At 42.0% G+C, this 119,115-nt stretch overlaps 8 protein-coding genes across 10 annotated transcripts in view; 6 read left to right on the top strand and 2 right to left on the bottom strand.

Annotated features, from left to right (window-relative positions):
* Window positions 1-2,150: 2,150 nt before the first annotated feature.
* On the top strand, window positions 2,151-13,242 carry LOC143328437 (high-affinity choline transporter 1-like). The gene is made up of 8 exons (XM_076743570.1): window positions 2,151-2,334; window positions 3,925-4,041; window positions 7,163-7,318; window positions 7,529-7,677; window positions 7,788-7,931; window positions 8,305-8,458; window positions 12,241-12,458; window positions 12,682-13,242. The coding sequence occupies exons 1-8, from the start codon at window positions 2,151-2,153 to the stop codon at window positions 13,240-13,242; spliced, it is 1,683 nt and encodes a 560-aa protein (XP_076599685.1).
* A 4,808-nt stretch (window positions 13,243-18,050) lies between these two features.
* Window positions 18,051-35,918, top strand: LOC143328399 (high-affinity choline transporter 1-like). Its single transcript, XM_076743514.1, has 8 exons — window positions 18,051-18,234; window positions 29,418-29,534; window positions 31,288-31,443; window positions 31,654-31,802; window positions 31,913-32,056; window positions 32,415-32,568; window positions 34,915-35,132; window positions 35,358-35,918. Exons 1-8 carry the CDS (start codon window positions 18,051-18,053, stop codon window positions 35,916-35,918), a joined length of 1,683 nt encoding a protein of 560 aa, XP_076599629.1.
* A 3,136-nt stretch (window positions 35,919-39,054) lies between these two features.
* On the top strand, window positions 39,055-47,867 carry LOC143328580 (high-affinity choline transporter 1-like). The gene is made up of 8 exons (XM_076743789.1): window positions 39,055-39,238; window positions 39,761-39,877; window positions 40,633-40,788; window positions 43,326-43,474; window positions 43,598-43,741; window positions 44,092-44,245; window positions 46,864-47,081; window positions 47,307-47,867. Exons 1-8 carry the CDS (start codon window positions 39,055-39,057, stop codon window positions 47,865-47,867), a joined length of 1,683 nt encoding a protein of 560 aa, XP_076599904.1.
* A 3,425-nt stretch (window positions 47,868-51,292) lies between these two features.
* LOC143328462 (high-affinity choline transporter 1-like) lies at window positions 51,293-60,730 on the top strand. The gene is made up of 8 exons (XM_076743610.1): window positions 51,293-51,476; window positions 52,034-52,150; window positions 53,716-53,871; window positions 54,082-54,230; window positions 54,341-54,484; window positions 54,840-54,993; window positions 59,728-59,945; window positions 60,170-60,730. Exons 1-8 carry the CDS (start codon window positions 51,293-51,295, stop codon window positions 60,728-60,730), a joined length of 1,683 nt encoding a protein of 560 aa, XP_076599725.1.
* Window positions 60,731-67,830: 7,100 nt separating this feature from the next.
* Window positions 67,831-75,375, top strand: LOC143328452 (high-affinity choline transporter 1-like). Its single transcript, XM_076743598.1, has 8 exons — window positions 67,831-68,014; window positions 69,918-70,034; window positions 71,675-71,830; window positions 72,054-72,202; window positions 72,290-72,433; window positions 72,775-72,928; window positions 74,395-74,612; window positions 74,815-75,375. Exons 1-8 carry the CDS (start codon window positions 67,831-67,833, stop codon window positions 75,373-75,375), a joined length of 1,683 nt encoding a protein of 560 aa, XP_076599713.1.
* Window positions 75,376-78,430: 3,055 nt separating this feature from the next.
* LOC143328678 (high-affinity choline transporter 1-like) lies at window positions 78,431-92,942 on the bottom strand. 2 transcript variants are annotated; one of them, XM_076743955.1, is made up of 9 exons: window positions 92,753-92,942; window positions 87,180-87,370; window positions 83,676-83,792; window positions 83,435-83,590; window positions 82,710-82,858; window positions 82,316-82,459; window positions 82,060-82,213; window positions 79,925-80,142; window positions 78,431-79,599 (listed from the first exon to the last, which is right to left on the bottom strand). In XM_076743955.1, exons 2-9 carry the CDS (start codon window positions 87,361-87,363, stop codon window positions 79,054-79,056), a joined length of 1,668 nt encoding a protein of 555 aa, XP_076600070.1. In that variant the 5' UTR covers window positions 87,364-87,370; window positions 92,753-92,942; the 3' UTR covers window positions 78,431-79,053. The 2 variants fall into 2 exon arrangements, with proteins under 2 accessions (XP_076600070.1, XP_076600071.1); XM_076743956.1 differs by lacking the exon at window positions 83,676-83,792.
* Window positions 92,943-101,665: 8,723 nt separating this feature from the next.
* On the top strand, window positions 101,666-109,805 carry LOC143327797 (high-affinity choline transporter 1-like). 2 transcript variants are annotated; one of them, XM_076742284.1, is made up of 8 exons: window positions 101,666-101,905; window positions 105,455-105,571; window positions 107,166-107,321; window positions 107,485-107,633; window positions 107,744-107,887; window positions 108,227-108,380; window positions 108,751-108,968; window positions 109,169-109,805. In XM_076742284.1, exons 1-8 carry the CDS (start codon window positions 101,722-101,724, stop codon window positions 109,727-109,729), a joined length of 1,683 nt encoding a protein of 560 aa, XP_076598399.1. In that variant the 5' UTR covers window positions 101,666-101,721; the 3' UTR covers window positions 109,730-109,805. The 2 variants fall into 2 exon arrangements, with proteins under 2 accessions (XP_076598399.1, XP_076598400.1); XM_076742285.1 differs by lacking the exon at window positions 101,666-101,905 and adding an exon at window positions 103,787-104,126.
* A 6,387-nt stretch (window positions 109,806-116,192) lies between these two features.
* The window catches only part of LOC143328291 (ankyrin repeat domain-containing protein 1-like), a 5,864-nt gene continuing 2,941 nt past the window's right edge, over window positions 116,193-119,115 (bottom strand). Inside the window, exons 5-9 of the mRNA XM_076743362.1 lie at window positions 119,038-119,115; window positions 118,856-118,954; window positions 118,549-118,647; window positions 118,277-118,375; window positions 116,193-117,425 (exon numbers count right to left, since the gene is read on the bottom strand). The exon at window positions 119,038-119,115 is cut by the window's right edge and continues 21 nt beyond it. Coding sequence (XP_076599477.1) covers window positions 117,333-117,425; window positions 118,277-118,375; window positions 118,549-118,647; window positions 118,856-118,954; window positions 119,038-119,115 — 468 coding nt within the window. The 3' untranslated portion in view covers window positions 116,193-117,332. The remainder of the gene's footprint in view (window positions 117,426-118,276; window positions 118,376-118,548; window positions 118,648-118,855; window positions 118,955-119,037) is intronic.

Here is a 119,115-nt window from a genome sequence, read left to right as displayed (position 1 = left end):
AAGGGCTCAAATGTAGACGAATTGGTAAATTGAAAGCCCAGCTCAGCTCCCTCTTCACCACAGTGATGCACACTCAACCATATTCCTGCTGATGAGGACACCTATAAATGTCTCTGGTAAAGTGGCAGACAAGTGTTGTCAATGCTCCATTTTATCCATAAAGACCCTGAGATACATGAACTCCTTCACTTGGAGCAACAACTGACTCCCAACCATGGCCTGAGAACAGGAGGTGCCGACTCTCATCCTGACTGCTTCACAGTCGACTGTAAACTGCTCCAGTGCACAATGAAGGTCACAATCTTCCAAAGCCTACAGAACTACATCATCTGTAACTGGTCCCAGTGGACCTCAGGACATGTTGGACTGCTGACTCCTTCAAATTCTGCTCACTTCCATTTTAATGACAGCAGTGTTACCTCCTTCAGCTTTAGTGCCACCCCCCTTTTTTTCCCCCACCTGCAACATCTTCTGCTTCTTCATCACTGTGACAGAATAAGACTGAACATACACATTAAAGTGGTCATAAAACAAAACGGCAAATGCTTCCATAATGACCAACTATGCCCAATTTTGTCCTCATCAACCACAATAAAGCTTTTAGTTCAGCAGGGCAGACTCTTATTCTCAGTTTATTTTAACCATTTTGAAACAGATATTCTGTATTAGCCCGTTCAACCAGGCAGGTGCTTGCTGTGACATGGTTTGAACTGCTTTCTGTCGCCACTGGGAAGATATTTAGCCAAAATAAAACCGGAAATCAAAGACAGGACATTTTACAGACCTTGAGGCAACATTTCAGATGAGAGTAACAGAATATAAAAACAATGGAAAGTTTCTCCTCTCTTTCCTGCTTGTCTTCCTCTCACATGCTCCCTTTTCTTCTTCTCATATCTTTCACTGGGCTGTTCAAGCTTTGAGTGGAAAGGTACAGAGCAGTGGATGGTCGACTCTGTTTTCAGAAATGATCCTTGGGTGCTAGACACTACATTTCACAGATAAAACAATGTGATGATGCAGACACCTTCTGACCTTTAAACAGAGCAACTTTTGGAGCAGTAGACAGGATTAACCTCATCAGCTGTTAGTTTTACTGACTTTATCAGATGTTCTTCTTATTTTGGATTCATACGTTGGTGGCTGTTCTGTGTGAATAGTGTGAAATACGAATTTATGTATAGAAAATGGGAATACAACATTCTGGATATATCTCTTCATTCTGGTTCTTGTCGGAGCCTGACGAATGGAAAATTGCAGAAGGAAAATAAATTAGACATTGTGATGACCCATGTTTTACCAGTCCTGGCTGACATGAAGACATGTTGATTGACAGTGACAGTGAGTGATGAACATACAAATTAAAAACTCTGCATCTTTGGTCGATAAATGGCCATTCAGTGGATGTTCTGGTGTCAGAAGTTGGTATCAGATCCTGATTACTAGCGAGGGGTCAGTGGGGACAGGTGAGAGGGGTGAGGGGGGTGTGAATAGCGAGTACTAACAAAAATTCTGCACCTACTGGCAATGAGGAGGGCCGGAAATACCTGCAGCCAAGGATTCCTGAATATAGATCTCCACCACATCTCTTCCTGGGCGTGACCGGTGATAGAGACTCTTCCTTCCTTCTGTCTGACAAAATCTTCATTGTTAACTATGCAACTGTAAAGAGCTTGAATTTCACACTCTTATGACATGACTGAAATTAAAGCTGCAGTAGGCAACAATTGTTGGATTTCTGTACATTAAAGCATTTGGTCTCGATCTGCTCTCCATGGAAAGTGTCATGAGACAACCTTTGTTGTGATGTGGTGTTATTTAAATACATTGAACTGAACTGAAATGAATTTTATGTCAAATTCAAGCTTAATTGCCTTAAAGCTGAAATTATATTGTTTCTCCTGGGGCCAGTTTTTAAAAACCAACAAAACATTAGACAACATAAAAATGCAGGATGGTTTCTGTTTGCTTGTCAAGTCACTGAACCTGAAACCAGCTATTTTCACCAGAGGGCATCAACGTATCATCAAAGTGGAGGAGGATTTTCTTTCCTGTCTGTCTGGAATTCCACGTCCCTTTCAAAAACACTCAGCCAGTTAGTCGTTTTGTCAGTCCGACATCAGCAAGAGGAGAAGCCAGTCCACTAGTCCATCATGGCCGTCAACATCCCAGGAGTGATCGTCATGGTGTTTTTCTACCTGCTGATCCTCGGGACCGGCATCTGGGCTTCTTTCAAGTCCAAAAGGGAACAGAAGAAAAGTGCAGCCACTGGAATGGACATGGCCCTGCTGGGAAACCGCAGCATTAGCTGGGTGGTGGGAGTCTTCACAATGACAGGTGAGGAGAGCGCAGCTGACAAAACTAGGATGGAAACTGTATCACTGGGAACTCCAAATAGTCAAGATTGTATCATTGGGAAGTGATATGATTTGGATGAAATTACTGAGCAGAATTCTTACTCAAACGGCCCACAAAAGCATCATGAAATATAGGCTATGAAATATTGCCATTACAATTACAATTAGTCATTTGGCAGATGCTTTTATCCAAAGCGGCGTACATATGAATTCACACACCGATAGCGCAGCATTGGGGGCAGTTTTCTGGGGTTCAAGAATACTTCAGCATGCAGACTGCCGAGACCAGGGATCAAACTAACATTTGACTTTAATGAGTGGTTGTAGAGTATTATGAGGAATGTGCAAACAAGATATAGCTGATGTTGTTTAGTGTACTTAAGAAGAGTTAAAAAACATAAAAAAATATAGAAAAAGAAATATTCAGTGGTTTTATTTTCATCCTCATGGATCATATTTACTATTATTATCAAGGGGTTTTTATTGTATGTCTTCTATGTGAAGCACTTGATGCATGTGTTTTCCTTGTTGAAAGTCACTTTATGCTCTTTTTAACTTTATGTTGTTGCTAATATTCAGTGGGTTGACATTTCTATCTCATGTTTTTCATTCAGCTTTAAAATGAACATGGTGTGTGTTGTTAACCCTCACAGCACAGATAATACCTACAGTGAGGTTAAACCCAGTGGAAGATGTTCAGGGGTAGGCTGACAGTGGCTTATTTCAGCTAATCAAGACTTGTGGTGAATCTGCATCCATCTGGAAACTGGGAGACTCTGTTACGCTTGTTTGCTTTGGTGTTCACCCATTAAGTGTCAAATTCTTGACTGCCGTCGTACATTTAATGCATCTATTTCAAAAACCTTTTTACAAAGAGTTGTCAAATTTTGTATCATAATCAAGTCTGGACAGCCAACTGGGCAACGTGGCCAACTGTCAAAGACCCTCAAGAGACCTAAGACCCCAGGTTTACTGACAGGAGACAGTTTATCATTATTTCATCCACTGCAAATTTTGTCCAAGCCCAATGTTTTAACTCATGCAGTGACCTCTCTTCTGGGTGTTACATCACACAGATCACTTCACATGCGTGAAACAAAATCGAGAACCATTTTTGTTTGGTTTTACGAACAGAATTTTCTAACGTGATAGTGTGGCATGATCATGACATCATGAGACGATCTTTGTGAAAGTTTATTAATGATGATGAATAATCACCCAAGCTTTTGTCTTCTGTCCAAATATCTGCTGTTTGTCTACTCAATGGCTTGCTCTGTGTTAATCCATCCTGTAGCTAAGGTGCTAAGGTAGCCTAAGGTGGAACGGTGGCAACACTGTCGCCTCACAGCAAGAAAGTCGCGGTTTCAATTCTCGCTGCCGGCACCGGGGGTGTGTCCTCCACCATGCTTTCGGTGCTCGAGGAAAAAAGGGCCTTTATATACCCCCACTAAAAACATGCAAGAAGATCACCACCTGACCAATGGTCACAACGTGTGCAGTGTTCCGCATGTGTGCATGATGTGTGACAATAAAAGGGAATGTCTCCCCCTGATTCTTCTTCTACTTCTAGCTACGTGGGTCGGAGGAGGCTTCATTGTTGGCACAGTTGAGATAGTGTACACGCCTTCCATGGGACTAATCTGGACAATCGTGATGTTGATGGCATACAGCTCATCTTTTATTATCAGTAAGAGTTTCAAATTACATCTGAGAGGATACTGTATGTCTGCATATGTAATAAAAATATATAGCCTGATAATCTCAAACAACATGAATTACTGCACATTAGAAAGGATTAATAATGACCTGAGCTACCACATAACTTGACATACATGAAAAAAAAAAAAATCACATTAACGTTGACGTGACGTGTTCCTGACTCAACAGTTCGCCAATTGTATTCACCTGTTTAAACAGTGAAGATGCTTATTTGCAGAATATAATTAACCACTGTTGCTCAAAGGCTGAAGAGCTCCAATATGGCCTCTATACCAAAAAGAAAGTGAATCTTCACACCTTTGATCCAGATTTTAACCTAAAAACATCATGCACTTTGCATTTGTAAAGGGATGCAAATGAGTGGAAGTGAGGCAATTTTTTCACAGATAAAGGGAAGATATCTGCAACTTAGCTGTGTCCAGTAAACGTCAGCAAATTATTATTGCGACACATACTGAGCTCCGAAATTGATTGCATGTATCTGTTCTCACTATGGAGGATGAAATGTGCCACTTTCATAGCTGATTCTGTACAGCAAGAGGGACAGGACACAAATGTAGACAGAGGAGGCAGCAGGATGATTTCAGTGATTTAATGATGGTCTTGCTCACCCACAGGTATGGGTTGGCAGACAGGCAGGTACTGTCGGTCCAAATTGACAAGGGATGAACAAAATGGGCTTAAAATGGGTTATTTGTATGCTGTTGTTGGCAGCGGCAGTATGGGCAGTTCCTCCGTTACAGGTGGCCGTTGCTCCACCATAGCTTCCACTAGCCTCCTGACGCCACTCAGCCGGCAGCATGAACGGAGGGAGGGGTGGTTCGCAGCGTGTGTGAGTAGTGATTGACAGATGTTAGACACGCCCTCAGACGCTCCTCTGGCTCTGATTGGTTGTTTTGTGTCAGGCGTGGAGGATTCTTGCAAATCACAGTAGGAGCTGTAGGTGGGACCAATGGAGCCGGTTTTTTTTGTTTTTTTTTCACAGATTACATGTCTCATGTACTGCTGTCTGGTCATAGGGACCGTTTTAGCAAACATGACAAAAAATTACTTCTATACAAGTTACATACTGCGGCTTTAAAGCATCAATAATAACATCGGCTGTTATAAAACACCCGATGAAGACAGTCAAGAAAAACAAGACACATCTCACACATAGAAATGAAAGAGCAGGGGGAGTAAATAGTCAGTCAGAATACGCGTCGGGCCGAAGAAGAAGAGTATTGCTTTTATAAAATGGTTACCAATAATGGCGATATGAAAGAGTCATACACAATAATTTCCGTGTAGTTTTTAATTAAACAGAAATACATATTATCTCATAAAATAGCCCCGCTGTGAAAAAAATAGTCCCACCTCTCCGTACGTTAGCTCTGCATGTCGTCTATTCGTCGGCTTTTTTTCGGGAGAAAGTCACTGCTCAATCAGCTGCACCATTGTTAACCCTATCTGGAGGTGAAAGTTAACCTTAAACATGTGAATTCAACTCATTTAGTCTATTTGTTAACGTTGTCAAAACACCGCAGCTACTTTTTGCTACCTGCTGTAACAGTTTGTTGTCATGGAAACATTGTTGCTTCTCTGACAATCAGCCCCGTAACGTAAACATGCGAGGCCCCCTCAGTTAACTATGAGTGATGGTCCGGAAGAATCCACCCCAAACCTCAATGAATGAGAGTTGTTTTTTAATAGTTTTAGCTTTGAGTGATCACTGATTTTATTAAGCGACTATATGTGACATCGTGGCAGACACCTGGAGACGCAATATCATGACTTTAAAAGCAACAAATTACTTGCCTTAACGAGTTTTGTTAGTACATAATGTGAAGAATTGTAAAATATCATTTCCATGAGGCTGTTCAATCAGACAGTGACAGATCACCCTACAGAGCCCTGAGTGTCATAGTCGCTGTCAAGGTGCTGATCCTGTGACTGACCGTGAACATGTTTGAATGTTAACGCCTTAAAAAAACAGACTTCAAACCGGATACTTTTTGCTGCGTACTGTAACGGTTGTTGTCATGGAAACAATGTTGCTTCCCTGAAGCGCAGTGATATGCTGTGATAAGGCTTTTTAGAATAGTAGCTGTGGTATACCCTCATTATATCACAGTTAACAGCCAATCAGATTGCCGGATTTCACCTTTCCGTTTTATAATTTGAATTAGAATAAGTTCTATTTCAAACCAAACATCTTATAAGTAAGGGATAATGTCCGACGAGGTGTCCATTATCAGAAATGAATGGATGACGCGGAGGCGTGAACGCGAACCATTCATTTCTGATAATGGACACCTCGAAGGGCATTATCCCGCTTATACCATGGTCACTTACGAAAGAAATAAATATTAAATCAATTATTAATACGTTAATGTTGTTTTTATCGTTAAAATCGTAAGTTTTTCCACAAGAAGCGGCTGAGTGGACTATTTAATATCGCTCCTTGTGACGCGTTGCCAAGGTAACCGGCTCTGGCCACAGAACCTGCAGCTCGGTCAGCCGCAGCAGTTATATTAGGCCTAATCAGAGGAGGGAAGTGAGATCATTTCAGAGGGCAAGTGCACCTCTTACCACTTGTGTGTGTCCAGAGGATGATGCAAAATTTTGTTTCAAAGAATCAAAGTCCACAGATAGTTTCCTAAATCGTTTTTATTGCAAGAAATATTATCCACCATTCACTCTGATCATTAAATGTGTAGTATGTTCTGAGTTTCTGTTGCCACGGTTACCAACTAGCGTTTGAGCCAGCGCAATAATTTAGAACAATCAGGCTATTTGACTGGAACTTTTTTATAGGTGTCCTACAACACTTTTTAACGGACACCCTGCAGCCAATCAGAATCGAATATTCACCCAGACCATGGTGTGGAAGTATTATACACATTATACACAGGAGGACTGTAAGAAATATTGTCTTGTAAGGAATGGCTCAATTTCAGAGGAGTTATTTCAGAAAACATAGGAACAAATGTTACTGGGACCACTACAGGAAATTACAGATGTGCATTTAACATTCAGTAATGAACATTATAGATATAACTGCTGATCTGTTGAATCTGTGTTTAATACCTATTCTTTTTTAAATCAAGCTGGCTTGGTGTTTGTTAAGCCATTGAGAGAAAGAAACTGTGTGACGATGATGGACCCTTACCATATCAAGTACGGAAAAGTACTAACAACTGGACTGAGCCTGGTTTCACTGATTACGGATGTGGTCTGGGTGCCCTCAACACTACTTAGTTTAGGTACAGTACATACAAATGCACTTTATATACATTTATTGTATACATGTAACTGTTTTTACACTTCCTCCATCAGTTCATAACAATTAATGTAGACATGGATGTAAATTCCTGCCTTCACAGCATCGACATTACTGACTATAATGAATATGAACTGATAATATTAACACAAAGACTGGTCACAAAATGTCTCTGATTGAATGTGTTTGACAGGAGGAACCATGAGTGTGGTCCTGGATTTGCCCTTTGCTGTGTGCACGTGGATCTCTGCTGCGGTCGCCATTATCTACACGCTGCTGGGAGGCCTCTACTCTGTGGCCTACACAGATATTATACAGCTTGTCCTCATATTTGTCAGCTTGGTGAGTTTGGCTTTTTGTTTGAAAGAACTTACACAAGGCACCAAAATCTCCAAAGGATGCTTTTTAAAGATGTGTGTGTTCATCATTTACATTTTTATTTGTCTCTGCAGTGGCTCTGTGTTCCCTTTGTTATGATGAGTCCTTCCACCATGGACATTAGCCAGACACTGATGAACAACACCTTACACGCTCCCTGGATTGGTGAACCAGAGCTGAAAAAGACCTGGATCATGATTGATAACTTCTTATTCTTCGTAAGGAAGCAACAGTACAGCCTACATCAAACACAGTTCAGTCTGGTTTTGATGGATATCTTCAGAGTGATGATAAAAAACATAAAGATTTAAATAGTAGACTGTTTTTCATTGTAACTAAACAACTAAAGAAGAACTAAAAAGTGGCTGTAATTAGAGACTATTATCTGAAACAGCATGTCTGTACATGTCAAGATTAACTATCCAATGACTGGAATTGTAAAGTCGAATAGATGATCTCTTTCATTTGAATGAATGCTTCAGTGATAATAATAATTTTTATAATTTTTTTTAATAATAATTTTGCCACATTTAACTGATGTGGACGGCACATTCATTATTAAATTAATCAACTGTCTGTTTTCCGCTTCAGGCTCTGGGATCTCTGGGATACCAGTGTCTCCATCAGAGGACCTTGTCGGCTTCTTCCACAAAAACAGCCAAGCTCACATGCTTTGCTGCAGCTTTCACCTATCTTATATTTGGGATACCTGTTATACTGCTCGGGGCAGCATCTGCATCCACAGGTATTAACAGCTTCTACATACTCTCGAGCATCAGCAAACCAGTAATTAACATATCAATAATTGGCAAGTATAAAAAATTAAGAAATGCCCCAGATTAATTGTTTTTTGTGGTAATTTAATAACACCAAGTTCAGCTGCTTAAACCTTAACATGTGGATAAAATGACATAAAACCTAGTCACATGGAGATTAATGCAAATTAATTGACCAATATTGAAGACTTCCAAATGATGAAATATCACATATGGAGTTCTGTAGTTCACCAAAAATCAAGTGAATAGATTTCCTGTTTTGGATTCTTCAAAGTAGCCACCTTTTGTCTTCATCACAGCTTTTCACACTATTGGCGTTATCTTAACAAGCTTCGAGGTCCTCCTCTGGGATGCTTTTCCAACAGTCTTGAAGGTGCTCCCACATATCCTGAGTTCTTTTGGCTGCTTTTCCTTCACTCTGTAATCGACCTCTTTCGATACCATCTCAACTGGTTTTGGGTCAGGTGATTGTGGAGACCAGGTCATCAGACACTGCACTCCATCACTCTCCTTATTGAATAAGTAGCCCTTTCATCGGTCTGGGTCATTGTCATGCTGAAAAACAGACGATGAGCCCACACAGCATGAAACAGATGGAATGACATTTTGCTGCAGAATGAGACAATGTTGGGGCAGCAGAGCCGGAGCCAAACGAAGGGCAAAAGCACGGAGATACAGACCGTTCGTTCCGGTGATCTTCACGGGGAACATGAGGTCCTTAGCAAATAAGACGGACGAGCTTATCACAGTGGTCAGAACTCAGTGGGAATACCGACAGTGCAGCCTAATGGCCTTCACGGAGTCGTGGTTGGACTGGAGCGTAGAGGTGCTTCAGCTGTGCGCAGGTGGACAGAGACGTGGTTCAGAGTGGACAGAAGACGAGAGAAGGGATTTCCCTGTTTGTGAATGAGAAGTGGTGTAATCCCGGACATGTTACCGTGAAGGAATGTTTCTGTAGCCCTGACATTGAGCCGCTAGCGGTGAGGATGCGGCCTTATTATTTGCCTCGGGAGTTCATGTCTGCCATCGTGGTCACTGTTTACATCCCTCCGAAGGCTGACAGGGACGAAGCACGTGACGTCATCCACTCCACCGTAGCGGAGCTACAAACGCAGCAACCAACAGCGTGGTGTTATTAACACCTCGGTGTGTCCCTCTTGTCCAGAGGCAGCCTGTCTCCACGAGAACAGTGAGGAGGTGGATTCAGGAGGCTAATGAGTCACTGCAGGACTGCTCTGAGACAACAGACTGGAGTGTGTTGTGTGAACCACATGGGGAGGACATCAACAGTCTGGCAGAGTGTATCACAGAGTACATCAAATTCTCTGAGCAGACCATACTGCAAACCTGGACTGTACATTGCTTTCCCAACAAAAAGCCCTGGATCAACAGTGAGCTGAAAAGTCTGCTGAAGAAGAAGACACAAGCTTTCAGGTCAGGGGACAAAAAAGAACTGAGGAGTGTCCAACATGAGCTGAGGGAGAAGCTGAGGCAGAGCAGAGATGCCTACAGGAGGAAGCTAGAGGCCAAACTCCAGCAGAACAGAGTGAAGGATGTGTGGACAGGAATAAAGGAGATCACAGGGCTCAAGGCAAAAGACAGACCAGCAGCCGGCAGCCTTGAAAGGGCCACTGAGTTAAACCACTTTTTCAACAGGTTTCACTCACATCCAGGAGCGGCCCTACATTCCCCCACCCCTTCACACCTCCCCACTGACCACAATGGCCTCCACCTCCTTCCCTTGGACTCAACTCCCACATCCCCCACCGTCCTTGACAGCACCCCCTCCACTAGCACTATCCCCTGCCTGACTGCAGGCCTGATGAGAAGACAGCTGGAGATGCTGCACCTGGGTAAGGCTACTGGCCCTGACGGCATTAGTTCCAGAGTCCTGAGGACTTGTACCAGCCAGCTGTCTGTGATCCTAGGACACCTCTTCAACCTGAGCCTGAGCCTGCAGAGAGTCCCGGTGCTGTGGAAGACATCCTGTGTGGTTCCTGTCCCAAAGAAGAAATCTCCATCTGACCCCAAAAACGACTGACCTGTTGCCCTTACATCACTCATGATGAAGGTGCTGGAGAGGCTGGTCCTGGCCCACTTGCAACTGCAGGTGAAATCATCACTGGATCCTCTACAGTTCGCCTACCAACCCCCATCTGGGTGTGGACACCATCGTACACCTGCTACAGTGTCCTCACTCCCACCTGGATTGTAGCGGCAGCACTGTGAGGATCACTTTCTTTGATTTCTCCAGTGCATTTAATACACGCCCACAATCTCCTGGATTACTGACTACCTGAAGACAGACCGCAGTTTGTCCGACTGGGCAACGTTCTGTCTGAGACCATAAAAAATAGTACAGGAGAACCACAGGGGACTGTTCTGTCTCCTTTTCTCTTCACCTTTTACACCTCAGATTTTCAGTACAACTCTTCATCGTGCCACCTACAGAAGTTTTGATGACTCAGCGGTGGTGGGGTGTGTAAAGGATGGACGAGAGGAGGAATACAGAGCAGTGGTGGATGATTTTGTGGAATGGTTTGGTAGGAATCACCTGCTGCTTGGACTGCACCTCGACAACAGACTGAACTGGTCTGAACGTGTGCAGCAAGATGTCGGAGATCTTTTACCAGTCTGTTGTTGCCAGTGGACTCTTCTTTGCTGCAGTGTGCTGGGAGAGCAGCATCAGAGCCGGCAACACCAGCAGCACCAGCAACAAACTGATCAGGAAGGCCGGCTCCATTATTGGCTGCGATCTAGACACTTTTGAGAGGGTGGTGGAGAGGAGGACATTGGACAGACTGTTATCCATCATGGGTAACCCTGAACATTCTCTTCACCACCTCGTGGACAGACAGCGGAGCTCCTTCTCCAATAGACTGCTCCAGCTCTGCTGTCACAAGGACCGCTTCAGGAAATCATTCCTGCCATGAGCCATCACACTGTCTAATACCAACTTAAACAGTTACTCCACCAACCTCACAAACCCCAGTATTTTATATTTGACATATTATCTGCACTACTGCAATATTGCTCATACAGTCCATGGTTTACATTTATTTTTAATCTGAAATTGCACTTTTTTTTTTTTTTTTACTATAAATACTTGTTTATATACTTAGTTATATTGTATTTTTATTACATCATTACATTATTTCTGAAACTGGAAACTCTAGCAAACTTGTCTCATGCAGCAGCGGGAATTCATGGCTGTTCTTATGAGAGCCAGTTTCCTCAGAGTGTTTGATGGGGTTTTTTTTGCATTTAAAGATGCTGTTCTTGAAATTTTGCTGACTCACTGACCTATGTATCTTAAAGTATTGATGGACTGTCCTTTGTCTTTACTTAGTTGGCTCCTTCTTGCCAAAAAATGGATTAAGATACGAGTCGGTTCTGACTATTTACTGTGTACCAACACTACACTGGCACAACACAACTGATAGTCTCAAATGCAGCTTTGTTTACAGTTAATTACACGTTCTTGCAATGTTTTGATGTCTTATCTTAATCTACAATGTGGTAAATAGTACAAATATAGAAAAATTGTTTGGGAACGGGAAGGTGTGTCCAAACTTTTGACCAATAGTGTTAGGCCTTAGCAAAACATCAACTCGGCCCACTGTGCTCCTTATATCTTATCACGCAGTGCTTAGTTCACACCTTAGTATTTACAGTAGGCCCATCTTAAAATCAGTCAGACAGATAATGGGAACATTTTTCAGTCTTTCCTTCTTCTGTGTCCATGCCTCAGACTGGAACCAGACTACTTATGGTTCTCCATCTCCATATGAACGTGGGGAAGCAGCTTTCGTTCTGCCCATCGCCCTGCAGCACCTCACCCCACCCTTCATCTCCATTATTGGTATTGGATGTGTGGCTGCTGCCTCGATGTCATCAGCTGATTCTGGTTTGCTTTCTGCAGCTTCTGTCTTCACTGCTAACATCTACAAGAGCATCCTGAGACCTCAGGTGAGAGAATGTACTTGTTAGTCAAACTACTGTTTGCTATTGTGAAGGTGTGGTGTTTATTTTGAAAGAAAGGCAATGGAGTGCAGGAAAGTATCAATGGTATAAAGTGACATGATGGAGAAACAAAGTAGGAAGAAGTGAAGAAGATTAGAGAGAGGTATCTGAAAGCAGGATAGTCTCAGTCTGTTAAACTGTTCTTCATCGTCTCTTACATCTTCTTCAGGCATCAGACAGAGAGAGTCAGTGGGTGATCCGTGCTTCTGTGGTGGTCGTGGGCTTGGTTGCTACATCACTGACCAGCATGAAGAACAGCATCATACTGTTCTGGTTCCTTGGTGGTGAAATGGCCTACGTCATCCTCTTCCCTCAACTCGTCTGTGTCCTCTTCTTCAACATCTCCAATGGTTACGGGGCTCTTATGGGCTGCCTGGTGGGAGTTGTTTTAAGACTGCTGAGTGGAGAGCCATCTCTAGGGATAGAACCAGTCATACACTTCCCAGGATGCACTCTTGAGGACGGGGTTTATGTCCAGTACTCTCCAGTTAAGACCATCTCCATGCTGTCTACCATTGCTGTCATCTTGTCGTTCTCCTACCTGGCTTCTGTGCTCTTCAACAAAGGCATGCTTCCTGAGAAGTGGGATGTATTCAAAGTGAAAGCCCACCAATCACCACAACCACTGACACCAGCAGATGCTGCCACAGGACAGAATGAGAATGAGACCTTGAACAGAAACGACGCTGAGATCGAGGCATCAGAGCCAATGATCAGCACAAAATGTTAGTGTTCCTGTGTGAACAGTAGTATCTGTTGTCTCAAAATAAAATATAGATCAGTAAATATTAGTGCATAGCTCAAAGTTCAACACACAAATTTCTATATCCAAAACATAAATGTATTATGTTTATAATATAAATGCATAATATGTTTAATTCATCAAAGTTGCTCTCACAGCACATTCATACGGATTCAGATTTTCTCTCTCCGATTGGCTTCTCTATTGTGTGATTCATTGTACATGCACATTAATAATTCTCAGTTCTGAAAAGGTCTCAAAAACACTAAATACACAAGATACAAAACACAAATGCACAATACAACAATACAGTAAAAGTATTGTTTGACATTTGTTTGCATTCAGGTTTCCTGTTTTTATCATTGTGGTTTTGCGAGGTAATTCTTTTTTTTGTATTGGTTTTTTTGGTTGCAGTACTACACTTGACCAATGTGACAATGTTGGTATTACAAATTAAAAGTTAAGAATATGTTCCCAATTCAGTGTGTTGTGAATCATTGTTAGTTATGTTCGTTGTTATGGTGTGTTATCAGAAAACAACAGAGGATTTTAACCTTGACATTCATAACATATCTTATTATCTAAAGAGGGATTTTGAACCAAAAGTGTGGTCACTGATATTTATTCATTGTTTTATTCAAACCATAGGTTTCTATGCCCATCATGAGAGCAGAAAGCTCAAAGTGAAACTGTCGGCTTTGACTTACCTATTGTCATATCATTTTTGAAATCACAACGTACACTTTGAGATTTGTGGGATTTGAATAGGCAACTGAAGCCAACCAGCCCTCGATTTATCCACCCACCCATCCATCCGTTTGTTCTTCCATCCCTTGTTCCATTCATCCATTCACCCATTCATTGATGTGGCAGAAGACCAAGCAAGTTAGTCCAGTCATTCCTCTCTCCCTTAAATTTTTTCTGGGTCTTGTTGGGGGAGTGTGATGCACTTATCTCTCAAGTGTGTTCTCGGTCTACCCTAGGGCTTCTTAAAAGCTGAAAGTAGCCCAGGAGGAATCCTGATCAGCTGCCCAAACCACCTCACACCTCAACTGACTCCTTTCAATATGAAGGAACAGTAGCTCTACTCTGAGCTCCCTCTGGAGGTCTGAGTTCCTTCATTTATCTCCAGAGCTGAGCCAAGCCATCCCATGGAGAAAAGTCTGTTCAGACTCTTGTAACTGACTCATTCTTTCCGTCACTATTCAAAGCTCGTGCCCACAGGTAAGGGCTGAATTGTAAACGAATTGGTAAATTGAAAAAATGTCTGTGGTAAAGGGGCAGACAAGAGTTGTCAACGCTCCATTTTATCCAAAAAGACCCTGAGATACATGAACTCCTTCACTTGGAGCAACAACTGACTCCCAACCATGGCCTGAGAACAGGAGGTGCCGACTCTCATCCTGACTGCTTCACAGTCGACTGTAAACTGCTCCTGTACATGATCTGACAAAGCAACAGAATCACATCATCTGCAACTGGTCCCAATGGACCTCAGGGCATGTTGGACTGCTGACTCCTTCAAGAAGACTGAGATACCATCATTCAACCAGGCAGGTGCTTGCTGTGATATGGTTTGCTTTGGTTTCTGTCTCCATTGAAAAGATAGTTGTCCAATATAAATGGGGATTTCAAAAAGAGAGAGGACATTTTACAGACCATGAGGCAACATTTAGCATGAGAGTAACAGAATATAAAAACAATGGAAAGTTTCTCCTCTCTTTCCTGCTTGTCTTCCTCTCACATGCTCCCTTTTCTTCTTCTCATATCTTTCACTGGGCTGTTCAAGCTTTGAGTGGAAAGGTACAGAGCGATGGATGGTCGACTGTTTTCAGAAATGATTCTTGGGTGCTAGACACTACATTTCACAGATAAAACAATGTGATGATGCAGACACCTTCTGACCTTTAAACAGAGCAACTTTTGGAGCAGTAGACAGGATTAACCTCATCAGCTGTGAGTTCTTATTTTGGATTCATATGTTGGTTGCTGTTCTGTGTGAATAGTGTGAACTATGAATTTGTGCATATAAAGTGGAATTACAACATTCTGGATATATCTCGACATTCTTGGTTCTCATCGGAGCCTGACAGATGGAAAGTTACGGAAGGAAAAGAAATGTGGACACTGTCAAGTAAAGACAACACACTGTGCCTTAAACTGAGAGAAGACTGGAGTTAGACATTGTGATGATGTTAAGTATAGAGTTTTTGATTTGGACCCAAGGTGGCAGAAACTGAGCACAGAACTAAGGGAGCCATTTTAATAAAACGGTTTATTTCCAACAACAGACAATACTGATACAGGAGTATAAATAACTCCAAAAGAAAAGCAAAGTCTCAAAACACAAAACAGTCCTACTCTGTGGCAAGCAGGTAGGATAAAATACAAAACTAGGAACAAACAGGCAACTAGGAACTAGACTAGGAAAGAACACTCTGGAGACAAAAGGCTGGAGAGTCTAGCATAAAGCTGAGAGCAATCTGGCAACGAGACCTCTCCGCCATGCCACTGAAGTGGAGAGGGATGATCAGTAGAACAGTTTCAGGTGCGCCGTCTGCCCTTCTGAACAGCCTGGCCACACCTCCACTGTCAGACTGAAGGGGGAAACTCAAAAGCAAAATTAGTCAAATCCAAAAAACAGAAACACAAAACAAAGTAACAAACTGCGCTACTTAAGAGGTGACCCATGTTTTACCAGTCCTGTCTCATTGATGTTGAGGACAATGTGAAAATTTCAGTACAAAAACAATTTTAATCCAAGGAGGAAAGGAGCTCTGTGGTTCTAATGGAATGTTTCTGCCACATTTGTGCTACACACATGCAAAGCACACTTGATTTGAAACTTGATTAAAAAGACACACAATTGTTGTTTATTTAGCCCAAAGAAAATCAAATTAAAGCTGCAGTAGGCTACAATTATTGGATTTCTGTATGTTGAAGCATTTGGTCTCGATCTGCTCTACATGGAAAGTGTCTTGAGATAACCTCTGTTGTGATGTGGTGTTATTTAAATACACTGAACTGAATTTTATGGTTAAATTCAAGCTTATTTGTCATAAAGCTGAAATTATATTGTTTCTCCTGGGACCTGTTTTTAAAAACCAACAAAACAGACAGCATAAAAAAATGCTCAAAAGGCAGGATGGTTTCTGTTTGTGTGGCGAGTGGAACTACTTGGCAGCCTAATGATGTGACAATGCCACCTGGGGGAATTTCGCCCCCAGGAAATGATTAGACTCAACGCTCTGAACACAAGGACCCACAGATTCAACTAAACAATGACAGACTGATCCACAATATACAAAAGTTTATTAAATGATTATGTTCTTTTTTTAAAATGAGTCATAAAAGGACAAGCGACCTTAATTAAATGTCTGTGTGAGTTACCTAGAGGCATGTGGAGCCTACCAGGACACACCAAACCAAAAAGGGGGCGGGCCAGGGTCCAAAACAAAACGAAATCCACACCACACGTGAGGTAAAAGAAATCAAGGAAAAAACGGCACACAAAAGGATGAGTGAAGGGACACCACCACCAGGAGGTCGGCCCACCACCGGCTCACAGCCCACCGCTCCTCCCCAGGAAGACACTCAGTTCATACAAAAGAAAATACACAAAATACGAAACAATATAATAAAAGGAAAATAAAATCAGAACTACATTCAGATAAAATAAAACGGAAAACCAAACTGTCAAAAAAAAAAAACTACAAAGGAAACACTTACATTAATAGTATAAACCGGCAAAATATAGCAATGAACAGTGCGCAATTTTCACAGGAGTAAATGTCAATTTTAGTCAGCTTGATCAATAAAATCCGACGCTCGGCTCCAGGCACCCCAATGCCACAGAAACGGAATAGTCCGGCCACAGGGTCACAGGAAGTTTAGTGTAGATAAAATTCAGTAGGAGACAGAACAGCAGCGCACACCAGAGGCTGATGACCACCCACCCACACACACACACACACACCCACCCACACACACACACACACACACACACACACACACACACACACACAAACACACTTTGGCCCAACATCCTACGAAGTAAAATATAAAAACAATATTATTTACAATTTGGGGAAAAGTACGGAAATAAACCGCGGTGTCACCGCAGGTATACGTACCGCAAAGCGAGCACGGATTCCACCCAGCGTGGATGAGAAGAGGGAAGACCCACGGCCGCTGCCCACGTTCCCAGCTCAACACAGGGTTTTGGTGAAGCGCAGGCTTGGAGCGAGCCCTGCCACCATATGGCTCAGCATTCAAAGCCGCCGGAGAAAGTCAGCGCTACAGAGCGAGGAAACCAGCAGGTAAAGCAACAATAACGCATAACCTGAAGCACCAACAAATAGCACAAGTGCCCACCTTGTGCTACAGGGAGATCAGCACACATGTCACACGCCAAACCGCCGCACACTAGATATCAGGACACCAGGCTCTGGAGGAGGTCGAGGAGAGTGCTCAGAGCAGCAGCACTCCACCTGAATATAAGAGTGACAGCGCCGCCCCGCAATCAAAGCGCAGCGGGATGATTGAACACAGCCCGCAGACAACTAAGCAGGCTGGAGGAGGGGAGAGTGAAACTCAACCTGTCACATTTGCTTGTCAAGTCACTGAACGTGAAAGCAGATATTTTCACCGGAGGGCATCAACGTATCATCAAAGCGGGGGAGGTTTTTCTTTTCTGTCTGTCTGGAATTCCACAGCTCTTTTCAAAAACACTCAGCCAGTTAGTCGTTTAATCAGTTCGACATCAGCAAGAGGAGAAGCCAGTCCACTAGTCCATCATGGCCGTCAACATCCCAGGAGTGATCGTCATGGTGCTTTTCTACCTGCTGGTCCTCGGGACCGGCATCTGGGCTTCTTTCAAGTCCAAAAGGGAACAGAAGAAAAGTGCAGCCACTGGAATGGATATGGCCATACTGGGAAACCGCAGCATTAGCTGGGTGGTGGGAGTCTTCACAATGACAGGTGAGGAGAGCGCAGCTGGTGCACGTGTGTTCCTTGTTGAAACTCACTTTACGCTCTTTTTAACTTTGTGTTGTTGCTAATATGGGTCAATGGCGTGACGCTTACTTTTTTGTGTCCATGTCATTTGCTTACATTTAAAAAGGTTAAAATGTTAAAATAAACTTACATATTGCTTGCATACATGCCTTTTTTTGAAGACCTAGTGTAAAATATATGGTTTTAATATATTTTGAGAGAATATTTGGAGGATAATGGCAAAAATGTCATGTGGTGTAACCCTAGAAACTTGGTACCAAATTGTTTAACTTGCTTAAAAAGGTTAAAATTTTCAAAAAAGCATGCTATCAACAAGTTTGGCATAATCTTACATTAGATTTATTTAATAGTACATAAAAGTAATAAAACACAGTTGTTCAGAATATTATATTTTATTTGGGGAATTTTGTCCGTCAAGTCAAAATCCTGAAGTGTCAAGGTGGTGTAACCAGCATTCAAGGAGCTATTTTGGTAATATGATGCAAGAAGACATGCGACAAGAAATGACATCACAGAGAAGGACCCCTGATGAGATTAACGGCCATGTGCCAAGGTTAGTAACTCTCTTTCAAACTTGAGATAATCTTACATTTTCGGGGTACGGTCAGGTCTGCTTACGTTTACATGTGAAATGGTACGACCCCAGGAAAACATTCATTCATCTTCATAATTATAAAAATGAGTATTTACTTAAAAAATGACGTTTGAAATATTCACACAAAGGCCGTGTGTGTACATATGTGTCCATGATAATGTCTGTCAAATCTGATTTTAAATTGAAATGTCAAATGGTGTAACCGGTTACCGGTTTCCCCCCAACAGATGCCACTTTGAAAAGACGTGAAAGGTACTTTTCTCTCTCTCTCTCTCTCACACACACACACACACACACACACAGTTACGTACCCATGCTCTCTCTCTCTCTCTCTCTCTCTCTCTCTCTCTCTCACACACACACACACACAGTTACATACTCATGCTCTCTCTCTCTCTCTCACACACACACACACACACACACAGTTACATACTCATGCTCTCTCTCTCTCTCTCACACACACACACACACACACACAGTTACGTACCCATGCTCTCTCTCTCTCTCTCTCTCTCTCTCTCACACACACACACACACAGTTACGTACTCATGCTCTCTCTCTCTCTCTCTCTCTCTCTCACACACACACAGTTACGTACCCATGCTCTCTCTCTCTCTCTCTCTCTCTCTCTCACACACACACAGTTACGTACTCATGCTCTCTCTCTCTCACACACACACACACACACAGTTACGTACTCATGCTCTCTCTCTCTCTCTCTCTCTCTCACACACACACACACAGTTACGTACTCATGCTCTCTCTCTCTCACACACACACACACACACACAGTTATGTACTCATGCTCTCTCTCTCTCTCTCTCTCTCTCACACACACACACACAGTTACGTACTCATGCTCTCTCTCTCTCTCTCTCTCTCTCTCTCTCTCACACACACACACAGTTACGTACTCATGCTCTCTCTCTCTCTCTCTCTCTCTCTCACACACACACACAGTTACGTACTCATGCTCTCTCTCTCTCTCTCTCACACACACACACACAGTTACGTACTCATGCTCTCTCTCTCTCTCTCTCTCTCTCTCTCACACACACACACAGTTACGTACTCATGCTCTCTCTCTCTCTCTCTCACACACACACACACAGTTACGTACTCATGCTCTCTCTCTCTCTCTCACACACACACACACACACAGAGTTACGTACTCATGCTCTCTCTCTCTCTCTCTCTCTCTCTCTCACACACACACACAGTTACGTACTCATGCTCTCTCTCTCTCTCTCACACACACACACACACACAGAGTTACGTACTCATGCTCTCTCTCTCTCTCTCTCTCTCTCACACACACACACACACACACAGTTACGTACTCATGCTCTCTCTCTCTCTCTCTCTCTCTCACACACACACACACAGTTACGTACTCATGCTCTCTCTCTCTCTCTCTCTCTCACACACACACAGTTACGTACTCATGCTCTCTCTCTCTCTCTCTCTCTCTCTCACACACACACACAGTTACGTACTCATGCTCTCTCTCTCTCTCTCTCTCTCTCTCTCACACACACACAGTTACGTACTCATGCTCTCTCTCTCTCTCTCTCTCTCACACACACACAGTTACGTACTCATGCTCTCTCTCTCTCTCTCTCTCACACACACACACACACAGTTACGTACTCATGCTCTCTCTCTCTCTCTCTCACACACACACAGTTACGTACTCATGCTCTCTCTCTCTCTCTCTCTCTCTCACACACACACACAGTTACGTACTCATGCTCTCTCTCTCTCTCTCTCTCTCACACACACACAGTTACGTACTCATGCTCTCTCTCTCTCTCTCTCTCTCACACACACACACACAGTTACGTACTCATGCTCTCTCTCTCTCTCTCACACACACACACACACACACAGAGTTACGTACTCATGCTCTCTCTCTCTCTCTCTCTCTCTCTCTCACACACACACACACACAGTTACGTACTCATGCTCTCTCTCTCTCTCTCTCTCTCTCTCTCTCTCACACACACACAGTTACGTACTCATGCTCTCTCTCTCTCTCTCTCTCTCTCTCACACACACACAGTTACGTACTCATGCTCTCTCTCTCTCACACACACACACACACACACACACAGTTACGTACTCATGCTCTCTCTCTCTCTCTCTCTCTCTCACACACACACACACAGTTACGTACTCATGCTCTCTCTCTCTCTCACACACACACACACAGTTACGTACTCATGCTCTCTCTCTCTCACACACACACACACACACACAGTTACGTACTCATGCTCTCTCTCTCTCACACACACACACACACACACAGTTACGTACTCATGCTCTCTCTCTCTCTCTCTCTCTCTCACACACACACACACAGTTACGTACTCATGCTCTCTCTCTCTCTCACACACACACACACAGTTACGTACTCATGCTCTCTCTCTCTCTCACACACACACACACAGTTACGTACTCATGCTCTCTCTCTCTCTCACACACACACACACACACAGTTACGTACTCATGCTCTCTCTCTCTCACACACACACACACACACACAGTTACGTACTCATGCTCTCTCTCTCTCTCTCTCTCTCTCTCTCTCTCTCACACACACACAGTTACGTACTCATGCTCTCTCTCTCTCTCTCACACACACACAGTTACGTACTCATGCTCTCTCTCTCTCTCTCACACACACACAGTTACGTACTCATGCTCTCTCTCTCTCTCTCACACACACACAGTTACGTACTCATGCTCTCTCTCTCTCTCTCTCTCTCACACACACACACAGTTACGTACTCATGCTCTCTCTCTCTCTCTCTCTCTCACACACACACACAGTTACGTACTCATGCTCTCTCTCTCTCTCTCTCACACACACACAGTTACGTACTCATGCTCTCTCTCTCTCTCTCACACACACACAGTTACGTACTCATGCTCTCTCTCTCTCTCTCTCTCTCACACACACACACAGTTACGTACTCATGCTCTCTCTCTCTCTCTCTCTCTCTCTCACACACACACAGTTACGTACTCATGCTCTCTCTCTCTCTCTCTCTCTCACACACACACACACACACAGTTACGTACTCATGCTCTCTCTCTCTCTCTCACACACACACACACAGTTACGTACTCATGCTCTCTCTCTCTCTCTCACACACACACACACAGAGTTACGTACTCATGCTCTCTCTCTCTCTCTCACACACACACACAGTTACGTACTCATGCTCTCTCTCTCTCTCTCACACACACACACACAGTTATGTACTCATGCTCTCTCTCTCTCTCTCTCTCTCTCTCTCACACACACACACACACACAGTTACGTACTCATGCTCTCTCTCTCTCACACACACACACACACACAGTTATGTACTCATGCTCTCTCTCTCTCTCTCTCTCTCTCTCACACACACACAGTTACGTACTCATGCTCTCTCTCTCTCTCTCACACACACACACACACACAGAGTTACGTACTCATGCTCTCTCTCTCTCTCTCTCTCTCTCTCTCTCTCACACACACACACACACACAGTTATGTACTCATGCTCTCTCTCTCTCTCTCTCTCTCTCTCTCTCACACACACACAGTTACGTACTCATGCTCTCTCTCTCTCTCTCTCTCTCACACACACACACACACAGTTACGTACTCATGCTCTCTCTCTCTCTCTCTCTCTCTCTCACACACACACACACACAGTTATGTACTCATGCTCTCTCTCTCTCTCTCTCTCTCTCTCTCACACACACACACACACACAGTTATGTACTCATGCTCTCTCTCTCTCTCTCTCTCTCTCTCTCTCTCTCTCTCTGAGTGTGTGCTGGGAGTGACAGGGTGAGTGTGTCGGAGAGCGTTTGTTGAGTGTGTAAGTGTTTCAAACCTTTTTTTGCTCTTTTTCTTGCACTGGGTGTTGGTAAATGTGTTTTTGAACAGTTTCTCTGTGATCACACTTTGTTTCATCGTTGGTTTTAGTGTGTTTTCGTGCTTTGTGTGGCGGCGGCTGCGCGGCCTGCCATTCATTCATGGCTGCTGCGCGTGGTGTCTCCGGTTTGGAGAAACTCACCCGCAGACATGCCATCAAACTCTCTCCACCTTTTGGTGTGTCGATGGAGGACTGCGGCCTGGCTGTGGGTGAAGTTGTGGGTTGTGGAAGCGTTAAATCAGCTTCCAGGATGAAAAGTGCTGCGGTGATTTTCCTGGACAGCACTGAAAGAGCCAGTCAGCTGGTAGAGAGCGGGGTGGTGATTCAGGGGACGTTAACGCCGGTGTTTTCCCTTGTTAGTCCGGTAAAGAAGGTGATTGTGTCTAACGTGCCCCCTTTTCTAAAAAACGAGCTGTTGGAAAACGAGCTAGCTGAGGAAGAGGTGAGGGGTCAGACAAAGGAAGAGGTCACCTCTCAGACTGAACAGGCGGAGCCCAGAATTCAGACTCTGGTGAAGGAGCTGGCTGGACAGACTGCCACCAGGGTGGCTGAGTCAGTGTTGGATGAGGTAGAGGACGGTGTGATGGAGGACGACAGGGTGATGGTGGAGGACAGGGTGATGGAGGAGGACAGGGTGATGGAGGAGGATTTTTTAAAAGTAGCAACAAAAAGGAAAACTCCAGAAACCAAAGCCACCAGTGAAAAGGTACCAAAAGTGTCAAAGAAAGACCCACAGTGCTCCTCCTGTCAGTCAGAGGAACACACACAGGACACACAGGACACACACAGCTCACACACGGACACACAGGACACACAACGCACACACAGCTCACAGGTGAACACAGAGGACAGTGAATCGGACACAGAGAACATGCAGGCAGAAACACACACCGGTTATTCTTTCTCAAGAATTCAAGCTTTTCTGAGGAACACGAAGGGGCTGAGAGCTGTGAAGGTGGAGGAACACTTTCCAGACCTTCAGTTATTCCATGAATCCATCAGGTTCTTCTTGAGGAAGTCAGGAGGGCTCGGGCAGCCTTCCTTCACTGACCCAGAGACTTACCGGCTGAAAAAACTGTTGGTTGAAGTGCGGACACAGATAGAGAAAGATGACTAAGATGAAGATGTTCTCCCTCTTCTTCTATTTGTTGCCCTTTGTCTTATTGTTGTTTACATGCAGCCTAATCATGTGTGAGATGAAGATTGGCTCTTTAAACATTAACGGTGCGAGAGAAGACACAAAGAGAGCTGCTCTCTTCTCTCTTCTTCAGTCTAAAGGACTAAATGTGGTTCTCCTTCAGGAGACCCACAGCACTCCTGATAAGGAGGCGGACTGGAGGGAGTGGAGGGGGGAGCTCATCCTCAGCCACAAGACTAGTAACAGTGGAGGTGTTGGGATCCTCTTTTCTAAAGACTTTCTACCTGTTTCCTGCTCTGTGGAAGAGATCGTTCCCGGCCGGATGCTAAAAGTCTGTGCTGTCTTTGAGAGTGTGAGGATGGTTTTTATAAATGTCTACGCTCCAACCGTTGGCTTAGACAGACTGGTTTTTTTAGATGTTTTAAAGACTGTTCTTACCAACTGCAGCAGTGAGGAGTACCTGTTCCTGGGAGGTGATTTTAACTGCACAGAGAACCCTCAGCTAGACAGGAACCATCAAGAACCTCACGCTGCTTCCAGACGGGCTCTGATGAAACTCGTTGAAACATTTGATCTCTGTGACGTGTGGAGACGTTTCCATCCTGCTCAGAGACAGTTCACCTGGGCTCACAGCAGAGATAACTGGATGTCTCTGAATGTACTGTTTTAACCATCACTTCAGCCCGGTGGGTTTATCTGACCACTCTCTGGTGCACTGTGTGCTGTCTGTCAGAGACGTTAAATGTAAGAGCGCGTACTGGCACTTTAACACCAGTCTGCTAGCGGACAACAGGTTTCAAAAGGCCTTTGAATCCTTTTGGAGTAATTTCAGACAAACACAGTCTGATTTTAGCTCTTTGCAACAGTGGTGGGACGTGGACAAAGCTCAGATCAAGCAGCTTTGTCTGCAGTGCACTCTCAATGTCACAAAGGACATGGCCCGGTCTATGAGAGATCTGGAGAGAGAAGTAGTGGAGCTTCAACATCTAGCAGACTCCACAGGAGATTGAGAACATTTTCAAGTTCTCAAAGATAAAAAATCAGCTCTGTCTGACCTGCTGGGTATCTCTGCTCAGAGCACTTTGGTCCACTCACGTTTCAGGCACATTGTTGAGATGGACGCTCCCTCTCGTTTCTTCTTCGGTCTAGAGCGTAAGAATGGACAGAAGAGGCTGATGCACTCTCTGCGGTCTGACACTGGACCCTGCTGAGATCCGTCAGCACGCTGCAGATTTCTACAAAGGACTTTATAAGGCCGAGCTCCAGGAGGAGCCTCAGGTGACCACGGCCTTCTTCGAGGGTCTGCCTCAGGTCTGTGAAGAGGACAGTGTTGAGCTGGAGGCTCCAGTGTCTGCTCGGGAGCTGCAGGAGGCCCTGCAGAGCCTACAGAACGGGAAGGCTCCAGGGATAGACGGCCTAGCCTCTGATTTTTAAAAGGCTTTCTGGCCAGTGCTGGGAGATCTGTTGGTTGTCCTCAGAGACAGTCTGCGTAAGGGGCAACTGCCTCTGAGCTGCAGGAGGGCTGTTCTCACCCTGCTCCCAAAGAAGGGAGACCTGTAGGACATTAAGAACTGGAGGCCCGTGTCCTTATTCTGTTCAGACTATAAGCTGCTGTCAAAGGTGTTGGCCAAAAGGCTGAAAAAAGTGATGGAGCAGGTCATTCACAGGGATCACACGTACTGCGTACCCAGCAGGTTGATAACTGACAACATCGCTTTAATTCGTGACATTTTGGACCTCTCTGGTTCATTGGGCTGTGAGCTTGGTCTGATTTCTCTGGACCAAGAAAAGGCTTTTGACCAGGTTGAACACCAGTACTTGTGGCGGACGCTGCAAGCTTTTGGGTTGAGCTCTGGTCTTATAGCCAAGATCAGGGTCCTGTACTGTGACATTGAGAGTGTACTGAAAGTTAATGGTGCTTTAAGTGCTGAGGGGCGTCAGACAGGGGTGCACTCTCTCAGGCATGTTGTACTCTCTGGCCATCGAGCCCCTTTTACACCGTCTGAGATCAAAGCTGTCTGGTTTTTCTTTTCCAGGTCTTACAAAACCATTAATGTTGTCTGCATATGCTGATGATGTCATCGTTTCTGTCAAAAAACAGGAAGACATTAATAGGTTGCATCGAACCGTCATGGACTTTGGAAAAATCTCCTCAGCTAAAGTCAACTGGCTGAAGAGCGAGGTTTTAGCTGTGGGTGGTGGGCTGAGCAGGAAGTTGGTGTTACCAAGAGGCCTGGTTTGGAAGAGAGGAGGACTGAAGTATCTGGGAGTTCATCTCGGAGATGAATCCTCTCTTTCCAAAAACTGGGAGAATGTACTGGAAAAGGTCCAGGCCAAGCTGGACAAATGGAAATGGATTCTGCCAAAAATGTCTTTTAAAGGTTGTGTGCTTGTGATTAATTACCTTGCGTCTTCCATGTTGTGGCATCTTCTGGCGTGTGTGGATACCCCCCCGAACTTGCTGTCCAAGGTGCAGGCGGACATTGTGGACTTTTTCTGGGACTGTCTCCACTGGATCCCGCAGCGCGTCCTCTTCCTGCCGAAGGACGAGGGAGGGCACAGGCTGGTGCACCTGGCGAGCAGAGGAGCTGCTTTCAGGCTCCAGTTCATCCAGAGACTGCTGTCCGAACCGGCAGACCTGGTCTGGAGACCTGTGTCTCGAGCCCCAGAGTCGCTGTTCTTAATGGATACGAGTGGAGTTAGGCTGGACAATCTGCCGCCTTTCTACCGTGGACTTTTTAAAGTGTGGAGTCTGTTTAAAAAAGAGAGACAGACTCACGGTGACTCTCTCTTTTGGCTTCTGAAGGAGCCGGTGGTCTACGGGACTCGGCTCAGGTGTGCAGCAGGACCGTCCCTGCTTCGGAGCCTGTGTGAGGCCAAGATTGTCACACTGGGCCGGGTGATGGACTTGTGCGGCCCCTCTCTGGACAATGCTGCAGGTCTGGCCTCCTGTATTGAGGTCAGGTCTACCAGAGTCATCAGCCACCTGTTGGGAGGCTGGAAACGGCAGCTGACAGACTCAGAGAGGTCTTTAGCTGCTGCACACGGTGCAGGGCTGAAAGCAGCCGACGACTCAGATCCCTTCCCCGATGTAAAAATGACTCCTGTGTTTGAATGTGCTAATGACTTCATGTTGAAGGTGAACAGTGAGTACACACTGAGGAACTTAACAGGTAAAGTTATGTACTGTTTACTGGTTAAAGTGCTGAACCAGCGTAAACTGGCGGGGCGAGTGGACACTCCTTGGAGAGCTCGGCTGGCCCTCACACAGGCTCAGAGGCCTGAGTGGAGAACACTGTACAAAGCTCCTTTAACCAGGAGGGTGGGAGACTTACAGTGGAGGCTTCTGCACGCTGTGCTTCCTGTGAACGCCTTCGTGTCAGTCATCAATCCAGATGTTGGGCCTGATTGTCCTTTCTGTGCTCAGAGAGAAACTGTTTTTCATTGCTTCCTCGAGTGTGCACGTCTCTCTGCTCTGTTTCACCTGCTGAGCGTGTTCTTCTCCAAGTTTCATGAGGTTTTCTCACACCAAACATTCATTCTGTGTCACAAGTACAACAAGAAAAATAAATCTAAAGGTCAGCGGTTAAACTTCCTTATAGGTCAGGCCAAAATGGCCATTTACATCAGCAGGAGAAACAGAATGGAGAGTTCTGTGGACACTGATGTCAGGCTGATCTTCTGTCGGATGTTGAAAACCCGACTGAGGACGGATTTTAATTTCTACAGTCTAACATAGAACTTGGATGAGTTTGAAGGCACGTGGTGTCTGGACGATGTGCTGTGTTCAGTGGAAGAGAATACGCTGCTCTTTGGACATCTACTGAGTTAAAGATGTCTTAATATTTATGTTGTAAGGTGGAGGGGTTTTTTTTGGTTGTTGGTCTGTTTTTGAGCACTTGACTGTTAATACTAGTTGGTTTTTTTTTTGACCGGTGAGCAAATAAAAGTGGTTTGAAAAATCAAAAACCTCTCTCTCTCTCTCTCACACACACACACACACACACACGCACAGTTATGTACTCATGCACTCTCTCTCTCTCTCTCTCTCTCTCTCACACACACACACACACACACACACACATGTTTTTGTTTCTTAAACTGTTTTTCTACACTGAAAAAAATAAAGTTCGATTAAGCTTGAATTCATTTGACTGTCATTCTTGATTTTCAGTGTCAATTTTTTCAAGAAACAGTGACCTTTGACCATAAAAGCAACATAGTCAGGTGGTATAACTGGTTAGTGTCAATTGGCGTAACCAGTATTTTTCATTAAAATATTATAATATACAGAAAAATTAATGTGGAATATAAAGTAACCCTCTATTGCAGTGCAATAAGATGTTTTTAAACATTTTTTACATAATTTGTCAAAGATTATTTAGAAGACAAAGGATGATTACAGTATATGTCCCACTTGATGTATTTAAAAAAGCCTAAAATTTAAATTTGGAGGTAAACCTTATAAAATCTATCTTCATGTGATATTTTAAAATCAGGTAATTATTTTTATGGCTGCATTTATATGCATTCTAGGTGGATTAAACATTTAAAATGTATCATTCTTTTTCAGTCACACCATTTCACATTTTCAGGCACATTCCGTGTGATCTTTGTAAAAAAATGGTACAAATGTGATTTCAAATGACATGAAAACAACATGAACATTTTGACAGACCTGATGAATGCTTTTAAAACAGAATTTTAAAAAGTTTTTGAATTTCTCATCTTGCCAACCCTTATTTGTCACTGACCCATATTCAATGGGTTGACATTTCTATCTTATGTTTTTCATTCAGCTTTAAAATGAACATGGTGTGTGTTGTTAACCCTCACAGCACAGATAATACCTACAGTGAGGTTAAACCCAGTGGAAGATGTTCAGGGGTAGGCTGACAGTGGCTTATTTCAGCTAATCAAGACTTGTGGTGAATCTGCATCCATCTGGAAACTGGGAGACTCTGTTACGCTTGTTTGCTTTGGTGTTCACCCATTAAGTGTCAAATTCTTGACTGCCGTCGTACATTTAATGCATCTATTTCAAAAACCTTTTTACAAAGAGTTGTCAAATTTTGTATCATAATCAAGTCTGGACAGCCAACTGGGCAGTGTGGCCAACTGTCACAGACCCTCAAGAGACCTAAGACCCCAGGTTTACTGACAGGAGACAGTTTGTCATTATTTCATCCACTGCAAATTTTGTCCAAGCCCAATGTTTTAACTCATGCAGTGACCTCTCTTCTGGGTGTTACATCACACAGATCACTTCACATGCGTGAAACAAAATCAAGAACCATTTTTGTTTGGTTTTACTAACAGAACTTTTTTAATAGTGATAGTGTGGCATGATCATGACATCATGAGACGATCTTTGTGAAAGTTTATTAATGATGATGAATTATCACCCAAGCTTTTGTCTTCTGTCCAAATATCTGCTGTTTGTCCACTCAACGACTTGCTGTGTGTTAATCCATCCTGTAGCTACGTGGGTCGGAGGAGGCTTCATTGTTGGCACAGTTGAGATGGTGTACACGCCCTCCATGGGACTAATCTGGACAATCATGATGTTCATGGCATACAGCTCATCTTTTATCATCGGTAAGATCTTCAAATTACATCTGAGAGGATACTGTATGTCTGCATGTGTAACAAAAAAATATAGCCTGATAATCTCAAACAACATGAATTACTGCACATTAGAAAGGATTAATAATGACCTGAACTACCTCATAACTGAACATTAATGAAAAAAAACAAAAAAAATCACATTAACGTTGACGTGACGTGTTCCTGACTCAACAGTTCGCCAATTGTATTCACCTGTTTAAACAGTGAAGATGCTTATTTGCAGAATATAATTAACCACTGTTGCTCAAAGGCTGAAGAGCTCCACTATGGCAGCTATACCAAAAAGAAAGAGAATCTTCACACCTTTGATCCAGATTTTAACCTAAAAACATCATGCACTTTGCATTTGTAAAGGGATGCAAATGAGTGGAAGTGAGGCAATTTTTTCACAGATAAAGGGAAGATATCTGCAACTTAGCTGTGTCCAGTAAACATCAGCAAATTATTATTGCGACACATACTGAGCTCCGAAATTGATTGCATGTTTCTGTTATCACTATGGAGGATGAAATGTGCCACTTTCATAGCTGATTCTGTACAGCAAGAGGGACAGGACACAAACGTAGACAGAGGAGGCAGCAGGATGATTTCAGTGATTTAATGATGGTCTTGCTCACCCACAGGTATGGGTTGGCAGACAGGCAGGTACTGTTGGTCCAAACTGACAAGGGATGAACAAAATGGGCCAGTGAAATACCTGGAAGACTGGTGAGGAAAGTTGGAACAGATGAGAAGGTGGGCAGGGGAGGTCAGGTAACTGCAGGGCTGATGAGAGAAGTGGAAACAGGTGGGTAGATGGGTGGGGCATTCAGGTGAAAGGAGGGAAAGTCCGGGGGCATCTCAGTGATTGAATAGCAGAGAATGAGATAAATTGGAATTGGCAGCTGTAATTTCACAATTGAAAAAAAAAAAAAAAGAAGAAGAATTTTTGGCAGAAACTGGACACAAGAAACCAAGAGATTGTCACGTCAAATGGATGCGAACACATCAATGAATGAAATATCCAAAAATGAAAGAAGTGGAGAAGATGGTTATGCACTGGAACAATCCAGCACAGAGCAGAGCAGGAGAAAAAACAGCTCCCCACGTCCCGAGAAAGATGAGAACTTTTAAATCACCACAAATAACAACGGCTGTTATAAAACACCCGATGACGACAGTCATGGAAAAACAAGACACATCTCACACATAGAAATGAAAGAGCAGGGGGATTAAATAGTCAGTTAGAATATTTTGTTAGAATACTTTTGGTTGGGCAGGGCCTTTCTGTGTGAAGTTTGCATGTTCTTCCTGTGCATGCGTGGGTTCTCTCCGGGCACTCCGGCTTCCTCCCACAGACCAAAAACATGCTCATTAGGTTAACTGGTGACTCTAAATTGTCCATAGGTGTGAGTGTGAATGGTTGTTTGTCTGTATATGTTGCCCTGCAATCGGCTGGCAACCGGTTCAGGGTGTACCCCGCCTCTCGCCCGTTGACAGCTGGGATAGGCTCCAGCCCCCCGCAACCCTGAAAGGGATAGTCGGTATGGAGGATGGATGAATGAAGTTCTATCTCAACCCAAACATCTTATAATAAGCGTGGAAGGATTATATACAAAGGAGCGTAAGAAATAGTGTCTTGGAAAGAACAGCTCAATTTCTTTACGAGCTATTTCAGAAAACATAGGAACAATAGTTAGTGTTTGTGTCATTGTTTTTAATCGCTATTCTTTTTTAAATCAAGCTGGCTTGGTGTTTGTTAAGCCATTGAGAGAAAGAAACTGTGTGACGATGCTGGACCCTTTCCATATCAAGTACGGAAAAGTACTAACAGCTGGACTGAGCCTGGTTTCACTGATTATGGATGTGGTCTGGGTGCCCACAACACTACTTGGTTTAGGTACAGTACATACAAATGCACTTTATATACATTTATTGTATACATGTAACTGTATTTACACTTCCTCTATCAGTTCATAACAATTAATGTATACATGGATGTAAATTCCTGCCTTCACAGCATCGACATTACTGACTATAATGAATATGAACTGATAATATTAACACAACGACTGGTCACAAAATGTCTCTGATTGAATGTGTTTGACAGGAGGAACCATGAGTGTGGTCCTGGATTTGCCCTTTGCTGTGTGCACGTGGATCTCTGCTGCGGTCGCCATTATCTACACGCTGCTGGGAGGCCTCTACTCTGTGGCCTACACAGATATTATACAGCTTGTCCTCATATTCGTCAGCTTGGTGAGTTTGGCTTTTTGTTTGAAAGAACTGACACAAGGCACCAAAATCTCCAAAGGATGCTTTTTAAAGTTGTGTGTGTTCATCATTTACCTTTTCATTTGTCTCTGCAGTGGCTCTGTGTTCCCTTTGTTATGATGAATCCTTCCACCATGGACATTAGCCAGACACTGATGAACAACACCTTACACGCTCCCTGGATTGGTGAACCAGAGCTGAAAAAGACCTGGATCATGATTGATAACTTCTTATTCTTCGTAAGGAAGCAACAATACAGCCTACATCAAACACAGTTCAGTCTGGTTTTGATGGACATCTTCAGAGTGATGATAAAAAACATAAAGATTTAAATAGTAGACTGTTTTTCATTGTAACTTAAGAATCAGAGTGGCTGTAATTAAAGACTATTTACAGCATGTCTGTAAATGTCAAGGTCAACTATCCGATGGAGGAGGAAACATGAGTTCCTTACATGTATTGTAAAGTTGAATAGACGATCTCTTTCATTTGAATGAATGCTTCAGTGATAATGGCAGGCGGACGTTTTGCCACATTTACCTGATGTGGACGCCACATTCGTTATTAAATTAATCAACTGTCTGTTTTCCACTTCAGACTCTGGGATCTCTGGGATTCGAGTGTCTCCATCAGAGGACCTTGTCGGCTTCTTCCACAAAAACAGCCAAGCTCACATGCTTTGTTGCAGCTTTCACCTTTCTTATATTTGGGATACCTCTTACACTGCTCGGGGCATCCACTGCATCCACAGGTATTAACAGCTTCTACATACTCTCATGCATCAGCAAACCAGTAATTAACAAATCAACAATTGGTAAGTATAATAAAACATTAAGAAATGCCCCAGATTAATTGTTATTTGTAGTAATTCAATAACATCAAGTTCAGCTGCTTAAACCTTAACATGCGGATAAAATGGTTAGAAACACCCACATCGACATAAAACCTGGTCACATGGAGATTAATGCAAATTAATTGACCAACATTGAAGACATCCAAATGATGAAATAACACATATGGAGTTCTGTAGTTCACCAAAAAAAAGTGTAATCAAGGGAATAGATTTTCTATTTTGGATTCTTCAAAGTAGCCATCTTTTGTCTTCATCACAGCTTTTCACACTATTGGCGTTATCTTAACAAGCTTCATGAGGTCCTCCTCTGGAATGCTTTTCCAACAATCTTGAAGGTGTTTCCACATATCCTGAGTACTTTTGGTTGCTTTTCCTTCACTCTGTAATCGAATTCATCCCATACCATCTCAACTGGTTTTGGGTCAGGTGATTGTGGAGTCCAGGTCATCCAACACTGCACTCCATCACTGTCCTTCTTGAACAGGTAGCCCTTTCATAGCCTGGAGGACTGTTCTGGGTAATTGTTCTGCTGAAAAACAGATGATGAGCCCACACAGCATGAAACAGATGGGATGACATTTTGCAAAATGCTGTGGCAGTCGGGCTGGTTAAGTGTGCCTTGAATTCTAAAGTTTGGTTTCATGAGCAATGTGTCCCCACACCATCACACTTACTACTCCATGCTTGGAGGACATGCGGTTATCATCCATTCACCTTTTCATTGCCCAAGTAGTTCTCTTGTTATTGGTCTCCCTCTGTCATGGCTTCGTTGCAGCAATTTGATCGTGAAGACAGTCCCCTTCAGACAGTTGATGTTGAGATGTGTCTGCTTCTTGAACTCAGTGAAGCATTTATGTGCACACTCAACTGAGGTGCCATTCATTGACAATTTCTGAAACTGGAAACTCAAACAAACTTCTCTCATGCAACAGATGGAACTCATGGCAGTTCTTATGAGAGCCAGTTTCCTCAGAGCGTTTGATGTTTTATTTTCCACTATCCTTCCTCTTTACTTAGTTGGCGGCTTCTTGCCAAAAAATGGTTTAAGACACGAATCAGTTCTGACTATTTAATGTGTACCAACACTACACTGGCACAACACAACTGATAGTCTCAAATGCATTAAGAAGAAAATAAATTCCATTCATGAACCTGAGACAAATCACACCTATGAACTGAAAATCATTCCAGAGAATGACCTCATGAAGTTGGACTGCCAATCATGTGCAAGCTGTCGTCAAAGCAAAAGGTGGTTCCAAAGTTTTCAGAATATAAAGCATATTTAGCTTTGTTTGCACTTAACTACTTACACCATAATCCCATATGTTCTTGTCATGTTTTGATGTCTAATCTTAATCTACAATGTGGAGAATAGTGCAAATAAAGAAAGATTATTCGGGAACAGGAAGGTGTGTCCAAACTTTTGACTTTTTGAATACTGTTTAACTCTAAATGTTGAAAGCAATGGATTTTGTTGTATTTGCATAAGGCTAACAGAGAATTTATAGTATCTAAATGGTCAAAATCAGCAGCACCATATAAGATAATATCATCTGCATAAAGGTCAACCTGATGCATGACAGTTGAAACACTATGCTAAATGTAAATAGAGGAGGGCCCAAAATCAATCTCTGTGGCCATAATTATGTGTGTGAGTCCCGACCCTAATGTGCTGCTTCCTGTCTATTGACTAGCAGGCAGTCCTCCCTCAGATAATAATAATGCCAAGAGTCTGCAGCCATATGAGACATTCCGTACATAGACACGGCGCTGCTTATCGACAAATAAGAGTTATGAGTTCACATTGACAATAATGACATGCTGATGTTTAGCATGTAATGTAATGTAATGTTTCCTACATTCAACACCTTAGTGTTAGCATGTTAACATTTCACCACACCACTTTTCTTTTGACAAATGGATCAAAGTGTTTGTGTTGTGTTGATGTTTGCTTCACTCATTGATCAATTTTTCACGCTCTTCAGCACAATATTCTTGGATTCCATGTATAAGAATGGAGACCCACTTATCCAGGGTAGCTTATACATTAATGGCAATCGTGTGAAAGGCAATTTGAATGATAGACCTTTGTAAAAACAACTACTTGGACCATTGTGCACCTTACATCTTATCACACAGTGCTCAGTTCAGACCTTAGTATTTACAGTAGGCCCATCTTAAAATCAGTCAGACAGATAATGGGAGCATTTTTCAGTCTTTCTTTCTTCTGTGTCCATGCCTCAGACTGGAACCAGACTACATATGGTTCTCCATCTCCATATGAACGTGGGGAAGCAGCGATCGTTCTGCCCATCACACTGCAGCACCTCACCCCACCCTTCATCTCCATTATTGGCATTGGATGTGTGGCTGCCGCTGTGATGTCATCAGCTGACTCTGCTTTGCTTTCTGCAGCTTCTGTCTTCACTGCTAACATCTACAAGAGCATCCTGAGACCTCAGGTGAGAGAATGTACTTGTTAGTCAAACTACTGTTTGCGATTGTGAAGGTGTGATGTTTATTTTGAAAGAAAGGCAATGGAGTGCAGGAAAGTATCAATGATATAAAGTGACATGATGGAGAAACAAAGTAGGAAGAACCGTGAAGAAGATTAGAGAGAGGTATCTGAAAGCAGGATAGTCTCAGTCTGTTGAACTGTTCTTCTTCCTCTCTTATCTCTTCTTCAGGCATCAGACAGAGAGAGTCAGTGGGTGATCCGTGCTTCTGTGGTGGTCGCGGGCTTGGTTGGTACATCACTGACCAGCATGAAAAACAGCATCATACTGTTCTGGTTCCTTAGTGGTGAAATGGCCTACATCATCGTCTTCCCTCAACTCGTCTGTGTCCTCTTCTTCAACATCTCCAATGGTTATGGGGCTATTATGGGCTGCCTGGTGGGAGTTGTTTTAAGACTGCTCAGTGGAGACCCATCTCTAGGGTTAGCACCAGTCATACACTTCCCAGGATGCACTCTTGAGGACGGGGTTTATGTTCAGTACTCTCCAGTTAAGACCATCTCCATGCTGTCTGCCATTGCTGCCATCTTGTTGTTCTCCTACCTGGCTTCTGTGCTCTTCAACAAAGGCATTCTTCCTGAGAAGTGGGATGTGTTCAAAGTGAAAGCCCACCAATCACCACAACCACTGACACCAACAGATGCTGCCACAGGACAGAATGAGAATGAGACACTGAACAGAAACGACGCTGAGATGGAGGCATCAGAGCCAATGATCAGCACAAAATGTTAGTGTTCCTGTGTGTACAGTAGTATCTGTTGTCTCAAATAAAATATAGACCAGTAAATATTAGTGCATAGCTCAAAGTTCAACACACAAATTTCTATATTCAAAACATAAATGTATTATGTGTCAATACATAAATGTATAATATGTTTAATTCATCAAAGTTGCTCTCACAGCACATTCATACGGATTCAGATTTTTCTCTCTCCGATTGGCTTCTTTATTGTGTGATTCATTGTACCTGGACAATAATTACTCTCAGTTCTGAAAAGGTCTCAAAAACACAAAATACACAAGATACAACACAAATGCACAATACAACAATACAGTAAAAGTAATGCTTGACTTTTGTTTGCATTCAGGTTTCCTGTTTTTATCATTGTGGTTTTGCGAGGTTTAGGGTAGGGTTAGGTAGGTAATTCTTTTTTTTGTATTGGTTTTTTTGGTTGCAGTACTGCACTTGACCAATGTGACAATGTCGGTATTACAAATTAAAAGTTAAGAATATGTTCCCAATTCAGTGTGTTGTGAATCAATGTTAGTTGTTTGGTGTGATATCATAAAAAATATTCAAGTTTTAACCGTTACATTCATAACATATGTTATTATCTGAAGGGGGATTTTGAACCAAAAGTGTGGTCATTGATATTTATTCATTGTTTTATTCAAACCATAGGATTCTGTGCCCATAGTGAGAGCAGAAAGCTCAAAGTGAAACTGCCGGCTTTGACTGACCTATTATCATATCATTTTTTAAATCATAACGTACACTTAGAGATTTGTGGGATTTGAATAGGCAATTGAAGCCAACCAGCCCTCGATTTATCCATCCACCCACCCATCCATCCATCCATTCATCCATTTGTTCTTCCATCCATCATTACATTCATCCATCCACCCATCCATCTAATAGTCCAGTCATAGCCAAAGCTGAATGATGTCACCCAGGAGGAATCCTGATCAGCTGCCCACCTCATACCTCAACTGACTCGATTCAATGTGAAGGAACAGTAGCTCTACTCTGAGCTCCCTCTGGATGTCTGATTTCTTTCATCAATCTCTGGAGCTGAGCCAAGTCATCCTATGGAGAAAACTAATTTCAGACTCTTGTATCTGAGACTTTGTCATTCTTTTGGTCACAGGTAAGGGTTCAAACGTTGGTCTGATTGGTAAATTGAAAGCCCAGCTCCCTCTGAGCTCAGCTCTCTCTTCACCACAGTGATAGTCACACAAACATATTACTGCTGAAGACACGTCTACTGAAGAGATAAATCAATGCTGTCAATACTCTGTTATATCCAAAAGACTCTGAGGTACATGAACTCCTTCACCTGGAGCCAGAACTTACTCCCAACCATGGCCTGAGAAGTGGAGGTGCGGACTCTCATCCTGACTGCTTCACAGTCGGCTGTAAACTGCTCCTGTACATGATCTGACAAAGCAACAGAATCACATCATCTGCAACTGGTCCCAATGGACCTCAGGGCATGTTGGACTGCTGACTCCTTCAAGAAGACTGAGATACCATCATTCAACCAGGCAGGTGCTTGCTGTGATATGGTTTGCTTTGGTTTCTGTCTCCATTGAAAAGATAGTTGTCCAATATAAATGGGGATTTCAAAAAGAGAGAGGACATTTTACAGACCATGAGGCAACATTTAGCATGAGAGTAACAGAATATAAAAACAATGGAAAGTTTCTCCTCTCTTTCCTGCTTGTCTTCCTCTCACATGCTCCCTTTTCTTCTTCTCATATCTTTCACTGGGCTGTTCAAGCTTTGAGTGGAAAGGTACAGAGCGGTGGATGGTCGACTGTTTTCAGAAATGATCCTTGGGTGCTAGACACTACATTTCACAGATAAAACAATGTGATGATGCAGACACCTTCTGACCTTTAAACAGAGCAACTTTTGGAGCAGTAGACAGGATTAACCTCACCAGCTGTGAGTTCTTCTTATTTTGGATTCATATGTTGGTTGCTGTTCTGTGTGAATAGTGTGAACTATGAATTTGTGCATGTACAATGGAATTACAACATTCTGGATATATCTCGACATTCTTGGTTCTCATCGGAGCCTGACAGATGGAAAGTTACAGAAGGAAAAGAAATGTGGACACTGTCAAGTAAAGACAACACACTGTGCCTTAAACTGAGAGAAGACTGGAGTTAGACATTGTGATGATGTTAAGTATAGAGTTTTTGATTTGGACCCAAGGTGGCAGAAACTGAGCACAGAACTAAGGGAGCCATTTTAATAAAACGGTTTATTTCCAACAACAGACAATACTGATACAGGAGTATAAATAACTCCAAAAGAAAAACAAAGTCTCAAAACACAAAAAAGCCCTACTCTGTGGCAAGCAGGTAGGATAAAATACAAAACTAGGAACAAACAGGCAACTAGGAACTAGACTAGGAACAAACACTCTGGAGACAAAAGGCTGGAGAGTCTAGCATAAAGCTGAGAGCAATCTGGCAACGAGACCTCTCCGCCATGCCACTGAAATGGAGAGGGATGATCAGTAGAACAGTTTCAGGTGCGCCGTCTGCCCTTCTGAACAGCCTGGCCACACCTCCACTGTCAGACTGAAGGGGGAAACTCAAAAGCAAAATTAGTCAAAGCCAAAAAACAGAGAAACACAAAACAAAGTAACAAACTGCGCTATTTAAGAGGTGACCCATGTTTTACCAGTCCTGTCTCATTGATGTTGAGGACAATGTGAAAATTTCAGTACAAAAACAATTTTGTACAATGGAAAGTGTCATGACACGAACTTTGTTGTGATGTGGTGTTATTTAAATACATTGAACTGAACTGAAGTGAATTTTATGGTTAAATTCGAGCTTTTTTGTCATAAAGCTGAAATTATATTGTTTCTCCTGGGGCCAGTTTTTAAAAAGCAACAAAACATTAGACAACATAAAAAATGCTCAAAATGCAGGATGGTTTCTGTTTGCTTGTCAAGTCACTGAACCTGAAATCAGCTATTTTCACCAGAGGGCATCAACGTATCTTCACAGTGGAGGAGGTTTTTCTTTCCTGTCTGTCTGGAATTCCACGTCCCTTTCAAAAACACTCAGCCAGTTAGTCGTTTAGTCAGTCCGACATCAGCAAGAGGAGAAGCCAGTCCACTAGTCCATCATGGCCGTCAACATCCCAGGAGTGATCGTCATGGTGCTTTTCTACCTGCTGGTCCTCGGGACCGGCATCTGGGCGTCTTTCAAGTCCAAAAGGGAACAGAAGAAAAGTGCAGCCACTGGAATGGATATGGCCCTGCTGGGAAACCGCAGCATTAACTGGGTGGTGGGAGTCTTCACAATGACAGGTGAGGAGAGCGCAGCTGACAAAACTAGGATGGAAACTGTATTACTGGGGACTCCAAATAGTCACGATTGTATCATTGGGAAGTGATATGATTTGGACGAAAACACTGCACAGAATTCTTACTCAAACAGCCCACAAAAGCCTCATGAAATATATGCTGTGAAATATTGGAGTTTAATCACTGGTTGTCGTATTGTGAGGAATAGAGTAGAGTCAAGTATAGAGTTGATGTTTAGTGTTCTTAAGTAGAGAACACAGAAATTGCAGAAACAGAAATACTCAGTGGTTTTATTTTCTTGGGGGATGCATTGTCCTCATTTTCATCCTCACTGATAATTTTTACTTTTATTATTTGGACAACAGAATTTTCTAAACTGACACCAAGGTATGATTGTGACATCATGAGCTGGTCCTCATGAAAGTTTATTAATGATGATGAATTATCACCCAAGCTTTTGTCTTCTGTCCAAATATCTGCTGTCTGTCCACTCAATGACTTGCTGTGTGTTAATCCATCCTGTAGCTACGTGGGTCGGAGGAGCCTTCATTGTTGGCACAGTTGAGATGGTGTACACGCCCTCCATGGGACTAACCTGGACAATCATGATGTTGATGGCATTCAGCTTGTCTTATATTATCAGTAAGAGTTTCAAATTACATCTGAGAGGATACTGTATGTCTGCATGTGTAACAAAAAAACATGAATTACTGCACATTAGAAAGGATTAACAATGGCCTGAGCTACCTCATAACTTGACAGAAATTAAAAAAAAACAATAAATCTCATTAACGTTGACATGAAGTGCTCCAAGTCACCAGTTCACCAATTTAATTCACCTGTTTAAACAGTGAAGCTGCTCATTTGCAGAATATAAGCGGCTGTTGCTCAAAGGCTGAAGAGCTTCAATATGGCTGCTATATCAAAAAAAAAAAAAAAAAAAAGAATCTTCACACCTTTGATCCAGATTTTAACCTCTAACAATCCACTTTGAATTTTTAAAGTGACCTAAGCGAGTGGAAGTGAAGGAATGTTTTAACGAGAAGTCATCTGAAACTTAGCTGTGTCGAGCAAACATCAGCAAATTATTATTGCTGCACATACTGACCCACAAAATTGTCTGCATATCTGTTATGTTACCAACAAACATGGGAGTCAAATTGTACTGTGGAGGATGAAGTATGACACTTTCACACATGGTGATGTAGCGCAAGAGGGATCAGACCCAAATACAGACATATATATTAATATATAATAATTCATATCACTTTCTACAATTTTACAGGTTAAAAGGCTTTAACAAAATGGATTTAAAAATTAAACTCATTACTGGGAGTATTCTTTTCAATTTCACTTGAATATTTTTCTAATTGTGATATGTCCTTTTTTCAATCAAGTTGGATTGGTTTTTGCCAAGCCAATGAGAGAGAAGAACTATGTGACGATGATGGACCCTTTCCATATCAAGTATGGAAAAGTTCTATCAGCTGGACTGAGCCTGGCTTCAGTTATTAATGATGTGATCACAGCAGCCGCAACACTACTTGGTTTAGGTACAGTATGTGAATTTTATCTACATACACTTCATATGCATATATTTGCTACTGTCTGTTTACCAGAGGTGGGCTGTGCATTTCACACATAGGCCTTCAGTGGTGTCCTTCCTGAATTAATCCACCTCTTAATACCATCATTATGACACCCTGGCCATAGAAAGCATCAATATTATACAGAAACACAGTATAACAGGGCCTTGCATCACAGACGGGTATCTAATGTCCCGAGAATGAATGTCATTACGAAAGCAAGAAACCCAATTAAAACAATTTAACAAGTCTCCTTCCGCTGTAGCCACAGCTGCGCCACATACATCATGTCCAGTAGAAGCATCAATGTTAACCTAATAAAATGACCAACATTTCAAAAAATGTCAATAAAATTCATTATACTCACCAACACTTTTCATTAACTCCATCCTCCCTTCTTTCCTCAAGAAGAGTTCAGTTACTCTTTCTGACCATCCTGATGGTCCTGATGGACCTGACTGGTTGAAGCAACAGTTTCATTGGCGTTTATTTGAAGCTACAGGCACTGTTGATTCTGAAGGCCTCAGCAGATTTTTTTGACCCTGGCCAAAAATGATGGCTGAAATATGATTGGATAAAAGCTCTAGCATCACTACTGGAAGCAGCGCAACCAAAAGAAAAGCTATGAAATGAAGAGAAAAGACTATTTGAAAGAATTTCATATGTAGCGCTTTCTTTACATCAGCTATATGAGATACAGCGCCCTGGGTTCTTTGACTTTAAATTAACTGTAAAATGATTTCTCATTTTGCTCCCTTAAGTTTATATGACCTGTACTAAAACCTACCTGAACCACCTTTCCCTGTACCTGAAATGAAATAACAATACCACAGTGTAGTGATAGAATTTTAACCTTGTCACACTGTAACTTGTGTTTTTTAACAGTCCTTATTTATGAAATTAACTGAGAGAAAATATGAATTTTGTTAATTATTTATTAACAAAAATAATCCTATTTAGAACCCATTAAATGAAATAAGATGAAAACCACAAATGTTGCACTCTTTTAAGGTATTAATTAAAGTAAAAAGTCTCAGAAGGAAAATACCAGTAGCCTTTAAGACCTGAAAGTGGGCAACATTATGATACAGAAAAAAATCTTACTTATATAGGCAATAAAAAAACCTTTAACTATACCATCTGAACAGATATAAAACACTTGCTATTAACACAGTTAAGTCCTGATGTTCACTTCCTCAATAAATCAAATTTTCACTATTTACACTCTATGTGGGCCCAAAGTAAATAACACACACACAACATACAAAAGCCGGCAATAAATATAAACAAAAACGCAGTTGCAGGCCTGAATGAAGTTCAAGTGCGCTAAAGGAACGTTGGCGGCACGGGTATATGTCGCACTCACCTGTGGCAAACAATCAGCTCAACTATCTCCTTACTGTAGCTGTGGATGATGAAGAATGAAGGTCTTGACTCAGCAGCACTGAAGGAACCTCCACACTCCGTCTGGACAGGGCAAGAAAAACGTCCACACCTCGTCTCAGCGGTGGCCATGACGAAAGTCCAAGGGCGATGAAGGAGGGAAATGGCAGGTCTCCCTCTAGCCCATGGGGCGACTATGCTAGTCGTCTCCCGCGGTGCATTATCAGGTGCTCCGAGCTAGAACAACAGTGCATACTTCAAGCACTAATACAACCTTAGCAAGCAGTCTATGCTGCCTTCTTGGCCAGGTCACTCTTGTAAAAGAGATTTTACTGTCAATGAGACTTTTACCTGGTTAAATAAAGGATATATAAGCAGGCTAACCAATAGTAGCTTACTGGGTTACAGTTAGCTCTCGACACAGTGAATAAACACAGCCAGTAGCGGTGAAACACTTTCTTCACCCAAAAGAGTCAGGCTACTGCTTAGTTTTCTATTGCTCAGTTTTAGCTCAAATCGCTGACGGCAAGTCGCCACGCTAGAAAATAAAAATCATACACACTGCTGTGTGGGGACGGCAGACAGCTCGGTCTTCATGCTCTCTCTCTCTACTTTCACCTTGTCCCACCTCCTGGCACAAACATGACGTCTCTCTACACTGACCCATTAGAGGCAGGCAACAAATAACTCACACTAAAAAACATGACAGTGTGTCATGCCTCGTGTTGAGGGATGTACATTTCAGACAAACTATGTCTTAAAGTGACATAGCCTATTTGTGATGAAACTGTAAAGTTTCTTCTTTTGACTCTATTTGTCAACAGTAGTATTTCATTAATATCAACTCTGTTATTTATCCCAGGGTTACACATACATATTCCTGGAGAAAACATATCAAACATAAGTCAGTGATTCTGATAGTGTTTAGGCCAGCAGAGAGGGCCTTTATGGCCCTGACGACACACCGCTGGTCTTCACACTTCATTTTTCTCTTCAGAACAACAAATGTATACATGGATGTAAATTCCGACACTGTGTCAATGTGACTTAACAACAATTAATGTGAACTGGTAATATTGAATACTGGTCATAGCATTTCACTGAAAAAATGCATTTGACAGGAGGAACCATGAATGTGGTCCTGGATTTGCCCTTTGCTGTGTGCATCTGGATCTCTGCTGCGGTCGCCATTATCTACACAGTGCTGGGAGGCCTCTACTCTGTGGCCTACACAGATGTTATACAGCTTGTCCTCGTATTCTTCAGCTTGGTGAGTTTGCGATCATTTTTTGTTTTTGTTTGAAGGAACTTATGCAAGATATCAAAAACTCCAAAGGATGCTTTTTAAAGTTGTGTGTGTGTTCATCATTTACGTTTTCATTTGTCTCTGCAGTGGCTCTGTGTTCCCTTTGTTATGATGAGTCCTTCCACCATGGACATTAGCCAGACACTGATGAACAACACCTTACACGCTCCCTGGATTGGTGAACCAGAGCTGAAAAAGACCTGGATCATGATTGATAACTTCTTATTCTTCGTAAGGAAGCAACAGTACAGCCTACATCAAACACAGTTCAGTCTGGTTTTAATAGTTATCTCAAAATGATGATGAATAACATAAAGGTATAAATAGTTGAATAGTTAAATTGCTTTTCATTGTAACTAAAAAATCTGAGCCGTTGTAGAGAGGTTATCTGAAAAAGCATGTCTGTAAATGTCAAGTTTAAATGAACTAGCCGATGACTGGAATTGTAAAGTTGAATAGATGATCTCTTTCATTCGAATGAATGCTTCACTGATAATAGCAGGCAGACATTTTGCCACATTTGCTTGATGTGGACACCACGCTTGTAATTGAATTAACCAACTATCTGTTTTATACTGAAGGCTCTGGGGTCTGTGGGAAACCAGAGTCTCCATCAGAGGACCTTGTCGGCTTCTTCCACAACAACAGCCAAGGTCACGTGTGTTGTTGCTGCTTTCACCTTACAAATGTTTGGGATACCTCTTATACTGCTCGGGGCAGCATCTGCATCCACAGGTATTAACAGCCTCTACATACTGGGGTAAACTGAGAAAATGGTGTGTATGTTTTATCAACACATGAATGAGTTAAAATTTGAATTAGACTCAAGGACCACCGTCCATCTAGAAGGTCTGTGTGCAGCCTTTATGGCAGTCACCGTTCCATCCAGTCATGCGTCCTTGAGCAAGGCTCTGAATCAGTAGTTCTGATGTCTCTGGTGATCTCTTTGTGGAGGGCCAAGAATTTGCTCTGAGACATCAGTAAACCAATAATCAACAAATCAACAATTGGCAGTTCTAACCAAAATGAAACTTGCCAGATTAATGGTTATCTGCAGAATTGCAAACACATTTACGCTCACCTGAAAATAAAAATGAGAATTTGTAGAAGTAATGTGGCACTCAATGGTTTTTGATTATATCTATTATTTTCTACATGATGAATGAAGACAACAAAAATTCTGAAATAACATATATGGAATTAAGAAGTAAGCAAAAAAGTGTGAACAAGGGAAAATGGATTTTCAGTTTTTGAGTAGCCATCTTGTGCTTTCATGACAGCTTTGCACAACATTGTAATTATCTTCACAAGCTTCATGCAGTTATCAACCGGAATGCTTTTCCAACAGTCTTGAGCGCTTTTTGGTCGCTTTGCCTTCACTCTGTAGTTGAACAGGTAGACTTTCGTAACCCGGAGGAATGTTCTGGGTCATTGTACTGTCGAAACACAGATGATGGTCCCACAAAGCACAAAACAGATGGGATGGCATGGTGCTGCAGAGTGCTGTCGGTGTCATGCTAGTTCAGTGTATCTTGAATAAATTGCCGAGAGATTCACCAGCAAAGCATCCCCACACCATCACACCTCTTCCTCCATGGTTGGAGAACATGCAGATACCATTTGTTCACCTTTTTCTTGGCTCAAGCAGTTCTCTTCTTCTTGCTGGTCTCCCTCTGTAGTGGTTTCTTTGCAGCAATTCAGCCATGAAGACCTGTATCACACAGTCTCCTTTGAACAGTTGATGTTGAGATGTGAAACATTTATGTGCACACTAATCTGAGGTGCCATTAATTGATGATTTATGAGACTGGTAACTGTAAAGAACCTGTCTTCTGCAGCAGAGGGAACTCTTGGTCTTCCTTTCCTGGGACAAACCTTCAGGGAACCACTTTCCTCAGAACGATTGATGATTTTTGCTATTGACTGGTACTGTTTGACTCTAACCCTGTGTTCCCACCAAACGCGATGTCACAAGATTGCGCGACAAGATTACATACAAAGTCAATGCAAAGACGCGATTTGAAGCGTCATCGCGCCGGGCGATGTGATGGACGCGATCGCGCGGCGCGATGGACGCGTTGGCCACAAAAATCGCTCCCATTGTGTCGCCCCATCGCGTCATCGCTTCATCGCTCGAGTTGAAATAATTGAACTTTTGCGGCGAATTCGCGTGAAGACGCGCCGCGACAGCCTATCAGCATTGAGATCGCCATCGACGTGCTGACGTACGGACGTCCTGGTGTTCCCTCGCCGCGCAAACCAAACCGCCAGAAACAATGGAGGAGCAGCTAATTGTTGCCGTCACCGCTCACCCAGAGCTGTATGACAGTTCCTGTCCCCTCTACAGGGTCAGGAACAAGAAAGACCAGGCCTGGGTGAGCGTGAGCGAGGTGTATGGACTATGGTGGTTAGCCATGGTCGACAAGAGAATGAAATGGTGGAAGAAATGTTGTTGTTTGGGCGGGCTCGTCGCGCGACGTGATGCCGCGACAAGGTGTTTTTTTTGCATATTTGACCAGCATCAAAAGTGGAGCATGTAGCGCGACGCGATTTCATTTGACGCGCGATTAAATCGCTTTCATTGCGTTTGGTGGGAACACGGCGTAAATGTTGAAAGCAATGAGTTTATTAATTTTGTTGGATTTGCATAAGGTTAAGAGAGAACTTGTATTTTCCACATGGTTAAATAGACAAAATCAGCACCATAATATAAAGTAGTGTCATCTACATATAGATTAATTTGATGCATGGTAGTGACAAAAAACTATATTAAATGTAAATAGGAGGTCCAGCCTGAGTAACAGCCATAATTAAGAGTGCCTACCCTTACGTGTTGATGTCTGTTGATTAAACAACTATTGAACCAGCGTCAGGCAGTCCACCTTTGGAGTCTACAGACATGTTGGAGGGCAGTGATGTGTGAAGAGAAATGATGGTTAATGTGCTTTAGCAGATATTTTTTACTATGTTCAACACCTTAGTGTTAGTATGCATTAAAATATCACCACACCACTTTTTTTTTAACAAATGGATCATGGCATTTGTGTTATGTTCACGTTTGCTTTACTCATAGATTAATATTTGAACTGTTTGGGAGAATATTCTTAGATTCCATGGATCAGAGTGGAGGTCCAGTTATCAAGTGTAGCTTATACATTAGTGCCAATCATGTGAAAGGTGATTTGAATGATACACCTTCATAAAAACATCAACTCTGCCCACTGTGCTCCTTATATCTTATCACACAGTGCTCAGTTCACACCTTAGTATATACAGTAGGCCCATCTTGAAATCAGTCAAACAGATAATGAGAGCATTTTTCAGTTTTTCCTTCTTCTGTGTCCATGCCTCAGACTGGAACCAGACTACTTATGGTTCTCCATCTCCATATGATCGTGGGGAAGCAGCTTCCGTTCTGCCCATCGCCCTGCAGCACCTCACCCCACCCTTCATCTCCATTATCGCCACTGGATGTGTGGCCGCCGCTGTGATGTCATCAGCTGACTCTACTTTGCTTGCTGGAGCTTCTGTCTTCACTGCTAACATCTACAAGAGCATCCTGAGACCTCAGGTGAGAGAATGTACTTGTTAGTCAAACTACTGTTTGCAATTGTGAAGGTGTGATGTTTATTTTGAAAGAAAGGCAATGGAGTGCAGGAAAGTATCAATGGTATAAAGTGACATGATGGAGAAACAAAGTACGACAAAGAGTGAAGAAGATTAGAGAGAGGTATCTGAAAGCAGGATAGTCTCAGTCTGTTAAACTGTTCTTCTTCCTCTCTTATCTCTTCTTCAGGCATCAGACAGAGAGAGTCAGTGGGTGATCCGTGCTTCTGTGGTGGTCGCGGGCTTGGTTGCTACATCACTAACCAGCATGAAAAACAGCATCATACTGTTCTGGTTCCTTGGTGCTGAAACCACCTACATCATACTCTTGCCTCATCTCATCTGTGTTCTCTTCTTCAACATCTCCAATGGTTACGGAGCTATTATGGGTTGCCTGGTGGGAGTTGTATTAAGACTGCTCAGTGGAGACCCATCTCTAGGGTTAGCACCAGTCATACACTTCCCAGGATGCACTCTTGAGGACGGGGTTTATATCCAGTACTCTCCAGTTAGGACCATCTCCATGCTGTCTGCCATTGCTGCCATCTTGTCGTTCTCCTACCTGGCTTCTGTGCTCTTCAACAAAGGCATGCTTCCTGAGAAGTGGGATGTGTTCAAAGTGAAATCCCACCAATCACCACAACCACTGACACCAACAGATGCTGCCACAGGACGGAATGAGAATGAGACCTTGAATAGAAACGATGCTGAGATGGAGGCATCAGAGCCAATGATCAGCACAAAATGTTAGTGTTCCTGTGTGTACAGTAGTATCTGTTGTCTCAAAATAAAATATAGACCAGTAAATATTAGTGCATAGCTCAAAGTTCAACACACAGATTTCTATATTCAAAATATAAATGTATTATGTGTCAATATATAAATGCATAATATGTTTAATTCATCAAAGTTGCTCTCACAGCACATTCATACGGATTCAGATTTTTCTCTCTCCGATTGGCTTCTCTATTGTGTGATTCATTGTACATGCACATTCATAATTCTCAGTTCTGAAAAGGTCTCAAAAACACTAAATACACAAGATACAACACAAATGCACAATACAACAATACAGTAAAAGTAATGTTTGACTTTTGTTTGCATTCAGGTTTCCTGTTTTTATCATTGTGGTTTTGCGAGGTAATTCTTTTTTTTGTATTGGTTTTTTTGGTTGCAGTACTGCACTTGACCAATGTGACAACGTCGGTATTACAAATTAAAAGTTAAGAATATGTTCCCAATTCAGTGTGTTGTCAGTCATTGTTAGTTATGTTAGTTGTTATGGTGTGTTATCAGAAAACAACAGAAGATTTTAACCTTGACATTCATAACATATGTTATTATCTAAAGGGGGAATTTGAACTAAAAGTGTGATCTCTGATATTTATTCATTGTTTTATTCAAACCATAGGTTTCTATGCCCATCATGAGAGCAGAAAGCTCAAAGTGAAACTGTCGGCTTTGACTGACCTATTATCATATCATTTTTGAAATCATGACGTACACTTTGAGATTTGTGGGATTTGAATAGGCAACTGAAGCCAACCAGCCCTTGATTTATCCACCCACCCATCCATCCGTTTGTTCTTCCATCCCTTGTTCCATTCATCCATCCACCCATTCATTGATGTGGCAGAAGACCAAGCAAGTTAGTCCAGTCATTCCTCTCTTTTTTCTGGGTCTTGTTGGGGGAGTGTGATGCACTTATCTCTAAAGTACATTCTCGGTCTACCCTAGGGCTTCTTAAAAGCTGAATGTAGCCAGAAAACCTCCAACGGAAGTCACCCAGGAGGAATCCTGATCAGCTGCCCAAACCACCTCATACCTCAACTGACTCATTTCAACTTGAAGGAACAGTAGCTCTACTCTGAGCTCCCTCTGGAGGTCTGAGTTCCTCCATCAATCTCTGGAGCTGAGCCAAGCCATCCCATGGAGAAAAGTCTGTTCAGACTCTTGTAACTGACTCATTCTTTCGGTCACTATTCAAAGCTCGTGCCCACAGGTAAGGGCTCAAATGTAGACGAATTGGTAAATTGAAAGCTCAGCTCCCTCTTCACCACAGTGATGCACACTCCTGCTGATGAGGACACCTATAAATGTCTGTAGTAAAGTGGCAGACAAGTGTTGTCAATGCTCCATTTTATCCATAAAGACCCTGAGATACATGAACTCCTTCACTTGGAGCAACAACTGACTCCCAACCATGGCCTGAGAACAGGAGGTGCCGACTCTCATCCTGACTGCTTCACAGTCGACTGTAAACTGCTCCAGTGCACAATGAAGGTCACAATCTGCCAAAGCCTACAGAACTACATCATCTGTAACTGGTCCCAGTGGACCTCAGGACATGTTAGGTGTTTTTAAGCGATGTGCTCAGATTGCCCAAAATGTACCTTTTCTGGCTTCAAATTCTGTAAAACTCACTTCCATTTTAATGACAGCAGTGTTACCTCCTTCAGCTTTAGCAGCCACCCCCCCCCCCCCCCCCCCCCCCCACCTGCAACATCTTCTCTCACTTCATCACTGTGAAAGAATAAGATTGAACATACACATTAAAGTGGTCATAAAACAAAATGGCAAATGCTTCCATAATGACCAGCTATGCCCAATGTTGTCCTCATCAACCACAATACATTACTACATTATTTTAACCATTTTGAAACAGATATTCTGTATTAGCCCGTTCAACCAGGCAGGTGTTTGCTGTGATATGGTTTGACCTGCTTTCTGTCGCCACTGGGAAGATATTTAGCCAAAATAAAATGGGATTTCAAAAGGAGAGAGGACATTTTACAGACCTTGAGGCAACATTTCAGATGAGAGTAACAGAATATAAAAACAATGGAAAGTTTCTCCTCTCTTTCCTGCTTGTCTTCCTCTCACATGCTCCCTTTTCTTCTTCTCATATCTTTCACTGGGCTGTTCAAGCTTTGAGTGGAAAGGTACAGAGCAGTGGATGGTCGACTCTGTTTTCAGAAATTATCCTTGGGTGCTAGACACTACATTTCACAGATAAAACAACGTGATGATGCACACACCTTCTGACCTTTAAACAGAGCAACTTTTGGAGCAGTAGACAGGATTAACCTCATCAGCTGTTAGTTTTACTGACTTTATGACTTTATGTTCTTCTTATTTTGGATTCATATGTTGGTGGCTGTTCTGTGTGAATAGTGTGAAATACGAATTTATGTATAGAAAATGGAAATACAACATTCTGGATATATCTCTTCATTCTGGTTCTTGTCGGAGCCTGACGAATGGAAAGTTGCAGAAGGAAAATAAATTAGACATTGTGATGACCCATGTTTTACCAGTCCTGGCTGACATGAAGACATGTTGATTGACAGTGACAGTGAGTGATGAACATACAAGTTAAAAACTCTGCATCTTTGGTCAATAAATGGCCATTCAGTGGATGTTCTGGTGTCAGAGGTTGGTATCAGATCCTGATTGCTGGTGAGGGGTCAGTGGGGACAGGTGAGAGGGATGAGGGGGGTGTGAATAGCGAGTACTAACAAAAATTCTGTACCTACTGGCAATGAGGAGGGCCGGAAATACCTGCAGCCAAGGATTCCTGAATATAGATCTCCACCACATCTCTTCCGGGGCGTGACCGGTGATAGAGACTCTTCCTTCCTTCTGTCTGACAATATCTTCATTGTTAACTATGCAACTGTAAAAAGCTTGAATTTCACACTCTTATGACATGACTGAAATTAAAGCTGCAGTAGGCAACAATTGTTGGATTTCTGTACGTTAAAGCATTTGGTCTCGATCTGCTCTCCATGGAAAGTGTCATGAGACAACCTTTGTTGTGATGTGGTGTTATTTAAATACACTGAACTGAACTGAAATGAATTTTATGGTTAAATTCAAGCTTATTTGTCTTAAAACTGAAATTATATTCTTTCTCCTGGGGCCAGTTATTAAAAACCAACAAAACATTAGACAGCATAAAAATGCTCAAAATGCAGGATGGTTTCTGTTTGCTTGTCAATCACTGAACCTGAGACCAGCTATTTTCACCAGAGGGCATCAACGTATCATCAAAGTGGAGGAGGTTTTTCTTTCCTGTCTGTCTGGAATTCCACTTCCCTTTCAAAAACACTCAGCCAGTTAGTCGTTTAATCAGTCCGACATCAGCAAGAGGAGAAGCCAGTCCACTAGTCCATCATGGCCGTCAACATCCCAGGAGTGATCGTCATGGTGCTTTTCTACCTGCTGGTCCTCGGGACCGGCATCTGGGCTTCTTTCAAGTCCAAAAGGGAACAGAAGAAAAGTGCAGCCACTGGAATGGATATGGCCCTGCTGGGAAACCGCAGCATTAGCTGGGTGGTGGGAGTCTTCACAATGACAGGTGAGGAGAGCGCATCTGACAAAACTAGGATGGAAACTGTATCACTGGGGACTCCAAATAGTCACGATTGTATCATTGGGAAGTGATATGATTTGGATGAAACTCCAGCACAGAATTCTTACTCAAACAGCCCACAAAAGCCTCATGAAATATAGGCTATGAAATACTACAATGACAATTACAATTAGTCATTTGGCAGATGCTTTTATCCAAAGCGATATACACATGCATTCACAAGAGACCTAAGGTCCCAGGTTTACTGAAAAGGGACAGTTTGTCATTATTTCATCCACTGCAAATTTTGTCCAAGCCCAATGTTTTAACTCATGCAGTGACCTCTCTTCTGGGTGTTACATCACACAGATCACTTCACATGCCTGAAACAAAATATTCAAGAAACATTTTTGTTTGGCTTTACCAACAGAATTTTCTAACGTGATAGTGTGGCATGATCATGACATCATGAGACGATCCTTGTGAAAGTTTATTAATGATGATCAATTATCACCCAAGCTTTTGTCTTCTGTTGGCTTGCTGTGTGTTAATCTATCCTGTAGCTACGTGGGTCGGAGGAGCCTTCATTGTTGGCACAGTTGAGATGGTGTACACGCCCTCCATGGGACTAATCTGGACAATCGTGATTTTGATGGCAGTCAGCTCGTCTTTTATCATCGGTAAGATCTTCAAATTACATCTGATAGGATACTGTATGTCGGCATGTGTAACAAAAAAATATAGCCTGTTAATCTCAAAAAACATGAATTACTGCACATTAGAAAGGATTAACAATGACCTGAGCTACCTCATAACTGAACATTAATGAACAAAAAAATAAAAAAAATCACATTAACGTTGACGTGACGTGTTCCTGACTCAACAGTTCGCCAATTGTATTCACCTGTTTAAACAGCGAAGCTGCTTATTTGCAGAATATAATTAACTACTGTTGCTCAAAGGCTGAAGAGCTCCACTATGGCAGCTATACCAAAAAGAAAGAGAATCTTCACACCTTTGATCCAGATTTTAACCTAAAAACATCATTTGTAAAGGGATGCAAATGAGTGGAAGTGAGGGAATTTTTTCACAGATAAAGGGAAGATATCTGCAACTTAACTGTGTCCAGTAAACATCAGCAAATTATTATTGCGACACATACTGAACCCCGAAATTGATTGCATGTATCTCTTCTGACTATGGAGGATGAAATGTGCCACTTTCATAGCTGATTCTGTACAGCAAGAGGGACAGGACACAAACGTAGACAGAGGAGGCAGCAGGATGATTTCAGTGATTTAATGATGGTCTTGCTCACCCACAGGTATGGGTTGGCAGACAGGCAGGTACTGTCGGTCCAAACTGACAAGGGATGAACAAAATGGGCCAGTGAAATACCTGGAAGACTGGTGAGGAAAGTTGGAACAGATGAGAAGGTGGGCAGGGGAGGTCAGGTAACTGCAGGGCTGATGAGAGAAGTGGAAACAGGTGGGTAGATGGGTGGGGCATTCAGATGAAAGGAGGAAAAGTCCGAGGGCATCTCAGTGATTGAATGGCAGTGGTTTTGAGGAAATGGGAATGTGGCTCAGAGGAACAGAGAGGCAGAGTGTGACAGCCACCAGATTATCATGGTTCCTTTAGTTATAGTTTGTAAAATAATCTTGAAAATCAATCTAGAATGAGATAAATTGGAATTTGTAGTAATAATTTCACAATGGAAAAAAAAAACAAAAAACATTTTTTAAATTTTTCGTCAACAACTACATAAAGTAAAGCAGGAGATTGTCACGTCAAATGAATGAGAACACACCAATGAATGAAATATCAACAAATGAAAGAAGTGGAGAAGATGGTTATGCACTGGAACAATCCAGCACAGAGCCGAGCAGGACAGCTCCCCATGTCCCGAGAAAGATGAGAACTTTAAAAGCACCACAAATAACAACGGCTGTTATGAAACACCCGATGACGACAGTCATGGAAAAACAAGACACATCTCACACATTGAAATGAAAGAGCAGGGGGAGTAAATAGTCAGAATAGTTTGAATTAGAATAAGTTCTATCTCAAACCAAACATCTTATAATAAGCGTGGAAGGATTATATACATTATATACAAAGGAGCGTAAGAAATAGTGTCTTGGAAAGAACAGCTCAATTTCTTTACGAGCTATTTCAGAATACATAGGAACAAGTGTTAGTGGTTGTGTTATCTGTGTTTAATCCCTATCCTTTTTAAATCAAGCTGGCTTGGTGTTTGTTAAGCCATTGAGAGAAAGAAACTGCGTGACGATGATGGACCCTTTCCATATCAAGTACGGAAAAGTACTAACAGCTGGACTGAGCCTGGTTTCACTGATTATGGATGTGGTCTGGGTGCCCACAACACTACTTGGTTTAGGTACAGTACATACAAATGCACTTTATATACATTTATTGTATACATGTAACTGTATTTACACTTCCTCTATCAGTTCATAACAATTAATGTATACATGGATGTAAATTCCTGCCTTCACAGCATCGACATTACTGACTATAATGAATATGAACTGATAATATTAACACAAAGACTGGTCACAAAATGTCTCTGATCGAATGTGTTTGACAGGAGGAACCATGAGTGTGGTCCTGGATTTGCCCTTTGCTGTGTGCATCTGGATCTCTGCTGCGGTCGCCATTATCTACACGCTGCTGGGAGGCCTCTACTCTGTGGCCTACACAGATATTATACAGCTTGTCCTCATATTTGTCAGCTTGGTGAGTTTGGCTTTTTGTTTGAAAGAACTGACACAAGGCACCAAAATCTCCAAAGGATGCTTTTTAAAGATGTGTGTGTTTATCATTTGCGTTTTCATTTGTCTCTGCAGTGGCTCTGTGTTCCCTTTGTTATGATGAGTCCTTCCACCATGGACATTAGCCAGACACTGATGAACAACACCTTACACGCTCCCTGGATTGGTGAACCAGAGCTGAAAAAGACCTGGATCATGATTGATAACTTCTTATTCTTTGTAAGGAAGCAACAATACAGCCTACATCAAACACAGTTCAGTCTGGTTTTGATGGATATCTTCAGAATGATGATAAATAACATAAAGATTTAAATAGTAGACTGTTTTTCATTGTCACTTAAGAACTAAAGAAGAACTAAAGAGTGGGTGTAATTAAAGACTATTATCTGAAACAGCATGTCTGTAAATGTCAAGATTAACTATCCGATAACTGGAATTGTAAAGTCGAATAGATGATCCCTTTCATTTGAATGAATGCTTCAGTAATAATGGCAGGCAGACATTTTGCCACATTTACCTGATGTGGACGTCACATTCGTGATTAAATTAATCAACTGTCTGTTTTCCGCTTCAGGCTCTGGGATCTCTGGGATACCAGTGTGTCCATCAGAGGACCTTGTCGGCTTCTTCCACAAAAACAGCCAAGCTCACATGCTTTGTTGCAGCTTTCATCTTTCTTATATTTGGGGTACCTGTTATACTGCTCGGGGCAGCATCTGCATCCACAGGTATTAACAGCTTCTACATACTCTCAAGCATCAGCAAACCAGTAATTAACATATCAATAATTGGTAATTATTATAAAAAATTAAGAAATGCCCCAGATTAATTGTTATCTGTAGTAATTCAATAACATCAAGTTCAGCTGCTTAAACCTTAAAATGCGGATAAAATGGTTAGAAACACCCACATCGACATAAAACCTGGTCATGTGGAGATTCATGTCAGAACAAGGACAGACAAGCTGGGGACCCACAGAGCAGACCATAGACAAGCAGGTGCAGAGAGGCGGTTTATTAAAAGTCCAAGATCAGTACACGGAAATCAGTCCGGAAAAGCAGCAGTACAAAATCACTAAGCAGATCGGGAGTCACAAAACCAGGCGAGAGTTCAAAAACCAGATGGACCATATGAAAGGCAAAAGTACAGAGACGCTGGGCAAAAAGGCAACAAGAGACAAAACAGGTCGAAACACAAGAAAGGCAGATACAAGGAAGAACGCCGGAAAGCTACTCTCAATAGACAAGACAATCTGATAAAGACACACTGGAAAGGGCAGGTACATACACATGTGGGGTGGAACAAGTAGACACAGGTGGAGACAATGAACAATCACACACAAGGGGAATCGAGACACCAAACAAGACAACACAAAACAGGAACTGAAAAGCCTAACAAAATAAAACAGGAAGTGATACAGACTAGACAGACACAGACTAGGACCTGACAATTAATGCAAATTAATTGACTAATATTGAAGACATCCAAATGATGAAATAACACATATGGAGTTAGCTCACAAAAAAAGTGTCATCAAGGGAAGAGATTTTCTATTTTGGATTCTTCAAAGTAGCCATCTTTTGTCTTCATCACAGCTTTTCACACTATTGGCATTATCTTAACAAGCTTCATGAGGTCCTCCTCTGGAATGCTTTTCCAACAGTTTTGAAGGTGTTCCCACATATCCTGAGTACTTTTGGTTGCTTTTCCTTCACTGTAGTACCTTGAGACTTTCTGTATTATCTAGAGATATCATTACTACCATTTGGTGTATCTTCAGCTCCAGCAATATTTCAGAGAACCATGGAAGGGGTTCTCCAGGGAATACCTCAAGTTGCTGTGTATCTGGATGATATCCTGGTTACCGGGGCCACCTGAGAAATGCACCTCAGGATGCTGGATGAGGTGTTGACCAGGTTAGAAGATGTTGGTCTCAGAATAAAGAGAAATAAATGTACATTGCTGGCTGATGAAGTTCAGTATTTGGGGCATAAAGTGGATGCTAATGGAGCTCACTCTGTGGAAGCCAAGGTACAAGCTGGTGTTGATGCTCCCACCCCAACTTCAGTGACAGAGCTCAAGGCCTACCTGGGCTTGTTGAATTATTGTGACCGCTTCCTTCCTAATCTCTCCACATTGTTGGCCCCTTTACGTCATCTGCTGAGGAAGGATGTGGTTTGGAGCTGGGGGGCCCATCAAGCAGAATCCTTCAGGATGTCCAAAGACTTATTGAAGTCAGCTAAGGTCTCCATTATTCTGGAGAGAATAATGGAGACCTGTGATGCCTCACCATACGGCGTGGGGGCAGTGTTATCCCACAGAATGGAAGATGGAACAGAAAAACCAATTGGTTTTGTATCTCGCACCTTGGCACCAGCTGAGAAAAAATAGTCACAGCTGGATAAAGAAGGTTTGGCTGTGATCTTTGGAATTAAAAGGTTCCACAGGTTCCATGGCCGGAAATTTACAATTGTAACGGACCACAAGCCCCTGATCTCCCTGTTCAATGAAACTAAACCTGTTCCTCAGATGGTGTCTGTTCGTGTTCAGCATTGGTCTGTATGGCTCAGAGCTTATGAGAATCACACTGTATACAGGCCTGGAAGGCAGCATATAAATGCAGATGCCCTCAGTAGGCTTCCCCTGCCTGAAACATTTCCTGCTAAGGAAGAGGAGGATCTGGTGCTGACACTGGAGGGAATGGATGATGCCCCAGTGACCAAATAATAAGTAAAACATTGGACCGCTAAAGATGTAACATTGTCACATGTCTATGAGTATGTGCTAAAAGGATGGCCTTCTGCAGTGGCGCCTGAATTCATGCCGTACTTCACTCGACGTGTAGAGCTCCGTGTGCGAGATGGAGTCATTACTCGAGTCATTATTCCTCAGAAAGGACGAAAAACGCTGTTAAAGTTGCTGCATCAGTCCCACCCAGGGATGTCTAGGATGAAGGGACTGGCCCAGTCATATGTCTGGTGGCCACAGATGGATCAAGATGTTGAGAGGGAAGTGAACCAGTGTGATGCATGTCAACAGAATAGCATGTCTCCTTCTACAGCACCCTTACATCTCTGGGAATGGCCAGAGAAGCCCTGGACTCGACTTCATGTGGATTATGCAGGTCCATTTTTGGGCAAGATGTTTCTGGTGCTGGTGGATTCCCATTCTAAATGGATGGATGTATATCCGGTGACTACAGCAACCTCTCGTGGAACCATCACCACAGATGTTGGTGAGTGATAATGCTACCTGCTTTACAAGTGCTGAGTTTGCTGATTTCATGTCTGAAGATGGGATAAAGCATGTAACTTCAGCCATCCTTCATCAAACGCACTGGCTGAAAGAGCAGTTTGGACCTTTAAAGAGGGGATGAAGAGGATGCAAAGAGGAAACGAGAGCTTGGAAGCAAAAGTGTCCAGATTTCTGTTTAGTTACAGAATCACTCCACACTCTACTACAGGCTTGTCTCTGAAATGCTCATGTCACGGAGGCCCAGGTCTGTCTTTGACCTGTTACTCCCAGACTTGAAGTCTAAGGTGGAAAAGAGACAGAGGAAACAAAAAGTTAATCATGACACACGCACCCAGCTCAGAAGTTTTTCACCTGGGAATCCAGTTTTTATGAAAAACAACAACAACAACAAAAAAAAAGGATCCCTGGAACAACTGAGAGCTGCATGGGTTCCCTGTCATGTACAGTCCTCATCGGAAAAGGACATGTCGTGAGGAGACATGTTGACCAAATCAGGAAGAGAGAGCTAACTGGTGTTCCTGATATAGATCCCAGTACACCTCAGGCTATGGGCATCCCATCTCTTGTGATGCCAGACCAAGTTCAGTACCCTGAGGTCCAGGCCTCTGACTCTCCAACCCATGTGGAAGACTCTGAGAGTGACTCACCGATGCTGGGGAGTGAGTCCCTACCAGTATTGCAGGAACAGTCAACACCACCCTTAAGGTGCTCTATTCGAGAGAGGCGCCCTCCTGATTATTATAGGCCTTAATTAAACAATGAAAAACAAAAAAACAAAAAACACTGGTTTATCAGCTCTGTGGAGAATACTACTGTTGATTACATTTAGGGTTAGTTGCTAAAAGTTTTTCTAAGTTAGATACAAATTTATGTGTATTGCATTTAGAGTTCTGTTAAAGTTTAAAATGTAAAATAACCCCCAAAATTTACATTACAATTTAAGAGTTAAATTGAAGTTGAGTTCAACTTATAAAGTTAAGTGAAATGTATCTTATGTACCATGTTTATTCTTATTTTCTCTCTCTCTTTTCTTTCTCTCTCTCTTTTCTCTGAGTGTTGGCTGCAGACCTGAGAAGGGAGGCATGTAGTACTCTGCAACTTTCTGTATTATCTAGAGGGAGCTCTAGGCTCCAGATGTGGGTTACCTGGCAGGAAATCTATATACAGAAGTATCATGCCATGTGACTCTCTCTCTGTCTGTGCCGCACACCATGTGCCAGTAAAAAGCCGAGCAACCTATTTTTTGGTGTCCTGCATCCTCCTAGTTTTTTTTCGGGGTTACAATGTTATATTCACTCTACAATCGAACTCATCCCATACCATCTCAACTGGGTTTGGGTCAGGTGATTGTGGAGACCAGGTCATCTGTCACTGCACTCCATCACTCTCCTTCTTGAACAGGTAGCCTGTCGTCAAAGCAAAAGGTGGTTCCAAATAATCCAGAATATAAAGCATATTTAGCTTTGTTTGCACTTAACTACTTACACCATAATCCCACATGTTCTTGCAATGTTTTAATGTCTAATCTTAATCTACAATGTGGGAAATAGTAAAAATAAAAATAAAATAATAATAAAAAGAAAAAAATGGTTGGGAGCGGGAAGGTGTGTCCAAACTTTTGACCAATACTGTTTAACTCTAAATGTTGAAAGCAATGGATTTTGTTGTATTTGCATAAGGCTAACAGAGAAGTTATAGTATCTAAATGGTCAAAATCAGCAGCACCATATAAGATAATATCATCTGCATAAAGGTCAACCTGATGCATGACAGATGAAACACTATGCTAAATGTAAATAGAGGAGGGCCCAAAATCAATCCCTGTGGCCATAATTATGTGTGTGAGTCCCGACCCTAATGTGCTGCTTCCTGTCTATTGACTAGCTTTTAAACCAGCTGCAGGCAGTCCTCCCTCAGATAATAATAATGCCAAGAGTCTGCAGCCATATGAGACATTCCGTACATAGACACGGCGCTGCTTATCGACAAATAAGAGTTATGAGTTCACATTGACAATAATGACATGCTGATGTTTAGCAGGTAATGTTTTCTACATTCAACACCTTAGTGTTAGCATGTTATCATTTCACTTCATCTTATCACGCAGTGCTCAGCTCACACCTTATATATACAGTAGGCCCATCTTAAAATCAGACAGATAATGGGAGCATTTTTCAGTCTTTCCTTCTTCTGTGTCCATGCCTCAGACTGGAACCAGACTACTTATGGTTCTCCATCTCCATATGAACGTGGGGAAGCAGCTCTCGTTCTGCCCATCGCCCTGCAGCACCTCACCCCACCCTTCATCTCCATTATTGGTATTGGATGTGTGGCTGCCGCTGTGATGTCATCAGCTGACTCTGCTTTGCTTTCTGCAGCTTCTGTCTTCACTGCTAACATCTACAAGAGCATCCTGAGACCTCAGGTGAGAGAATGTACTTGTTAGTCAAACTACTGTTTGCAATTGTGAAGGTGTGATGTTTATTTTGAAAGAAAGGCAATGGAGTGCAGGAAAGTATCAATGGTATAAAGTGACATGATGGAGAAACAAAGTAGGAAGAAGAGTGAAGAAGATTAGAGAGAGATATCTGAAGCAGGATAGTCTCAGTCTGTTGAACTGTTCTTCTTCCTCTCTTATCTCTTCTTCAGGCATCAGACAGAGAGAGTCAGTGGGCGATCCGTGCTTCTGTGGTGGTCGCGGGCTTGGTTGCTACATCACTAACCAGCATGAAAAACAGCATCATACTGTTCTGGTTCCTTAGTGCTGAAATGGCCTACATCATCCTCTTCCCTCAACTCGTCTGTGTTCTCTTCTTCAACATCTCCAATGGTTACGGGGCTATTATGGGCTGCCTGGTAGGAGTTGTATTAAGACTGCTCAGTGGAGAGCCATCTCTAGGGTTAGCACCAGTCATCCACTTCCCAGGATGCACTCTTGAGGATGGGGTTTATGTCCAGTACTCTCCAGTTAGGACCATCTCCATGCTGTCTGCCATTGCTGCCATCTTGTCGTTCTCCTACCTGGCTTCTGTGCTCTTCAACAAAGGCATGCTTCCTGAGAAGTGGGATGTGTTCAAAGTGAAAGCCCACCAATCACCACAACCACTGACATCTACAGATGCTGCCACAGGACAGAATGAGAATGAGACATTGAACAGAAACGACGCTGAGATGGAGGCATCAGAGCCAATGATTAGCACAAAATGTTAGTGTTCCTGTGTGTACAGTAGTATCTGTTGTCTCCAAATAAAATATAGACCAGTAAATATTAGTGCATAGCTTAAAGTTCAACACTCAAATTTCTGTATCCAGAACATAAATGTATTATGTTTATAATATAAATGCATAATATGTTTAATTCATCAAAGCTGCTCTCACAGCACATTCATACGGATTCAGATTTTTCTCTCTCCGATTGGCTTCTCTATTGTGTGATTCATTGTACATGCACATTAATTACTCTCAGTTCTGTAAAGGTCTCAAAAACACTAAATACACAGGATACAATACAAATGCACAATACAATACAAGAGTAATATTTGACTTTTGTTTGCATTCAGGTTTCCCTTTTCTCATGATTGTGGTTTTGCGAGGTAATTCTGTTTTTTTTTTTTTTTTGTATTGGTTTTTTTGGTTGAAGTACTGCACAATTCAAATTTAATGTTCCCAATTCAGTGTGTTGTGTGTCAATGTTAGTTGTCATTGTGTTTTGTTATCATAAAAAATATTCAAGATTTTAATCATTACATTCATAATATATCTTATCTAAAGAGGAAATTTGAACCAAAAATGTGATCTTTGATATTTATTCATTGTTTTATTCAAACGATAGGTCTCTAAGCCCATCATGAGACATCTATCGTTCCATTCATCCATCCACCCATTCACTGATGTGGCAGCAGGCCAAGCAAATTAGTCCAGTCACCCAGGAGGAATCCTGATCAGCTGCCCAAACCACCTCACACCTCAGCTGACTCCTTGCTCTACTCTGAGCTCCCTCTGGACGTCTGAGAAAAGTCAGTTCAGACTCTTCTAACTGAGACCGTCTCATTCTTTCAGTCACTATTCAAAGCTCGTGCCCACAGGTAAGGGCTCAAATCTCGACTAATTGGTAAATTGAAAGCCCAGCTCAGCTCCCTCTTCACCACAGTGATGCACACTCAACCATATTCCTGCTGATGAGGACACCTATAAATGTCTGTAGTAAAGTGGCAGACAAGTGTTATCAATGCTCCATTTTATCCATAAAGACCCTGAGATACATGAACTCCTTCACTTGGAGCAACAACTGACTCCCAACCATGGCCTGAGAACAGGAGGTGCCGACTCTCATCCTGACTGCTTCACAGTCGACTGTAAACTGCTCCAGTGCACAATGAAGGTCACAATCTTCCAAAGCCTACAGAACTACATCATCTGTAACTGGTCCCAGTGGACCTCAGGACATGTTGGACTGCTGACTCCTTCAAGTAGACTGAGATATCTTCTTCTGCAGAGAAACACAGTACATCCAGTACTTCTCAGGCCTTTTACGGGGCACCTTTACGTTTGTTGTTTGTGTTCTCTCTGTTGTGCTGTAGTGATGGATTTTTTTAGTTTTCATTTTCTTATATATGTCTCTAAGGTGGCACGGTGGTAACAATGTTGCCTCACAGCTAGAAGGTCCTGGGTTTGATTCCCACCTGGGGTGCTGTGGGCGCTGGGGACGTGTCCACCATGCCTTCGGTGCCTGCTGCTCGAGGAAAGGGGCCTTTCTGTGTGGAGTTTGCATGTTCTCCCCTGTTCACCTGGGCTATCCTCCATAAAAAAACCCCCACTAAAAACATGCAAGAAGATCACCTCCTGACCAATGGCGACAAAAGGAACTGGGTCCCCGGGTGCCGCTGTCAGCTGGCATCCCACCACTACTGGTCTGCCATGGAGGAAGGAGTTGTCAGAATGGGTTAAAAGCGGAGAAAATAATTTCACTTAAGCATGGTGTGTGCAGTTTCCCCTGTAACTCTGTATGTTGTGTTGTGATTAATAAATGGATGTCTTCTTCTTCTTCATGTCTTCTTCTTAAGCGATATGCTCAGATTGCCCAAAATGTACCTTTTCTGGCTTCAAATTCTGCAAAACTCACTTCCATTATAATGACAGCAGTGTTACCTCCTTCAGCTTTAGCAGCCACCATCTTTTTTCCCCATCTGCAACATCTTCTGCTGCTTCATCACTGTGAAAGAATAAGATTGAACATACACATTCAAGTGGTCATAAAACAAAATGGCAAATGCTTCCATAATGACCAGCTATGCCCAATTTTGTCCTCATCAACCACAATAAAGCTTTTAGTTCAGAAGGGCAGACTCTTATTCTCAGTTTATTTTAACCATTTTGAAACAGATATTCTGTATTAGCCCGTTCAACCAGGCAGGTGTTTGCTGTGATATGGTTTGACCTGCTTTCTGTCGCCACTGGGAAGATATTTAGCCAAATTAAAACGGGATTTCAAAAGAGAGAGGACATTTTACAGACCTTGAGGCAACATTTCGGATGAGAGTAACAGAATATAAAAACAATGGAAAGTTTCTCCTCTCTTTCCTGCTTTTCTTCCTCCCACGTGCTTCCTTTTCTCCTTCGTCAGAGTGAGAGTGCAGCTGAGTGTGGATAAGTGTGTTTTTTCTTTCTTTACTTCCTTTTTTAAGTTGATGTTCTTGGATATATGTTAGTTGTGTGGGTTTAGTGTTGTTTTTCAGCTATAGTTTGTTTTTGTGTGTTTTGTGTGGGTGTTTGCCGGCCAGGCTTTGACTGGTCGGCGGGCTGCTCAGACCCTTTCATGGCTGCTGGTGGCTTCACCTCACCGTCTCAGAAGCATGGCATCAGGGTCGGTGCCGGCTCTCCGTACAGTGCAGAGGAGGTTGCACTGGCGGTGGGGGAAATTATCGGGCACAGCGCTGTTAGTGCCGATCTATGAAAGACCTGGAGACTGAGATTGTGGAGTTAGAAACTAGAGTTTCCACAAGAAATCCGGGATGTATTGAATTCCTCAAGTCCAAGAAAATGGCTTTAGCCAACCTGCTGGATAACAAGACTCAGGGTGCACTGGTCCGATCCAGGGTCCAGAACATCACAGAGATGGATGCTCCCTCTAGCTTCTTCTTCGGCCTGGAGAAAAAGCATGGACAAAGAAATGTATTCCACTCTCTGACACAGGGCAGGAACTCTCTGAGCCTGGCCAGATAACAAGGCGAGCTGTAGATTTCTACTCCTCCATCTACACCAGTGAGCATGAGCAGAATGATTCACTGTTTGAGGGCTTCTGTGGTGAACTACCTCAGGTCTCTGCAGAGACTAATTCATTGCTGAAAAGACCACTGCAGATGGAGGAGCTCCACACTGCTCTGCTGAGCATGCAGGGACGATGGGCTCCTGGCATTGATGGCCTGACAGTTGAGTTTTATAAAGCCTTTTGGAAGATTTTAGCACCTGATATTTCAGAGGTTTTTAATGAAAGTCTGGCCTCAGGTTCTTTACCACTGTCCTGCTGCAGAGCTGTTGTCCTCCTGCCAAAAAAACGGGATCTGCAGGACATAAAGAACTGGCGCCCTGTGCCCTTTGCACGGACTACAAAATTCTGTCCAAGGCTTTTGCTAACAGGCTGAGGGAAGCTATGGAGCAGGTCATCCACCAGGAACAGACCTACTGTGTGCACGGCAGGTCCATGGTAGACAATGTCTGCCTAATTCGAGATGTTTTGGAGGTGTCCAGCTCATTGGGTATAAAGACTGGTCTCATTTCGCCAGATCAGGAAAAGGCTTTTGACCATGTTCCTCTGGAAAACCAGAAAACATTGTTCTATCTGCTTATGCTGATGATGTTATTGTTCTTATAAAAAATCAGAGAGATGTTGATGTTTTAGCTATTTAAGCTCATTTATTTAGCACTCTGTCTGCAGCGAGGGTGAACTGGAACAAAAGTGAAGCTGTTGGTATATGGTCCGATGGTTTCCCTGTTCTTCCACAGAGCCTATCTTGGAGAACAGTTGGCCTGAAGTACCTTGGTGTCTTCCTCAGTAATGAGGCAATGACCAGGAGGAACTGGGAGATCATCACCGAAAAAGTAGAGGGTAAGCCTCAGAAATGGAAACAGCTACTTCCTTATATATCCTACAGAGGTAGAGCCCTCGTAATAAATAATCTTGTAGCCTCACTGCTCTGGCATTGTTTGGCCTGTATGGACCCCCCATCAAGTCTTTTAGCCCAACTCTAGCCAAAGCTTACTGACTTTTTCTGGACGGCTTACACTGGGTGCAGCAGGGAGTGTTGTTTTTACCTAAAGAGGAGGGGGGACAGGGCCTCATCCACTTGGCCAGCAAAACGGCAACCTTCAGATTACTGTTCATCTAGTGGTTTCTGACAGGACCAGCAGACCTGGTGTGGAGAGAATTGGTCAGCTGTATATTCAAACGTTTGAGTAACTTGGGACTGGATGCTGCCCTGTTTTTAACTGATCCTAAATTTTTAAAGCTAAATGGTTTGCCTGTGCTTTATCAAGGTGTTTTTAGGTCATGGGCCCTTTTTAAATGAAACTCAGGAAAAAGCTCTAACTCTGTTCTGGTTGTGAAGGAACCGCTAGTTCATGAAGCCAGGCTGGATGTCTGCAGCAGAGCCACGCCTGGGCTGCTGACAGTGCTGTGCCGAACTAAGACCCTGACTCTTCAGCAATTGGTGGACAATGCGGGGCTGGCGTTGGTGGATGCCCAGGCTGTGCGCTCCCTGCTGAACATCCACTCCACCAGGGTAGCTCAAAAGGTGCTGGAACTTTGAGGCAAAGACTCTCTGGGAGCTAAAGAAGCCTCCTCATGGATTCCAGCCAAGGGACTGACCACAGAGATCCTTTCCCAGAGACTGACATAAGTCCTCAGTTCGGAGAGCTGGATGGACCTCTCCTCAAAGACTGTAAAAACCTTAGCCTGCACACAGCCAACAAGAAAGCCCTGTACAGAAACTGTGTAAAAGTCATAAACAAGAAAGGACTGTGTGACAAAACGCCCACTGCATGGACCAGCAAGCTGAGGGGAGATGGACTGGGCCCACAGTGGAGGATTTTATACAAACCTCCCCTGAAGAAAAGAACAGCCGACCTCCAGTGGAGGATTTTACATGGTGCCATCACCTCCAGTGCTTTTATCTCTGTCACTGCTGTGTCAAAGCAGTGTCCCTTCTGTCTCCTTCGTGAAACAGGTTTTCATGATTTACTGAGTGTAAGAGACTTACAGTGCTCTTCACTCTTTTAACGAATGTTTAGAATTTGTTCAGTGAAACGTTTAGCATGAAAAGTTTTATTTATGGTGCAGTATATAAGAAAGCACATTAAAAAAAAGTGGCAGCTTTTAAACTTTATTTCTGGTGAAGCTAAGCTAGCCATCCATGTAACCCGGAAGAACAAACTGGAGGATAAACCAGGTCAAGAGGCAGCCTCAGTTTTCTGCTGTAATGTCAGATGTTGACTAAGACTGGAATTCTGTTTTTATAAAATGACAAAAGATTTAGAAAATTTTAAAAACATCTGGTGTTACAACAACATCCTCTGCACTGTATTTGAAGATCAACTCAAATTTGCAAATTTTCTGGTTGGTTGAATGTTTCATTGATGTATCTATTTAATTTTATTAATGATTTTTGTAATTTAAGCACTTAAGCACTTTCCCAATGACATATGTGTGAATTGATGTTGTTGTTGACTGTGATTAAAGTGTGTTTGTAAAAATCAAAAAATCTTCTCAAATCTGATCTTTTCAAGTTTTGAGTAGAGTTACAGAGGGGTGGATGGTCGACTCTGTTTTAAACCCGAATAAACCCAAATATTCACTTGTGTTTATGTGTCTCCGGATTGTAGCATCCCTGAAGCTGCAGACAAATTTCAGACCAGTCTTGAAAGTGCGACATGCAAAATCGCCCAGTTTAAAAAGAACTAAAGTCACTCCATCCAAGCAACAAACAAAAAGCCACATTACTGAACGAGTTGGATTTAGAAGGAAAACTGGAAAGCTCTTCTTGAGGAAAATCAGTATTTCTGCTGTCAGTTGTTTCCTTGTAAATTCAGTGTCTCTCTCTCGATGACGCCGTGTTTGCAAAAATGTTGAGAGCTTGTTCAAAAGTAGAATTTGATTATTCCAGAATGATGAAGGATGTGCAAAGATTTTGAAGTGTGTGGTGTTAAAAAGATTCACCTTGCTGTGTTGGGGATGATGAAGTGATTTTTGGGAGTATGCTGAGATGATTGAGACTCTGTGAATCACGTTTCACTGACTGATCTGTATCCTGTTTAGTATTGCTGTTTTTGAACGTCTTCATTTATTTTTAGAGGACTGTAAAAGTGTAAAGAAAATCTCTCTCCCCTCCTTCCTCGTATCTCTCTCTCTCGTTCTCTCTATTTCTCGGTCAGAAAGTTGAGTGTACTGATCAGTAGTGTACAATATACTAAACCACAAACTATTTAATAACAAGTGCAACCACTAGATGGTCATGGAGGCTAAGGAGACAAACACTGTGCAGCTGCCAGAGGAGCCACTACTCTGAGCAGCATGAATGACAAGATTTGTGTATGTTTCCCACTTTCCTCCTGATGTGTCTTACTTACTCACTATTGTCACTTCTGACTTTTCAGAAATCAAGTCGTCAAGAGGGTGTGGGGGTGGAAAAAGCAGTGATTGGCACAGCAGAGTCAGTGGTTGCATAATGGTTACGTTAGTATTTGATCAAAATCATTGTTCTGTGGTTGGTGGATATTTGCCATAAGCTCCGCCCCTGGTTGCAGTTTATATGCAAATTGGAACCTTTCGTACTGACACCTGCTGAGGTGTCTAATTCTCACAGACACAGAGCGAAGCCTGATACTTCTCTAAGTTATCTATCTATCTATCTTTTTAATTCACATAATAAACAGACAAACAAAATACTGCATTGTGTATTTATATATTTATTTGGTTATCAAACACAGCTTTGTATGGAAGGTACTTAGACCATTTTCCCTTTTTGATGCCAACATAAAAAAAAACAAAGTAAACACAAAAAAACACAAATCTGAGCTGTTTTTCCATTTCAAGGTGATCAAGCATGATGAAATGCATGTCGAAATAATCAGAATCGTTGCTAAGTACTCAAACCTAACGCCAGCCATAATACCAGGGACATCAGTGTATCTTTAAGGTGGAGCAGATGTATGTTGATTCCCTTTTTCCTCAGCCCTGTTATCTCTCTTTTACAAAACACTCAGTCACTCAGTCAGTCAGGCATCAGCTCGTGGGGAAGCCACTCAACCATTCCACCATGGCCGTCAACGTCCCAGGAGTAGTAGCTATGGTGTTTTTCTACCTGCTGGTCCTCGGGACCGGCATCTGGGCTTCCTTCAAGTCCAAAAGGGAACAGAAGAAAAGTGCAGCAAATGGAATGGATATGGCTGTGCTGGGAAACCGTAACATTAGCTGGGTGGTGGGGATCTTCACACTGACAGGTGAGGAGCGCACAAGTGAGAAAACTGGGATGAAACTATATCACTGTATATTCCAAAAGGTCCTGATTATTAAGTAAATTATTTAGAGGAATATAAATATAGGAGAAGTTCTTTATGGGATAGGTTTTCCATCTGTTGGCTGCAACTTTACAGAGAAAGTTTGAGCAGCAAGATGTTTTGAATAAATTAACATGTCTATGAACACAAATGTAAATATCTGTGAATAAATTCTGTGTGCCGCTGTATCGTTAGGTTCTTATGCAAACATCCCACAAAAGTCTAATGAAATACAGCTATGAAATGCTGGAGTTTAATAAGTGGTTGTAGGTTATTATGGGGAATGTGGAAATGCTCTACCCTTGAGGCTGTTTGTTGCTTGTTTGTTTTGTGTTCTTAACCAGAGTTAAAAAAAACTCAAGAAAGGCAGAATCATGTCATAAATATCATTAATTCAATTAGTTCTCTTGCACAATTTAGATAAAATCCTGATAATTATAGTTCTTCATGTCAACAAGATGTAAATGACTCTTAAAGCATTGGCACTAATTGTGATTACACTCAGACACTGATGATCAGATACACTCTAATTGTCACTAAATTACACCAGTTTGTCAGAAAAACTGCACTACAACTCAAGAGAAGCATGAGACAAGCAACATATACAGATTATGTTTCAAGTAAAAAAAACTTTCTTATTATGCAATGTGTCAAATTAATTCAATTACTCAAGCCCCTTTTCAGTGAAGTCCCTCTTGATTGATATCTTTCATTTTGAGTTTTGGTTTCAGTCATTTGCCTTAATGTGGGGACAAAAAAGTTTTGGGTTTAATTATTTGACAGTGTTTCATAATATCTTGTGCAATCGCAGACTGTTGACATCCTTGTCTAGTTGTGTACCCAGGGGCTGAGAACTGTCGGAGAACTGCCAGCCTGTAATCACTGGCCAAAAGAACTGTTTTCCAGAGAGGTTTCACCAGGTACTCTTGGGTGAGTCACCTGAGTGTCTTTGAGATGAAATCAGTCAGTCGTCTGAGTTCTACAGTTTCTTTGCCAAGTTAAAGGAACAAGTCATCACTTTATGGCTGCTGCTCCAGAGTTGTAAAATTCTGTCTCTTAATCAGGGCTGGACATCAACCGGGAAAAGTGGCCAACTGTCCTGGGGCGCCAGACCCTAAGGCTCCTGGCTCACTGCGTGACACTTAATTAACTGTAATTTAATTAATTCCAAATTTCCAACAAGCCCATCAGAATAAGATAAAGCAATAAGGGCTACGAGGTGGCTCCTGCTGTATTATGTTGTGATTGAGTGGCCCAGTGTCAAAATCTAGTTTTAATACCTTGATTATTTTCAGTTGATATTCTGCTTACACTGAACACATTCTTAAATTAATTAGTGTTAAATTAGCACCACAGACCAGGTGCTGGTAGTATTCTGGCTGACTTGATGAAAACTCAAATGAATTCATACAGAATGCACAGAGAATGGAAGGAACACTCCCTAAAACCATAATGACAAACACTGAACACTATGACCTTCATGGAGACAGGAATTATTGCAGGGCTGAATGTGTATCATGATAAGGTAGATATATGTAAAACTCCAGAAATATTTACATTTATGCAATGACATTTCTTCCAGTGTTGGGTGTTATATCATGTGGATCTCTTCAAGTGTGTGAAAGAGAACCTGTAGAAAACAACTTTGTTTGGTTTTACTAACATTTTCTTGGAAACATCAGTTTGGACTACAGAGATTTTTAACTGAGTACATGGTATGATCATGACATGATGAGATGATCCCACTGGCAGTTTATTAATGATAATGAATTATCACCCAACCTTTTGTCCAAATATCTGCTGTTTGTCCACTCAATGACTTGCTGTGTGTTCATCCATCCTGTAGCTACGTGGGTTGGAGGAGGCGTCATTGTTGGTACAGTTGAGATGGTGTACACGCCGTCCATGGGACTAATCTGGGCAATCGTGCTGTTGATGGCATACAGCTCGTCTTTTATAATTGGTAAGAGTTTCAAATTACATCTGACAGGATACTGCATGTCTGCATGTGAAATAAAACTAATGTAGCCTGTTACTCTAAAAACATAAAAGAAAATTGTTATGGTTTTCACCGAATGTTTTATATAGGACCCAAGATGCAGACCAGAGAGAAGGTAACAAAAAGAAAACAATTTATTGATAACACAAAGCGCACTCAAAAGGAGCGGAGAAATAACTGAGAACAAAAAGCGCACTCTACCCGAGTGGAAAAAACTAAAGGAGCTCCGTAGCGACGGGTCTGAGGCAGAGCACACGTGGACGCGGCAGGCAGGCAACTGTAACAGAGAAACACACCTTAAGTGGAGGTACATAAGAGGAACATTAGCATACTCACGAGCGGAGGGAAAGAGAGTAAGAATTCACACTACTGAACACACGATCATGCCAGGAGACAGGACTTGGGAGGAAGGAGTATGGAAAAATCCAGTAACAGGTAGGAGAGAGCTCTCCCCTTTAAACCTGTGCCTAATCAGTGTCATGTGCATCAGGTGCGCTCCAGGGAAGGCGGAGCCGGCCAGGTGTAGAGGCAACACCGATAGGGGAAAACAAACAGACAAAATACACACTGGGGAAAGGGAAAGAGGAAACACAAGGATAAGACAGAGCTGCAGGACCCTAACACAAATAGGAATTAGTGAATATTTTACAGGAATAATAATGACCTGGGCTACCTCATAATTCCACAGTCAGGAATACAAAAAAGAAAAAAGACATCTGTGGTGACATGATGTGTCCCCATTCATGAGATGTCCAACCTTCACTTTTACAGAATACAACTAGCCACTGTTGCAATGCTGAAGACCTCCTATATGGCCAGCACACAAAAAAGAAAATGAATCTTCATATCGTTGTTTCAGATCCAACACGTCACATTTTCAATCGCACCTTAATGAGTGGAAGTGATAGGATGTTTTAACGGTTAAAGGGAAGTCATCTGTAACTTATTGGCTTCTCGCTTTTTGTTTCTGTTTCTTGTCACATCAAGATGTATGGTTTTTTGACTACATCTCTGGAAAGTGGGGGCCAGCAATACAAATGTGACTGACTGGCTGAGTGATAAAGTTACATGATTTGTTGGTTGAGTGTTAGAGTTTCCCCATTGAGCACTGCTCTTTCGAAACAAATAGGCGTGAATATTAGTTAAGTACTGTAACTCCAGATTCTGTGAGTACAGGCGCAGCCCACTAAGGTCATAAGCTCAATTTCATACCTCGCTTACACACATTCAAGAAGATTTTGTTCTATGCCCACTTACTACATGGGCCTAATGTCAGTGTCACCTCAGTCTTACCTTGTCTAAAGTTAAGCTGAGATGCTTAACTGCTGACGATCTGTTTAACAGTTTGGCCACAATATTAGTGATGGGAGTCCCAGCTCTTTTAAGAGTTGGTTCTTACGGCTCAGCTCTCTTAAAACAGCTGGCTCTTTCGGCTCCCATGTGCCTCCTCACATTATTGGTTGCTTAAATTAATTTATTACCAAAATAATGTACCAAAATACTTTATATCAAATTTTACTGCATTTCCTGCGGTCACTCATTTTCTCACCTTGACTTGATTGATTGATTCATTTTTTTTTCTAATTGTCCTTCTGTAAATCAAGCTGGCTTGGTGTTTGTCAAGCCAATGAGAGATAGAAACTGTGTGACGATGCTGGACCCTTTCCATATCAAGTACGGAAAAGCAGTAACAGCTGGACTGAGCCTGGTTTCACTTATTATTGATTTGGTCTGGGTGCCCGCAACACTTCTTGGTTTAGGTACAGTATATATGAATGCACTTCATATACATATATTGCGTATACATATATTTATAGGTGTGTGTTTACACTTCTCTTTTTTCAGTTCAATACAGCAAATGTATACATGGATGTAAATTCATGCCTACACTATGTCAATGTGACTTGCTATAATGAATATGAACATACAATACCGACACAAAGACATGGTCACAAAATTACACTGATAGACTATGTTTGACAGGAGGAACCATGAGTGTGGTCCTGGATTTGCCCATTGCTGTGTGCATCTGGATCTCTGCTGCGGTTGCCATTATCTACACAGTGCTGGGAGGCCTCTACTCTGTGGCCTACACAGATATTATACAGCTTGTCCTCATATTCGTCAGCTTGGTGAGTTACACAAGGCACCAAAATCTCCGAAGGATGGATTTTAAAGTTGTTTGTGTTTATCATTTACATTTTCATTTGTCTCTGCAGTGGCTCTGTGTTCCCTTTGTTATGATGAGTCCTTCCACCATGGACATTAGCCAGACACTGATGAACAACACCTTACACGCTCCCTGGATTGGTGAACCAGAGCTGAAAAAGACCTGGATCATGATTGATAACTTCTTATTCTTTGTAAGGAAGCAACAATACAGCCTACATCAAACACAGTTCAGTCTGGTTTTGATGGATATCTTCAGAATGATGATAAATAACATAAAGATTTAAATAGTAGACTGTTTTTCACTGTGACTAAATAATCAGAGTGGCTGTAATTAAAGACTATTATCTGAAACAGCATGTCTGTAAATGTCAAAGTTAAATTAACCATCCTATGACTGGAATTTAACGTTCAACAGACGATCCCTTTCATTTGAATGAATGCTTCAGTGATAATAGCAGGCAGACATTTTTCAGGATTTACCTGATGTGGATGACACATTCATGATTAATCAACTGTCTGTTTTCGGCTTCAGACTCTGGGATGTCTGGGATACCAGAGTCTCCATCAGAGGACCTTGTCAACTTCTTCCACAAAAACAGCCAAGCTCACATGCTTTGTTGCTGCTTTTGTCTTTCTTGTGTTTGGGATACCTATTATACTGCTGGGGGCAGCCACTGCATCCACAGGTATTAAGAGTTTCTACATACTGGGGTAAACTGTGAAACCTGAAGTCCATATTTTGCTCATATGAATTCATGAATGACTTAACATTTCCATTAAAAGTCAAGGAAGACCGTCCATCTAGAAAGTCTGTGAACAGCTTTTATGGCAGCCACCATTCCTTCCACTGAAATGTTTTTGAGCAAGGTTTAGAACCAGTAGCTGTAATTTCTCTATTGGTCTCAGATCTCTTTGTGGAGAGACAAGAATTTGCTCTGAGACATCAGACAACCAGTGATCAACAAGTCAGGAATTGATATTTCTCACCAAAAATTAAGAAGCTCACCAAATCTGCAGCAATTCAGACAAATTTCAGTTCACCTGAAAATAAAAATCTCTCCTCTTTGTTGGTGACCCAAACTCTGTTTAAACCTTAACATCAGAAGAAATGGTCAGTTCTCTTTTACTTCATGATGTTGTTTTCATGAAAGAACAAGGCCTTCACATAATAAAGAGTGAAACAACAGAAAAAGAAATATTGAGAGTCGCATAGAGTATTGCAGAGTAGAAGATTGAACTACTTGTCTTTTGGGGTTGTCCTCACAAGACCTAGTTTGCTCAGAGTGTTCGATGGTTTTTGCTGCAGCATTTGACGACACTTCTTGAAATGTTATCTTAAAGTAACGATGATAGTCTTTTTTTCCCCCTTAGTTAAGTGATTCTTGTCAAAATACATATTGACTATGGACGGTATACCAACACTGCATTGGCACAATATAACTGAACTAAATGCATTCAGAAGGCAAAACATTCCACAAATTGACTTTTGACAAGTCACACCTGTTAACTGAAAACCAATTCCAGCGGACTACTTCATGAAGCTGACTGAGGAACTGCCAATAATGTGCAAAGCTGTTGTCAAAGCAAAATGTGGCTGCCTAGAATGCTAAATATAAACATGTTTTGCTTTGTTTACACTACATTGTTTACTACATAATTCCACATGTTCTTTCAGAGTTTTGATGTATTTAGTATTAATCTACTATAATAAAAAAGGAAAATCATTGAACGTGAAGGTGAATCCAACCTTTTGACCAGTACTGTTTGACTCTAACTGTTGAAAGCAATGAATTTTGTTGTATTTGCACACGGTTAAGAGAGAAGTTGGAGTTTCTACATGGTTAAATAGACAAAATCAACACCACAATGTCATCGTGTCATAGTGTCATCCACATACATATGAACTTGATGCATAGCAAGCTCTTATGGAGAATAATCTGAGATTCCATGTATCAGAGGGTAGTCTGTGTATTAGTGCCAGCCACTTGAAAGGTGATTTGAATGATAGGCCTTGATAAAAAGATCAACTTGGTCCACTGTGCTCCTTATATCTGCAGAGTTCACATTTATATACGACAAAACACTCGTCTTAAAATCAGACAGATAACTGGAGCATTTTTCAGTCTTTCTTTCTTCTGTGTCCATGCCTCAGACTGGAACCAGACTACTTATGGTTCTCCATCTCCATATGAACGTGGGGAAGCAGCTTTCGTTCTGCCCATCGCCCTGCAGCACCTCACCCCACCCTTCATCTCCATTATTGGCATTGGATGTGTGGCTGCCGCCGTGATGTCATCAGCTGACTCTGCTTTGCTTTCTGCAGCTTCTGTCTTCACTGCTAACATCTACAAGAGCATCCTGAGACCTCAGGTGAGAGAGTTTGCTATTGTGAAAGTGTGATGTTTATTTTGAATGAAAGGCAATGGAGTGCAGGAAAGTATCAATGGTATAAAGTGACATGATGGAGAAACAAAGTATGACAAAGAGTGAAGAACATTGGAGAGAGATATCTGAAAGCAGGATAGTCTCAGTCTGTTGAACTGTTCTTCTTCTTCTTTTATCTCTTCTTCAGGCATCAGACAGAGAGAGTCAGTGGGTGATCCGTGCTTCTGTGGTGGTCGTGGGCTTGGTTGGTACATCACTGACCAGCATGAAAAACAGCATCATACTGTTCTGGTTTCTTAGTGGTGAAGTGGCCTACATCGTCCTCTTTCCTCAACTCGTCTGTGTCCTCTTCTTCAACATCTCCAATGGTTACGGGGCTATTATGGGCTGCCTGGTGGGAGTTGTTTTAAGACTGCTCAGTGGAGACCCATCTCTAGGGTTAGCACCAGTCATACACTTCCCAGGATGCACTCTTGAGGACGGGGTTTATGTCCAGTACTCTCCAGTTAGGACCATCTCCATGCTGTCTGCCATTGCTGCCATCTTGTTGTTCTCCTACCTGGCTTCTGTGGTCTTCAACAAAGGCATGCTTCCTGAGAAGTGGGATGTGTTCAAAGTGAAAGCCCACCAATCACCACAACCACTGACACCAACAGATGCTGCCACAGGACAGAATGAGAATGAGACATTGAACAGAAACGACTCTGAGATGGAGGCATCAGAGCCAATGATCAGCACAAAATGTTAGTGTTCCTGTGTGTACAGTAGTATCTGTTCTCTCGATCCATAATAGAAGACCAATAAATACTAGTAAATAGCTCAAAGTGCATCACACAAATTTCTGTGTCTAAAAGGATTTTCCAGGTTTGAAAATGTTGAGAATAAATATATAGTATTTTCAATAAAAAAAGAAAATCACAATACAAATAGTACTAGTTGCCTTTTCTTTGCAGTCAGGTGTCCGCATTTTTGTCATTGCAAGGTCGGCTAAATGCTTCTGGGTGCAGGGTAATTTTTTTGTGTTTTTGGTGGGTTTTTTTTTTTTTTTTTTTTGGTTTGCAGTACTGCAGTTGTCGACCCGGAGAAATAGTTGGAAAAGTGTAATAAATATTAAAATTTGGTGAGACAGCCTTCAGTCTGGCCTTCAGGCTGAAGGCTTCAGCCCTCAGGTTTGTGTGGTAACATAACATTTCACTCCAGGTTTGTTTATTGCAATATGATGAACTTCTGGGATGATTACTGGGATACATTTTTAGATGAATAATGAAAAGGGATGTTTGAAATACCACAATCCACAAAGTTACAATATCTGTTGGATTTCAAAGTCCAATTAATGCGAAATTGCCAATGATTCAATTCAATTCAATTTTATTTATATAGCACCATACAGAAGTTGTCTCAGGACACTTTCCATATAGAGCTGGTACAGACCAAACTCTTTTATCCACAGAGACACAACAATTCCCTCATGAGCAAGCACTTGGTGACAGTGACGAGGAAAAACTTCCTTTCAACAGGGAGAAACCTCAGGCAGAACCAGGCTGTGGGTGGACGGCCATCTGCCTCCAATGGTTGGATGAGAGAGAGAGCAAGAGACAGACAGAGAGAGACAGACAGAAATGCAATCACAGTAACAGTGACAGTGGACGTATTAATAATGGAAGTATGACTAATAGTCGTAGCAGTTGCAGTGGATGTCAGGCAGGGCCATGGCAGGAAACGTAGCTATAATCCACAATCGAGATTCAGCCACTATCCATGAGAACCTGCAAGGTGACAAAGCACAAGAACTCCGGGGAAGAAGCTAAGTTAGTAACTGGCCTTGGTAGGAGATGAAAGCATGTAGATGGAGATGGAGAGAAGAACAGAGGAGCTCGGTGTATCTTTGGAGGTCCCCCAACCGTCCAATCCTATAGCAGCATGACTTGGGGCTGGTCCAAGGCAAGCCTGAGCCAGCCCTAACTATAAGATTTATATATATGAGGAAATATATGATGTATGTAATGAAGGTTTTATGTGATAATTGGTAAATGATAATTATAATAAAGTAGCTATCATAGAAATAGCTACACAGGAGTTAAAGATGAACTTTTAGCTTGAATATTTTATAAAATTGAAACTTGACCTTAACCATTTGAAAAGCAAATGTAGGATTTTATATCTTTTACAAGACTGAAGGGCACAAATTCAGAGGAAAAAGAGGCCATTTTGAGTGAGTCCCAATATTGTATCATATGACATCACTTAAGGGAGTTTAGGCCCATCAGTCGAGTTCAAAGTGCTTGCTGCATTTTTTCAATAGTTAAGTTTGAACTGGTAATGATGGCTACAGCAGATACAGATGATGACTCACCATTAGAGCACCTATATCCATATCTTATATCCTTATATTTGAATATTATACTCAAGACTTACATGTAGGTCTGAAACTGTCATTTGAGTCAAATCTAATGATTGATGTCACTGATTGATTGTGACCTGTGATTATTACCAATAGACCAACCAATTTTCTAATCAGTGTTCCATTAGCTGCAATATCCATAGTGCAAAGCAAACTCGGCAGCAAATCAGGACCGAGAATAAAAATATAATCCAAAATGGTGTACAGTTGTTGTGCCTTCATCATTCTTTTAGTGTCTAGATGATCTGCCCTGTAAAATTTAAAGTGTTAATATTACCAGAAGCAAACAGGGAAAACAGAAACACACTGCTACACAGCTTGGGGAGTTGTGATCACTTGCACTACAAGATTTTTGTACAATGCTGTTGCGTGTGGATTATAGAATGTTTGAGACTGAGAGGAGTGTCTGACCCCTTCACGACATCCCTTCATCGCTCTCTCCCTTCCTCTCTTACCTTGCCATGTAGACCTCATTCCCATCCTCTTACTGTTTTTGTGACACAGCTGGGTAGTTGAATCGCAAGTTTCTGCACCATTTCTCTGCATTTTAAGATGGCTTTGGAAAGTTTGACAAGGACTAGGAAGTTGAATTTCTTGGCATTTATGTTGAATAACCTTTATTTGTAAATAAATATGCCATTGGGCTAACATTGACTTTACCTCAGAGTTGTGTGTTGGGGGGGGGGGGGGGTTTAATTGTACATTGATTGTAAATTCACAGTAAATGGAAACTTCATCTGCATTACTTTCACAGTAAATTACTGGCCAATTTTTGCATGACTTCCACAGTATATATTGTAAATTCATTGCATTACTTTCACAGTACACACTGTGAAAGTACAGGGTGTAGGTGTAATGATGTACACCAAAAGGTTGTAATTCCCCGGTAATGTACTGTTATACCACAGTAATTGCTTTGTCATTGAAGCTGTGAAGTTACAGTATACAGTTGTGCTTTTACAACAATGCATTGTAATATCACAGATGTGAAATTACAGTAAATTGCTGTAAGTACACTTCACAGTATATTGCTGTAATCCTTACTGCGAAAGTCATGCAAAACTTATCCAATAATTTATTGTGAATTCACAGCAAAAAATTTTGCAGTGTGAACATAACCTGTTTGAGAGCAGGTTAGGTGTGCAGCATCAGTTATCATGGTGATTTAGCCAGGTCAAAAGACCTTCATGACATTGAAAAATCTGACTTCATGCTCAACATACCTTGCTAACCCTTTAACCTCGCTACACCCCCTCAGGGTATTTGGAAACAGGTGATAGTATCATAATTGGGTAGGAAAGGGACATCCTTGAAAGGTTCAGTTGTTCACAAGCAAAGATAAACACAACTGTACAAAGGATATTACTACATTGGCTCGGGAGAGCTGCATAACAGTGTCAGTAAACACAGTTTGTTTGCAACCGATTGCATTTTTTATTTACATCTTACACAGCGTCCCAACTTCTTTCCATTTTCTGATAGAAACCTTGATGGGTCTAGGAAATATACCAAAGTTTCCAGATTCCCATCAAGTTGCTCTATGTGCAGTTGAATTTGTGGAAAACATGCACAAAACAGAAAGAATATTTCCATGTGATATAGTAGCACAGCCATAAAATATGGCACCTTAGATTTTATTCATCAATCAAGCATTGTTTACTGTAGCTCATATAAGATAAGACTTTATTGATCCCACATCAGGGAAATTAAGTATGAAGTGTTGGTACAAGGTGATATATGACACAGTCGAGTTAAAAAGTCTGAGGATAGTGAAACATTTTTTGCTGCTGTGCACTTAAACTCATTGGTTTATTTATTCTTATGAACATGAAAGACAAAAGAATACAATCAATCCAATTTCAATCCCTATATACCTCAAGGCTAAAAAATGTCCCACTTGCATTAGTCATGAATGAATGAAACAGCGCTAACATTTCAACTCCCAGAAAAACTTTCCAGTCATTCACAAGGCTAAAACAAACACATCCAGTTAGAAATGGGGGAATGGCTCCATTTCTACACTGTTCACCCCCTCACTGGATCTGAGGCCTCTTGTTTGGTCATTTTTAAAAAATTCACATTCTCATCTCCTGTTGGACCATCTGTTGGTGTCACTGGTTGTGGTGATTGTTGGGCCTTCGCTTTGAACACATCCCACTTCTCAGGAAGGATGCCTTTGTTGAAGAGCACAGAAGCCATGAAGGAGAACAACAAGATGGCAGCAATGGCAGACAGCATGGAGATGGTCTTAACCGGAGCATACTGGACATAAACCCCGTCCTCAAGAGTGCATCCTGGGAAGTGTAGGACAACAGGTAGCCCTAGTGATGGCTCTCCACTGAGCAGTCTTAGCATCACTCCCACCAGCCAGCCCATAACAGCCCCGTAACCATTGGAGATGTTGAAGAAGAGGACACAGACGAGTTGAGGGAATATTAAGATGTAGGCCACTTCTGTGCCAAGAAACCACAACATTAGGATGCTGTCTTTCAGGCTGGTTAGTGATGTAGAAGTCAAGCCTACTACCACCACAGCAATGTGGATCACCCACTGAATCTCTCTGTCTGAGGCCTGAAGAAGAAGGTAAAGAGAAAGAACAGGTAAAGAGCAACCCACTGGATGTCACAAAAAAGAAAGTAATAAATGTGCCAGTCATCCAAAAGACAAACTGATTCTTGGAAATTTTTGGATTTACAGCACAGTACAACACTATTGTCTGTAGCATTAGGAATGCTGTCTTCTGCTGAACCTTTGCCCTGTAACATTAACTACTGTTGAAATTTGCCATAAAAAGCATTCATGTGGAAGGCCAAATTCAAGTGTAATCTTTCATCCTAATTGGTTTGCACTTTATCCAAGTTTCTCTTTCACAGTTTACACATTTACAAAAACAAACCTGCTTCCTCAAGATTTTTTTGTAGATGTTTATGGTGAAGACAGAGGCTGCAGACAACAAAGAAGAATCCGCTGAGGACATAACGGCCGCAGCGATGGCTCCAATACCAAAGATAGAAACATAAATTGGGGTGAGATGCTGCAAGGTGATAGGCAGTATTAGAGCTGCCTGTCCACGCTCAAATGGAGATGGAGAACCATAAGAAGTCAGGTTCCAGTCTGAAGGATTGACAGCAAGACAGAAAAAAGACATTAAAAACAGATTTTCTCTCTAAAATACAAATTGCTAAATTTCACATAGATACTAGTTTGTATTTGCTGTTGTGGAACCTTTTCATTTTTTTATTGGTGATGTGTGTTTGTGACAACTTTGTTTTTGTTTTCATTGTAGGTGAATATGTGTTGAGTCATTTCACTTTTCTGATCTTTATATTTGGCTTATATTGCATTTTCTAGTCTTATTGATGCTGTGATTTTCATTTGTTGTTCTTAGTTTTTTATTGCTGTTTTTGTGTGGATCCCAGGGTAAGGGTTAGGGAGTACTGACCACTTTGTTGAAGCTAATGGGGATCCGAGTAAAGAATAAAGTACAATGAAAAATTAGGCATTCACTGATGTAACGTTAAATATGAGCCCAGTATTATCTGATTGGGTATTGACAGCCAGAGTTTTGTATACAAGTAGTACAATCTTGACAGAGAGCTAGTGCAGACATAAGAAAAGATGCAATGTGTTCAAACTTTTTTTTTGTTCCAGTAAGAATGCCTGCAGCCACATTTTGAATTCACTGTAGGTGCTACACAGCCGATTTTTTTGGAGAATACACCATTACAGTAGTCTAGTCTAAAAGTTAAAAATGCATGCATTAATTTTTGTCTGCCTTTGATTAAAAAAAATCAAACCTTACTTTTGAAATGTTTTTAGATAGTGGTGGTAAGGTGATTGGTGTAGCTCTTCAAATTTAGATTGAGACAGAGACCTGAGATGAACCGCAATTTTCCGTCTCTGAGCCAACATGAGTATTTCTATTTTGTCTTTGTTCAGTTGTAAAAGGTTATCTGACATCCATAGATTAATATCAAGGGTCAGTACTCTTAATTGTATGGCATGTAGCTCATCAGGAGATTGAGATATGTACAGTTGTGAATCATCTGCATAATTATGGTAATTCATTTTGTGTTTCTTTATAAGATGTGTGTCTGGGGACATGCAGAGGTTAAACAGAAATGGTCCAGGAATTGAGCCTTGGGGTACTCCATACATAATACCCACTTTGTCTGAGGAAAAGGCTCCAGTGGACACAAAGACCTGCCTGTCCTGTCCCGGTTTTGAACCAGTTGACAACTGAGCTGAATAGGGCAACCCATTATCTAATCTCCCTAATAAAATAGTATGAACAGTGTCAACTACAGGAAATCTACCTCACTGAGGAGATCAGTTGATTTCTAATAAATAATAATGTGCTAAGCAGTTAAAAACAGTTATGAAAAAATGTGGTAGGGAGGGGGTCCAAGAAGCAGGTGGGGCTGCCTGACAATGTTATCTAGTTCAGTAAAGTTCGGATGGTCTAAGTGAAGAAATGTCACCAGTAATATTCCCGGAGAACTGGAGGGTAGGCTCGTTTCTGGATCTGTCTTTCTACACTTACGTTCTTCCTGGCGAAAATAACAACTACTCCATTTGGGCTGTTTGTTTTTCTGTTTTGTTTTTTTTTGTTTTTTTTGTTTCTAGGTGCAATATTATCAATGGTATTTTGTTCTTTGGAGTTGAAGTTGGTCACAAGATCATACGTTGGTGATGTCACAAATAACAATAACTCATTTACAGTTGTCTTAAAGGTTGTATTGTCAAAGATTAGTTTTTTGATTGTTACTGTTACCCTTCAGACACCGGGTGAAGTATATGTGCTTATTACTCATTTAGATGGTTAAACTCAACTTTACAGTAACTCTACAGGCCTTTACAACCAAAACAAAATCAGATGAGTGTGCATAGTAAGTAGACACCCTACCTACAGGCTAATCTTACTCTTCCTACCCCATAGTGGTTAAGTCAGTTAATGTAATGTTTTAATTTAAGATTAACACAAATCTAATTTAGGATTAACACATTGCAACATGTAGGAAATTCTAATACCTGTGGATGCTGCCACTGCCCCAATCAATACGGAAGGTATTCCGAATATGAGATTACAAAAACCAGCAACAAAGCATGCAAGCTGAGCTGTGGATGAGGACGAAGCAGACAAAATTCTCTGGTGGTAGGCTTGATATCCCAGGTTTCCCAGTGCCTCGATAAACAAAGGTACATGTTAGGACAGCTCAATAAGGTTTTTGACCTTATAAACCATGTAATAGCAGAATATGTGTGTGAGTGTCCGCAATCCATTTACCAAAAATAAGAAATAATCTATTGCCCTCCATGTCATGTTTGCTTCCCATTTACCGATCCAGCCAGCATGGAGGGTGTTATTCAGGGCTGTTTGGGTGATATCCACGGAGTAGGGGTTCATCATGACAAAGGGGACACAGATCCACTGCACAGACAAGGGGCACGTGTATCACAAACACATCTCTTCAGCTTCAGCAAATTAGGAAGATTGTGTTCACACTGTTAGATTTCATTGGAATGAATGGGCAGAGTCTTAGTATCTTCTTATGTAGTTTTCACAATTATGTACAGGCATGCACAACAAGAGGCTCAAACTGGATGTTAAATCTCCATAACTTACACACACTGTAGGCCTGTAGGACAGGGAGGGAGGGAAGGAAGCAAAACTAACTCACCAAGCTAAAGAATATAAGGATGAGCTGTATGATATCTGTGTAGGCCACAGAGTATAGACCTCCTAGCAGGGTGTAGACAATGACCACAGCAGCAGAGATCCAGATGCTCACGTTATAGGGCAAATCCAAAATCACGCTCACTGTTGCACCTATCAAACACATCATATCAGTGCACTGACATGTCAGTAAGTTTGTAGCATACGTTATTGGTTGGTATACATTGGTATGCATCCAGATTTTACTTGGCTGATTTAACAAATCTTGGCAGATTTTTTTTCTTCCATCTATATTCAATTGCCAATCTATTTGGTACACATAGCCACGCTAACACCATCTAATACCAGAGTCATGCTGTAAGTCCTCGCATTAAGGTTCTGATGGTCAGCTTATGTTATGATTGTTTTACAAAATGATTGATTCAACGTTTTTGGATGATGTAATTTGTCGTACGATTGAACTGCACTGCTGTTTCTATTACTTAGCTTACCTTATTTATATAAATGGAGTGGACAAAATAATAGAAACACCTCTTTGCACCACAAACTACATCAACCAAACTGATTCAATTGACTCTTAACACCTCTGTAAAACAGTTTCAACAAAAACGCTGTAACCTTCATAAACAGAGGATATGTATGTGTATATATATATATATATGTGTGTGTGTGTGTGTGTATATATATCATTGGTTAACATGTAAATATGTAGGAAATCATTTAGCATACCTAAAGCCATTAGTGTTGAAGGAACCCAGGTAACATCCACGATAAGTGAAGTCAGGGACTGAACAGCTGTTACTGCATTCCCATATTTGATCTGGAAAGGGTCCAACATTGTCATGTATTTTCCATCTCTCAACCGTTTGGCAAACACAAGACCACCTTTACGATGAAAAAGAAACATTTTCATTCTATTTGCATGAGTTGTTCACTGAAGTTCAATCCTAGTAATCCCTGTAACTCTTACCTAAAACAAAAGATACGAAGTATGCAAGAAACATAATGACTGCCCATTTTAGTCCCATTGAGGGGGTGTAGACCATCTCGCTTATTCCAACAATGAAGCCTCCTCCAATACATGTGGCTGCAGGTTGAATAAACACATACAGAGCAATTAAATCACTCAATAAACATAAGCAAATTGACAGTGGTGTTTGCAAAACTATCCAGAGGTCCACAAAATTTGAGTTCTGTCTGATACAAAGTAGTACCAGGGTCAGAATCCCAAACATCAATACCACTTTTGTTATGAAAAGCAGCAAGGCTTAATGCACAATCGTGCAGGAGAGCCATGTATCATAATACGAGGTGAACGAATTATTAAACAACTGTTTTGGACCCGGCCGGGCACAGCCCGAAAGAGCGACGTGGGCCCGCCTTCCCTAAGGCCCACCACCCGCAGGAAGGACCAGAAGGGGCTGGTGCTTTGCATTATGGGTGGCAGTCGTGGGCGGGGGCCCCGACGACCCAAACCCTGGACAACGACTCTGGCTATGGGGACATGGAATGTCACCTCACTGGGGGGGAAGGAGCCAGAGCTAGTGCGGGAGGTTGAGCGGTACCGACTAGAGATAGTCGGGCTCACCTCCACGCACAGTGAGAGAGGCTGGACTCTCTTAACTCTGGAGTTGCCCGCGGTGAGAGGCAGTGAGCTGGTGTGGGCTTGCTTATAGCCCCCCCAGCTCAGCCGTCATGTGTTGGAGTTCTCCCCACTGAGCGAGAGGGTCGCTTCCCTGCGCCTTCGGGTCGGGGATAGGTCTCTCACTGATGTTTCGGCCTATGGCCCGAACAGCAGTGTAGAGTACTCGGCCTTCCTGGAGTCCCTGGGAGAGGTACTGGAAAGTGCTCCAACCGGGGACTCCATCGTTCTGCTGGGGGACTTCAACGCCCACGTGGGTAGCGACAGTGATAGCTGGAGGGGTGTGATTGGGAGGAACGGCCTCCCTGATCTGAGCCCGAGTGGTGTTCTGTTGTTGGATTTCTGTGCTAGTCACAGTTTGTCTATAACGAACACCATGTTCAAGCATAAGGGTGTCCATCAGTGCACGTGGCCCCAGGACACCCTAGGCCAGAGGTCAATGATCGACTTTGTAGTCGTATCATCTGACCTTCGGCGGTATGTCTTGGACACCCGGGTGAAGAAAGGGGCTGAGCTGTGAACTGATCACCACCTGGTGGTGAGTTGGATCCGCAGGCAGGGGAGGAAGCGGGACAGACTTGGCAGACCCAAATGTACTGTGAGGGTCTGTTGGGAATGTCTGGCGGAACCCGCTGTCAGGGAGGTCTTCAACTCCCACCTCCGGGAGAGCTTCAACCAGATTCCGAGGGAGGTTGGAGACATTGAGTCCGAATGGGCCATGTTCTCCACTTCCATTGTTGATGCAGCCGTCCGTAGCTTTGGCTGTAAAGTCGCCAGTGGAAGAAGGAGTCCTATCGTGCTTGGTTGGCTCATGGGACTCCTGAGGCAGCTGACGGGTACCAGCAGGCTAAGCGTGCGGCAGCTCGGGCGGTAGTAGAAGCAAAAACTCGGGTCTGGGAGGAGTTCGGGGAGGCCATGGAGGAGGACTACCGGTCGGCCTCGAAGAAATTCTGGCAAACCGTTCGGCGCCTCAGGAGGGAGAAGCAGCTCTCTATCAACACTGTTTACAGTGGAGGTGGGGAGCTGCTGACCTCGACTGGGGATATTGTCGGGCGGTGGAAAGAACACTTTGAGGATCTCCTCAATCCCACTGTCGTGTCTTCTGCAGAGGAAGCAGAGGCTGGGGACTCGGAGGTCGATTCATCCATCACCCGGCCTGAAGTCACTGAGGTAGTTTGCAAACTCCTCGGTGGCAAAGCTCCGGGGGTGGACGAGATCCGCCCTGAGTACCTCAAGTCACTGGATGTTGCAGGGCTGTCTTGGTTGACACGCCTCTGTGACATCGCGTGGCAGTCGGGGACGGTGCCTCTGGACTGGCAGACTGGGGTGGTGGTCCCTCCCTGTTTAAAAAGGGGGACCGGAGGGTGTGTTCCAACTATCGGGGGATCACACTCCTCAGCCTCCCTGGGAAAGTCTATTCCAGGATACTAAAGAGGAGAATCCGGCCGATAGTCGAACCTCGGATTCAGGAGGAACAATGCGGTTTTCGTCCTGGCCGTGGAACACTGGACCAGCTCTATACTCTCCACAGGTTGCTTGAGGGTTCATGGGAGTTTGCCCAACAAGTCCACATGTGCTTTGTGGACTTGGAGAAGGCATTCGACCGTGGCCCTTGCGCCATTCTGTGGGAGGTGCTCCGGGAGTATGGGGTTGGAGGCCCTCTGCTGAGGGCTGTGCAGTCCCTGTACAACCGGAGCAGGAGCTTGGTCCGCATTGCCGGCAGTAAGTCGGACCTGTTCCCGGTGCATGTTGGACTCCGCCAGGGCTGCCCTTTGTCACCGGTTCTGTTCATTATTTTCATGGACAGAATTTCTAGGCGCAGCCAGGGACCGGAGGGGGTTCGGTTCGGGAGCCGGCAGATTTCGTCTCTGCTTTTTGGATTTTTTTTTCTGGATGATGTTGTCTTGTTGGTTCCATCGAGCCAGGACCTTCAGCATGCAGTGGGGCGGTTCGCAGCTGAGTGTGAAGCAGCTGGGATGAGAGTCAGCACCTCCAAGTCCGAGGCCATGGTTCTCGACCGGAAAAAGGTGGCTTGTTCCCTCCGGGTTGGGGGAGAGATCCTGCCTCAAGTGGAGGAGTTTAAGTATCTTGGGATCTTGTTCACGAGTGAGGGAAGAATGGAGCGTGAGATTGACAGGTGGATCGGTGCAGCGGCAGTAGTAATGCAGTCGCTGTATCGGTCCATCGTGGTGAAGAAGGAGCTGAGCTGAAAGGCGAAGCTCTCGATTTACCGGTCAATCTATGTTCCTACCCTCACCTATGGTCATGAACTTTGGGTCTTGACCGAAAGAACGAGGTCCCGGATACAAGCGGCTGAAATGAGTTTCCTTCGCAGGGTGGCAGGGCACTCCCTTAGAGATAGGGTGAGGAGCTCTGTCACCCGGGAGGAGCTCAGAATAGAGCCACTGCTCCTCCACATCGAGAGGAGTCAGCTGAGGTGGCTCAGGCATCTCTACTGGATGCCCCCTGGACACCTCCCTAGGGAGGTGTTCCAGGCATGCCCCACTGGGAGGAGGCCCCGGGGAAGACTCAGGACACGGTGGAGCGACTATGTCGCTTGGCTGGCCTGGGAACGCCTTGGGGTCCCCCCGGATGAGCTGGAGGAAGTGTCCAGGGAGAGGGAAGTTTGGGCGTCCCTGCTGCCCCTGCGACCCGGTCCCGGATAAAGCGGGTAGAAATGGATGGATGGATGGATGGATGTTTTGGACAAAACCAAATTATTTCCCAAACATTCACTCTACATTCATTCTCAAAGCTGCAATTTACAACTCAGGATTTGACTTGAAATCCACAGTTGCACTGTTCAAAATGTGCATTTAGGTGTGATCTCACCTGACATTGTGAAGATCCCAACCACCCAGTTGATGTTTCGGTTTGCCAGCAGGACCATCTCTATTTTGTTGGCTGGATTCTTTTTTTGTTCCCTTTTAGACTTACGAGAAGCCCAGATGCCAGTTCCAAGGACTAGCAGGTAGAAAAGCACCATGGCTATCACTCCAGGGACACTGACAGCCATGTGGAACCTGAAGGGGGGGTGAAATTATATTGGGAAAGATTTTATTAGGAAAAATTATGTGCCTTCAGGTAACTTAAGCTTTGCTTAAGATAAAGCAAAATAAATTTTGTTACTGATAGACCAAGCAGGGTTAACTATTTCCCAGCATTTCCAAGTCTTTGAGCTAAGCTGAGCTAACTGCTGCTGGCTGTAGCTTCATATTTAATACACTGATATGGGACCTGTATCTCTCTCCTAATCTCACTCTTTACTAGATGGACAAGAAGCGCATTTCCAAAAATGTCAAAGTGTTCCTTCATGTAACACTGTCATTCAGAGATGGCGATACACAACTGATAGTGGCCATGTGCCAAAACAACTAGCCAATTAATATGTTAATAACTGATTAGTTATGTAAACAGTTAATCAAAAAATCATAAAAAGATGTTAATCATGACTAAATGCTGAAGACCCCTCGTGAACACGCTCATCAGTGAACACTCTGCGCGTCCTTTACAGGTCTTAAATTTCAATGTAAAGTTAGTAAACCTCAAGACATAACTCCATGAAACACCACTTTATTGTATCTTAATTTCAAATGATTTCAAATGATGACTACACATACGGAAGAAAAATTTAACAAGATTTGACAGAGGAATAATAGATAAAATCTGATATGAGAAGCTTTGGTTTGAAATGACACTTCAAAGAGTCCAAGAGTCCAGAGTCATCCAAAGTTATGAATTTATCAGCATAATCTGGGGGATGGCACAGCTCTTATTGCCACTCACCTTAACCTGGAGTAGCACCCAACAAATCCATACAGTTAGACAAATGACCATTTTATATCTGTCAAGTTAACATGACTGAAATCGATTACACCAACAATATTGGGGAGGACTGCCATGACTATGAATGCTCTTTTGTCAGCCTGCAAGGTGGAAATGAGATTAACTGTATGACAATATAAGACTATGAACGCGCTGTAGTTGTGTGTGTGATGACTCTGTTGATGAAACTTTGCGGCAGTTATCACTGCTGCATTTTTCCAGCTGGCACATATTTTAGTGTTGTGATCACTTTCATTTCTGGTGTTACAGCTTTATAATCAGCTCAACCACAAACACTATCCCTGCACAATCTATTCTGTAGTGTTTCAGAAACTCACTATCATTCAACATTTGGAGGATACAAAAACAACATAAAACCTCTTTTTCTTTCCATCATTTTCTCCGCTGACATTTTCTCTGAAACTCTTAAACGTCTAGAAAGTCTTCCTCGTTACTTATAACAGGTTTTCACTTTAGGAGCTCTCTTACAGGCTAAGATGCTTTGTGAATAACTTTTATCTTTGCCAGGATCTAGTCTTAACTGTAAGAGCAACTCTTTGCACTAGAATTCTTTATGTATATGGGCCCAGGTCATTTTATTATGAAAAACCAAAGTGGACATAACAGCTTAACTAAATCCAAACGCGTCATCTTCAACTTAACAAAGTCAACAACGCAGTTGAATCCACACCTATGTGCTTGAGGCTAATTATGGGAACTACCACTCTTTGAAGGAAGCTGGATCTTATGGTGGGCTTATTGTTAATATTTCTTGTTTTTTGGGTTACTAGATTTATCTGCATAATAATTTCTATTAATTTAAAGATAGGGTAAGATTTTGATTCAAACTTAGGATAGAAGATAGGACTTTATTGATCCCACACTGGGGAAATTTAGTAAGTATGTGTGGACTAGAGTTAGCAGCATTAAATTACTCGTATTGCCAAACTTTCTGCATTGTAAATCAATACAGAAACAGCAAAAAACACACAAATAACCAAACACACCAAAAGAACAACAACATTAAAACAATGGTGGATCCTAAAGAGGTTAGTGTAGATGCTGCCATAGCATCAGTTGCGTCAGAACTGGAGAGTATTTCTTCATTATGAGACTAGTAAAGAACTGCACTGCAGACTTTTCTCTACGGAAAATATGTTTTCACTCCTCTCCTGACTATTATTTATTTACTATTATACTACTTTATTTACTATGTCATGTGATTCATTGATTTGATTGGTTGAACTGAGCCTGTCATAGACACCTTCATCCAAACATTCAAGTGCCTCAAGTGCTTTTCCAAGCCTTCACAGTGAGAGCACTGAGCCAATAGAATGTAGAGAAATGCACACCATTTTTTAACCGAATATTTGTTTTTCATACATATTTTTCTTATTTTATTTCTTATAGAAAGGTTATAGGCAAAAGTCATAGATGGCATTGATCCAGACATCACTGTTTGTTGCTGCCATACCCAAACAAGAATGCCCATTAAGCACAAAGACCACACACAGGCAGACACAGTGCAGGAGGTTGTCTCCCTACTTTCTGCTTCACATGACCCAATACATTTAGAGGATGTCTCTGTCTTGACATCATCACTCAGGTGTAAATGAGACAGAAACAGAGCAGTAATCTTATACAGCAGGTGGCATGGGCAACACATCATAGCGAGACCACCTGGTGCCTGCCTTAGTAATCTTAAATTTGTCAAAGTTCAGCAACAGACAATCTCCTCTCCTGTCACAGAATCCCTACAGCTGAAATGAGATCTCTTGCATGTTGTGTGTGAACTGCTGTATGATTCTGTGGACAAAGATGTTGATGGACCATTTCTGGAGCTGGCTGTAGAGAATGTCCACATGAGCAATGACACAATGGAACGGATCCAGGAAGAAGCTGAAAGCATCATCTTCCAGTAGCCTCACAAAAGTTCCCAACTCTGGATTTAGTGACATCTAGCAGTCATGTTGCAGATTGCAACCAACTTCGCATCAACTTTCCCTACAGTGTCAGCTAAAAACATGAAAACCACAAACGGTTCTCTGTAGAGCCATTTGGGCTGTTCTGGGCCACTGTACAAACATGGCTGTGCGTCATGCAAGAGGACCCGTGCCCTCTGTAAATAAGAAGGGCTGATTCTAAGGTAATGAGAACACAACCATTCCTATGTTCAGGTGATTAATGAGAACATAATTATGATTCTTGTGTTACATTTCTGCCATTAAATTAAATTAATCCTGTTTTCTTTTGTAGCCATCCCTCACGTATCAAGGTTGACTTTACTTCCTGTGTTTTCCTGGCCTTGTGATTGTTTGATTGTGTTCACCTGTGACTGATTACTTCTCCTCCCTTGTCTATTGAAGTCAGTAGGCCTTTCTCAATATGCGTTCTTCTCTGTACTTGTGTTCTTGTGTACTTGAGAAACGTCATCAGTCTGAGCCCAAGTACTGTTCCAATTAAAAAGTCCGCATCTCGCCAAGTACAGTCAAATACCCGGATGTGTTCTTGCCCCTCCCATTTTATCGAGGATGCATCGGGTGGTGACTTGTGTGGACTTGGGGCAGCCACGTATCCCAGAATGCATTTCGTAGCAACGATCGCGGAGGAGAGGACTCACAACTGTAAAGTTACAAGTTTCAAAATACTGCTGTATTAGTAGTACGGAATGTGGTTTTAAGATTATTTTATGTGAGAAAGTGGATGTTAAAACTTAAAATCTGTGGTCTATTCATCACGATAGCGCGTAGTTTAAAATTTGCTCCAAAGTTTTCGGAGATAACCGGCAGACGAGCCGCGATGGTGACGTCATCAGGTACGCTGCCGTCCCTATTGCAGAATGACCATCCTGCGTCCTCCCATCCTGGAGAGACTGTACTCCCGGGTCGAACTTGCTAAGTCCGAACTGCCAAGTTCGTAAGTCCGAACTTGGCGTACTTGGTATTGAGAAACGACCACAGTGTGTTTCCCTTTGTCTTCGTGTCATCATCCCCTTATGTGTGGCTTTCCTTGTTCCCTGAGATTCTGGGTCCCTGTGATATTTTTGTGAGTGTTTCTGGTCTTGTCCCTGCTCCCATGTATTAGTGAACTGTCGTTTCCCTGGAATTGCTTTTGTTTTGGGATCCTTGTACTTGGATTTAGTTTGCCTTGTTTTGTAAAATAAATTCGTTGAACGGCTTCCGCTTTGCCTTTTTTGTTAGTGTGCATCATTGGATTCACCTCCTTGTTTTTTGCTCGGCCACAACATTGTGACACCCAGAATGTTCTGGGAAGGTTGTTTGAATGTTCAAGGAGGGTTACTGGAACATCTCCCCTTCACTTTTTTGTAGATGTTGAAAGGATTCATTCCCACCAAAAATTAAATAACTGTTCCCTAAATGTCTTATGGAAATAAGTAAGTAATGGAAAGATGTTTTGCCAGCTGGGTTCTCTGCTTTTAGCTAGTCCAGTGTTTCTCTGGGAGTGTGCACTCAAAGAGACTCAGGTGCAAAGATCACACAACGGTACAAGTCCCAACATTTAACTCTGCTTTGATATTTGGGTCTGTGGAATCTGTTTTCAATGTTTACAAAGGAAAAATGAATTATGAATTAATTTTTCAATGTCAGACTCATTGGCCTTGGCTCATTTACATATGAAAGAACACATTTTCACTGCCCCCTGTACAGCCCCCTACGCGTTTATACCCATGTGGTGTTCGAGGGTAATAAAAGTATGGAAACTGTAGGTGCTTTGTCCTCCTCCTACCTAGGCCTGCTGTTAGTGTGTGTAAGTGTGTGTGTGTGTGTGTGTGTGTGTGTGTGTGTTTGTTTGTATGTATATGTGTGTGTATACATGTGTGAGTTTTCTTTCTGCTCCTGCTATTCCCGTATAAGGAGTCGGCTCTCATTGCTGAGCTGAGTCATCTTGCTCATTAAGCCAAAGGGTGGAGTGAGGTATGCCCCTGTTTCGTGGCTTTCCCCTGCCAAGAGCTCATGTCCTAACAACCCTGTACTAGTTAGTGATGTGCGGGTCGCGAACAAAACGGGCATATTTACTTTATTTTTTCTTGTTTTTCTCTCTCTCTCTCTTTTTTTTTTGCACTGACCAGGAGGGGGAGGGGTGGGGGTTAGAGAGAGAGAGAGAGAGAGAGAGAGAGAGAGAGAGAGACGCAAGACAAAACGCTGGAAAGGTGAGAAAATGAGTGACCGCAGGAAATGCAGTAACATTTGGATGCATTTCAATTACATCGATAACACAAAGGCAGACTGTGATTCTTTAAGCTTTTCTACGTTGTTTCACTGTAAATAGTTAAAAGTTTCTAAATCTTATACATGCAATCAGAAATTGCATCTTTGTCAAATTGAGATAGATATTTGTTTTTGTACTTATTTTTTGTAGCACTTTGTTCCATGTTGAGTATAATAGCCATATAAATAATAAACATTTGATATAAAGTATGTTTTGTACATTAGTAATGCATTTTTACACCACCTTAAAAGAGCCGGAATACCCATCACTAATACTAGTCCCTCTCTTGAGGAGCAAAGATGAGTATTTCTAACATTTTACAGAATTTTTTAGAAAACAAGGGCCCTTACCAAAGTGTTGTTGAAGAAGCCTTGGATCAGAGGATTCAAGAAATCAAAAAGTATAAAAGATTTCTTTCAATACATCAAATGATGTATTTGGTTTAATTGACCAAAATTGTGAAAAGCAAGGTATGAAATCTCATACAGAGTAAAACACAATACGCCCGCTATTCACTGTTAAAACAAGGGTTTTGTCTGAATCTCTCTATTGCTTCTCTTGCATCTTCAGAAAAATCTCAGTACAATTCTGTCCTTTCAGTATTTTTTCTCCTTTTATATATCTGCAGCTAACAGGGTTTCTGATGCCTGCTGTAGGGGCAGATATCCTATTACATGTGAGGTGAAAAAAAATTCTGAGCTGTCATTGGTTATACATTGTACATATTAAAAATGCATTATACGGAAGCAGCCAAATTAAAAAAAGTTCTCATTGGTTGTGTGCATACACAGAAACATGACCTCTGTTAACATGATGTAGTTCTTGTTTTTCAAGAAAGGAAAAAAAAAGTTTTTGTTTTGTTTTGTTTTGTTTTTTTTGCAGTATGTCAGTCTCTCAATCTCTCGTGTGCAGCTTCTTCATTGTTTGTTACTCATGTAGAAAGCACAGGCAGAATGCACTCTTGACCTTGACCAGCTCACAACAGACTGCACAGCGGAAAGGTTCCAGGCGGCACCTCTGCAGGCTGTAATTTGGCAAAGTGGTGCTTTCAGCTAAATGCTCACATCAGCTTGATAACACACTCACAATGTCAATGCTAACATGTTGGTGTTAACATTTACTATGTCCACCTGCCATGTAGTTGTTGAGATATTTAAGTCTGGACCTAAATGCTGTACTGACTAACAAACTGCCATCAATGGAGCCATGCCACTAGCATGGACAGAAAACCAGTAAGACCTGCTGCAGCAGATTTACAGTACTTAACATGAGGTATGTTTTTGCTTTCTTAACACTGTGCTCATCACATTTCCAGATCAGAAGCATTTTTTAGTAAGGCTCAAACTGTCAGTGTTGCCTTTGACACTGTATGTGAGTTTTTGTTATTTTGGCCATTGTTGAGTTCTCATGTTCAACACACCCCACTTATCAGGAAGCAGGGCTTTGCAGATGAGTGGATATAACAGGTACGAGAACATGAGGATGACAGCGAAGCCAGCCAAAATGTTGATGGGATTGACTTAAGAGCACTGGACATAAACACCATCTTAAAGGGTGCATTGTGGCAATTGAAGGATGGGCAGTAATATTATCAGTGGCTTTCCACATCCGTCTTAACAGCAACCTCACCGGCCAGCACATGACAGCCCCATAACAACTGGAGATGTTGAAGAGGACACAGATCAGGTAAGCTAAGCTGACAACGTGGGTTAGCAGTGTGCTAAGAAAACCCAACACTGAGAAGCTGCTATGGAGACTGGTGATAGCAGGCTTGGTCAGCACATCACTAACACGGACAAGTGTGGAATAGAAATCTTCAGCAGGTCCAGATGAGTTCTGATTTCTAGTCAGAAATGAAATAAATACTAACAGTCTCCAGAGTTCAATGTAAAATAAGTTTTATTGCCTTACAGCAGGTACAACAAAACCAAGAGGGCACAACTGAATCAGAAAGAAAAATCACACTCATTTCCACACACTTCTTACTCCTCCTGATGTGGAGCTTCAGTCCAAGGTCAGTCCCATCAATATTTGCTTTTGGCCCGACATGACTCTATTGTTGTTTTCCTTATCGGTGTTTTCCTCTGCCTTCTGAAGTGTATTAGTACCTGTTCCCCCAGCAAGTGATGTCTTCACGGAAGCAGGTCTCAAACACACTTTCACACTCCTAAATACAAGTCACCATTGTATTCAAGGGCACACTCACATCAAACAGCTGTTACCTTTATAGTCTGCAGTTCACTTCAGGTTCAAAAATATAAAATGCATAGTAACAAGAATATATAAAAATATGGAATTATGGTGATGGTGAATGTATAGTAAATATATCTACCAATATTTATTGACTATGCATGAAAAGACAGTGTTTGTACATAGCTTAAACACACCCTACACAAGAATCACCAGTTGGATCTCTCCCTCTGATTCCTGGGAAGGAAGAAACACAGAGAAGACATGATGAGCTAATTATCCTCTGTAGCTGCCCCACCTCAGCTCACCTCTACTGGCCCTCTTTTTTCCAACTCCATTTTTTCCATTTTTTCCTGTTGTGGCACTTTGGGGATTAAAAAACACACTGCAGTCTTAGAGTGTTAGAGAAAAGTTAGAGTATATGTCAAACTTGCCTTGGATAATGTGAACCATTTATTTATTTGTTTGTTTATGTAACAGATTGATATTGTTACATACAGATAACCAGAGGCCAAAGATCAGAGATCAGAGACCATTTGATTCAGTGTTCAAATAAAATGTGGTACTTAAAGTTCACACCAGATTTTGAAAGAAGGACAGCATAGCCACACTGACCTCTACACACTGAAAGGTATAAGTCCTGAACCATAGCCAACATCACAGCTGGTCATCACAGCTGCGGTCAGGTGTGGTCTGTTGAAACCCTGACCACACCCAGCTTTCATGCAGCTCGCTACTATAGTGCCACGGTACATCACTGCTGCCCAGGTTGTGGAAAAGTATCACCACTAGTTTAAGCCTTGGACAGATAAACACACAGACAAATACTGATTTGATGGTTTGGATTAGGAATCTGAGAAGGGCCCCCCTACGCCCCCCTGGTGGTGCCCGTGGCAGTGCCCTAACTGCAGACTCTGCTTCCTCTGCACTTCCTACAGTGTTCCTTCCACCCCCACTTGTCCCTGCTTAAAGAAGAAGTAAACCCCACTTTTACTGAGAACTGCTTGGGTGAAGCCCTGCTTTCCTCTCTTAAGTTGTCTGAGCGTTTTCCACAATATTTTCTTACAAAAGACAAAAAAGTTATGTTTATGTACCACTAATTTGCAACAGCAAATACGTTTTGAAAGGAATGTGTTATCGCCTGATTTACATTGGTATCTGGGTGTTACGCTGGTATTGGTGTCTAATAAATGCTTACTGTCAATGCAGTTCCTTAATTTTTTCTTTTTTTCTCTTTTCTTTTTGTTTACAAAATCCACTCATGCATATCATATCCATTCAAAGGAACTGAACATTGATTAATGTTTCTATGGTTATGTTTAGACACTCACAACACGTGTTGAACATTGTAAAAACTGACAGTGAAGTATCTGCAAAACGCTCCATGCCAATGAAGGCCAAAAGCAGGAGAATATTTTCTTTCGGGCATCTGGCAAAAAGTCCAAATCTCGTCAAAACAGTTACATCAGTGTAACCTCGACGCCTTTCATACCCACCTGTATATTGTCTTTCCTATAAAAGGCACAAAAATGGTATATTCATAAAACTGGCATTTTAATTTAACTAGATCAACAGTATTTGACTTTCTGCATTTGTTTCTGTCTTTCTCTGTCTCTCTTTTTAGGACACCAACGTCCTCTTACTTTTTTAACCAAATATTAACTCTCTTCAAGGCAAATACCATTTATACTTACCTGGTCTTCAATAGCAATCACAAATGCATCGACACACACTTTTCCACTTATACTATAACAAATCAAAGGTAAATGTGTGTGTGTGTGTGTGTGTGCGTGCGTGCGTGCGTGCGTGCGTGCGTGTGTGTGCGTGCGTGTGTGTGTGTGTTTGTGTGTGTGTGTGTGTGTGTGTGTGTGTCCTTGCACACTGAAGAAACAGCTGTGCTCTGTTATCTTATTAAAATGACTTACATAGTATCTAAACCAACAAGCGTGGCTGTCACTCACCACTGGGACAAAATAACTGTTGGTACTTTTCCATACTCGTCAGTAAACAAATAATGGAAAAGTACTGAGCAGTAAGAGAGAGGGGAACAAGCTCAACAAGATTATGCAACATCTTGTCACCACACCCTTTGGCTCTGGACCATATATTCTAACCATTATTTATACTTCCCTGTATTACTTTATTTTCTGGTCACTTAAAAGTTTCAGAGGCATCAGTCACTTGTCAAAGATGCCCTCTTGTGAATGAAATGCATTGCAGTGCAATGTAGTTCAGGATTGTGCAAATCACAACAATTTACAAATTTGGGCAGTAAGTTTGTTGTACACATTAGGGCATACATATTGGAATTTCATCTACTGCGGTACAATACTGGTAAATGCTTAAAGCAACTACAGTAAAATTACACCATAATTATTCAAAATGTTAAACTATTTTAAATTATATACTCTCAGTCAGTATATGTGTTTAAATCTGCGTATAAAATAGAAGTGAAATGTGACCATAACAAGAACATCAGTAAATCAGTCTGTACTGATCTGTAAATTAATATGGGTGATTCTTAAAGGGTCTGTTGTTCATAGCTGCATAATGTGGCGTGAAAGATCCTCCTTCAGGCCGTTAAATCTCTATAGCCATTTGAAGGCAGCTGCAGCAGCTTTAGAAAGAAATGTAGTCACTAGCGGCCAACGATTCTTTTGGAAAGCTGTCAATACTTGTCCTATGTCTTAGACACTCAAGTGAATTCAATATTCAATATTTCTTTCTTAGTCCCGCGGGGGAAATTCGAAGCGGCAGAGCTGCCAACTGGTGAATTGGAATCAACTGGCAAAGGCAGACCGGGTAAACCCAAACATGCAATGAGGATGAACTGGGAATGTTTGGCCTGTGGAAGAATTTATCATGCATGCCAGGGGAGGTTGGGGACAGGGAATCCAAGTGGATCATGTCAAAGTCTCTGATTGTAGAGGTGGTGAGTGGGAGCCATTAAGATGAAGAAGGAGGACTTTCAGGCTTGGTTGACTCAGGGGTCTCCTGAAGCAGCAGACAGGTACCAGGAGGCCAGAAGGGCTGCAGCTTCAACAGTCGCTGAAGAGAAAATCCATGTGTGGAAGGAGTTCCGTCGGTCTATATTATTAGAATATTAATGCTTTAAGTCAGGTTACACCGATGTAAAAAAAAAAAACAGACCTAACAACATAAGGAAGTCAAGAACAGTAAAAACTGTGGATACGTTCAGGTCAGTCAATTAAATTTCACAGGGAATAACAGAGCAGGGTTATGTTAGCTGTCATGTGTTGGTTTGATGTTGGCATATACAGGTGTGTGTGTGTGTGTGTGTGTGTGTGTGTGTGTGTGTGTGTGTGTGTGTGTGTGTGTTCTGAGCTTCTGGTCAATGTAGAGATGGCTGAAAGGAAGAGAACTAAAGGAAAATATAGCAAGAAAGATAAAAAAGAATTAATGATAATAGATATACAGATATGTAGATATAAAATATATTTTAATTAGTAATACTAATATTAGTGTCATGGGTATTGATTGATTTTATTACAATACTACAAAAATACAACAGAATCATTACTATTCCCATCTTTCCCTTTCCCCTCTTGTATGTAAGCATGTATTTATGTATGTATACATGTATGCGTTCAGATGTGCATGTATGCTTGTATGTAAGTGGTTTTCCATGGAGGAGTAGATGCTATGGTGATGGTATGTGTTGAAATTATAGTTGACAGATGGGCAAAAAAGAAAAAAAACAAAGCAAAAAACTTTTTGTAGCCAACTAGAAATCCTCTTGTTTGGAGGATTTTCAGCTATTGTTCTGAACAAAAAGGTTTCTAGTTCTAGTGCTGCTTGCATGCACTGCTCTTTTGAGGTCTATCTCTCATAATCAATGAGGTTTAGGTCTGGGGACTGTGAGGACCATGGCAAACGTTCAGCTTGTGTTGTTATGTTTTAAACTGTTATGTTTTAGCAGAGTTTCTAGGACTCAAAACACCAGGTCAGGAAGGCAGGTAACAGACAAAGCAAAAATGCTGACCGAGGCACGTAGCGATTCTCAGGTCTGGTCGTTACCATACAGCAAGGCATTCGGCGAATGCTGGTTGAAACCCTGTCGCTTATATACTGTGTACACAGGTGAGTCTTGATTTCTTGATTGAGCGCAGCTGTGCTCAGGAGGAGGCTGGGCCCAACCTGTCGGCCACGCCCTGCAGTAACACAGACCCAAACTCAATAGACAGGGGAGAGACAGACAGGAGACAAAAGGAGGGGAAAACACAGGAGCACAAAAGGACAACCATCTTGAGGGAACTGCGTGATAATATGGGGTAGCAAAGAGTTAACAGAACTACCTTGCTGGTAAGGGAACGCGTCTTTTGGCCCTACAAGCAGAAAGACATTGAACACCATGTGGCTTGAAGTGGCTCCTGTTTGAAACAGAAGAAGAGCAGCGGAGAAACTAGAGCACCGTTGACTAACATCATCACAACTCAGCCATTTGAATTAGTGTCAGTTGATTTCCTGCATGTTGGCAAATGTTCAGGCAGGTATGAATACATCTTGGTTGTTATTGATCACTTCTAAAGATTTGCCCAGGCCTATGCCACAACCTCCAAGTGGAGTAAAATGGTGGCTGATAAGATATTCAATAATTATGCACTGAGGTTTGGATTTCCCCTGCGTATATACCATGACCAAGGAGGAGAGAGAATCCAAAAACCAGCTCTTTGCACAAATTAAAAAGAACTCTGGAGTGTCAGGCTCGGGAACAATGCCATACCGTCCCGAAGGAAATGGTCAAGTTGAACGCTTCATTGGTACACTCATTCAGATGCTGAAAACAGAAAAAGACCAATCAAACTGGAAAGACTCCTTTAGCAAGTTGATATAAGAAGAAGGTGCACAATTCATTTGCAGTCTGGACGCGGAGGGGCGAACATCTCCTGCTCCAACTGCAGCTGGGAGGGCATTTGTGCTGCTTTATGAAGCTGAACATACACTTGCATACATTCATGGACTGCGCCTCAAGTGATGACTGTTGAATATGCCAACACAACTACATGGTGTGCACTGAAAGTTGTAAGCATAAGGGGTATTATTTAGTCTCTGTACTTACACTTTGCCCCCTTACAGGTGAGAAAGTGTTCAAAAGTGCAGTTTGTGATTTTGGATAGTTTATATCCATTACTAAGCGCGTGCCGATGGTAATTAGATGCAGCGGGAGTCGTTTGAAATACGTAATTTTACTTTGCCATTTTGCGTGCCTGTAAGTTAGCGCCCTCTGTTTCGCGTGGTATTGGTCGAGCTATGGTCATCCTGGAGTAGACCACCTGATCAGGATAGAAATGTCATCTCAAGATAAAGGTGATCACTCAGAACAACTTTGTTGATTTTCAGTGACCCTTCGCTCTAAGGGGACAGGTGGACCCAAACCACGGCAGCAATGTGCTCCGCACAGCTTAGCCAAGACCCCCTCATTAGCCTGTCGTCTTGGTGTGCACCACACATGCACTCTCCCACTTGTCGAGAATATGAAAGATGACTCATCTGACCATATCACTTTTCCCACACTGCTGTAGACCTGCGCTTGTAGTTTTTGCACCAGTGAACTCTCAAATGTGTGTTCACCCTCCATCTTACTGTAACATCTCTCTCAATGGACTGTTGTTGCTGATCACATCCTGCAATGAAATTCTTAGTGACCTGAGGAACAGCTGCTCCTCTGTTTTCCTTCACACTGTCACACTAATGCACAAGCATCGTAACCATCAAATGTGCGCTGTTGATTTTCAGATCAAAACTAAATGTCACTACTTTACAGACATCACACACACAAAAGCAACATACATATAAGCAAGACATTCCTCCCCGTCAAAAAATCTGATAAAGTTTGATGTGTAAATATTTCAATCTTGAAGCTGGCATCACCTCATTATTATTACAATGCTTGGCAAACTGTAACCAATACCTCAGGATATTTGTAAGGCCTATTTGATTATTATCCAGGCTGCAGGCCTTCTGTAAACACAGCTGAACCAGATCATAACGGTTAATATCTGTGATAGACTTTGCACACTTCCGTGAGGTTCATGCTGCAGTCAAAGCGCACATGCAAAGTGAGGAAGTCAGAATTTTTTTTTCATTGTGCTGCCATCTTTGACTTTGCGTTGTTTTCCTTTCTGTGAAGGAATTTTCTATCACAGGCCTTCTCTACAGTTAGGAGCCGAAAGGTCTCAAGGCTGGACAACACAGAGACCTCAGACAATCACACATCAACATTCATATTTAGAGACCATTCTAGCAGATAAGAAGTCTCTCCCTGTGTCAGCCGTAGTGACCGTAGGTCTTATAGATAAACTGTACACACATAGAGAGGACCTTTGAAGGAAGACTGCTCGACTATTCACAGTTTTAATAAGGAAGTAGGTCAAAGTGTCCTCAGAGAGGTGGAAGTCAATGCAGACGTAAGTACAGTAGGAGCTAATGTTTAGTTTTGACTATCCAATAGAGTACTACAAATGTAGAAGATCGGTAAAGAATATCCATAATAGGGAAAAATTCAAGGAGCAGAAGGGAGAGATGTGACACATCTTGAGGATTTGGTGTGGGTGGTGTACTGGTGGCTTGGTGTGTTGCTCATCAGCTTCTCCTTGATGCATCAAGCCTGCAATAAGTACTTGTGCTTAAGACCTCTGAAATCTCCTGGTGAACTCCTTCCTTCAGCTCACATGAATTTCCACCACACTTTCCATCTGAGTTGCTGACAAGGATTGTCTTGTGCAACCCAAACATCTGTTATTAAGTGTTGCCTTAAAATTCAAAATTGACTGACAAACTACACAAGGGTTGGGTCAAAGATTATCTGCTGTTCTAACGTACTCACTAATTCAAGTCTATTTGTCATGCCATGAATGGAAAAACTAAAGCCAAAATGATATGGCCAAGATGCTCAAGCATGCATAATGAAATGCAAGATTAAATTTTTGTTTGCTGGCCAAGAAATGAAACCTGAAACCAGAGGGCGTCAATTTATTTTCAAGGTGGAGCACATTTGTTCTTCCTGTTTCTTGTCTGGTATGTTATCCCTCATTCCAAAAAATCCTCTCACCCAGTTACTCAGCTCATTGGACATCAGCTAGTGTGGAAGCCATTCAACCAGTACATCATGGCTGTCAACATCCCAGGAGTGATCGTCATGGTGCTTTTCTACCTGCTGGTCCTCGGGACCGGCATCTGGGCTTCTTTCAAGTCCAAAAGGGAACAGAAGAAAAGTGCAGCCACTGGAATGGACATGGCCCTGCTGGGAAACCGCAGCATTAGCTGGGTGGTGGGAGTCTTCACAATGACCGGTGAGGAGAGCACAAGTGACAAAACTGGGATGGAGACTCTATTACTCTATATTCCGAAAGGTCCTGATTATTAAGGAATTTATTTATAAGATTATAAATATTTTTGAAATTCTTTATGGGATAGGTGTTATATCTATTGGCTGCTAAATCACAGAAAAGTCTAAGCAGCAAGATGTTTTGAATGAATGTCAGTGAACACACAGATACATGTGAATTCCAGATATCTGTGAACAGATTCTGGAGTCAGCAGTAAGGATGAAAACACTTGCGTTCCTACTCAAACAGTCCACAAAAGCCTAATGGAATATAGGCTACAAAACATTAGTTTGACAAATGGTTGTAGTTTATTAGCAGGAACACAAAAACAGGGTTACACTTCAGGATGTTGGTAGTTTGCTTTTTTTTTTTTTTTTTGTCCTAAAACTTAGTTAAGAAGTTAAGAAGAATGACCAAAGCATTTCGTAAACAAAGTTCTCTTTCACAATTAAAATAAAATCTCATATACAGGTAGTGTGTGGAGTAGAAACTTTGCTATTTTGCCCTATATCAAAGAAATTAATGTTTCAAGCCTCTTTTGGGTCCATTTGGTACCACAAGCACAGACAGAGGCCTACTCCATTGAGCACTACTACTTCACTTGAGGAGCCAGCAATGCTATTAGGGTGGCCTTGGCTCCCCTGCCACCCCCGTAGTGATGCCCCTTGCCTTCCTAAATTATTAAATACATATATCACACTAACCTCTGCGTTGAATGGAGCTTCTTCTCTTTGGTGAGGCACCTGATGTCACCTGTCACCTGATGGTAGTAATGATAATGATGATGCTACTTGCAACTTTCCAGGTTTTCCAGGTTTTGGATCAGTCAATCTTGAGCAGAACTTAGTCTTTGCAAGAGTCAGTTTCGAAAAGAACTGCTCTCAGAAGCAGGTTGTTGCTTTGCAGCGCAATGATTTCATGTTGTTGGTTGTCAGGCACATCAGGAGGTTGTCTCAACATTTTTTGTTCTTGCAGAGAAGGGACACAGTGTTTTTTCTATTATCTGCACTTTTCACTGCTTTGATTTCACTTAAAATGATTTCACATTTGAAAGCAGAGAGCTGGGAGCTGCTGGAGGTTGAGGTTCAACTGAGAGCTTCTTAGTAATGTCCACCACGAAGGCCAAATCACACAGACACTTGACTCACACTTTAGAACAGTTTGACTTCTGGTGCTAGAAGACACTCTACATAAATTCTCCTTCTGAATGAGGATTTAGCTCCTTGGCTATTAGCTCTCTCACCACAAAACCTGCCTGCAGAACATTGTCTCTGTCAGAATGAGGTCTGAGGCACAGTGGGCTGCCTTTTACTTTAACTTTTCTTGTCCATTTCTTTTAGAAAGGTTGACACTGCATACTAATGTTGCAGGTTTGGTACATCTGACAAATGCAGACACTGCTCTCAGACGAAGACATTCTTCACTCTGAAAGTGTTTCATCCTCTCGCTTTTAATGTTCTCTCAAAGTGCTTGCAGTAGTCGCTGAAGAAAAATGAGAAACAATTGTCTGGCTGTTATAAAAATCCTCCATAAAAAAAAACCCATAAAAAAAAAAAAACATGCAAGAAGATCACCATCTGACCATTGGTGACAAAAGGAACTGGGTCCCTAGGCGCCGCTGTCGGCTGGCAGCCCACCGCTCCTGGTCTGCCATGGAGGAAGGACTTACCAGGATGGGATAAAAGCGGAGAAATAATTTCACCTAAGCATGGTGTGTGCAGTTTCAGACTGTAACTCTGCTTGTTGTGTGTAGTGATTAATAAAGTAGTGATTCTTCTTATTATTATTATTATTATTATTATTATTATTATTATTATTATTATTATTATTATTATTATTATTATTTTGGGGTTCATGTTTTGTATGTTGGCATGGTTTAGGCAAACTTAAAGAAATAGGGTCACAATTGATGTCACTTTTGGGAAATGGTGTTTCTGACTCATTTGCTGCCTGGAGTTTCACCTTTGGCAGAGAGATTTTGGACAGGCCACAAGAAGGACATTGAAGGAAAGACATTTTGTTTCACCCATGTGTGTACACAAAGTGTGTATATATACCTTTTTAAACTGAACGACCACACTGAAGAGTGGACTGGCTGACTGGACCAATGGAGCAGTTCCAGAAGGAAGGTGGGAGAGAGATTGGCTGATCCAAGGGTCATCGGAAGCAAGACAATGACCTGGTGGTGAGTTAACCACACACACACACACACACACACACACACACACACACATCAGATAGGAAAGGATCCTTTCACCCAGGGAAGTTTAGATCACATTTTCATGTCTAATGCAACATACAGGCACAGGCAGGAGGGCTTGCGGGCCTTAGATCTAAGATTAAGCACCAGTCTAGGTTGGCATAGTAGCGCAATAGTAATTCATACTCAAGGTGAGAAAATCTGTTTTTTCACCTTGAGTTTTTTTCAGTGCTGCACAGGTGTGTGAGGCATAAAACCACAGCGATATCCTTGATATATATTAAATAGGACAAACCATGACTCCGGCAGGTTGCCGGATAAGGCTCAAGATTGAATAGCTAACTGGGCAAGTGACCAACTATCCAAGGGCCTCAGATGCTCAAAGGACCTAAGGCTCCCAGGCTCCCAGGCTCAGGGGACCTAAGGCCCCCAGGTTCACGGCGTGACAATTATGGTAATTTAATTAATGGCCAATTCTGCATAAGCAAAATCTAAATAAAAACTGACTATAAAGTAAACCCCTGCTGTATTACCCTTTATGTCCTGTCTTGTAAGGCCCTGGGTCAAAATCTAGTTTTAATACCTTCATTATTTTCAGTTGATATTATGCTTTCATTGTGGAAATTCTTAGGTACTTAAAGGCAAACATACACAATGTACAGAGAGTTGAAGGAATTCAGTCAGTAGTCAAACCTCCTTCCAGCCTTCCTACTATCCTTGTTTGATTGAGCTCTTGCTCGTACTTGTTTCTCTGTGTCTGCAGCATCCCTGGTCAGCTCCTGACCAACTCCTGAGCTATCTGGAACTTTCTTTGGATCGAAACTCCCCTCCTGGCACTCTGAACTCCCCTTGCTCAGTATTCCCTCACCAATTTGCCTGCGTTGCCTGGCTCCCTCAGTGGCTCACGGCTCAGTCTCTGTTCTCTCCTGGCCAAGTGACTCTGCTACATTCCCCCCTGCACCTACTCCCTGCCCTGCCTCAGCTTCTGTGTCTTGGGTTCACAAAATTAGTTCTGCGTAAATCTCTTCGTATGGGACAAAACAATTCAGCAGCACCATAAACTATGATAATATAATGAACTCTCTTCCAGTGTTACATCAGATAGATCTCTTTGAATGTGTGAAGCACAACCTGTAATTACCAATTTAGTTTGCTATTAGAATTTTGAGCACATGGTGTGATCATGACCTCATGAGATGAGCCCACTGAAATTTTATTGATGATGATGAATTATCACTCAAGCTTTTGTCTTCCTTCCAAATAGCTGCTGTCTGTCCACTAAATGACTTGCCGTGTGTTCATCCATCCTGTAGCTACGTGGATTGGAGGAGGCTTCATTGTTGGCACAGTTGAGATGGTGTACACGCCCTCCATGGGACTAACCTGGACACTCGTGATGTTGATGGCATACAGCTCGTCTTTTATTATCAGTAAGAGTTTCAAATTCCATCTGACAGGATACTGTATCTTCATGTTTCATTAAACAAATATTTCCAAGCAATATCAAAAGGCAGAAAATATTGTATATTACACAAGATTACTGATGATCTTGGCAACCTCACAAACTGACGTTACTATGTATATATATGTACTGACATGTATAAATCATGTCATTGTCAGCAGTTAGGCGACTGTGTTCACCTATGTTTACACAACCAAGCTATATATTTACAGAATGCAATAAGCCACTGTTAATCAAATGCTGAAGACCTCCAATTTGGCCACTGTACTTAAAAGAAAATCACACCGTTGTTCCAGATTTTAACCTCCAACAATCTACTTTGCATTTTCAAACATCGCGCCTGGATATCTCATCCCCAAAACTTTGCACTAATGGATTTCCTGGTGCAGATACAGCTACTCTGATACCATATTTTATATATTACCATATTTCATATTTCTCTGTTTCACCATACCTGGTCTCTGTTTCCTGAGTCTCCTTGAACAGAAGGCCACAGTCTTCCAGTTAGCACCAGGACCCTTCCAAGCCCTTAACCTGGTAGCAGCACAGATGGAGAGTACACATGCAGATGCTCAGGCAGACTTCAGTGTCTGGACGGCAGTCTGCTCTGCAGGTCCCCACAGCCATTCCACCTTCACCCTCAGCAGTTCAGAGAGTGGTGCCCTGCTGGACAGAGCTCCGGGATGAATTTGGTCATGTAGTTGACCATTTCAAACAACTGCTTGAGCTCCTATGCATTTTGATGTGAAGTGTGAGAAATTTCAACCACTTTCTCTGGGTCAGGTCTCAAACCATTCTCATCAGTGGTGTGGCCCTTAAAGTGACTCTACAGCTGCAGTTTGGAGCCAGCCGTTTCGATCAGTTTCGTACCTGCTCCAGACACCTATCATGGATCTCAGTTTCTCCATGAACTAGGGTGTCATCCATGTAGGTTTCTCTTCCTTCCAGCCCCTTTCTTTCTTACATTTTCTACTGGAAGATGCAAGGCGCAATTGTTATCCCAAATAGGCATCTGCAGAAGCCATACCTCCCAAAGGGAGTGATGAAAGTGCTTTATTTACTCAGTCTTCATGAAGGGGAATCAGCTGTGGCATGGTTTTGTATATTGTGGGTAGCACATACTTTTTTCCTGCTTCACATGGAAGCAGGCATCTGAGATGCACCAGGTTTTCAACTAACTCCACTGTAAACCCATCCCCGCAATATTAGATGCTCAGAGCAAAGTGATGTAGAAAAAGAGCAGGAAGGTTTGTAAATGGAATAATGTGGGGTGGAGAGACGGGTCGAGCGAACAGACAACCCAGGAGGCTAGCGTCCCATGAGAAACCAGAAAAGAAAATAGTCTTTTCCTATAACTGAACAAGTAGTTTTGTTTCCTGAACCTAAGCAAGTATTTTTGGTGCCTAAGTACAATTAAAAAAAAAGCATATTGCCCTTTGATGGTACAGCCAGATATGAGGTTTCAACCCAGTCATTTTCCCAGTCTTCGTTAAGACCAATTAATGTATTGCAGCTTGAAGACATTTTAATTGTTATGTGATCTGTCCTTTTTTTAAATCAAGCTGGCTTGGTGCTTGTCAAGCCAATGAGAGAAAGAAACTATGTGACGATGATGGACCCTTTCCATATCAAGTACGGAAAAGTTCTAACAACTGGACTGAGCCTGGCCTCACTTATTACTGATGTGGTCTGGGTGTCCGCAACACTGCTTGGTTTAGGTACAGTATATATATATTTGCTACTGTGTGTTTACTCTCCTTTAATCAGTTCAGCACAATTAATGTATACATGGATGTAAATTCCTACCTCTTCTACTATGAAATGGTAATTTTGACAGAAAGACATGGTCATAAAATGTCCCTGATGGAATGTGTTTGACAGGAGGAACCATGAGTGTGGTCCTGGATTTGTCCAACACTGTGTGCATCTGGATCTCCGCTGCGGTCGCCATTATCTACACGCTGCTGGGAGGCCTCTACTCTGTGGCCTACACAGATATTATACAGCTTGTCCTCATATTTGTCAGCTTGGTGAGTTTGGCTTTTTGTTTGAAGGAACTTACACAAAGCACCAAAATCTCCAAAGGATGCTTTTTAAAGATGTGTGTGTTTATCATTTACGTTTTCATTTGTCTCTGCAGTGGCTCTGTGTTCCCTTTGTTATGATGAGTCCTTCCACCATGGACATTAGCCAGACACTGATGAACAACACCTTACACGCTCCCTGGATTGGTGAACCAGAGCTGAAAAAGACCTGGATCATGATTGATAACTTCTTATTCTTTGTAAGGAAGCAACAATACAGCCTACATCCAACACAGTTCAGTCTGGTTTTGATGGATATCTTCAGAATGATGATAAATAACATAAAGATTTAAATAGTAGACTGTTTTTCATTGTAACTAAATAATTAGAGTGGCTGTAATTAAAGACTATTATCTGAAACAGCATGTCTGTACGTGTCAAGGTGAACTATCCGATGACTACTGTAAAGTAGAACAGACGATCCCTTTTATTTGAATAAATGCTTCACTAATAATGGCAGGCAGACATTTTGCCACATTTACCTGATGTGAACGTCACATTCGTGATTAAATGAATCAACTGTCTGTTTTCGGCTTCAGGCTCTGGGATCTCTGGGATACCAGTGTCTCCATCAGAGGACCTTGTCAGCTTCTTCCACAAAAACAGCCAAGCTCACATGCTTTGTTGCAGCTTTCATCTTTCTTGTATTTATGATACCTCTTATACTGCTCGGGGCAGCCACTGCATCCACAGGTATTAATAGCTTCTACATACTGGGGTAAACTGTGAAACCTGAAGTCGATACTTTGATTATATCAATGACATGATGAATGAATTAACATTTGCATTAAAAGTCAAGGAAGATGGTCCGTCTGTGTTCAACGTTTACAGCAGCCACCATTCCCTCCAAAAATAATAAAGACATGATGCTGTAAGGGATAGACTGACTGACTGACTGACTGACTGACTGACCATCCCCAGATCCACTCCTGTTGTGTGGCTAAAAAAAGTACATAATCTTACATGTTCCACAATAACAGTGCTTAGTTCACCTTCTTAAAATCAGTCAAACAAATAACAGGAGCATTTTTCAGTCTTTCTTTCTTCTGTGTCCATGCCTCAGACTGGAACCAGACTACTTATGGTTCTCCATCTCCATATGAACGTGGGGAAGCAGCTTCCGTTCTGCCCATCGCCCTGCAGCACCTCACCCCACCCTTCATCTCCATTATTGGTATTGGATGTGTGGCCGCTGCTGTGATGTCATCAGCTGACTCCGGTTTGCTTTCTGCAGCTTCTGTCTTCACTGCTAACATCTACAAGAGCATCCTGAGACCTCAGGTGAGAGAGTTTGCTATTGTGAAGGTGTGATGTTTATTTTGAATGAAAGGCAATGGAGTGCAGGAAAGTATCAATGGTATAAAGTGACATGATGGAGAAACAAAGTAGGAAGAAGTGAAGAAGATTGGAGAGAGATATCTGAAAGCAGGATAGTCTCAGTCTGTTGAACTGTTCTTCTTCCTCTCTTATCTCTTCTTCAGGCATCAGACAGAGAGAGTCAGTGGGTGATCCGTGCTTCTGTGGTGGTCGTGGGCTTGGTTGGTACATCACTGACCAGCATGAAAAACAGCGTCATACTGTTCTGGTTCCTAAGTGCTGAAATGGCCTACATCATCATCTTCCCTCAACTCGTCTGTGTCCTCTTCTTCAACATCTCCAATGGTTACGGAGCTATTATGGGCTGCCTGGTGGGAGTTGTTTTAAGACTGCTCAGTGGAGACCCATCTCTAGGAATAGCACCAGTCATCCACTTCCCAGGATGCACTCTTGAGGACGGGGTTTATGTCCAGTACTCTCCAGTTAGGACCATCTCCATGCTGTCTGCCATTGTTGCCATCTTGTTGTTCTCCTACCTGGCTTCTGTGCTCTTCAACAAAGGCATGCTTCCTGAGAAGTGGGATGTGTTCAACGTGAAAGCCCACCAATCACCACAACCACTGACACCAACAGATGCTGCCACAGGACAGAATGAGAATGAGACCTTGAACAGAAACGACTCTGAGATCGAGGCATCAGAGCCAATGATTAGCACAAAATGTTAGTGTTCCTGTGTGTACAGTAGTATCTGTTCTAGCATAACATAGACGAGCAAATACTAGTGAATAGCTCAAAGTCACTCTGGAGATTGTTGTATCCAAAATATAAATGTATTATGAAAAGTGGATCATGTCTCTCTGTGTTTTTTTCTGCTTATTGTTCCTCATCATATGTTTGCTTTTCTAGGTTTTGACTAAGGATTAGAAATATTTTTTAATAAAGAAAATCAGAATACAACGAGTAATACGTGACTTTTGTTTGCATTGAGCTGTTATGACCATAACAAAGGAAACTTTGGCTGAACCTCATAATCAGCACCATATGAACAGGATGCCATACCCAAGGTTTGGTTTGTAAAGCATAATCTTTTTTTATAACTAGTGTCAGAATTTAACCAAAACTATGTGAGTCTAGAGATATTGGCGAAAAGAGTAATTGATATTCTTTATTATTATTGTTGTTGTTTTTGTTGTTGTTGTTGTTGTTGTTTTATTTAATTTATTTATTCAGTTTTGCAATTGGCCACTGGAACAAATTCACAGCAAGGTGTAATGACCAATAACTATAAAGAATGTGATCCCAAGTCATTGTGGAGCCCCAATCCCTTCAAAATGGCAGCTGGGACTGCATGTCCTTTTGTTGTATAGACAAAGGAGAGCCACATTTTCCCAGGATCCTTGAGGTTTCCACACCTGTTTGAAACCTCTGCCATGGACACAGTTTCTAACTACCATACGTGGAATGTGGTCAACACCCTATGATGCCATCTCCTAAACAGGACCAACAGATGGATCCAAATTGGGTGGAAAGACGACCAGTTTCTCTTTTTCTTCTTGTTTTCTTCAACGTCAGCAAGCTCTTGGTTTCCTATCAGTGCCAGATGAGTAAAGCAGAAACATATCTTCTCGCTGAGCATAAAACAAAGGACCAGCTCATGCTGCAATCCTGACCCAACCCTAACCCTATGAATGCAAACGAGAGATACGGAAACAATGCTCCTGCTCTCGAAAATCAAACTGATCACAGAGGAAGTTGGTGGTATTGGTGGTATTAAAAATCCGGTGACATACAATCAGTGTTCTAACTGGTTCTAACATTTCCCTTTCATTCTACATGGTTGCTTGACCACTTAAGTTTAACTGTTTTTGTATTAATGAGATCCCCATCAACAGGATGTTACATTTTAGGTAAGCAAATGTTCCAACAGTATATTGAGACATGCTCACATCAGCATGCTAACATGCTCAAAGTGTTAATGCTGGCATGTTGATGTGTAGCAGGGATTATGGTTACCATGTTCACCATGCTAGTTTTGTGTGTTAGCATGCTAACATTTGCTAATTAGAACTAAACACAAAATACACAAGGCTGATAGGGATACCATGGCCCATATGTGGGCCATGAGAGTGTTAAGAGTGTTGAGAGTGTCTGTCTATATATTCAACTGCTGTCTGTTTATACTTGTGCCATGCATCATTGGAAAGCAAAGGTTCTTGGGATTCGATTGATGCAAATCATTTCAAGATACAATCACACGAGCAGGTATAATCAACGCCAATACCAAACAAACAATTATTATTTGTAATAGAGTGTTCTTCTTTGTCTTTTCAAGATTCTCTTCAGAGTGACACCTTCAAGAACTGAAGAAGGTTTTGCCAAAGGACTTCTGTGATGGGAATGATACCCATAACCAAGTAAAATCACACAACTGGTTACAGTTTTGTTTATTATTGAGTGTAATTTGCATTACACAGTGCATTTTAGCTTAATTTTGTGATTGATTTAAAGATTTTCCACAATATTAATAGATTCATGTTTTTTTTTTATTAAATCATTTATTAAGCGCGCACACAAATGTACATAGACAGATTGGTTACAGTTTTAAGGTTATGGTTTCAGTTTTGTTTATCGAGTGCAATTGTATTTTTAACTTAAGTTTGTGATGGGTTTACTGATTTTATATATTAATAGATTTGTGGTTTTTAGAAATAAACCAGTTATTAAGTTCTATTAAAAATTATTGACAATTGTCTCTGTTTTTCCTGGTGGTTCATAATAATATTAAAAGATATTAAGTCAAATTTCACCTCGTGTGCAGTGTTCGCATGTGTGTGACAAATAAAGGGGAATGTCTCCCCCCGATTCTTCTTCTTCTTCTTCTAAAATGTAAACGAATTGATCTGTTTTGGAGGAGAGCCTTACAGTTGTAATTGTTCTCCTGTCATTATGAGTTATTCAGACGTTGACAAAATAATAACTAAACATTTGACAAGTAATATTAGAGTCCATTGTATTGTCATGTTACATACCCATAATACACTAAACAAAAATCTAAAATTCATTTACATGAATGAACACATGAATAATACATGACACGCGTTTATTAAGATGAATTGATTTCTTTTACTTGCCAGTCATTCCCATGGCTGCACTGTTGCAGGACAGCCTTGAGTGTTGATAAAATTACCTATAATATATTTGGCTGTTTAACAGTCTTTGAGCAGCAGGGGGGTTTGTGTGCACATGAAGCCTCGAGAAATGAACCTTTCTGTGAACCATTTGGCTGGAAGGCTTCAAGGCTTCAAGAAGCTTCATCTCACCATCAGTATTGAATGTGCACATATATTAATGCTGAGTTTCCAATTTAATCTACGATGTCTGGTGATTTCTTATATTCTTATTGAACTCTTGCTTCGAGGTTCATTGTCTCATGTCTTCGTTGTGTCCGTTATGAGTTGGTTGGTTGAACCAGACACCACTTTTTTTTTTTGCAAACCCTTCGTACAAAATATCATCTATTTGTCAAGAAGATTTTTACTGACATAATCAATGACTTTTGTGAGTGGTTAACCTCACAAACAACCATTACGTAAATGTCAACATTCAGCTTTGTAGTTTTTACTTCTTGCCCTTCATCTGGATTTAACGCGTCATCGGCATCATGTGACTGCAGATAACGTATGCTAAAGCTGCACAGTGGAGCCAGTCTGGCAACATTTCTTGAGCACATATTTTTCGCAGCATATCTGGTTATTATTTCTCATGTGATGTCTGCCACTCAGTGGCAAACAGATATTACATATTTCACACTTACAGACTTCCAGTCAGAGACAAATATGCCCTCCGGAATAAAGTCAAAGAATTAGTTATCATGTGATTCTGTGATAATGTAATAAAAAAATAATAAACACATTTTTCCTAAAATATGTATTGCACAATTGGAATTGCAGGACGGGCAGTGCCCCAGTGCCCTTAATGGACCATATGGCACAGAGTGGCAGCTGGCAGCTATATATGGTTTTCTGCCCAATTTTACAGTCAATTCAATGTTAAAGTAACTGACAGCCTTTTTGGTTGATGTCTCTCTTTCCTCTTTGAGCCCTAACCTGTTTGGTTCGGCTTAATCAGTGCATTTGTATATTTGGTTTGATTCCTTCTAGCTGGTGTGAAAGCAGTCTGGTGGACTGGACCTGAAGGTGATTTTAGCAAGAAATCTAAAGATGAACTATTACTAAGATAAGATAAGATAAGATAAGATAAGATAAGAGATAATACTTTATTAATCTCCCATAGTGGAAATTTGGGTGTTACAGGCAGCAGCAGTAGTATCAGAAGTATAAAAAGATGAGCCAAAATGACCAGATAATCAGACATTCTGAATGACTACACAATATGTTCTGAACACATAAAAAAGTCAAGCTAATTGTGTTTTTCTGGCTATAGAAAGGATCATGCAGTCAGTAACTATACAATGGAAAAGTACTGAGGAGCAAGAGAGAGTGGAAAAATCTAAGCAAGGTTGTGCAACATCTTCTCACCACACCCCTTGGATGTGAACTTTTTATGCATTTGCACTTCGCTGTATTAGTTTATTTTCATGCCACTTTCTGAGGCAATCAATCATTTGTCAAAGATGCCTTAACATGAATGCAAATGCATTGCAGAATTGTCCACTGTAGTTCAGGATTGTGCAACAAAAACTCAACACTAAATCAAAAAAACATTGAATCTGCTGTGGCTGTGGCTTTACTGCTATCATGCACATGTAGACACAAGTAAGCAGAAGTGTTTATGATGGGTCATTTAGTTTAAATAACATACTGAAGGGAAACTCCTCAGCTTTTACACATCAGTCAGTGAAGAGAACAACTCAGCCTGTGATGTCTGCATTATGGCTTCTGTTTCTGTGGAGTTTTCAGGGCAGTCACTGACTAAACCTCTAATATGGTGAGTACTATTCCTGGAACAAGCCAAAAACTATGAGCTCTGTTGTTGTGGCAGTGATATGACCACCGTGTAGCACTTCAACAGTTTGGTATTTGACTGTCAGTCAGGTAGTTCTTTGCCCAGGCAGCACGCAGGGCACCAAGGTTGGAGTTCAAACGAGGTATAATGTCAGTAATTTGGTTATTCTGTCAACAAATGCTTAGCAAAAATAGACTAAAACCGGGAATGATGCTAAAAATGTTAAACTATTTTAATTATACACTGTCCAGTCAGTACATGTGTTTAAATCTGCATTAAAAGGTTTAATGTGACCAAAACAGGATGGTCAGTCAATCAGTCTGTACTGGTCTATAAATGAATATGAGTGAATCTGTTGTTCAGTTACATAGTACTGTATGAAAAGCTTCTTGTTCAGATCATTAGGGTTAGGGTTAGGAGGACACCAATAGAGATAAATGTGCAACTTCAGAGGTGGTGACAGTGTTGTTGTGAAATGCAAAGACAAGAAGCCAATGATGTGTTGAAAAGCAGGTTAGGTGAGAGAGGGAGCTTCAGTGAGGGAGGAGCGAGGATTACAACAGAATATCAGTTGGTGCAGTGTCTTTCTACCTGAATGCTGATGTTAACTTTATTCTTATCGCTAGAGTATTTCCTGTGTGTGTGTGTGTGTGTGTGTGTGTGTGTGTGTGTGTGTGTGTGTGTGTTTGTGTGTGTGTGTGTGTGTGTGTGTTCTGGGGACATGAATCATCAATCATTAGGGGAGCTTCCTTATGAGGACAAAACACAAGTCGCTATAAAATAAATCAGGTGAAATCAAGAAACACGTGAAGGAGTAGTCTGACTCCCATTCGTAACTCTAATGTAAAAAGCTGTATAGGAAGTCAAATATCATTCATAATCCTAAAAAAACACAAGACCTCACATGAACTCTGTACATTGCTTTTCCAAAGTGAGTATTCCAGTGTGCCTACTTTCAACGCAATGCAACAAAATGTTTTGTTTTTATGTAGTGAACTCAACACACTTGTAAAAGAGGGCTTGTTCCTTAATATGTTCCTTCCAACTGTAATTAAAGTTTGAGTGCCTGACAAACATCCTGACCTCCTTTGCATATTTGGTAAACAAAGTAAAAGTACGCCTACTTGTACCACACTGTGGATATACTCCACTACAAGTAAAAGTCCTGCAAGCAAAACTATATTTAAGTAAACATATCTAAGCGTCATAAAAGAGAAATGAAATATATTGTGCAGTGAAATTTTCCCTGTCAGCGCTTTACTATTAATTCTGCTGTTTCTCCATTAATATTACTGCTGCATTCATTTAATATTGCTCCCACTTTCAGACTTGCTGTCTGTCCAAACACTACATTAAATCAAGGCGTGGGTCATTTGATTACATGCCGGCCACAAAGTTCTTCTGTTGTTTCAGATACTGGTACTCAGTCAGTGTCTCAGATCACCGTGAGAACTCAGCTTCTGCTGGCAGCCATTTGTTTGTTTGTGTCTCAATGTACAGGCTGGATTTACTGAGTCTGTTGAGTTCTCGCTCTCAAAAAAACATAAGAGCTTAAATTCAAAGTCAGCTTTATTCAGTCAATCCATAAATACAAGTAGAAATGTACAATAAAATAAAAAATAAATCTGATTAACATCCATATGTGTGGACCTGTTTTATCCACATTAACACTTGTCAAACATCCTCTGAACCAACTGTGACTGTTCAGCATCTTCCCTCTCACACTCTCTCTGTGAATCTGGAGAAAAGAGGAAAAACATTCCCAAAATATCTTGACTGCACCAACACCAAGGAGGCCAGCAGCTGGATGTCAGGGTCAGGCTGCGGCAGAGCTTCGGCTGCTTGAAGCTTATTTGTTCTGTCACTGAGGCGACCTTTGATAAGCTGTCTGGAAGACGAACTTGAACTAAAGGCCTAAATGTCTAGACTAAATCAAGATCTGCAGCAAATCAGATCGAGCTGCTTTTGGCTCTGAAATAATAAACTGGAACTAATTTTCAAAATAACAAATGATGTTTGGAATTTGATGGAAATAGTTTTATTGCACCCGAGACCGAGACGAGTCAGAATAGGTGAGACTTGATGTGGAAAAGTGTGAACATCAAACACACTTTCTCAGCTGTAGGTTTAAAGCAGATTCAAATCAGCTGACTTCTGAAGGACATGTGATCATGCATGTTGCTGCAGTGTCTGATGTAGTTTTGCATTTTGCAGTCTTGGTATTATTTCTTCTATAAAGAAACTAAAAAACAGTCAAAGAAAGCGGAAATCTACAGATCACCAGCATCAATACAGGAAGTGTAAGTAGAGGGATTCCTCTCAACCTGATCCACAAACGTCCTTTGTCCTGTTTCATCTCTCAGTCTTAAAATGCGTAAGACCAAATAACTCATCTGAATGTTTAAGTATAACGACACACATCATCTTCCGGCAAGAGGAGACTTTGTTTCTCCCGTTTCTAACTTTTCACACTGAGCTCAAATAAATAAACAAAACAAAATAAATAATTTCAGTTTTCTACTGGAATCGGCCGACGGACTCTGAAGCAGCGTCTCCTAGTTCTGAGTTAGTAAATTAAAATCAGTAAAGTCTAAGTTTAAAATCTGACCATTAAAAAAATCATTAACCCAACTACAGTGAAACTCCAGACAGCCACTCAGTTATTGAATATATGCTGTTTAAATAAAGCTGTCAAATCTGATCAATCAAATACTGACAGCTGTTAGAAATCAATAAATACATCATCTTCTCGATGCAGCGTCGCTGACTTCAGCTCAGCTGAAAGTAAAAGACGTCTTCACGTCGTCAGCCGAGACATTGTCCAGCAATATTTGGCGATTGATGAATCTATCCGTGCTAATAATCACGTTATCAACAACATCCTGATTAGATTTCACATTATTGATCAAAGGCTCCTCACGTCCCTGCTGCCATCTGTCTTTGCACAGGACGTGTACATCGATGTGCTCATTTAACGTCTCATGAGAAGAACCTTGCGAGCGGCACTCAGGTAAGATGCTGGACGGATGCCTACTCAAATTCCTGCCAGGGGAGGAGGTAACATCAGCTCAGGTGCGATGAGGCAACGTTATGACTAATGCTCTCTTTGTTAAGAGATCCTCCAGCACTCAGAGCCAACTTTAGATTACAAACAGTTTGTTCCCTGAGGGGTTAACAAGCCTCTAAATAAAATAATCAGACAAAAAACGTGTGTGCTTCATGAACTGCAGCATGGAAATGATTAGAGTGGGCTAGAAAAATACAAGATACTTCCTTCTTCTACCATGTTTTCCTGATAAAGCAGCACATCCAGGTGGCTGAGTCTCATGCTGAATTCCTGGTTGTACTGGAATGTGTTGGGTTCTACTGGTTGGGTCTGTCCTGGCTGAAGTTGCACAGGAGGCTCTTGGCTCCGTTCTGCCATGAATACAGCGTCTCCATCGGGGTTTTTCCATCCTGCGCAGGACAAACAAACACATCACACTGCAAATCAAAACTGGAAAGCTGAAGATTTTATTCTTAAGATTCACTCCTGTAGATCAGCCAGGTGCAGTGCGGCGGGTCTTCAGCTCCAGCAGCGCTCCAGACGGAGGACTACTGTTGGTGTCGTGTGTGTTTCAGTTTGCAGACGTTGGAGCTTACTGGGCTACTTGCTTGTACACGTTTAAGTGTGAAGAATTTAATAAACATAATTAGCAGCTGTGCCTGAGGACGTTACACACCTGCAGCCCTAAAAAGAGTCTCATCATTTCACAACATAAATACTGAACAGTTGACATGATAAATGGGACAGTGGTGTGCCCTGGGCAGATATAATCAATTCACCAGTGGTGGAAAGCAACTACTTCCATTTGATGCACTTTTACTCTTTCTCCACCACATTTCACACAAAAATGTTGTATTTTTTACTCTCATTTTGAAGGCAGCTAAGTAAATGACTTGAATTAGATCTTCTACTACCACAACCTGTTCTGCAGGTGTGCAGATCTACGCAGAAAACAGAGATGCAGCTCTTCTTTAGCATCATCATCATCAAGGGGCCATCAAAACCCTTCATCCTCAGGATTCATCCTCAGAAGAACACTGAGTATCCACAGCAAGTTTAGCTGAAAAATCCATTAGAGTTCAAAAGGCTAAAGCATTTTGGAAATCCTACGTATGTCAGTTGGGCACTGGTCAAATGACAGAAAGTGAAAATGTTTCCGTTGATGGTAACTGGAAACTAGTGAGATTATTGGGCATGTTTTCAGAGGATGAGTGAAGCTCTGCAGTATCCTGCATGTGCTGAGGGGCTGTTCAGTACTTACACAGTTCTTGGTGTTGAGACTGGCCCCGTACATCATCAACAGCTTGATCATCCTGAATCTGTTTATTCTCACGGCATCGTGCATGGGCGTGTCTCCGTCCTTCAGCAGGGCAGTAAAAAGATATTCAGCACAGGTAATGGTTTCTCAGTCTGAATGAGAAAAACCTCGACGTATCATCACTGTGTTTCTCTCACTGTGTAATGAGCAGCAGTGTGACAGCTGTCGGGCCAAATGTTTTCATTATTTGTACAGGAGTTGGACACAGTCCTTACTCTGTCTTTGGCGTTGACGTCCGCGCCGCAGTGAATGAGATGCTCGGCACACTCACAGTGTCCTGTCCTCACGGCAACGTGGAGAGGAGTGCTGTGCAGCTGAGGAGAGGAGAGGATTTCAGCTTTCCCGATGTGAGAAAAACACCCAGACATGTCACTAACACCACCACCAGATGGTGCCAAAGAATTCACATAACCAGCACATATTGTTTGACCTGAAGTTACACATGAGGGAGTAAGAAGATAGTATTTCTCTGACAGCAGAGGCGATCTGAAGTAACCCCTCTTCCATGGGCTGCGTACCAACCTTGTCTCTGTAGGTGAACTTGGCTCCCTGGTCGAGGAGGAGCTGCAGAGCGGGCAGGCTGCCTCCTCTGCAGGCCCAGTGCACCGCTGTGGACTCCAGCTGAAACACACTCCACTGTTAGCCTGACTGCGTGTGTGTGAGGTGCAATAAGACTTAAAGTGCAGGCTTTTTAAACCTCTCACCTTGTCTTTTTTCTCCAGGGCTGCACCGGCCTCCAGCAATCTTTTCATGACCTCCACGTGTCCTTTGAACGAGGCTTT

The sequence above is a fragment of the Chaetodon auriga genome, chromosome 11, assembly GCF_051107435.1.
Source record: "Chaetodon auriga isolate fChaAug3 chromosome 11, fChaAug3.hap1, whole genome shotgun sequence".
NCBI lineage: Eukaryota > Metazoa > Chordata > Actinopteri > Chaetodontiformes > Chaetodontidae > Chaetodon > Chaetodon auriga.
The sequence above is the reverse complement of the archived record's forward strand: the minus strand, read 5'-3'. Positions and strand labels throughout refer to the sequence as shown.

What these genes read in the sequence shown, in the direction of transcription:
- LOC143328437 (XM_076743570.1), top strand. Translation starts at nt 2,151, where the DNA reads ATGGCCGTCAACATCCCAGGAGTGATCGTCATGGTGTTTTTCTACCTG. An exon ending in TTGATAACTTCTTATTCTTC is followed by an intron (nt 7,932 to 8,304) that starts GTAAGGAAGCAA and finishes TTTCCGCTTCAG; the next exon opens with GCTCTGGGATCTCTGGGATA. An exon ending in AGAGCATCCTGAGACCTCAG is followed by an intron (nt 12,459 to 12,681) that starts GTGAGAGAATGT and finishes CATCTTCTTCAG; the next exon opens with GCATCAGACAGAGAGAGTCA.
- LOC143328399 (XM_076743514.1), top strand. Translation starts at nt 18,051, where the DNA reads ATGGCCGTCAACATCCCAGGAGTGATCGTCATGGTGCTTTTCTACCTG. An exon ending in CAGCTCATCTTTTATCATCG is followed by an intron (nt 29,535 to 31,287) that starts GTAAGATCTTCA and finishes TTTTAAATCAAG; the next exon opens with CTGGCTTGGTGTTTGTTAAG. An exon ending in TTGATAACTTCTTATTCTTC is followed by an intron (nt 32,057 to 32,414) that starts GTAAGGAAGCAA and finishes TTTCCACTTCAG; the next exon opens with ACTCTGGGATCTCTGGGATT.
- LOC143328580 (XM_076743789.1), top strand. Translation starts at nt 39,055, where the DNA reads ATGGCCGTCAACATCCCAGGAGTGATCGTCATGGTGCTTTTCTACCTG. An exon ending in TCCTCGTATTCTTCAGCTTG is followed by an intron (nt 43,475 to 43,597) that starts GTGAGTTTGCGA and finishes TTGTCTCTGCAG; the next exon opens with TGGCTCTGTGTTCCCTTTGT. An exon ending in TTGATAACTTCTTATTCTTC is followed by an intron (nt 43,742 to 44,091) that starts GTAAGGAAGCAA and finishes TTTATACTGAAG; the next exon opens with GCTCTGGGGTCTGTGGGAAA.
- LOC143328462 (XM_076743610.1), top strand. Translation starts at nt 51,293, where the DNA reads ATGGCCGTCAACATCCCAGGAGTGATCGTCATGGTGCTTTTCTACCTG. An exon ending in CAGCTCGTCTTTTATCATCG is followed by an intron (nt 52,151 to 53,715) that starts GTAAGATCTTCA and finishes TTTTAAATCAAG; the next exon opens with CTGGCTTGGTGTTTGTTAAG. An exon ending in CACAACACTACTTGGTTTAG is followed by an intron (nt 53,872 to 54,081) that starts GTACAGTACATA and finishes TGTGTTTGACAG; the next exon opens with GAGGAACCATGAGTGTGGTC.
- LOC143328452 (XM_076743598.1), top strand. Translation starts at nt 67,831, where the DNA reads ATGGCCGTCAACGTCCCAGGAGTAGTAGCTATGGTGTTTTTCTACCTG. An exon ending in TCCTCATATTCGTCAGCTTG is followed by an intron (nt 72,203 to 72,289) that starts GTGAGTTACACA and finishes TTGTCTCTGCAG; the next exon opens with TGGCTCTGTGTTCCCTTTGT. An exon ending in TTGATAACTTCTTATTCTTT is followed by an intron (nt 72,434 to 72,774) that starts GTAAGGAAGCAA and finishes TTTCGGCTTCAG; the next exon opens with ACTCTGGGATGTCTGGGATA.
- LOC143328678 (XM_076743955.1), bottom strand. Translation starts at nt 87,363, where the DNA reads ATGGCTGTCAGTGTCCCTGGAGTGATAGCCATGGTGCTTTTCTACCTG. An exon ending in TTCAACACTAATGGCTTTAG is followed by an intron (nt 82,859 to 83,434) that starts GTATGCTAAATG and finishes TGTGTTTGATAG; the next exon opens with GTGCAACAGTGAGCGTGATT. An exon ending in TAGATTATTTCTTATTTTTG is followed by an intron (nt 82,214 to 82,315) that starts GTAAATGGATTG and finishes TTGTTTATCGAG; the next exon opens with GCACTGGGAAACCTGGGATA.
- LOC143327797 (XM_076742284.1), top strand. Translation starts at nt 101,722, where the DNA reads ATGGCTGTCAACATCCCAGGAGTGATCGTCATGGTGCTTTTCTACCTG. An exon ending in CGCAACACTGCTTGGTTTAG is followed by an intron (nt 107,322 to 107,484) that starts GTACAGTATATA and finishes TGTGTTTGACAG; the next exon opens with GAGGAACCATGAGTGTGGTC. An exon ending in TTGATAACTTCTTATTCTTT is followed by an intron (nt 107,888 to 108,226) that starts GTAAGGAAGCAA and finishes TTTCGGCTTCAG; the next exon opens with GCTCTGGGATCTCTGGGATA.